Raw genomic sequence first — 144,179 nt, forward strand, 5'->3', positions numbered from 1 at the left:
TAAACACAGATAAACAATTTAAAAAGAAACGGAAACCTTAACCAGAAGTTAACCGCTATGCAGCCGTTCAACAAATTGTCACTCGGCTCTGGTTCTTAAAGGGTTAAATGCGAAAACAGTTCTTCAAGCGGTAAAGTCAGATATAGTTCTTCAAAATGGTAAATTCAAACGTCCAACAAATTTATACGTTCAATTGGGAGAGACTTCTCTGGAGAAGGATTTCTTCATAGACGCGACTGTCCTGTTCATTCTGTCCAAAGGATTCACGATGCAGGAAATAAACAGTTTAAATTAACTGACCTTAAATTCTAGAGAGCACCTTGCATGAACTCTTTACCCTTTTGGCAAGAGTTACCTTCGATGCAGGTCACTCCTCCTTCAACGAAGACTCAATAACGTCGATCCTTTGTTAAACTGCCGAACGATACTGACTCCTCTCAATCCTTCGGGTCCTGTACTTCGATAAAGACTTCACTCTCCCATACTACTGTTGAAATAAGGTACATCAACACATCTAGCAAAAATTTCCAGTCCAGCACTATTGTACCTTGCAACAGAACGTAACAACCGTTTTAATAATGAAACTGCGTCATGAAAACAAATATGCAACAGAAACGGAGACACAGTAATGTTCTAGCTGGAAAACTAAAAAACTAAAAACCAACTGCGTCATCTGAGGTCTTCCCTTATATACCCGTGGTGCACATGTCATTACGTGACCTCACATCGACGGGAAAATTATATCAGGTGACCTCCAAAAGACCATTACATCAGTCTCACAAAAAAGATTTATAGAGTTCACTGTAATAGTCTTGAAAAAATTTGTTAATATCTTCATAATTACAAGCTAAACTACCATCTCCTGCACGAATTTTTAAAATTTGTCTTTTAGCTCAAACTGCCTTAAGTTGAGATACTAATAGCTTTTTACTTTTATCTCCAAACACATAAAACTAACTTTTTAATTCAAGCAAATTTCTTTCAATAGGATAAGTTAATGATAAATTATATTGTGATTGAAGTTCAACCCTTTGTTTAAATAAATCAACATGAGGAGAAACTGCGTAAGTGTTATCCAGGTCTTTAATTTGTTTTGAAATTCTATCTAACCCTATTTTTGTCTGTTTCTTGAGCTTAGCCAAATAGGAGATTATTTGACCTCGCAAGTATACTTTAAGTGTATCCTATATAATCAATTTCGAGATATCTCCCGTATTATTAAAAAGAAATAAATCTTTTATCTGAATCTCTATAAATTTGACAAAGTCCGAACTTTGTAATAAATTTTCTGGAAAGCTCCAAGGCAAGTTTGCATTACTAACATCATTTAACTCAAAAGTTAAGCTTAAAGGTGCATGATCCAAAACAGCAGCAGCATCATATTCACATTTCTGGACTTTGGACAAAAATCAGAAATCAACTATAAAATAATTAATTCTCGAATATTTTTATGGACATGTGAATAAAAAGAATAAACTCTATCATTAGGAGGTAATTTTCTCTAGATTGTTTTCAGGATATAAATTAAACCTGAATAAAAGTGAATTATTTCCTTTAAATGATTCTGCTTCTATATATGATGACATTCCCTTTAAAGTTACGGATTCTTTTAAATATTTAGGTATTATCATCATTAAAATTTATGGAGACCTTTATAGAGCTAATTTAGTTCCCTTAGTGGATTTTATGAAGCAATTATTTTCTAGATGAAATCCACTTACACTTTCGTTAGCCGGTCGAATTCATGCAGTTAAACTGATGATTTTACCAAAAGTTTTATATGTATTTCAAAATATTCCTATTTTACTAACTAAGCAGTTTTTTGATCAGGTTGACTCTACTATTTCATCTTTTGTTTGGAATAATAAAAGACCAAGAATTGGAAAATGTCACTTACAAAAATTAAAAAAGGATGGAGGTCTTACTTTGCCTAATTTAAGAATGTATTATTGGGCGGTTAATATACGTTATGCGTGTTCTTGGTTATATTGGACCGATAAAAATGAACGACCACCATCTGGAATTGAAAATTGTGAAAGAATCTTATTTAACTTCATTATTAGGAATTCCTTTACATGTACAATTACCCAAAATTTCTATTCTAAATATAAATCCTATGATTAAGCAGTCATTATGAATCTGGTACCAGTCTTGTAAGTTTTTTAATCTTAAAAAACTTAACCTTTTTAGTTTAATTTATCGAAACTATTTATTTAAACCTTCGCTTAGTGATCCTACCTTTTCTTTTTGGAGGAATAAAGGAATTTTTTCCTTTATGGATTTGTTTCAAGAAGACCGATTGTTGTCCTTTGAGAAATTAGTAACCAAATATTTTCTCTGATAGTCACATTTTTTGCAATATCTTCAGGTCAGACATTTCTTACAAGAATATTTAAGTAATTTTCCATATATACAAGATTCTGACCTGTCTGACATTATTTTAAAAATGAATCCTTTAGTAAGCGGTTTCATTGGGAAAATTTATGATTTACTATTACAACAGGATAACTATCCTTTACTTAAGATTAAGCAAGATTGGGAAAGAGAGCTTAACAGGACCTTGATAACAGAAGATTGGTTGTGAATTTTGAAGTTGGTCAACTCTTCTTCGATTTGTGCCAGTCATTCTCTAATTCAATTTAAAATTGTACATCGTTATTACTTGACAAAGGAGAGATTGTCTAAAATATTTCCTAATGTTAATAGTCAGTGTGATAGATGTTAAACTGAGATAGCTACATTGACACATATGTTTTGGTCATGTTCTGTATTGAAACAGTTTTGGAAATATATTTTTTCCACAATTTCTAAAGCTTTAAAAATAAATTTACAACCGAATAAATTGACAGTTTTGTTTGTTATAATTCCTCAATATATTCACAGTATTTCTAAATCAGACCAACACGTAATTGCATTTGTCACATTATTGGCTAGAAGGGCTATTTTGTTAAAATAGAAAGATGCTTCTGCTCCCACTTTGATACAATGGTTCTCTCAGGTGCTGTTATGTCTTAGCTTAGAAAAATTAGAAGTCGAACTTTTGATCCTAGATTTGACTTCGAGAAAAGGTTGGGCTCTTTTGCCCGTTATTATCATTTGATTTGAGTTAATTAAGATGGTCCTCTTCTGATTATTGGATAAATGGATTTGGTTGGCGGATTAATGGCCTTTTTTTATGGAAGCTTGTATGACGTATAGCTCTGGGCTTGTGCTCCAAATGGGTTTTTCCCCCTTTTTTTTATTATTAGGGGTTTTTTTCATTTTAGTTAGTAGGATTTCTTTTTTCCTTCTTTCTTTTTTCCAAAAAAAGAACAAGAAAAAAAAGAAAAAAAAGACAATAGTGAGAAATCATGTTGTGACTATAATCCAGGATGCAATTAATTAAGAATTGTCTTGATGAGAAAATTAGAAATAGCTGATCATATTGATGAATTTGTTGAGCTTTTTGATGAAGGAAGCAAGAAGGCCGATGATGCTGACATGTTTGTGACTTTTCAAAAAAAAATTGCTAAATACAACTCTGAGTAGCTTCATCGAATCACATTAGATTAATGGGACAGAACCAGCGTGTATTTGAGAGACGGCTGAAGGACAAGAGGATGAGGACAATGGGGATTTACTGTCTCTTCCCACTAGGAGGCAGAATGGAGCTGTGTTCACTGAGCAGAGGATGTTGTCTATTTTGAATGATCCCGTGAAGAACTATTCTGCAGGAATCAAAATTATCTTGAGGTAGGAAGCAGAGGGTGATGTTGAAAGCATGATCCCAGAATGGTGGCCAGTGACTAGTGATGTGCTGCAGGGGCCGGTACTGGAATCCTTCTTATTTGTTGTTTATATAAATGATTTGGATGCAAATGCACAAGGCTTGATTCAGTAAGTTTGGGGATGACACAAAATTAGGAGGTGTGGTTGATGGTGAAGAAGGATATTATAGATCACAGGGGTCGTTGATCAACTTAGAAAGTGGCCTGAGGAGGGGCACATCAGTTTCTATGCAGATAAGTGTGAGGTGATGCATTTTGGTAGTGGGGTATTTATTCTCTAACATAGGAGAAGGAAGGAAGATCACAAAGAAATGTTTAAAATTATGAGAGACATAAATGATGTAGGTGGTGAGGAAGAAATGCAATGTACCACATGCAGAGACAGTGGAGTTTGATGGATTTGATTACACAAAAGAAAACTGGAATATGTCTATTAAGTTACTTGAACCGTAGTATTGAAGCTGCAAGAACCCCAGCCGCAAGGATCCCGCAGCCAAGCTGCAAGTACCCCAGCCTCGAGGAACCGGCAGCCAAGCTCCAAGAACCTCAGCCTCGAGGATCCCGCAGCTGAGCTCCAAGAACCCCAGCCTCGAGTATCCCGCAGCCAAGCTCCAAGAACCCCAGCCTCGAGGATCCCGCAGCCAAGCTCCAAGAACCCCAGCCTCGAGGATCCCGCAGCCGAGCTGCAACTACCCCAGCCTCGAGGATCCCACAGCCCAGCTCCAAGAACCCCAGCCTCGAGTATCCCACAGCCAAGCTCCAAGAACCCTAGCCTCGAGGATCCGGCACCCAAGTTCCAAGAACCCCAGCCTCAAGGATCCGGCAGCCAAGCTCCAAGAACCCCAGCCTCGAGGATCCCACAACCAAGCTCAAGACCCAAGACCCCAGCCTCAAGCCAAGCCAAGCTCAAGACCTGAGACCCCAGCCTCAAGCCAAGCCAAGCTCAAGACCCGAGACCCCAGCCTCAAGCCAAGCCAAGCTCAGGACCGGAGATCCCAGTCTCAAGGCAAGCCTCAAGACCCAAGACCCCAACCTCAAGTCATGTCATGTCCCTGACTGTTTCTGGGGTCTGAGCCCAAGGCAAGACCCAGGTTCTGGGTCCTTGTCCAGTCTCGGGCTCGGAGTGGAAGCCTTGTGTCCTAGTCCATGGTTTCTTGTCCTGGTCCTGCTTTCCCTAGCCCAAGTCTGCTTTGTTGTCCCTGTTCCTTGCCTGAATCCTGTCACGTCCTTACTCTAGTCAAGTCCTGTTCCTTGTACTTCAGGGTCTGTGTCTTGCATTTGGGTCTGTTCTCAGCACCCCATTGTGACACACAATCTTCCCATTCTGACTGTCACTGTGCTCACAACCTTCCCACTCTGACTGTCACTGGTGCTCACAACCTTCCCACTCTGACTGTCACTGGTGCTCACAACCTTCCCACTCTGACTCTCACTGGGTCTCACAACCTTCCCACTCTGACTGTCACAGGGTGTCACAATTTTCCCACTCTGACTGTCACTGGGTCTCACAACCTTCCCACTCTGACTGTCACTGGGTCTCACAACCTTCCCACTCTGACTGTCACAGGGTGTCACAATTTTCCCACTCTGACTGTCACTGTGTTTCACAAACTTCCCACTCTGACTGTCACTGGTGTTCACAACCTTCCCACTCTGACTGTCACTGATGCTCACAACCTTCCCGCTCTGACTGTCACTGATGCTCACAACCTTCCCACTCTGACTGTCACTGCTGTTCACAATCTTCCCACTCTGACTGTCACTGAGGCTTAAAATCTTCTCTCTCGATCTGATTTTGTTGCTCACAACTTTCCCTCTCTGATTGTTTCTGTTGCTCGCAACCTCCTGTTTCCATCTGTTACTGTTGTTCACATCTTTCCTCTCTGACTGTTTCTGATGCTAGCAGATCAGCCATTACTTTCAACCTGCACACACAAAATGCTGGAGAAACTCAGCAGGCCAGGCAGCATCTATGGAAAAGAGTAAACAGTTGACATTTTAGACCAAGACCTTTCCTCAGGACTGGGAAAAAAGATGAAGTCAGCGTAAGAAGGTGGAAAGAAGGGAGGATGAAGTACAAGGTAGTGGGTGATCGGTGAAAACAGTAATGGCGAAGTAAAGAGCTGGGAAGTTGATTGGTGAAAAAGATAAAGGGCTGGAGAAGTGGGAATCTGATAGGAGAGGGTAGAAGACCATGGAAGAAAGGGAAGTGGAAGGGGCACCAGAGGGATGTGATGGACAGGCAAGAAGAGGAGATAAGATGTGAGAGGGATACGGGAATGGGGAATGGTGAAGGGGGATGGGGTGGCAATTACCGGACATTAGAGAAATTGATGTGCATGCCATTTCAATCAGAGTCTCAGACTGGAAAGAGTCCTGACCATGTGGAAAACATCATCTGTGATCCTAGCATCCAAGTAGGACCAACAGAATGTCTGGTATAAATACTGCCCAGTGGCCCTGACATCACAAACATGAAGACCCTGGAAAGACTGGTCCTGGCTCACTTCTGACCTCTTGGCTGTCGTCGACCTGCTGAACAGAGCCTACTGCCCTGTAGGTAAGCAGGGCAGCACTGTGAGCATCATGTTCTTTGATTTCTCAAGTGCCTTCAACACCACAGAGCTCTCATTGCTGGGGAAAAGCTCCATTCAATGCAGATTGGCACTTCCTTTTTACAGTATCCTTGATAATGGACTACCTGATTGGCAGACCACCATTTGTGTGGTTTCAGAGCTGTGTGTCAGACATGGCTATAAGCAGCACTGGGGTCCCAGTATTAGCTCCTTTCCTGTTTACCCTGTATACCTTGAACTTTTGATACAACACTTAGTCATGTCAGAAATGCACCTGCAGCTGCAACATCAGTAAGACAAAGGAGATTGTGATGGACTTTAGCCTGCACTGCACTGCTCCCTGTTGCTGTTGATGGTGAGGACATGAAAATGGTGGGGACCTACAAGTACCCCCTATTACTGGTTGCTAATCCAAAAATGACCTATTTTCTTCATTTTTGTTCTAAATTAAAAAATAAATTGGATGACTTCTGAATAATTATGTATATTTTGTTCAGCTGTATAAAATGACAAATAATAAATGACAGACATATCTTTAACAACTAATTGGTCTTTATTGATGTCACATGGTTGTTTTCAAGTCACGGTCTGAAGTGATCTCCACCACATCCTGTAACAAACTGCCCAACGTCCAAAGGTGTGAGAGTGAACTAAACATCGAATGGTTTGGGTTCATCACATGGCTTGCAGAGAGACCAGCTAAAATGTCAAAACTTGTGACATTTTATTAAACATGTCATTTTGCAAAAGTTGAAAATAGCTGTAAAGAAACAGTGATTCTTCTCACACAGAGCATTTCGAAACAGAGTCTTTAAATGGCAGTGTGTCTGCTGTGGCGTTGCTCACTGTGGGTCAGGGGCTGGTTTGTAAGGGCAGGAGCAATGCACCATCTCACACACACTGTGTTACTGAGCTGAGCAATGGAAACTATGACAACTGAGAGTGACAGCTTAGTGCTGCAAGGTGCAAATACTCTACGTCTAAGTTTCCTTAGCTCAAGTAGAGGACTACAAGTTTCCGGCAGAACATTTGAGTGACAAGAGGCTGTTAATTTCTTATAATATTTAAAACGAAAATCAGGATGGTGATCCTTCTGAAAAGCAGAAATTGTGGGGGCAGGAAAGATGTGCTTTGTGGTGGGATCCCGTTGGAGGTGGTGGAAGTTTCAGAGAATTATGTGCTGGATGTGGAGGCTGGTGGGATGGTAGGTGAGGACAAGAGGAACCCTATCCCTGGTGAGGTGGCAGGAGGATGGAGGAAGAGCAGGCGTGCGTGAAATGGAAGAGATGCGATTGAGGGCAGTGTTGATGGTGAAGGAAGCAAACACTTTTCTTTGAAAAATGATGATATCTCTTTTGTTCCAGAAGGAAAATCCTCATCCTGAGAGCAAATGTGATGGATTCAGCAGAAATGAGAGTAGGGGATGGTGTTTTTACATGTAGTAGGGTGGGACAAGGTGTAGTTCAGCTAGCTGTGAGAGTCCATGGGTTTGTAGTAGACATTGGTGGATAATCTGTTTCTGCAGATAGAGACAGTGAGGTCCAGAAGGGGATGGGTGGTGTCGGAAATGGACCAGGTGAATCTGAGTGGAAGTTGGAGGCAAAGTGGATGAAGTTGATGAGTTCAGCATGGGTGGAGGAAGCAGCACCAATTCAGTCATCGATGTAGCGTTGGAAAGTGCAGGATGGTCACCAGTGTACGCCTGAAATATAGACTGTTCCACGTAGCTGACAAACAGGCAGGCATAGCTAGGATCCATGCAAGTTCCCATGGCTTTCCCCTTTTGTGTGAAGGAAGTGGGAGGAGCCAAAGGAGAAATTATTTAGAGTGAGGAAAAGTTCTGTTTGGCGGAGGAAAGCGGTGGTGGAGGGGAGTTGGTTAGGTCTGGTGTCCAGGAAAATTATCAGAGAACCCTGAGGCTTTCCTGATGGGGATTGAGGTGTATAGGGACTGGACATCGAGAGATGGGGTCCAGGGAACTTGAAATTCCTGAAAAGATGAAGAGCATCTGAGGTGTCACAGATATAGGTAGGAAGGGACTGAACTGGGGGGATAAAATTGAGTTGAGGTATGCTGATGGGTCCAGTGGGGCAGGAACAAGCTGAAACAATGAGTCCACCTTGAAAAGTGGGTTTGTGGATCTTGGGTAAGAGGTAGAAATGGGAGGTGCAGGGTGTGGGGACTATGAGGATCTCTCCCTCCCTCTCTCTCTCTCTTATTTTATCTCTCTTATACTATTTATTTTATTATTTTGCTTCATTTCTTTGGAATAATGTGAATCTCATTGGTGTGAAGGAAAAGGAGTGAGAAAAGATTGTGAGCACTGGGACCTGTCACACGGAATATTGTGGGCTCTGGGAGTTTTCAAACCTTTGCAGTGTAATGCATCTTTGAGGTCTACATGTGGCATGTCAGCCGATGTTTGATACATTGGTGCACCAGCCACTTCTGCCAGTTGAACATTCCAATTTTGAATGAAGTGTGATTGTTTGGTAGATCTGCCCCTGTTATTTAACATTATGTCCTGCAATAGGAAAGAGGCTACAGGCTCTGAAGAAATAATGAGGATTGGTCTCCAGAAGAGAAAGCCAGCGTAGGGCAGGGACTGTCCACTGGAGTCAAAACAGAGTCACAGAAAGAGAGGGGATTATCCAAATGGAAGAGCAAGAACTGCCTGGAATTTTTACAGAACAGAAACTGAGACACTTGCTGTTCAACTTCAGATAATACAGAATGAAAACCTTGGGTGAGTTTTGGTGAGTTATGAGGGGAGGAGAAGATGGTGGCGCGACGTAGCGCGCGCGGCCACTCCGAATGATATCGTATTTGTGAACTAGGATGCCATGCACAATCTGATTTGATGGAGACAGACATGAGAAGCACGGAGGAACAGCTGGAGTAACTTCTGAAATGCCTTCTTCGCTGCCACTGCTACTGTGTGATCGAGAATCTCTGGAGGGGAAGGCCCCAAATCCTCGGCTTTGCCTTTTGCCTGTTGCCGGGGCCGGGGTCGCAGTGCTTGGCGGAGATTGTGCTTGGTGCTCGGTGTCGGAGGGCTGGTCAGAGGGTCAAAGTTTTCGGACGGACTCGGAGTCAGACTGTGATCGGGTGCTTCCAGGATGCTGCATCGGCAAGTTTGCGGTACTGGAAGCTCATGGCAGGGAGAGTTTTCTTCCTTCTACCATCTGCGTGAGATGATGGGACTTTCGAGAGACTTAGAGATTTTTTTTACAGTGCCCATGGTCTGTTCTTCTATCAAATTACGGTATTGCTTGCACTGTTGTAACTATATATTATAATTTATGTGTTTTCTGTCAGTTTTTTTAGTCTTGGTTTGTCTTGTGTTTCTGTGATATCATTCTGGAGGAACAAATTGTATTATTTCTCAATGCATGCATTACTAAATGACAATAAAAGAGGACTGCATGTCCTCATAATCTAATCTAATCTAATCTGATCTAATCTAATGCATCTATTTCCTTATCACTCTATTAGCTCTCTGTATGATCAGCTGCAAAGAACTCTCTTCCTGACTTGGCTTTTTAGAACCATAGAACCATAGAAACTACAGCACAGAAACAGGCCCTTTGGCCCTTCTTGGCTGTGCCGAACCATTTTCTGCCTAGTCCCACTGACCTGCACATGGACCATATCCCTCCATACACCTCCCATCCATGTACCTGTCCAATTTATTCTTAAATGTTAAAAAAGAACCCACATTTACCACCTCGTCTGGCAGCTTATTCCATACTCCCACCACTCTCTGTGTGAAGAAGCCCCCACAAATGTTCCCTTTAAACTTTTCCCCCCTCACCCTTAACCCATGTCCTCTGGTTTTTTTCTCCCCTTGCCTCAGTGGAAAAAGCCTGCTTGCATTCACTCTATCTATACCCATCATAATTTTATATACCTTTATCAAACCTCCCCTCATTCTTCTACGCTCCAGGGAATGAAGTCCTAACCTATTCAACCTTTCTCTGTAACTGAGTTTCTCAAGTCCCGGCAACATCCTTGTAAACCTTCTCTGCACTCTTTCAACCTTATTTATATCCTTCCTGTAATTTGGTGACCAAAACTGAACACGATACTCCAGATTCGGCCTCACCAATGCCTTATACAACTTCATCATAACATTCCAGCTCTTATACTCAATACTTTGATTAATAAATGCCAATGTACCAAGAGCTCTCTTTACGACCCTATCTACCTGTGACGACACTTTTAGGGAATTTTGTATCTGTATTCCCAGATCCCTCTGTTCCACTGCACTCCTCAGTGCCTTACCATTAGCCCTGTATGTTCTACGTTGGTTTGTCCTTCCAACGTGCAATACCTCACACTTGTCAGTATTAAACTCCATCTGCCATTTTTTCAGCCCATTTTTCCAGCTGGTCCAAGTCCCTCTGCAGGCTCTGAAAACCTTCCTCACTGTCTACTACACCTCCAATCTTTGTATCATCAGCAAACTTGCTGATCCAATTTACCACATTATCATCCAGATCATTGATATAGATGACAAATAACAATGGACCCAGCACTGATCCCTGTGGCACACCACTAGTCACAGGCCTCCACTCAGAGAAGCAATTCTCTACCACCACTCTCTGGCTTCTTCCATCGAGCCAATGTCTAATCCAATTTACCACCTCTCCATGTATACCTAGCGACTGAATTTTCCTAACTAACCTCCCATGTGGGACCCTGTCAAAGGCCTTACTGAAGTCCATGTAGACAATATCCACTGCCTTCCCTTCATCCACTTTCCTGGTAACCTCCTCGAAAAACTCCAACAGATTGGTCAAAAATGACCTACCACGCACAAAGCCATGTTGACTCTCCCTAATAAGCCCCTGTCTATCCAAATGCTTGCAGATTCTGTCTCTTAGTACTCCCTCCAATAACTTACCTACTACTGACGTTAAACTCATCGGCCTATAATTTCCCGGATTACTTTTCGATCCTTTTTTAAACAACGGAACAACATGAGCCACTCTCCAATCCTCCGACACTTCACCCGTAGACAGCGACATTTTAAATATTTCTGCCAGGGCCCCCGCAATTTCAACACTAGTCTCCTTCAAGGTCCGAGGGAACACTCTGTCAGGTCCCGGGGATTTATCCACTTTAATTTTCCTCAAGACAGCAAGCACCTCCTCCTTTTCATTCTGTACAGTTTCCATGATCTCACTACTTGATTCCCTCAATTCCATAGATTTCATGCCAGCTTCCTTAGTAAATACAGACGCAAAAAACCTATTTAAGATCTCCCCCATTTCCTTTGGTTCCGCACAAAGCCGACCACTCTGATCCTCAAGAGGACCAATTTTATCCCTTACAATCCTTTTGCTCTTAATATACTTGTAAAAGCTCTTTGGATTATCCTTCACTTTGACTGCCAAGGCAACCTCATGTCTTCTTTTTGCCCTCCTGTTTTCTTTCTTAAGTATTTTCTTGCACTTCTTATACTCTTCAAGCATCTGATTTACCCCCTGTTTCCTATACATTTCATATAACTCCCTCTTCTTCTTTATCAGAGTTGCAATATCCCTTGAGAACCAGGGTTCCTTATTCCTATTCAATTTGCCTTTAATCCTGACAGGAACATACAAAATCTGCACTCTCAAAATTTCCCCTTTGAAGGCTTCCCACCTACCAATCACATCTTTGCCAGAGAACAACCTGTTCCAATCCACGCTTTTTAGATCCTTTCTCATTTCTTCAAATTTGGCCTTCTTCCAGTTCAGAACCTCAACCCTAGGACCAGATCTATCCTTGTCCATGATCAAATTGAAACTAATGGTGTTATGATCACTGGAACCAAAGTGCTCCCCTACACAGACTTCTGTCACTTGCCCTAATTCGTTTCCTAACAGGAGATCCAATATTGCATCCCCTCTAGTTGGTCCCTCTATATACTGATTTAGAAAACTTTCCTGAACACATTTTACAAACTCTAAACCATCTAGACCCCTAACAGTATGGGAGTCCCAATCAATGTATGGAAAATTAAAATCCCCTACCACCACAACTTTATGTTTCCTGCAGTTGCCTGCTATCTCTCTGCAGATTTGCTCTTCCAAGTCTCATTGACTATTAGGTAGTCTGTAATACAATCCCACTAATGTGGCCATACCTTTCCTGTTTCTCAGCTCCACCCATAAGGACTCAGTAGACAAGCCCTCTAATCTGTCCTGCCTGAGCGCTGCTGTAATATTTTCCCTAACAAACAATGCTATTCCCCCACCTTTCATTCCTCTGCCTCGATCACACCTGAAACATCGGAACCCTGGAATATTAAGCTGCCAGTCCTGCCCCTCCTGAGGCCAAGTTTCACTAATTGCTACAACATCATAATTCCACGTGTCAATCTACGCCCTCAACTCATCCGCCTTCCCTGCAATACTCCTAGCATTGAAATATATACACCTCAGAAGATTTTTACCACCACTCACAACCTTTCTATCAGCGGATTTGCTTAAACTTTCAATATCATTTATTTTCACCCCAGCTACACTGTCAACTCTGGCACTCTGGTTCCCATCCCACTGCAAATCTAGTTTAAAGCCTCCCCAATAGCACTAACAAACCTCCCTGAAAGGATATTGGTCCCCCTGTGGTTCAAGTGTAACCCGTCTCTCTTGTACAGGTCCCACCTGCCCCAGAAGAGGTCCCAATGATCCTGAAACCTGAAACCTGCCCCCTACACCAGTTCCTCAGCCACTTGTTCCTCCTCCAGAGCATCCTATTCCTACCCTCACTGGCACCTAGCACAGGTAGCAATCCTGAGATTACCACCCTCGAGGTCCTGCTTTTCAACTTCCTACCAAGCTCTCTATACTCACTGTCCAGGACCTCTTCACTCTTCCTTGCTATGTCATTGGTACCGATGTGCACCACGACATCTGGCTGGTCACCCTCCCACTTCAGAATGTCATGCAATCGATCAGAGACATCCTTGACCCTGGCACCTGGGAGGCAACAAACCATCCTGGATTCTCTGTCATGACCACAGAACCTTCTATCTGCACCTCTAACTATCGAGTCCCCTATCACTACCGCTCTCCTCCTTTTTCCCCCTCCCTTCTGCACTGCAGAGCCAGACCCAGTGCCAGAGATCCGGCTACTGCAGCTAGTCCCAAGTAAGTCATCCCTCCCAACCGTATCCAATGCTGTATACTTGTTGTTGAGGGGAATGGCCACAGGGGAACCCTGCTCTGCCTGCCCTTTCCTCTTCCCTCGCCTGACAGTGACCCAATTTCCTGTCCTCTGCTCCTTTGGCGTAACTACCTCCCTGTAGCTACGATCTATAATCTCCTCATTCTCCCGAATGATCCGCAGGTCATCCAGCTCCTGCTTCAGTTCCCTAACGCCGTTTGTCAGGAGCTGCAGCTGGATGCACTTCTTGCAGGTGTCGTTGTCAGGGACACCGGAGGGCTCCCTAACTTCCCACATTCTTCAAGAGGAGCATTCCAACATCCTGCCTGGCATTCTCTCTACGCTAGACAATCTGAACAAAAAACTTACCGGAACCTACCCTGGCCTCTGCCTGTTCTCGCTGAAGCCTGTTGAGCCAAAGCCGCCCCACTCTGACTCAGTCCACTCTGACGATGGCTGCTACAATGATGGCCGCTGTATATGGTGGTCTGCTTTTTAAACCTTGGCGCGCTACGTCACGAGCCTGCGCAGTGCAGACCCTTCTCCCCGAGCAGTTTTTTTTTAAAAAAATGACTTTTTCGACCCGAATTCTTCCGCTCACTTCTTCAGCTACTTGCTTCAACTGAATTAAGTTATCCTTGAAGTGAGAAGAGAACAAAAACTGGGCGGTGGATGCTGCTTTCCTGCAACAATGCTTCATGTAGATGTGCTGGAGAAGGCTTTACCTACAATAGACTGGGGTGTATGCATTACTTTTTGTAGGATTTTCCATTCAATAGCACTGGTGTTTCCATACCAGGCTGTAATGTAGCCAGTCAATATACTGTCCACCACACAGCTATAGAAGTTTGTCAAAGTTTTTAATGTCATGCCGAATCTTTGCAAACTCCTCATAATGTAGGGGTGCTGTCGTGGTTGATTCATAATTGCACATTCGTGCTGGGCCCAGGACAGATTCTCTGAAATAATAACACTGAGGAATATAAAGTTGCTGACCCGCTTCCGCTCTGACCCCCCCCCCCAATGAGAACTGGCTCATGGACCACTGCTTTTCTCCTCCTGAAGTTAATAATCAGCTCCTTGGTCTTGTTGACATTGACTAAGAGGTCGTTATTATGACACTGCTCAGCCAGATTTTCAATCTCCCTCCTATATACTGATTCATCATCACCTTCAATACTCCTACAACAGTGGTGTTGTTAGAAAACTTCAATATGGCACACAGTCAAAAGTGTGAAACAAGTACTGCAGGGGGCTAAACACACAGCTTTGTGGTGCATCTGTGCTGATGGAGATCAAGGAGGAGATGTTGTTGCCAATCTGAACTGACTGGTGTCAACAAGTGAGGAAATCGAGGAACCAACTGCAAAAGCAGTTATTGAAGGCAATGACGAGGAGCTTGTTGATTAGATTTGCAGGGACGATGGTATTGAATGTTGACCTGTAGTCAATAAACAGTTTCATTGCTGTCTAGATGTTAAGTGAAGAGCCAGTGGGATGGTATCTGCTTCAGTAGGCAAACTAGAGTGTATCTAAGTCACTTCTCAGGCAGGAGTTGATATGTTTCATCACCAGTCTCTGAAAACATTTCATCACTGTGGATGTCAGTGCTACAGGATGATAGTTATTAAGACAGATCACCATATTCTTCTTGGGCACCAATATAGTTGAAGCCTGCTTGAAGCAGGCGGATACCTCAGACTGCTGAAGTGAAAAGTTAAAAATCTCAGTGAACACTCCAGCCAGTTGATCAGAACAGGTCTTTTAGGACTTGGTCAAGTACCCTGTCTGGGCAAAATACTTTTCGTGGGTTCACCCTCCAGATGGCTGTTCGCACGTCTGCCTCAGAGACTGAAATCATACGGTCGTTGTGGGCTATTGGAGTTTGTGATGGTTCCTCCATCTTTTCACAGGCAAAGTGAGCATGGATGGCACTGAGCTCATCTAGAAGCGAAGCCCTGCCATCACCTATGTTGTTTGATTCAACTTTATAAGAGGTGCCCAGACCAAATTGTCAAACACCCTTCATTGACTATAAGACCATAAGACCATAAGATATAGGAGCAGAAGTAGGCCATTTGACCCATCGAGTCTGCTCCACCATTCAATCTTGGGCTGATCCAATTCTTCCAGTCATCCCCACTCCCTTACCTTCTCCCCATACCCTTTGATGCCCTGGCTAATCAGAAACCTATCTATCTCTGCCTTAAATGACTTGCCCTCCACAGGAGGACAAGAGGGCACAACAAGTTACACAGATTCACCACCGTCGGACGAAAATAATTTCTCCGCATCTCGGTTCTAAATGGACGTCCTTCAATCCTGAAATTGTGCCCTCTTGTCCTAGAATCCCCTACCATGGGAAATAACTTTGCCATATTAAATCTGTTCAGACCTTTTAACATCCGAAATGTTTCAACGAGATCCCCCCTCATTCTCCTGAACTCCAGGGAATACAGTCCAAGAACTGCCAGGCGTTCCTCATACGGTAACCATTTCATTCCTGAAATCAATCTTGTGAATTTTCTCTGAACCACGTCCAATGTCAGTCTATCCTTTCTAAAATAAGAAGCACAAAACTGCACACAATACTCCAAGTGTGGTATCACGAGTACCTTCTAGAGGCTCAACATCACATCCCTGCTCTTATATTCTATCCCTCTAGAAATGAATGCATACGTCACATTAGCCTTCTTGACCACCAACTCAACCTGGGGGTTAACCTTTAGGGTATCCTGCACAAGAACTCCCAAGTCCCTTTCCACCTCTGCATTTTGAATTCTCTCGCCATCTAAATAATAGTCTGCCTGTTTATTTCTTCCACCAAAGTGCATGACCATACACTTTCCAACATTGTATTTCATTTGCCACTTCTTTGCCTATTCCCCTAAACTTTCTAAACCTCTCTACAGGCTCTGTGTCCTCAACACTACCTACCCCTCCACCTGTCTTTGTATCATTGACAAATTTAGCCACAAATACATTAATCCTATAATCCAAATCATTGACATTCATCGTAAAAAGCAGTGGTCCCAACATCGACCCCTGTGAAACTCCACTGGTAACCGGCAGCCAGCCGGAATAGGATCCCTTTATTCCCACTCTCTGTTTTCTGCCAATCAGACAATGCTCCACCCATGCTAGCAACTTCCCTGTAATTCCATGGGCTCTTATCTTGCTAAGCAGCCTCATGTGCAACACCTTGTTAAAGGCCTTCTGAAAATCCAGGTACACTATGTCTACTGCATCTCCTTTGTCTTCCTTGCTTGTAATCTCCTCAAAGAATTGCAGTAGGTTTGTCAGGCAGTATTTTCCTTTCAGGAAACCATGCTGACTTTGGCCTATCCTGTCATGTGCCCCCAGGTACTACATAATCTCCGCCCCAACAATCGATTCCGACAACTTACCAACCACTGATGTCAGGCTAACAGGCTTACAGTTTCCTTTCTGCTGCTCTCACCCTTCTTAAATAGCAGAGTAACATTTGCAATTTTCCAATCATCCAGTACAATGCCAGAATCTATCGATTTTTGAAAGATCATCGTTAATATCTCTGCAAACTCTCCAGCGACTTCCTTCAGAACCCAAGGGTGCATTCCATCAGGTCCAGGAGATTTATCCACCCTCAGACCATTAAACTTCCTGAGCACCTCTCAGTTGTAATTTTCACTGCACAATCTTCGCTTCCCTGACACTCTTGAATGTTCGGTATAGTGCAGATGTCTTCCACTGTGAAGACTGATGCAAAATACGCATTCAGTTCCTCTGCCATCTCTGTAACTCTCATTACAATATCTCCAGCATCATTTTCCATTGGTCCTATATGTACCCTCGACTCTCTTTTACCCTTTATATATTTAAAAAAACTTTCAGTATCTTCTTTGATATGAATCACCAGCTTCCTTTCATAATTCATCCTTTCCTTCTTAATGAACTTCTTAGTTTCCTTCTGCAAGTTTTTAAAAGCTCCCCAATCTTCTATCTTCCCACCAGCTCTGGCTTCCTTGTATGCCCTCTTTTTTGCTTTTACTTTGGCTCTGACTTCACTTGTCAGCCACGGTGGTGTCCTTCTTCCCTACGAAAATTTCTTATTTGGAATATATCTGTCTTGCACTTGCCTCATTTTTTGCAGAAACTCGACTTCAGTTTCGTCCGGAATTCTCACTTCACTCTTGACTTGGCTTTGCAGGGATTGTATTTGGATCTTTTGTAACTTTCTGAGGAACAGTCTGAATCATTTTGTGGGGACACACTCATCTACAACTGTTTTTATGAAGCCCTTAAGAACTATAGTATATTCATTCAGATCCACAGATGAGTCCTTAAACATAACTCAGTCTACTGACTCGAACCAATCCCATAGCCACCCCTCTGCCACCCGCAACGATGTCTTTGCTGTTCTAAACTCTGGAGCTTTTCTCCTTCACAAAACAGAAGGAAAATACAGAAGAAAGATGTGTGTGAGGAAACGGTAATTAACGGTGAATACTTAGCACAGTCAGAGATCTACAACTGCCAGGAAATTATATTTGAATCAGCATAAAATGAGGAACAAACTTCACTACCCATTTCCTCATTTTGTTAACTGGAAACGTCTTTTGAAATGGGGTGTTAACTGTTCACATTGTTCACACTGTTAACATCAGTGGATCAGATGGACACAGGCTCGGCTGTGTAGGTCACTAAGAGTGAGTGACTTTGGCAACTATGGAAATTGAGTGCGAGCAGGTCAGCAGGGCCTGGAATATCACTCTATTGTGGGGACAAGACAATGGGTATATTTGAAATGGAGGTGGCTAGGTTCTTGATGAGTAAGGGTGTCAAAAGTCACGATGAGAATGCAGGAGAACAGAGTTAAGAGAGATAATAAATCAGCCGTGATGGAATGTGGAATAGACATGCTGGATTGAATGGTCTAAATCTGCAGCTTTGTATTATTGCTGAATGGATAGACAGCAATATTTCACAGCTGTAGTTTTTCAGTTGAGGAAGTGGTCAGAATAGATTTGAAACTTTGACAAATCAACACCCTGAACCGAAGTTTGCAGAGCCAACATTTTTTATTCCATTTTTAATAGCATTTTTATACAATCAAGAGTATTTCTTGATTTAATTTAAAGTAAGATATGTGCAGTTCTATTAATACTGTTTAAAAAGAATATTGGACTCAGACAATGAATAAATATTCTTAAAATTTGATTTGGTTTATTTGGGGGTAACTAGACCTTTAGTAAATGAAAATTATTTTTCAAATCAACATTACCTTGAATTGGCATTGGGGCAAAGAAGATCACAAGTTATTCTCAAAAGCTGTGAAGGTCTTGGGGCAATCTGTGAGGTTCTATATGGGAAACACTAAAGGACACTGGCAAAAATTGTATCATTATGAAGATGGTGGCTGGAACTTCTGCCTTAGTTAAAACTGGAAACACACAGTCAATATTAGATTAACTTGCAAAATCTTTTATTACCTTAAATATCAAATCAATCTCACGTCTTATTTTTTCAACCTATAGTTCACCATGTGGTGTTGTGTCTGCATACAGTTTAAAGCTATCAGACCACCACAATTCATTAACAAACATAGAACCCAACAAAATTGACCGTGTTCCTTTCATTACGGCATATTCTGTCACTTACCATTACCTTGTACATTTGATGCTCTCCCAAAACCTTTAAAATAATGATGGTCCAAGTCTAAATTCTTTCAATACATTTTTGAGTTCAGTAACCTCCTGTTTGTGGATTGTCCAAATTAGCTATTCCAAGCTGATTTTTCATTGGCTCAAACACACTTAACACGAGTCATTCCTGAACCCTGAGCTGAAGAGGAAGAGGAAGCTCGCCTGCCCTGTGGTTTCTCTTGAGATGCTGTCACTCACGATGCGGAGTCTGGGGAATTCAGCCTGTTGTGTGTCACCGTATTCGTAACTGGCATGTCAGTCTGTGCACTCCTTCACGAATATCTTCCTACAAGGTAGGTGACCTCACTGTAATCTCACTTCAAGGAAAGGAGATCTTTAAATGAGGTCAAACAATTGAACTCAGTGTTAATTATCTTATACTGCTTGAAACTTCACTCTTTCAATCAGTTCTACTGTTGCGTTCTGTCTCACTGTCAATTAGACAAGGGCTTTAAGACATTACTTATTTGTTCTTTTACTTAGTTTTCTCTCAATTGCAATAAAGGAGGGTACTCATAGATCAATTACCAGAATCCCATATTATACTCATTTTAAGCTTCCCTTCTTGTTGCCTGGTCAATACTACACTTTCAAAGACAAAATGGATTTAATTTTTCCTGTTCCCTCATGGACACTCTGGGACTGTTTGAGATTTTCATTCTCCCTCACCATTCTGCTGCCTGTTCAGTTCATGGCCTGAGCAGTGAGTTCAAACTTACCTGGAACCATTTTGCTGGAAAGAATGTAGATGAACATATCAGAAAAAACTGAACGGGCAGCTCCTTAAGGTGGGATTGAATTTACAGATGGGCAGCAGTAATTCTAGAATTTCCTCAGTCAGAAGCCATATGACTGTGTGAAAATGGTAGTGGGCAACAAGGAAAGCCACCAAAGCTTGCAGTGGCATAGAAATCAGCTGGGAAAATGGGCTGAAAGATGGCAGATGAGATTTAATGAGATAGAACGGCTTCCGCAGATTCAACTGCCAGCAGGATTCTCACTGGCAGTTGGGGCCGTTGATTGAGTGGGTGGGGACTCTGGTGTGGAGGAGCCTAGTAATTTGGAAAGGGTTAGTTTGTAGCCTATGGCTGCAAAAGGTAGGGGGCGGGGTGGTTTGAGATTGAAAGAGGAGGGCGGGAGACTGTGGAATACTCCAGAAGTAAGGGTAGCCAAAAAAGGGGTGCATCAAGTGAAAGACCTGAAGTAATGGGGGACAACAAATTGAGGAAAATGAGTGAATTGGAGGAATTTATAGTTCTGTATAAAATTAAATGTCAGAAGGAAGGGGAAGGAGGATTTAGAGCCCTTAATCCTTTGAAAGTGGCAGCAGCGTTAGAGAACCAAATAGGTAAAAGATTCCAGACCAAGATTTTGTCTAATGGATTGCTGAAAATTTGTTGCAAAGATATTGACCAATATAACAGTGCTAAAACGTTCCAAAAATTGGTTGTGAAAGTGGAGTGTATTACTCTGAAAGAAAGCAAGGGAGTTAAGGGGGTAGTGTATGGTATTTGGTCTGGCATGAATGAAAATGAAATTTTGGACAATATTAAAGGTGGTCGAGTGATTGAAGCCAAACGATTAAAATCGAGAGAAGGTGGTAACTGGGATTCTCCTGTTCTTCTAGTTTTTTCAGGCGATGTTCTTCCAACTAGAGTCTATCTTGGGTGCATGTCTTATCAAGTTAGAGAATACATTAGACCTCCCTCATGCTGTTATAATTGCCAGAGATTTGGACATGTTGCTAGTTCATGTTGAGGTAAAGGAAGATGTATGAAATGTGGAGAGGATCATGATATTAAAGTATGTAAGGCAGCGGTGCCTAAATGCAGTAACTGTGGAGGGGACCATATAGCGGTGTTCAGAGGATGTGAGTATTTTAGTAAGGCAAAGCAGATTCAGGATGTTAGAATCCAACAAAAGATATCATATGCTGAGGCAGCAAAGAAAGTTGATAGAGAGCAAAGGATAAATAAAGAAAAGATTGGAATGATGGGGAGTCAGTTCATTCCTAGTTATCCAACTATGGTTCCTTCAGGCATATTGTTGATGACGAAAGAGTCTTTTTTGGCGTTTGTTGTTGATGTACTGGTCAGGGCTAAAACTACAGTCAAGAGGTCGGATATGATAAAAGTAGTTGTTGGAGCTGCAGAAAGATTCCTTGATATAAAACAAATTTTGCCGGAAAAATTACCTAAGTATATGACAGACAAACAATCACTGAATACTTCCCAGTTGTCGGGATCAGAGAGTACGGAGGAGCTTTATGTGGATGAAGAGGCCAATAATTAGTATTTGGATGTTTTTAATATTACAATGGAATGCAAGAATTTTATCTGCAAATGGTTAAGAATTAAAAAGATTTGTTGGAACTTTTAAAGACAAGCCTGATTTAATCTGTATAGAGGAGACATGGTTGAAGCTTCATTTCGATTTTGTGATCCCTGGATATGATAGTTTGAGAGCTGACAGAATGGGTAAATCTGGTGGAGGGTGTGCAACTTTCATAAAAACAGGTCTCCAGTTTAGAAGACTTGATTTTAAATCTCACCTTGAAATTATGGCTGTGGAGGTTTGGCGCTCTCGTGGTCAAATAACTTTCATTAACTTTTATAAACTAGGTAATATGATGTTATCAGATTTGGATGAAATTATGAATAAGGTAAAATCCCCAGTAATCTGGGTTGGAGATTTCAATGCCTATAATCCTATATGGGGTAGTGAAAATAAAGATGGTAATGGAGCGGTAGTAGAGGAGTTTCTAGATAAATACAACATGGTACTGCTAAATGACGGAAGGCCTACAAGATTTAATATTGTAAAGAGTACTTGTAGTCAATTAGACTTATCTATCACTTCCTCAAACTTAGCTTGGGTTGGGGAATGGGATGTTATGGACAGATACACACTAGGAAGTGATCACTATCCTATATTATGTAGATTTGGTAGAAATTTGATAGTAGAAGTTGAGGAGAGGTCTGATAGGTATAACTTTTCCTTGGCTTATTGGGATGAGTACCAGGAGAAAGCTGTGGATATCACAGAATAAATTAATAGCGAGTGCTCCATAGATGATTGGAAAGAATCTTTCTGTTCTATAATTCATAAAGTTGCTCAGTTGACTATTCCGCGAAAGAATGTTCCTAAGGGTCAACCACTAATTCTGTGGTGGAATAAGAATTTTGATATAGCAGCAAGAAACAGAAATAGAGTTTACAGGAAATTAAGAAAGTACCCAGTGTTAGATAACGTTATGGAGTATAAAAAGGAAAGAGCAGTAGCAAGGGGAGTAATTAAAAATGCAGAGAGAGATAGTTGGAGAAGGTTTCGTGGAACCCTGAGCTCTGAGACACCTAGAAAGCAGCTATGGACGATCATTCACAGAATGTCAGGGATATATAGGAGACCATCTATCCCAGCTTTGCTGGAAGGAGATATTGAAGCTGTAACCAATAAGGAAAAGGCTGATATGTTTGTAGAGGTGTTCCAAGTGTTACACAGTTCTGGAGAGTTAGGTGATTTGAGAAAGGAAATTATGTTAAAGGAAAGTTGGAAATTCGACAGGAGTTTGGATGATAATAGGTCCACAAATTTGTTTTTCTCCCTTCAGGAATTGCAGGAAGCTGTCCATTCAGGTTCAAACACTTCTCCTGGTAGGGATGGACTGTGTTATGAATTGCTTAAGCATTTAGATGACTCTGTATTAATATAAATTATAGCATTGTTTAATTCAGTGTGGAAAGAAGGGAAATTACCAGTAGAACGGAAGCATGAGGTGGTAGTTCCAGTTTTAAAGCCAGGAAAGGACTTGTCTAGTCCTAGTTCATATCGGCCTATAGCTTTAACGTCAGGGCTTTGTAAAATTATGGAATGAATGGTCACCAACAGACTTGTTTAATTTTTTGGAAAATAAGGGACATTTTGCTGCCTGTCAAAAATGGTTTTAGAACTGGAAGATCAACAATGGAATCTGTTGCCCTTTTACGTTTGTAGATCATGATATTAAAAAAGCATTTAAAATAGAGAAGTAATGGTATGTATATTTCTAGATATTGAAAGAGCATATGACTCACTATGGAGGGATGGCTTATTAATTAAACTCTATGATGCGGGAATTAGAGGTAGAATGTTTAATTGGATCAAAGATTTCCTTAAGGAAAGGACAATTCAAGTAAGGATAGGCAGAACAAGCTCCAAGTCAGTTAAAATAGGTAATGGTACCCCTCAAGGAAGTGTCATTAGTCCAATTCTTTTCAATGTCATGATAAATGATTTCTTTGATCAGTTAGGGACCGAATTTGGCAAATAACGATGGTGCAATCTGGAAAAGAGGAAGAAATATCAAGAATATATTAAGGCAGGTACAAAAGGCTTTAAGATCAGTTGAAAACTGGGCTAATAAATGGGGTTTCAGGATTTCAGCTTCTAAGTCCAAATATATGATTTTTGGCTTTAGAAGAAAGATGCCTGATTATGAATCATATCTATATGATTCTCCACTAGAAAAAGTCAAGGTATTCAAGTTTTTAGGTGTCTGGTTTGATGAAAGACTTACTTGGAGGGTTCATATAGATAAAACAATTGGAAAGTGTGAGAAAGTTTTAAATGTTATGAGAAGTATTGCTGGATGCGACTGGGGAGCAGGGCGGGAAACTATGTAGTTAATACATCTAGCTATGATTAGATCAGTTATAGATTATGGTTGTATTGCTTATGGTTCCGCTGCTACAGCAGTGCTTGGAAAACTAGACACTGTGCAGTCCATAGCACTTAGACTCTGTTGTGGAGCTTTTAGAAGAACATCAGTCCCGGCATTATGTGTGGAGATGGGAGAAGTGCCTCTACATTTAAGACGAATTCAGTTGGGCCTGCAGTGTTGGGCAAAACTAAATGGATTCAATCACAGCTGTCCTCCAAAGTGCCTTTTGCAGGGGAAGTCAGAGCGCCAAAGTAAAATTAAAAGATACCCATTTTTAGATTTGGTTAATAACTGGGCTGTGAAATTGAAACTGACTGAGGAATACATAATTGACCAAATTTGCTTGCCACCTGTCCCTTTTTGGCTCTTTCCAGAACCAGAAGTAAACCTATTCCTCCTTTTTCAGCTTCAAGGAAGCAGTGCAATTTTATCAGTGTTGATCACAAATGAGTATTTAAATAATAAATGGGGATCATCTTGGAGTTAAGATTGGTCAGCAGGTTTCAGATGGTGTTTCTGTCTTTCCAACAGAATTATTAGCAATCCTCTGGGCCTTATGGTGGATAGAAGACTCTCAGCCATGTAGGGTTATCATCTGCTTGGATTCTGCTACTGCTTTAGAGGCTATAAAAGAGAATAAATCGAAAGCTCGTCCTGACATAGTTATTGAGATTCTCTTAGTGTCGTTTAGAGTAGGGAAAATGGGCTGTGCGGTTAGATTTTCATGGGTACCTGGGCATGCTGGGGTGAAGGGAAATGAAATTGTGGATGGCATTGCAAAGTCTTCCTTACAGAGCTGGCAAGTTGAAATTAGAGTTACCCTAGGCAGAGCAGAATTGAGAAGTAGGATTAAAAATGGTATAGGGAAGAGTGGCAGGAGGACTGGAAAAATGAATTAAGGGGCAGGCATTATTTTTCTAGTCACCCACTAGTTAAAAAGATCTCAGACTGTTACCTTTTAAGTTGTAGAGATATGGTGAAATTAACAAGAATTGGGTTGGGGCATTGTGGGTTAAACTATTACTTAAAGATAACAGGAAAACATCCTACTGGATTATGTGACTGTGGTAGTCCAGAGACAGTCCAGCATGTTTTGCTGAGCTGTAATCGATACAAAATTGAAAGAAGCATGTTATTCAAGAGGCTATCTGGCTTGAATTTATTATGGTTTTCTATCAAATCTTTGTTTGGCCATCAAGAGAATCAACATCTGATTGAAGAGTTTATTATTCAGTTTATACGTGAGACTAGGTTATATTCGAGAATTTGAGTTCCTTGAAGTTCTATAATAATTATATATCCTGCGGAGGGCTGTAATATGCCTAGATGTATCTAAACAGCCGGAAAAAGAAGAAGAAGAAGAAGAAGAAGAAGAAGAAGAAGAAGAAGAAGAAGAAGAAGAAGAAGAAGAAGAAGAAGAAGAAGAAAAGATTTGATGCAGACAAGTGTGAGGTGTTGCACTTTGGGAGGACAAACCAGGGTAGGTCTTTCACCGTGAATGGTAGTGCATTGAGGAATGTGATCGAAAAGAGGGATCCGAGTATACAGATTTATAATTCCGTGGAAGTGTCTTCACAGATAGACAGGTTCTTAAAGAGAGCTTTTGGTACATTGGCTTTCATAGATCAGAATATTGGATAGAGGAATTGGAATGTTTTGTTGGAATTGTGTCTGTAATGGCTTCTTTGTAATAATTCACTGCTAAAGCTAATGTAATGGCTTCTCTGTAATGTTCACTGCTGAAGCAACAGTTTCTCTGTAGCAGCAATATTTGGTTTATGGCTGGAGATAACAGAGCTGTAGGATGCATATTAGCCAATTGGAGATTGTTGCTTTGTCTTGTGTATTTGGAAGGATGTTTTTTCGCGGTCTTTGTGTCGAGGAGAGATGAAGAGGGAAGACACGTGTGGAGAGAGCTGGTAGACCACCGGACGGAGAGGACTGGGATCTGAGGGTCCGAAGGTCGGCGATGTTCGGAGGAGACCGATGGTGGAGGAGTGACTAATGAGTGAGCTCCAACGTGAACTTTTGACTTGAATTGGGCTTTTTAAAATTTTCATTACTCACCCTATATTCAGGTTAAGATTCAATCATTTAATTGCATATGGTGTACTGTCTGACATTTTGCATTGTGGGTTTGTAACTGGGGGTACATTACACAGCATCCACACAAACGTGATTACCCACTTTGGTGGGGTTGAAGGCTGTTTCCCCTAGACGAGCACGAGCTGGGCGAGCCTCATGTCATACATGGGTGAGGCCAAATTTGGAGTAATGGATGCAGTTTCAGTCACCTACGTACAGGAGAGTTATCAATAAGATTGAAAAAATGCCGAGTAAGTTTACAATGATTTTGCTGGGACTTGAGGACCTGAGAGCTAAGGAAAGATTGAATAGGTTAGTACTTTGTTCCCTGGGGTGTAGGTGAATGAGGGGTGATTTGATGAGTTAAACAAATCATGAGGAGGATAGATAGGTAAATGCATGCAGACTCTTTCCTCTGTGGTTTGGTGAGACTGGAACTAGAGGTCATAAGTTATGAGTGAAAGTTGAATTATTTAAGGGAAACCTGACAGGGAGCTTCTTCACTCAGTGGATGGTGAGTGTGGAACAAGATGTCAGCAGATGTGATGGATGTGGATCTGATTGAATAATTTAAGAGAAGTTTGGATAAATACATGGATGGGAGGGCTATGGTCCAGGTGCAGGTTGATGGGACTTTGCAGAATAATAGTTTGTCATGAACTGGATGGAGTGCTGTTCTTGTTTCTGTGCTGTAGTGCTCTGTGAATCTCTGTGAATCTCTGATTTCAATTGCACCATTTAAGAGGAGTTAGCAAAGGTACGTGGATGAAGAGAGGCATGGAGGGCTATGGACTGAATGCAGATAGAAGGCAAAACACCAGGCTGGCTCAGACAAATGGGCCAAAGGGCCTGTTTCAGTGTTAGTGATGACCGTGAAACTCGTGTAAAAAAATACTAAGTTTCATTCTATTCCAGCCACGCCCAGCCTGGACTATACCCCATATGATTCATAAAATGTGATTGACACTGAATTGGTTTCACAGTCCCCTCAATTCACAAGTAATTCAGGGTTGGCACTAAATGTCAACCTCATCAGTGATGCACATAAACACTCAGTCTCAGTTGCTACTCACAAGAATGGAACTTACTGTGGTCCTCTGCTGTTGTAGCCATTCCACATCAAGGTTTGAAACGTGCATTCTGAAGTGTTCCTGCATACCACTGTTGCAACCCGTGCTTATTTGAAGAATAATTTGCCAAACTTGTAACTCACTTCAGGCTCTCTACAGTGAAACTCGGCGCTGGGGGGCGCTGACTCGTGCTGTCTGTGGGCTCGGGTGGGTTCCTGCTGCTCAGTCTAAAACTGCATTTCATCTCTTACAGGAAACCCACAAAATGAGGCTGAGGTTTCACTGCAGAACTTTGCCAGTTGGTTTGATGTTTAATTTCTTTGTTCTACTTCTTCATCCTGTTTCTACTCAAAGTAAGTGATTTTTCTTCACCAATCACAACCACATTGTTTTATTATTGTCCATGTAAACTTGCTGCCCATTTTCAAACTTACATTGCTCTCTGAGTCCCTGAATGTGCTGCTGTCTCACAATCCATCCCATTATTAACAGAGCTCCATCTCTGTGCTCCTTTCACCAGGACTCTTCCCTACTGCACCAACACAGTTCCTATCACAGTCAGAAATAACATCCAGTGAGCACGTTGCAGAGGGAAACTCTCCCTTTTTATCCTGCCCAGTCTGTCTGCAGACTTTGATAAGTTGTCCACAATATCTCCTCCAACAACTCCCCACCACAGTCCAGCCGAGTGGAACTGCTCTCACCTTGCTGATCCATTTGTAGCTTGAGACTCACCCGCAATTTCTTCACTTCATCTCCTGCACATTTTCCCCTGGCTCCCTCTGACAACCTATCCTGGGATCCTCCTAATTCTCATTTTTTAGCACTCTTTGATGACGCCAACCGAAAACTGATTCTTGCTTCCAATAGTCAACTGTCAACACCTCCTCGAGCTTGCCAACCCCTCTCTAAAACCCTCCACAATCTCCAAACTTGCAGATTGCGTGTGGAGTGCCCAATGCAGGAAGACCAAATATTACACACACACACACAAATCACTCAACACTATTTCCTGGCAGAATGATGATATCTCCTGGCAACTGTCTGAGGCTGAAAACACAATAGCAAACATAGTGCCTTATTTACCAGGAGATGGGCTTCCATCCACAAAGACAGTGGGAGATACAGGAAAAGAACATGAGGAGATTATGAAAAGTGTAATTGTAACGGGTTCTTGAGTTGGTATTACTAATCACCTCAATGTTGACCAGAACAATGTAGTGCTGACATTTAGATCACACCATATTAGTCATGTGCATCCGACAGTTTTTGACATAGTATATGAATATTGTAAAAGAGGCCAGACTGGACATTATATTTGGAAATGAGCCTTACCATGTGAGGTCTGTGTTGGAGGGGGGTGAGTTGGAAAGTTGGGGGAGCATTTTGGGAACAGCAATCACAACCCTACAAATATTCAAATTGCTATCTATATTGGGAAGACTGGAACTTGGGGCAAATTGCTAAATCAGTGAAATGGTAATTAGAAGAGTATTATGCAGGAGCTGGGGAAAGTTACTTGAGAGCAACAGTTATTGGGTAAGTCCACATCAGACATGTGAAAAATGATCAGGGTTCGTGAGAGAGAAAATAAGTTGAGATTAGCGGGGTTAATAAACATTAGATTATAAGAGATATTTCAAATTCAGTCAAAAAGCCAAAAATCTCCATGAAATGCCCTTGGTAGATGGGAATAAAGATGATTACAAGGAATTTTGCACAAACATTAAAAACAACAGAGTAACTAGAACGGAGGTAGCACCACTCAATGAAAAAGGAGGAAACATTTGTCTGAAGCATGTAGAAAGGTGCTTTATTTGTAGTATCAAAATGACATTTTGGTCTGTTAGAAAATGGAACCTCTATTGTGTTAGAGTGCTTTGTTAATGTTTGTGCTATAATATGCCAATACACCTTGAAAATATGACAAACTGCAGATAGACAAGCAGGTGCAAATCCTTTCAGCATCCAGTGACCCTGTGGTCTCTGTATGATGAGAGACCTGGGCAAGGATGGTCAGGGCGCATGTGCTAGAGTATCCAAGACACGATACGAGACTGAAATGAGAACAGGGTTCTAAACCAGACACTGGATGAGAATCCAACATAGATCTGACGATTGATCAGTTCAGGTGCTCTTTAAATATTAAAATCCTGGCACCAAATCATGACTGCCAATTAGTAGGGTGGTCCTGCATCTTTAAAAGGGCAGTGCCAGCTATCCATAATCCAGAAAGTCAGAGTGTTTAAACTGCGTACGCTAGCACGTGTGGGTGCTTATCGTAACAGGAACCCCTCCCCTACAGCCAACACTTGCCAGCGCTGGCTGCTCAGAGAGATGTTGATGGTAGTCATGGATAAGAGCTAAATCAGGCAATTTGTAGGCTTTTGAAAAACAATCTACCATGGTGATGGTCTTCCCTTTAGAAGATGAAAGACCCGTGACAAAATCCATGGAGATGTGTGCCCATAGTCTTTTCGGAATAGGTAGAAGATGAAGGAGGCCATGAAGTTGGATGAGGTGTTCCTTGTTCCGGCCACACACCTTGAAAGCCTGCAGGTATTGTTGGACCTCTTTACCCATTCCCAACCACCAGTAGTTTCTCTTAATAAACTCGAAGGTCCTGGTAACCCCTCGGTGAGTGGTCATTCTAGATGTGTGTCCCCAGTGAAGTACCTTAGTCCTGACAAAACTTGGGATGAACAGATGACCCAGAGTACCATTCTTGGAAATCACCCATTGCAGCTGGGCCTTGTGAACAAGCGTGTTGATTCCCCAACAAATGGGTGCTATCATCTTAACTTGGGACAAAATGGTGGTAGGTTGCTCCTCTCTTTCAGGTTCATTGAACTGATGAGATAAAGCATCCGGTTTTTAATTCTTTGACCCCCGGTCCATTGGTCAGAACAAAATTGAACTGGTTAAAGAAAAGAAAAATCCTGACCTGCCTGGAATTCAGACTTTTTGCCTCCTGAATACATTCCAGGTTTTTGTGGTCTGTACATATAATTAAATGGGTTTCTGCCCCTCTCAATCCAATGACATCATTCCTCCAATGCCAACTTGATCACGTGCAGCTCTCTCTTTCTAATGTCATAGTTCACCTCTGCCAGAGAAAAATGGACATGGGTTCAGTTTATTTTTTGAAGGTGTCCATTGAGAAAATATGCACCAACTCCAAGGACTAAGATATCTTCCTCCATGATGAAGAGAATGTCGGGGTTAGGTGAAACCAAAATAGGAGTTGACGTGAACTGCTGTTTGAGTTCTGCAAAAGCACTCTCCACTTCGGTAGTCCAATCAAAAGGGCCTGTGGATCTTTTCGTTAATACTGTCAGCAGAGCCTCCACTGAGCTGAAGGTCCTGATGAACTTCAAAGGTTCAAAAGTTCAATTATTATCAAAGTATACAACTATGAGATTCTTCATCTCCAGACAGCCGCAAAACCAAGAGGGCAAGATCATCCACCTCCAAATCCCTCCTCCCCACAAAAAATATGAACAAAAATGCAACAGACATATTGATCTCCAAACACCCCCCCCCACCCCGCACACAAAAAACATGAAAGATTGGGTGAAAAACATAATATATAAAAACTTATACGGCTGAAAAAAAATCTATAGTCCAAGTCCATATTCAAAATGCAGAAAATCTGGGTAACATTCTCCAGGCCCAACAGCAGTTCTTTCAGTCCCTGCAGCAGAGTGATCCCACCAGCAGTCGAAAGGCAGGTAGCCAGTTCTCACCTTCCGCATTCATCTCAATGCTTCAGTCACCATTGCCACTTTAATCAGCGAACAATGGAAGTTTTAATCTGCGAAATGGAGGCAATCATTGGCTTGCGCTCCATCCTACAGCCTTCTCATCACATTTATGCCGGAGCCATCTTGACCGGAAAACTTTCTGTAAAAGTTGGCAAATCCCAGGAATCATTGGATTTGCTTCATATTGGATGGTTGTGGCCAATCTCTGACTGCTTGAGCCTTACTAGGGTCCATCTTGAGACTGCCATTGGAGATGGTAAAACCAAAAAATGAAAAGGTGATTTTGTGAAATTTGGTTTCTCCAGCTTGACATAAAGTCCATGATCTAGAAGTCTCTTTAAAATATCTCTGACATTAGCGACAAGCTCCTCCATGTACTTTGAGAAAATTAGGGTGTCATCCAAGTTAACAAAGGCACAGTTATAGAGAACATCCCAAAGGACATAATTTATAAAGGCCTGGAAAACTGCTGGAGCATTTGCGAGGCCAAACACATGCCTCAGAGTGCTTTGTCAGTGTGTTGAATGTAGTGTCCACTCGTCGCCCTCTTTTCTGTGGACCAGATTGTATGCACTCCACAAGTCCAGCTTTGAGAATGCTCTTGCCCCTTGGAGAATCCCAAAGGCAGTGTTCATGAGTGGAAGCGGGTAACAATTCTTGGCCATTATGCAATACAGTTCTCTATAATCAATGCATGACCGCAGGCCACCCTTCCTTTTTCTCAATGAAGAAGAAGCCTGCACCCTCTGTTGAGGTGGAGGGTCGAATGAATCCCATGGCAAGAACTTCTTTTATATACTCCTACAAAGCACTTCCCTGCAAGCTTGAGGGTGCATGCAATCGACCTCATTGTGGACAAGTACCAGGCAGTGGATCTTTTGAACAGTTGTAGGGTTGGTGCAGTGAAAGAGTCGATGCCTTTGCCTTGCTGAAGACCTACATAGAACATAGAACATAGAATAGTACAGCACAGTACAGGCCCTTTGGCCCACAATGTTGTGCTTCCCCTCAAACCCTGCCTCCCATATAACCCCCCACCTTAAATTCCTCCATATACCTGTTTAGTAGTCTCTTAAACTTCACTAGTGTATCTGCCTCCACCACTGACTCAGGCAGTGCATTCCATGCACCGACCATTCTCTGAGTAAAAACCTTCCTCTAATATCCCCCTTGAACTTCCCACCCCTTACCTTAAAGCCATGTCCTCTTGTATTGAGCAGTGGTGCCCTGGGGGAGAGGTGCTGGCTTTCCGCTCTATCTATTCCTCTTAATATCTTGTACACCTCCATCATGTCTCCTCTCATCCTCCTTCTCTCCAAAGAGTAAAGACCTAGCTCCCTTAATCTCTGATCATAATCCATACTCTCTAACCCAGTCAGCATCCTGGCAAATCTCCTCTGTACCCTTTCCAATGCTTGCACTTCCCTCCTATAGTAAGACGACCAGAACTGGACACAGTACTCCAAGTGTGGCCAAACCAGAATTTTATAGAGCTGCATCATTACCTCGTGACTCTTAAACTCCATCCTTCCACTGATGAAAGCTAACACCCCATAAGCTTTCTTAACTACCCTATCTATCTGTGAGGTAACTTTCAAGGATCTGTGGACATGTACCTCAAGATCCCTCTGCTCCTCCACACTACCAAGTATCCTGCCATTTACTTTGTACTCTGCCTTGGAGTTGTCCTTCCAAAGTGTACCACCTCATGCTTCTCCGGGTTGAATTCCATCTGCCACTTCTCAGCCCACTTCTGCATCCTATCAATATCTCTGCTATCTTTAACAATCCTGTACACGATCTACAACACCACCAACCTTTGTGTTGTCTGAAAACTTGCCAACTCACCCTTCTTCCCCAACATCCAGGTCGTTAATAAAAATCATGAAAAGTAGAGGTCCTTATGGGACAGCACTAGTCACAACCCTCCAATCCGAATGTACTCCCTCCACCGCGACCCTCTGCTTACTGCAGGCAAGCCAATTCTGTATCCACCTGGCCAAACTTCCCTGGATCTCATGCCTTCTGACTTTCTGAATAAGCCTACCATGTGGAACCTTGTCAAATGCCTTACTAAAATCCATGTAGATCATATCCACTGCATTGCCCTCATCTATATGCCTGGTCACCTCCTCAAAAAACTCTATCAGGCTTGTTAGACACGATCCGCCCTTCACAAAGCTATGCCGGCTGTCCCTGATCAGACCATGATTCTCTAAATGCGCATAGCTCCTATCTCTAAGAATCTTTTCCAACAGCTTTCCCACCACAGACATAAGGCATACTGGTCTATAATTACCCGGACTATCCCTACTACCTTTTTTGAACAAGGGGACAACATTTGCCTCCCTCCAGTCCTCCAATACCATTCCCGTAGACAACGAGGACATAAAGATCCTAGCCCGAGGCTCAGCAATCTCTTCCCTTGCCTAGTGGAGCACCCTGGGGAATATTCGGTTAGGCCCCGGGAACTTATCCGTCCCAATATATTTTAACAACTCCAACACCTCCTCTCCCTTAATATCAACATGCACCAGAACGTCAACTTCACTCATATTGTCCTCTCCGTCATCAAGTTCCCTCTCATTGGTGAATACCGAAGAGAAGTATTCATTGAGAACCTTGCTCACTTCCACAGCCTCCAGGCACATCTTCCCACATTTATCTCTAATCGGTCCTACCTTCACTCTTGTCATCTTTTTCTTCTTCACATAATTGAAGAATGCCTTGGGGTTTTCCTTTACCCTACTCGCCAAGGCCTTCTCATGCCCCCTTCTTGCTCTTCTCAGCCCCTTCTTAAGCTCCTTTCTTTCTACCCTATATTCCTAAATAGACCCATCTGATCCTTGCTTCCTAAACCTCATGCTGCCTTCTTCTACCTGACTAGATTTTCCACCTCGCTTGTCATCCATGGTTCCTTCACCCTACCATTCTTTATCTTTCTCACCGGGACAAATTTATCCCTAACATCCTGCAAGAGATCCCTAAACATCGACCACATGTCCATAGTACATTTCCCTGCAAAAACATCATCTCATTTCACACCTGCAAGTTCTAGCCTTATACCTTCATAATTTGCCCTTCCCCAATTAAAAATTTTTCTGTCCTCTCTGATTCTCTCCTTTTCCATGATAATGCTGAAGGCCAGGGAGCGATGGTTACTGTCCCCCAGATGCTCACCCACTGAGTGATCTGCGACCTGACCCGGTTCGTAACTTAATATTAGATCTCGTATGGCATTCCCCCTAGTCGGCTTGTCAACATACTGTGACAGGAATCCGTCCTGCACACTTAACAAACCCTGACCCATCTAAGCCCTTGGAACTAATCAGGTGCCAATCAATATTATCGAAGTTAAAGTCACCAATGATAACAACCCTGTTATTTTTGCACTTTTCCAAAATCTGCCTCCCAATTTGCTCCTAGGTATCTCTGCTGCTACCAGGGGGCCTTTAGAATAATCCCACTAGAGCAACTGCTCCCTTCCTGTTCCTGACTTCCACCCATACTGACTCAAAGGAGGATCCTGCTACATTACCCGCCCTTTCTGTAGCTGTCACAGTATCCCTGACCCGTAATGCCACCCCTCCTCCCCTTCCCTGCCTCTCTGTCCCTTTTAAAGCACTGAAATCCAGGAATATTGAGAATCCATTCCTGCCCTGGTGCCAGCCAAGTCTCTGTAATGGCCACTACATCATAATTCTATGTATGTATCCAAGCTCTCAGTTTATCACCTTTGTTCCTGACTCTTCTTGCATTGAAGTACACACACTTTCTACCTTACTACCTTTACACCCTTTATTATGCTTCTCTTTCCTCAAAGCCTCTCTATATGTTAGATCTGGCTTTACTCCATGCACTTCTTTCACTGCTCTATCGCTCAGGGTCCCATCCCCCTCGCAAATTAGTTTAAACCCTCCTGAACCATGCTAGCAAACTACCTGCAAGGATATTGCTCCCCCTCAAGTTCAGGTGCAACCTACCCAATCTGTAAAGGTCCCATCTTCCCCAGAAGAGATCCCAATGATCCAAAAATCTAAAACCCTGCTCCCTGCACTAACTCCTCAGCCACGCATTCAACTGCCATCTCCTCCAATTCTTACTATCACTGTCACGCAGCACTGGCAGCAATCCTGAGAATGCCACCCTTCAGGTCCTGTTCTTCAGCTTTCTGCCTAGTTCCCAAAACTCACACTTCAGGACCTCATCCCTCTTCCTGTTTATATCATTGGTACCAACATGTATCATGACTTCTGGTTGCTTTCCCTCTCGTACCAGGATGTCGTGCACCCGGTCAGAGACAACCCGGACCCTGGCACCCAGGAGGCAACAAACCATGCGGGTGTCCTTCTCACGTCCACAAAATCTCCTGTCTGCTCCCCTGACTATAGAGTCTCCAATGACGACAGCTCTCCTCTTCTCCGTCCCACCCTTCTGCACCACAGGGTCAGACTCAGTGCCAGAGGCCCTGCTACCAGGGCTCACACCTGGTCGGTCATCCCCGCCAACAGTATCCAAGACGGTAAACTTATTATTCAGGGGAATGGCTATAGGGGTGCTCTGCACTACCTGTCTGCTCACCTTCGCTTTATCCCCTCTGACTGTCACCCAATGACCTGCTTCTGGCAGCCTAGGTGTGACTACCTCCCTGTAGCTCTCATCTCTGACTGCCTCATTCTCCCTTATGTGCCGAAGGTCATCCAGCTGCTGCTCCAGATTCCTTACACAGTCTTCCAGATCACCCAGCCACGTGCTCTTCAAGCAAATGTGACTCTGCGGGAGAGGGGAGTTCCCCCAAAACTGTCACATCTCACATGAAAGGCACATCACCGTCTCAGGAGGCATTGTAAAGCCTAACTGGGAGCAAGCTCGTCCTCCGCCTCTTCTCGTCGAAGCCTCTCGAGTCAAAGCCTCAAAGCTCCACTCTTCACTGGCCCACTCACTTACTGGCCGCTCCGCTTGAGCTACCCCTCTATTTATTTGTTTGAGCTTTTCAAACTGCTTGGTCACCTGACCTCGATTGCCCAATCAGCTGCTTTCTGCTGAGTCTGAGCTATTCAAATCTTGATTGTGCTTTCTGCTAAGCTATTCAAATCTTGATTGACTTGATTGCACAGTCCAACGGCCAAAACTGCCAGAATCTCTCGGTCAAAGCCTCAAAGCTCCACTCCTTCACTGGCCCACTCACTCACTGGCCGTTTTCCACAGCACAGCACCTCTTCCAAATCCTTGTAGATGGAAGGGATTTCAACTGGCTTGGGTGTTACAACTACTCCTGAACATTCCTCTTAGGATAACTCCTGAGGCTCCTTAGGTAGCAGGGGTGATTGGGTAAATTCTCTTCCATAGGTTTACAAGAATCTTTTGTTCTGACAGAGAACAAATCAGAATTCAAATTCTCATCCTTACCCTCAGAAAATGCGAATGAGGCACTGCGAATAGACTTTGTGCTCCTGGGACTAGGCTCCAAGGGACTACATTTAGGAGCCTTTCTCTTAGATGGACATGACAATGGGTTTCCTTAGGCTTGGCTACTAAGGCTTCAGACTGCTTAAGCACAGCCTTGGTGGGCCTCTTGGCTTGCTTCTGAAATAAAAACCCTCTCTCTGCAGTTCCAGTGCACCCCCGACTAGACATGGTCGGGACTCACATGGCACTGTTGACTGGAGCTGGCTTGTTTGCCCTTGGACACTGAATTGGGTCTTTCAAAGGCTCCAGGCTACCCGGAGCAAAAGTCTGCCTCCTTGTCGGCCGAGGCCTCAAGGGAGTCTGGGGGTCAGAATACCAAAGCAAACATATTCCCTCTTGCAATGAGTTGATAATGCAATGATTTTCCCATCCTTCCAGTTCATGGAAGGGTTATACCCAGAAGATCTCTGCTTTTAGCTTGACACCAGAATCAGTAGGATTGGGAGTAGTGGCTGCTACCATCACAGTCCTCTCGACACTGCACGATCTTAGCAGTTTTTCCAATTGCTGCAACCCCCTTTTGGTCTGGGTAGATCCTGCAGCAGGAATCAGTTTTACAAATGCCATTAAGGGTGTATTCAGGCGTTCAGCCTGCACGTGACCTGCTTTCCTACAGTAACAGCAGCAACCTCAACTCTGACACCCAGACCTCTCATCGGTGAGAGTCTTGTGCAGCCGATTTGCATAGGCTCGACAGGATCTTGTGCAGGAGACATGCTGGTCATTGAATGAGGGCAGAAAATGGAACAATGAAGCTAGGCTTGGGCGAGCCCTCTTCAACCTCTGGAGAAAGTGTTCAGCCAAGTGATTATCGAGGCTGATGAACTGATCAATTGGAGCCTGTAAGTCCTCTACCAGCTCTCCTAAGGCAAAAGCATCCATTAATTCGACTCAGAATCCGTGGCAGTACAGAGGGGGCCAAAGCTCCCCCGTTCCAGCCACAGTCCTCAGCCAAAGGCCGAAACTCAATAGCATGGATGGCTGCTGACCAACTACCTTGACGCATGTTCATCAAATGGTGCGAGGCTCTGTTTACTCTGGTGGGATGATGGTACACCCTCTTCATGGCATTCATGAAATCCTCCAAATCAAGAACAGATTTTTAACCTCCATTTCCAATGTAGAATGGCCTAAGCCAGGCCTCACTGACCATCACTGCCTAACATCGCTCCGAAGTTTTGTCAACACATCCAAGTGGACACATGGGGAGACAGCATAATCGACCACTGGTACTCTCCCTTCCGCAATGCTTATAAAGCCCTCCTCCACCCACCGTTTGGAAAATCAGATCACTTCTCCATCTTGCTGCTGCTGAGTACAGGCAGAAACTGAAACAAGAGGCACCCATAGTTAAAACCATCCACTGTTGGTCCAACCAATTGGTCCCTATGTTACAGAATTGCTTTGATGACATCAACTGGAATGTCTGTCGTGTTGAGGTTGACTCCGAGTTTTATCCGGATGAGGATGACTCACGAGCTTCATCTGGAAGTGTATTGAGGATGTTGTCCCCTAAAAATCGGTCGGGGTCTATCCAAACCAGAAACCCTGGATCAACAGTTTTGTGCGTGCTGCACTTACCACGCGAGACAGAGCTTACGCCGTCGGGAACCAACAGGAACTCAAGAAATGCAACTACGATCTACCCAAAGTCATCAAGGCAGCAAAATAACACTACAGGAACAAGATCCAGACACAGCTCTGCACCAACACACGCAGCTTATGGCAAGGTCTGCATGCCATAGCAGACTTCAAAGCTAAACGCAGTGGAGTTTCCAACATTGCTGCCTCTCTCGCAGATGAGCTAAATCTTTTTTACACTCAGTTCAATGTTGCCACCACTGAGTCCCTGGGGAGAGCCATCGAAGCGACCTGCAAGTACGCAGGATGAGTGGACAGTCACAAGGCTGTGGGACTGGACAACATCCCAGGGCGGGTACTCGGAGTGTGCGCAGCACAACTGCCAGGTGTGTTTACAGACATTTTTAATCTCTCCCTCTCCCAGTGTAGGCTGCCCTCCTGCTTCAAAACATCCACCATTGTTCCTGTACCTAAAAAGACCAAGGTAACGTGTCTGAACGACTGGAGTCCTGTAGTACTCTCCTCAAGAATAAGAAAATGCTCTGAGAGGTTGGTGAAGGACTATCACCCACATTAGACCCCCTACAATTCACCAACTGACACAACTGATCAACAGATAACACAAAAACCACAGCTCTACGCACCGTCCTTACACATCTGGAGAAAAAGGATGCTTACGTGAGAATGCTGTTCTTAGATGACAGTTCAGCATTCAACACTATAATTTCCTCCAGACGACAAGAAGCTCAGAGACCTCGGCCTTCACCCTGCCTTGTGCAGCTGGATCCTGGACTTCCTGTCAGATCGCTGGCAGGTGGTGAGAGTGGGCTCCCTCACCTCCACCCCTCTGACCCTCAACACAGGTGCCCCTCAGAGCTGTGTCCTAAGCCCCCTCCTTTATGCTCTGTATATTCATCACCGTGTCACCACCCACAACTCCAATCTGCTAATTATATTTGCTGATGATACTACATTGATTGGCCTTATCTAAAATAATAAAAAGGCAGCCTACAGAGAAGTCATCACCCTGACACAGTGATGTTAAGAAAACATTCTCTTCCTCAGTGTCACAAAAACAAAGGAGCTGCTTGTGGACTATGGGAGGAATTGGATTGATTAAGTGAACAGTTTGAAGTTCCTCAGCATACACATCACCAAGGATCTCATGTGGTCAGTATATACTGGCTGTGTGGTGAAAAAAGCACAACAGCTCCTCGTTCACATCAGACAGTTGAAGAGGTTCGGCATGAGTCCCAGATCCTAAGTACTTTCTACAGGGGCACAATTGAGAGCATCTTGACTGGCTGCATCACTACCTGGTATGGGAACTGTACTTCTCTCAATTGCAGGACTCTGCAGAGAGTGGAGCTGACAGCACACTGCATCTGTAGATGTGAACTTCCCACTATTCAGACGTTTAAGGAGACAGGTGCATAAAAGGGGCCCAAAGGATCATTGAGGACCTAGTCACCCCAACCACAAGCTGTTCCAGCTGCTGCCATCCAGGAAACAGTACCGCAGCATAAAAGCCAGGACCAACAGGCTCCGGAACAGCTCCTTCCATCAGGCCATCAGACTGATTAATTCATGCTGACACAACTGAATTTCTATGTTATATTGACTTCCCTGTTGTACATATTATTTATTATAAATTACTATAAATTGCACATTGTGCATTCAGACAGACACGTAACGTAAAGATTTTTACTCCTCATGTCAGTGAAGGATGTAAGAAAAAAAGCCATTTCAGTTCAATTCTGGATAAAGGAGAGAGTTGATTCTGTCTCGGGTCTTTCCTGACAAGGGCTAGTGGTGCAGTGTGGTGTGTACAGGACCCAACTGATCCCCACACATCTCAAGAAACCCTGTCACAGGGTAGAGCAGATGGAGATCCAGCACAACATCTTCCACCTCAGTCTGTCTTCCACTCACTCCTCTCCTGTCATACAGATGACTCTCCTAATGATTTATATTGCTCTTCTCATCAACACAGTAATATTGCTAACGTAAGCACCCCTAGTCTAAATGTTTGTTGTTTTTGTTTTGGAAAATAGAGAATTAACACAAGTAAAGGGAAAGATTTGGGAAAGGGATAAAAAAAATGAAAAAATTAAGTAAATAAGTACATAGGGATTGGATAATTATGTCTGCGGGCAGGAACACGCACGAACAAATTGGGATATAAACGCCTACAATGGTTGGTATATAGGCTTGTATGCAACATTTTGGACCAGTGGAAATGGTCCAGAAGGGTTGTATGGAAACTATTATTACCATTTTTCTTAACAACTAATTTCATTACTTAGCCTAATAGGTTAGATTTACCACAGTACATAATTATCTATTTAAATGTTTATTTTCCTTTTATATCATCTCAATGTGTACTTAAGAATGTATAAATAATTGTAGTTTTATACATATAAAAAAATGGAAAAGGTTATATTTGTGAAAAAAGTACTTGATAATTGTGAATTCCTTATTCAAATAAAAATAAAATTAAAAAAAAGAAATATCTCTGGATTCAGCTAGGTTATTCTAGACAGACAGATCTTCACAAGCTGCATCTGTCTCACTAAAGGTTCTGTAGAAGATCAAAAAGAATGGGAAAAAAATGAAGTTCAACATTAATGACCTACTTGGGGTAAAGGAAATATTTCTTAAGTATTCATTCAGTTGTTGTTGTTTCTCTCTATACAGAAAACAGAGATCAGGTTTATTTCTTGGAAAAAAATTATGATGACATTATACTCGAAAGACCAGACAATCCTCGAAATGGCCCTTTTGTCTTGGAATGGAAACCACACTCAGAGCAACACACCTACCAGATGGGGACTTTCACCAGAGACGTCTCAGGATGGTGGATTGGAAATTGGAACGACGACTGGAGATTGATTAACTTGCACCAGGAAATGAGATTGGATTATAGTACTGGTAATCTGATAATTAACAGACCCAACTTTAAATTTGCAGGATTATTCACTTTAACTCAAGCACAGAAAATCATGAAGCAATATGAAATATTTGGAATCAAAGGTAAGTGGGGAAGACAAGAATTTCTGATTATCTTCAAATAATTTCAGGTAAAATGATGAGAGGTTGTGAGAATCATGAGATTTCTTTCACCCAGTGAAGAGTGAATCTCCCATTTAAACAAATAGGGGGAAGAGTCTTGATATCTGCTTGTGAAATTTTTGTCAAGAGCAAATATCGTTTGATCATTTTACCAGATACAGCAAGGAAAAGAAGCAACAAAAACAAAATGCTGGAGAAACTCAACAGGTCAGCTAGCATCTATAATTTGAAATGAACTGTCTATGTTTCGTTCTAAGACCCTTCAAGAGAACAGGAAAGGAAAAGGGCAGAAGAATAAAAGACTGGGGTAGAGGGAGGAGTGACAGCTGGTAGAACATAGAACAGTACAGCACAGTACAGGCCCTTCGGCCCACAATGTTGTGCCGACCCTTAAACCCTGCCTCCCATATAACCCCCCACCTCAATTTCCTCCATTTTCCTGTCCAGTAGTCTCTTAAACTTCACTAGTGTGTCTGCCTCCACCACTGACTCAGGTAGTGCATTCCACGCACCAGCCACTCTCTGAGTGAAAAACCTTCCACTAATATCCCCCTTGAACTTCCCACCCCTTACCTTAAAGCCATGTCCTCTTGTATTGAGCAGTGGTGCCCAGGGGAAGAGGCGCTGGCTGTCCACTCTATCTATTCCTCTTAATATCTTGTATATCGCTATCATGTCTCCTCTCATCCTCCTCCTCTCCAGAGAGTAAAACCCTAGCTCCCTTAATCTCTGATCATAATGCATACTCTCTAAACCAGGCAGCATCCTGGTAAATCTCCTCTGTACCCTTCCAAATCCTTCCTATAGTGAGGGGACCAGAACTGGACACAGTAGTCCAAGTGTGGCCTAACCAGAGTTTTACAAAGCTGCATCATTACCCCATGACTCGTAAACTCTATTCCTCCTCTTAAGAAAGCTGACACTCCATAAGCTTTCTTAACTACCCTATCTACCTGTGAGGCAACTTTCAGGGATCTGTGTACGTGTACCCCCAGATCCCTCTGCTCCTCCACACTTCAAAGTATCCTGCCATTTACTTTGTACTCTGCCTTGGAGTTTGTCCTTCCAAAGTGTACCACCTCACACTTCTCCGGGTTGAAATCCACCTGCCACTTCTCATCCCACTTCTGCATCTTATCAATGTCTCTCTGCAATCTGCGACAATCCTCTACACTATCCACAACACCACCAACCTTTGTGTCATCTGCAAACTTGCCAACCCTCTCCTCCATCCCCACATCCAGGTCGTTAATAAAAATCACGAAAAGTAGAGGTCCCAGAACCGATTCTTGTGGGACACCACTAGTCACAACCCTCCAATTCGAATGTACTGCCTCCACCACGACACTCTGCTTTCTGCAGGCAAGCCAATTCTGAATCCACCTGGCCAAACTTCCCTGGATCCCATGCCTTCTGACTTTCTGAATAAGCCTACCATGTGGAACCTTGTCAAATGCCTTACTAAAATCCATGTAGATCATATCCACCGCACTACCCTCATCTATATGCCTGGTCACCTCCTCAAAGAACTCTATCAGGCTTGTTAGACACGATCTGCCCTTCACAAAGCCATGCTGACTGTCCCTGATCAGACCATGATTCTCTAAATGCCCATAGCTCCTATCTCTAAGAATCCTTTCCAACAGCTTTCCCACCACAGACGTAAGGCTCCCTGGTCTATAAGTGAATCCATGGGAGGAGAGTGGGTACGTGTGAAAGGGAGGGAATGACGTGAGAAGCTGGGCTGTGATAGGTGGAAGAGGCAAAGAGCTGAAGCAGAAGGAAGCTGATACGAGAGGACTGTGGAGCATGGAATAAGGGGGAGGAGATGGGAAACAAGGGAGGAAGGTGTGGGTAATGTGCAGCTCACAGAGGCTGGTGAGGGGAAAGAGACTGGGAAGAGCCTGTTGTCTGGGAATGGAAACCAGACTCATGGCTGGACATCTGGAAACTGAGGCCTTTCCAATGAACAGACAAGGCCTGGTGGAACAGGGTGTCTCACTGGAGAACGAGACACGTGTACCAGCAGATGGATCTGGATTCTGGAACCATTAATTTGAGAATTAGTAAATACACCTTTGAACTTGCAGTATTGTCCACTCTGAGTCAAACACAGCCAAGGAAACGAATTCAGAAATAATATGAAAACTTTGGGATTAAAGGTGAGTGGGCCAGACAAAGATCAATAACATGTTTCCATGCAAATAATTAGAGTACTTCTCCCACTAAAACAACTAAGAGAAAAAGTATTTGTTCATTGCCTCTGACATAAAAATGGTTTGTCAATTTTCTGCAAGAACAGGAAGCCATGGAATCTACCCCACAGTGAGTATTATGGTCTGTTCACTGACATGGTGTAATATGGACTGAATTGTGTTGTGAAACATGTCGATGACTACTAATAAATCTCAGCCCAGTGGGTCTGGGGTGAGACTGGACTTTGAAACTACTGATCAGTGTTATCCAGTGGACCATGTCAATGGCTCATTGGGTCAAGATCAATGAGGAAGCAAATTTTCTGTGGAATTTGGACTTTGTCAGAGAGTTCACTCCATAAGGGCAACTTCACAAAGGGATATATGTATTAATTCAGTTGCATCTTAAACTTGTTTGCATTCTTGAATCAAAATTGCCATGCGGAGACCAAAAATAGAGAACAGCTGGAATTTCCCTGTGTGAAATGTGAGCAAGTAAAGGACTTCCAGTCCTGTGTTTCCTAAGGTGAAATTCCCAGCTTGCTGGCATTTACAGGAGGTGAATCTGCTGGCACTCTCAATTGCTGCACTCTACACGTACAACCAGGGTTTTGTAGGAATACACTGATATTCCCCGGCATTGACAGTGGGAAAAACTGCTGGTGGTCCTGGTACGAGGTCACTCATTTCACTGGGGAATTTACAGGGTGAGGAGGAAAGGGTGGAAGAAAGGAAATTACTTGATTCTGTGAGTTTGTGTTTAGCTGAATTTGTTCATTTATAAGTATTTTCAAATGATATTATATGTTAAATACTTATTAAATGAAAATATCTATTTATTTAATTTTAATATAATTGGTGCCATTCCGAAACATTCCAACACTCTGGCAGCTTCAGCAGGGGACAAACCTGGGGGTGTGACTCTACCTCCTGTGGACAATTCTCCACAGTTGTGCAGGTGGGGCTAGTCTGTCCCATCTATATGACATAAAGCCGGTCAGTTAGACCTTGCCACCATTAATGGCATTGCCAATTGGCTCCAGGTTGCTCCCAGCCAATCTTTGTCCTCTGGAGAATCAGAGCTGTGAGCTATACAACCCAGCCCAATCCTGTCTGTTAGCCTAAAATTAGTGCTGCATGCTGGGTTGGTGAGGGGAAGCTTACTGTCTCATGGAGACACAAAAGACTGCAGATGCTGAAATCTGGAGAAATGCACAGTGCTGGAGGAACTCAACAGCTCAGGCAGCACCAATGCAGAGAAATGCACAGTCTGTGTCCATTTCTCTCCAGAGATGCTACCTGACCTGCTGAGTTCCTTTGGCTTATGATGTGCCACTGTCAGACAGACTAAGGAACAGTAGAGTTGGGTCCTGAAGTGCCATCCTGACCAAAGGACTGGCCTCAGACCTTTGATCTTGGAATGAAATTGCACCAGATTGAATTCACCACAGCAGAATGTCCATTAACCTACACACCCCTGGATTTCATTATTTCTTGCCATGTTCCAGGATGGACAAAGTCAGGGAATTCTTTTACAGAACCAGCCTCTCTCAGAGAGACCTTCTTCATGGAGGATCAATAATTGGAGACCTGCCCAGGTACATTAAATAGAGTCATAGAGTCTTGGAAAAGTACAGCAGAGAAACAGGCCCTTCGGACAAACTAGTCCATTCCAAAACCATTCAAACAGCCTACTTTCATTGACCCTACACCAGGACCATAGCCCTCTATCCCCTACCCTTTCATGTTCTTGTCCACACTTGCCTTAAACGTTGAAATCGCATGCACCACCTTGTACTGGCAGCTCATTTCACACACTGACGACTTTCCTGTCATGTTCCCCTTAAGAGGGCATTGATGGCAGTTACATACAGGCCTCCCAACAGTGGCTGGGATGTGGACCACAGATTACAACAGAAAATAGAAAAGGTGAGTGTAAAGGACAATGTTATGGTAGTCATGGGAGATTTTAACATGCTTGTCGATTGGGAAAATTAGGATGGTAATGGATCTCAAGAGAGTGAGCTTGTTGAATGCCTAAGAGATAGCTTTTCAGAGCTGTTTGTCATTGAGCCTACTAGGGGATCACCTATACTGGATTGAGTGTTATGTAATGAACCAGAGGCCATTAGGGAGCTTAAGGTAAACGAACCCGGAGGAACCAGTGATCACAATATGATTGTGTTCAACTTGAAATTTGATAGGGAGAAAGTAAAGTCTGGTATAGCAATACTTCAGTGGAGTAAGGGAAATTACAGTGGTATGAGAGAAGAGATGGCCAAAGTAAATTGGAAGGAGCTGCTGGCAGGGACGTCAGCCGAGCAGCAATGGCATGAATTTCTTGGAGAAATGAGAAAGCTGCAGGACATTGAATTTCAAAAATGAAGGAATACTCAAATTGTAAAATAGTACAACTGTGGCTGATAACGAAGATTTTGGACCAGCTTATTTCCAACTGTGATATGACTGCTGAACGGATCCTGACCCGGATCTGGGCCATACCCTCCAAATATCCGGACCTGCCTCTTGGTTTTTTTGCACTACCTTACTTCCCCTTTTCTATTTTCTATTTCTGATTTATAATTTAAACTTTTAATATTTACTATCGATTTGTACTCCAGGGAGCGCGAAGCGCAGAATCAAATATCACTCTAGTATCAATTGTTTGGCGACAATAAAGTATAAAGTAAGGGAAGTCAAAACTAATGTAAAATCAGAAGAGAGGGCATACAACAAAGCAAAAATGAATGGGAAGACAGAGGATTATGAAGCTTTTAAAACCCTGCCGAGAGCAACCAAAAGAATTATTAGGATGGAAAGGATGAACTATGAAAGCAAGCTAGCAAATAATATCAAAGAGAACAGTAAAAGTTTTTTCAAGTATGTAAAATATAAAAGAAAAATGAGGGTGGATAAGGGCCACTAGAAAATGAGGCCGGAAAAATAATAACAGGGGACAAAGAGATGGCTGATGAACGAAATGTGTATTTTGCATCGGTCTTCACTATGGAAGACATTGGCAGTACGCCTGATGTTGTAGTCTGTGAAGGAAGAGAAGTGGGTACAGTTACTATTACAAGAGAGAAAGTGCTCAAAAAGCTGAAAGATCTAAAGGTACGTAGGTCACCTGGACCAGAGGAAAGGCGCCCTAGGTTTCTGAAAGAGGTAACGTTAGAGTTTGTGGTGGCACTAGAAATGACCTTTCAAAAATCATTAGACTCTGGCATGATGCCAAGTACTTGTCAATTGCAAACGTCACTCCACTCTTTATGAAAGGAGGAAGCCAGCAGAAAGGAAATTATAGACCAATTAGATGTCCTCAGTGGTTGGGAAGATATTAGAGTCAATTGCTATGGATGAAGTTATGGAGTACTTGATGACACAAGACAAGATAGTACAAAGTCAGCATGGTTTCCTTCAGGAAGGTGCCACACATGAGGCTGCTTACCAAATTAAGAGACCGTGGTATTACAGGAAAGTTACTAACATGGTTACAGCATTAGCTGATTGACAGGAGGCAGCGAGTGAGAATTAAAGGATCCTTTTCTGGTTGGCTGCCAGTGACTAGTGGTATTCCACAGGGGCTGACGTTGGGACCACTTTCTTTCATGCAGTATATATACGATTTAGATGATGCAACAGATAGCTTTGCTGCCAAGTTTGCAGATGATACGAAGATTGTTGGAGGGGCAGGTAGTGTTAAGGAAACAGGTAGGATGCAAAAGGACTTAGATTAGGAGAATGGGCAAGAAATTGGTAAATGAAATACAATTTTGGATATGCACGGTCATGCACTTTGGTAGTAAAACAAATGTGTGGACTACTTTCTAAACGGGGAGAAAATCCAGGAATCTAAGATGCTGAGGGACTTGTGCAGAACACCCTGAAGGTTAACTTGCAGGTTGGTGGTGAGGAAGGCAAATGCCATATTAGCATTCATTTCAAGAGGTCTAGAATGTAAGAGCAAGGATGTGATGCTGAGGATTTATAAGGCACTAGTGAGGTCTCACCTTGAGTATTGTGAACAGTTTTGGGCCCCTCATCTTAGAAAAGATGTGCTGGCATTGGAGAGGATCCAGAGGAGGTTCACAGGAATGATTCCAGGACTGAAAGGGTTATCATACGAGGAACGTTTGATGGCTCTGGGTCTGTACTCACTGGAATTCAGAAAGATGGGGGGAGGGGATATCATTGAAACCTTTCGAATGTTGAAAGGCCTAGACAGAGTAGATGTGGAAAAGATTTTTCCCGTGGTGGGAGAGTCTAGGACAAGAGGGCACGGCATCAGGATAGAAGGGCGCCATTTCAAAACAGAGATGCAGAGAAATTTCTTCAGCCAAAGGGTGGTAAATTTGTGGAATTTGTTGCCTGATGCAGCTGTGGAGGCCAGGTCATTGGGAGTATATAAGGCAGAGATTGTTAGGTTCTTGATTGGACATGACATCAAAGATTACAGGGAGATGGCCGGGAACTGGGGTTGAGGAGGAGATAGAAAAAAAAGATCAGCCATGATTGAATGATGAAGCAGACTCGATGAAACAGGTGGCTTAATTCTGCTCCTATGTCTTATGGTCTTATGGTCTTAAACTTTTCACATTTCACCCTTGACCCATGCCCTCTGGTTTTAGTCCACCCCAACCTTAGTCGAAAAAAGCCTTCTTGCATATACCTTATCTATATCCCTCAAATCTCACAATTTTCTATATTCTAAGGAATAAAGTCCGGAAATGTTCCATCTTTCTTTATAATTCAAGTCTTCCAGACCTGGCAACATCCTTGTAAGTTTTCTCTCTGTTCTCTCTACTTTTTCTACAATATTTCCAACTTTCTGCAGATTGGTGACCAAAACTGCACACAGTACTCTGCAGGTAGCCTCACCAATGTCCTGTACAATTTCAACATACTGTAACTGCAATGATCTTTGATGTTAATCTTGTCCACAGTCTCCCAGGGCATGTGTCAGGCTGACTTACTGAAGTGTGCTGGCACATTGAGGACAGAGTCAAACTGGTGCCTTTTCCATGTAATACGGTAATCCTGGTGAGACAGTTGCTACATTTCCAGTGCACCTTCCGCTGGTGAGATTCAATCTCCTGCCTACTGGGGTGTCGAAAGTTACAAACCCCTTCAAACAGTGTGTCCCTGAGCTGAACTCTGTCACTCCAGTGGGTTCAGGGGAAAGGTCACTGGTTCTGCTCTGCCTCACTAACCCAGGCTGATCTGGGCTGAGTTTCAATGGTCCTGCTGTGCAATTCCACGACTGGGATGCACACATTAATGCAGAACTGCTGAGAACGGAAACGTCCTGAGGTCAAAGCAGAAAATGCTGGAAAACCCAGCCGATCAGGCAGCATTTGTGGAAAGGGGAACAGTTAATGATTTCAGTCAAACACACATCATCGGAGTAGTTTATATTTCAGATTTCCAGCATCTGCCGTTTTCCTTGATGGTCACATCCTGAATTCAGTTCGAGCCCGATCATTGGACTGTACACGTCATCACTCACTCTGAATCTCATTGGTCTGTTTCTCACAGTTGAGATGAGTCCACAGCAGCCTCTGTTGGGCAGTGACGTCACCCTCAGCTGTACCATCTCCAGACTCCCAGATACCGTCAGTCTCCACTGGAAACCAGTGGGCTCATCCCAGCAGAACAGGAGAAACACTGATCAGATCCGCCTGAATAACACTGTCTATCTGATGGTCCGACACGTTACAGTGAAGGATGGGAAGTTGTTTCAGTGTGAAGTGCGGGAAAACGGAAACATTGTTCTCACAAGCAAAGCAGATTTTACTGTAGACACACGTAAGTGTTGTTATCAACTGTTGGATATTAAAATTGCACTTGTATCATAGGTGGTTCATGTAATGTTGGGAGTGAACCCCTTGAAAGAGTATAGTCTGTGATCAACTGTCCTGTGTAATTTGCATCAATAGTTAGACAGAAGCTTCTAGAAAGCCTCTCTGTGGAGTAGCTGCCTGCTTGTCTCTGTGTAACAGTCACAGCACACAGGAGGGGGCTTTTCAGTCAGATTTGTACAGAAGACATGTGTAATTAGACACGTGTAAGTGCTGTTATCAAATATTGGATCTAAAATTACATTTGCATAATAGGTGGTTCATGTAATGTTGGGAGTGAAACCCTTGGACGATTCTAGTCTTTTGAAACCAAACTGTAATAAGTATTTTTTTCATATTTAATTTGCTTTTATGTGGAATTCACAAAATGTCACCATTTAAACCTTGAACAGCTGGATGAAACATAAAACATTTTTATATAAATGTGGATGAGAATTTTTCATCATTGTCTCTGAAAATAGGCTGTTATAACAGTTGACTATGTTCTCCACTGTCTCTCTGATACAGATTTATATCAGAAGCGTTACACCCTTTATCGTCCCAGCACAGAGTACAGTGAACTCCACCTGGTTTGCTATTATCCTTCTGCTTACACTCATGGTCAGTGGACCTGGAAGTCACGTCAACCACAGGACCAACAGAAACAAATAGCATCTGCAACAATCCATCAGCCCATCAATGTCAACAGCACCGACTTTGAGAATCGACTGATGACCTCGGTGAAAAAATTCAATGGCAAGAATTTCAGTGTGAGGATTGTCCCGGTTTTATTTGGAGATGCCGGAGTTTACACATGTTTTCTGGAAACAAATACATTTCTGACCATTGAGTTAATCACAGTGAAAGGTTGGAGACAGAATGTTGCAGTTGCTTTTATCAATTAAGTCATTGTTTGAAATGTAAATAACCTGCTTGTTTCCACAGTCACAGCTGAACCATCTGATACAGTGACTGAGGGAGACACCGTTACCCTGAGCTGCTCTGTGTCTGACGTCACTGCATCAACCAGACTGGTTTGGATCAACGGAGACGGCAAAACCATTGGAGACAAAACACCGACTGGGGAAGAGAAATCACTGGGTCTGATCGTACAGAAAGCTGAGAGAGGCAGAGGGAAATGGATGTGTGGTGTGTTTGATCAAGACAGGCTCCGGATTATCGTCCCATATTATCAGGAGCTCAGTGGTGAGTTTCTGCAGGTTTGCTCTTCATATTGAGAGACATGATCACATTTGGTGTCATTAATTGTTCTGTTTGCTATAGTGAAACTTCTTTATATTCTGTGTGGGAGTCTCGCTGATGGGGCTGGTCAGTCTGATGCTTTGGTGATCTAAATATTCTTCAGAAGTTAAGAAAGAGGCATAAGGCTTGTTGCTTATGATCATTTTATTAAATGGTCCAAGAACCAATGAAAATAGTGGAAAAGTGCGTTGAGAGACAAAGAGGAAAAGAGAAGAGCAGGAAAAGAGCAGAGGAAGAGAAGCTGATGAAAAACGAGTGAAAGAGTGAACAGAGGAGATCTGATCTTCTTAAACCAAGCAAATGATTCCATTGAGATGGGAATATAACCAATAATATAATGGTTCACAAATTAAATAGCCATATTGAAGGAAAATTATATCTGCCTCTGAAACTAAAGGTTGGAAACCATTCAAAGGTTCATTTATTATCAAAGTATACAATTGTGAAATTCCTCTTCTCCTTGAAACCAAGATGAAAATAATAACAACACAATTATCAACCACCAACTACCCTCTCCCCGCACAAAAACGGAACAGGAACATCGACCCCCGGATCGGGCAAAAAACACAGGAACTAAGAGATTTTCAGAAAAATGCTGTGTCAACTTTAAACACTGAACAATCTCATGTATGTCAGTAATTATGTAAGAATACAAACAAGCATAACAAAGTTAAACTACAAGAAAAATAACAACTCCACAGCCCAATCCGACAGGATTATAATATAAACCATGGGATAACCCTGTGTCCCCAGAATCAATATTGAAACGTCTCTTTTCCCTGCATCACTGATTCTCTTGGGAGACTCACGGAGTCAGAACAACATAGAAACGTAGAAAACCTGCAGCACAATACAGGTCCTTTGGCCCACAATGCTGAGCTGAACACGTACTTACTTCAGAAATTACCTTGGGGTTACCCATAGCCATCGTCCAACCTCCATGTAACTATCCAGGAGTCTCTTAAAAGACCCTTTTGTACCTGCCTCCCACCAACATTACCAGCAGCTCATACCACGCACTCACTACTCTCAGCGTAAAAAACTTACCCCTGACATCTCCTCTGTACCTACTTCCAAGCACCTTAAAACTACGCCCTCTCATGTTAGACATTGGGTAATGTCAGGTAAATGGAGACTTTCCATTGGTTTCCTGGACCAGGCCCACTGCTACAATCAGCACACACCTTCTATCATGTCCATGCTGACCAATACTGAGCACATTCTACACATTAATGACAAGGTCCCGAGAGTCACTGGGCATCAGTGTAGAGACTCCACCCCAGACACTGTAAGGCAGTTAAAAGCTCTTAAAATTAAATTTAAATGACAAATCTTTTGAAATCTCAAATTGTAAAACACAAACAACATGCTTAAAACACGTGACTGAAGTTCAACTGAGAAATTCCTTCTCCTTTCCCCATCTTAAACCAGACCTGAACTGGGTCAGATTAGAGAGTGATACTTCAGTGTAATATTGGGAATCCCAGCAATTAGTGTTGCAACTGTGAATTAGTCACATGGAGACTGGAGTGTCGATGTAAAACGGCTTTATTCAGCATGATAAGAGACATTTATGAGAAATTCTCAAAGGAATCCCACTGAACTCAAAGTACATTGATATTTTCTACTCCTTCAGCACAAAAATAATAGGATGTGATTAAATACAGTTTTAATGGTTGTGATTGCATTTTCTCCTTCAAAAAAGGGGGTGAAAAAGTTAAATCATCAGGAGTGTTTGATAGCTCTCCTGGAGTTCAGAAGAATGAGGAGGGATCTCATTGAAACCTACCGAATATTGATAGGCCCAGGTAGTTGGTCATGGAGAGGATGTCTGCAATGGTGGGGGAATCTAGGACCAGAGGGCACAGCCTCAGAAATGAAGGATATTCCTTAAGAACAGTGATGAGGAGGAATTTCTTTAGGCAGGGTAGCGTGAATTTGTGGAATTCATTACCATTTGCAGCTGTGGAGACCAAGTCATTGGGTATATTTAAAGCGGAGGTCAATGATGGACATAAAATATTGCAGGAGAAGTCATGAGAATCAGGTGTGTATGGAATGTATATCAGCCATGATCTTGAGCAGTCTCGATAAGCCAAATTCTGCTCCAATGCCTTATGCTCTTATTTGGTTGCATACAAGTCTTGTATAGAAATACAAGTGTACAATGGTTGAAAATCTCCACTGACAATGTATCTTTGAAAATTCTGAGATTTGTGGACAATGTGAAGGCTTTTAAGGAAGAAGTGCGAGGCAATCAAAACATTATTCTTTTATCACTGTGTTGAAGGATAGCTCTCTCTGTCGACAATAGGGTGTATAAAAGTGACAAGCCTTGTACTAGATGGACAATTGGTTCTTGTTTGTATTAACTAGTCCACATTACAGTGGATGAGATGCTGAGCATCTTTAAATGTATGAAGGTAGATAAGTCTTCTGGGCCTGATCTAGTGTATCCAAAGGCACTGATGGAAGCTAGAGAAGAAACTGCAGAGCCACAGTTAAGGTAAATCCATCAGTATTAATGAAAAGTGAAGTGCTGGGTGATTGGATGGTGGGTAATAGTGGCCTTTATTTCAGAAGGGCTGCAAAGTAAAACCTCAGAATTATAGACCAGTAATCTTAACATCTCCCATTTATAAGTTACTGAAGAAGATTCTGAGGGACAAGGTTTACATGTATTTGGAAAGACTGGAATTGATTTGGGACAGTCAACACAGTTCTACATTTGGGAGATCAAATCTGATTGAGATTTGAAGAGATAACCAAGAAAGATGGATGAGAGAGGGTGTTGATATGGTCTATACAAACTGCATGAGAGCCATGGACCCCGTGGTGCACCACTTGGTACTGACCTCCAGTCAGGAAATGCCAAGCAACCACTATCCTCAGCCACCAGACAATCATGTTTCCAACTCTCCAAAACATCTTGAATCCCTTCTGAAGCAACCTGTCATGGGGGGCATTGGAAAAGCCTCACCAAAATGCATGTGAACCTTACCTTTCATTGCTGCACTAATCAATTTTCTTAGTCATTTGATTTTTTAATTACCTTATTTAATTGATTGTTATGAAACATTATTCTTGTTAAAAACACTTTGTGATTCAGAAAGATTCATATTAATTTCAGGAGCTGTAATGAGACCTTCAGCTCTGCTGGGGGTGGACCAAAGTGTATTGGGTTCTGAATTTTCAGAGCACCTGAATTGGTTTATTTTTCTTCAATGAGAGTCGTCAATCATTTAGAGTTGCTTGTGTGTTTTTTTTTTACACTGCTTTGCATTGTGGTCTCCTGGTGCCTTCTGTTTAAGCTTATTAAGTTTATTTTGATAGGCTCAGAAATTCGGTGTCCCATGTACACTTGAAGCAAATGCCCAGTTAGCTGTGATTGCCGGGTCCTAGTTTGAGAATGTGACTTCTCGCAGTGCCGCTTGGCTGAGCCACAATGTATTGGAATTTTTATGAATGAACTCTCAACTGCGTCTCTACATGTTCTTTCTTTTCTCTGCACTTGGTTTCCGATATTGCCAGCACTCATCATGACAGGGGCTGAAAGGATGTGTGAGAAATCCCAAACAATTTTAATCAGAAACTGTGAATGGAATCAGAACTCACAACTTCCTGAAAATTAATTTTCCATATGTTCCACATGAGACAGATCACATTGAGAAGCTGTTGTCTGATTACATTTTCCTTCCCATTTGCAGGAAGCAGGAATTCTATTTACTTTCTCCATCAGGAAGGGAACTTTGTATTGAAGGGGCCAGACAATCCTAGAAGTGACTCCGTTGATTTGGAATGGAGATCACACACAGGGCAACAAACCACAAAGCGATTGGCCACTTTTCACAGAGAAGATCAGCGGTGGGCCGTACATTGGAGTGATGAGTTCAGTAAAATACCAGACATTTCGGAGAGGTTACATGTGGACTGGGGTACCCTTAATCTGAGAATCAGGGAGCCCACCTTTCAACTTGCAGGACTGTTCACCTGGAATCAGACACAGTCCGGTGGGAAAATCCTGAGACAATGTGAAATACTTGGGATCAAAGGTATGTTGATTAATGAATAGAATGGGTTCTAAAAGATAATCTTCCTGTGACTATTTCTTCAGATTTATCACATAATGTTGGGATTGTGTCTGTATATTTCCTGTAAATCCCTGCAAGAAAACAAATCTCAAGTTAGTATTGGTGACAGATGCATTCTTCGTTAATAAATTAACTTCAAACAGTGATCCTCTTACCCAGAGTGCAGCATAACATGAATTATGTATTAAAATTGGTGGGTAACAATATTTGAGTCATTGTCAGTTTTGTATACACATTGCTGCAGAGTTTGAGGTGATGGGATTGAACTTGTGGTGACAGCTGAGGAAAATGGCTCTGGTCTCCTGAATATCTAAACTACAGCTCATCTGTGACAAAATCTCTGATTTTGAAATTGGAATGGCAGCAGAGGTGCTCATGTTCAGCAAAATTACCCATATTGGCATTGAAGAAAATGTTGAGATTTTCACACATGAACAACTTTATGTGGAAGTTTGAATCTGCTGTCGGGATGAATGGGGCCGGTAGTGCTGAGGAAACGGAGAGTCTGCAGAGAGACTTGGATAGATTGGAAGAATGGGCAGAGAAGTGGCAACTGAAGTACAATGTTGGAAAGTGTATGGTTATGCACTTTGGCAGAAAAAATAAACGGGCAGCCTATTATTTAAATGGGGAAAGAATTCAAAGTTCTGAGATGCAACGGGACTTGGGAGTCCTCGTACAGGATACCCTTAAAGTTAACCTCCAGGTTGAGTCAGTAGTGAAGAAGGCGAATGCAATGTTGGCATTCATTTCTAGAGAAGCAGGGATGTGACGTTGAGGCTCTATAAGGCGCTGGTGAGACTTCACTTGGAGTACTGTGGGCAGTTTTGGTCTCCTTATTTAAGAAAGAATGTGCTGACGTTGGAGAGGGTACAGAGAAGATTCACTAGAATAATTCCAGGAATGAGAGGGTTAACATATGAGGAACGTTTGTCCGCTCTTGGACTGTATTCCTTGGAGTTTAGAAGAATGAGGGGAGACCTCATAGAAACATTTCGAATGTTAAAAGGCATGGACAGAGTGGATGTGGCAAAGTTGTTTGCCATGATGGGGGAGTCAAGTACGAGAGGGCATGACTTAAGGATTGAAGGATGCCCTTTCAGAACAGAAATGCAAAGAAATTTTTTTAGTCAAAGGGTGGTGTATCTGTGGAATTTGTTGCCACGGGCAGCAGTGGAGGTCAAGTCATTTGGTGTATTTAAGGCAGAGATTGATAGGTATCTGAGTAGCCAGGGCATCAAAGGTTATGGTGAGAAGGCAGGGGAGTGGGACTAAATTGGAGAAAATGGATCAGCTCATGATAAAATGGCGGAGCAGACTCGATGGGCCGAATGGCCGACTTCTGCTCCTTTGTCTTATGGTCTTATGGTCACTAATTCCCAGTTCTCCCACCTGGTGATCTGTTATAAGCCTTCTCCTATGGAATAATGGGAAATTACTGAACTGATGAAAATATGAAGAATTTACAAACTGCTCTAAGATTTAAGGCATAATTTTTTATTCATATGCTAAGATATATGTAGATCATCAGACTCCAAAACACTAAATTGATATTAAGTTACTGGAACAAAATTCCCTCAGATAAACTGAGCACAGTTGGTCAGTGTTTGGTTAACTATCTGTTTGTAGGGAAATGACAATTCTGCCTGGAGCAGTTCAGAGAGCCTGTGGGGAACTGAACCACACATCATGTGTCTGTTTCCACAGTTGAGACCGACTCACAGAGACCTGTAATGGGCAGTGACGACACCCTCAGCTGTACCATCTCCAGACTCCCAGATACCGTCAGTCTCCACTGGAAACCAAGAGGCTCATCCCAGAGGAACAACAACACTGATCAGATCCACCTGAATAACACCGTCTATCTGATGGTCCGACACGTTGGAACAGGAGATCCCAGTCTGTACACGTGGGAAGTGCAGGAAAATGGCTCCATTGTTCTCACTGGAGACACCAATGTTAGAGTGGATGACCGTAAGTCCAAAGTTAACTGACATTAGGTATGAAATAATTGTTGATTATAAACTGTTCCACATATTACATAAGAACATAAGAAATAGGAGCAGGAGTAGGCCATCTGATCCATTGAGCGTGTTCTGCCATTCACGGCTGATCAGAACATGGACTCATCTCCACCTACCTGTCTTTTCCTCATCACCCTTAATTCCCCTACTATGCAAAAATGTATCCAATCTTGTCTTAAATATATTTACTGAGGTAGCTTCCACTGCTTCAGTGGGCAGAAAATTCCACAGATTCACTATGCTTTGGGAAAAACAGTTCCTCCTCATCTCCATCCTAAATTTACTCCTGTGAATCTTGAGGCTATGTCCCCTTCTTCTAGTCCCACCTACCAGTGGAAACAACTTTCCTATCCCTTTCATAATTTTTTGTTTCCATAAGATATCATCTCATACTTCTGAATTCCAGCAAGTACAGTCCCAGGCAATTCAATCTCTCCTCATAGTCTAACCCTGTTATTTCTGGAATCAACCTGGTGAACCTCCTCTACACTGCCTCCACAGCCACTGTATCATTCCTCAAGTAAGGAGACCCGAACCATACGCAGTACTCCAGATGCGGCCTCACCAGTACCCAACACAGTTGTAGCATAACCTCTCTGCTCTTAAATTCAATCCCTCTAGCAATGAAGGCCAACATTCCATTTGCTTTCTTGATAGCCTGCTGCACTTGCAAAACCAACCTTTTGTGATTCATGCACAAGCACTCCCAAGTCCCTCTGCACAGCAGCATGCTGCAATCTTTTACCATTTAAATAATACTCTGCTCTTCCATTTTCTTTTCCAAAGTGGATGACCTTGCATTTCCCAATATTGTACTCCATTTTCCAGATCCTTTCCCACTCAATTAATCTATCTTTATATCTCTCTGCAGACTCTTCGTATCCTCTGCACAATTTGCTTTTCCACTCAATTTAGTGTCATTAGCAAACACTACACTACACTCGGTCTCCTCTTCCAGATCGTTAACCTATATCATGAACAGTTGCTGGCCCAGTACTGACCCCTGTGGCACACCGCTCACCACAGATTCCAGAGAAACACACATGTATTGCAACACTCTGCTTCCTATTGGTTAACCAATTCTCTATCCATGCTATTACATCACCCCCAACTCTATGCATCCTTATCTTATGGATAAGTCTTTTATATGGCACCTTATCAAACGCCTTCTGGAAATCTAAGTAAATAACCTCCATCTGTTCCCCTCTATCCGCTGTGCTTGTTATATCCTCAAAGAACTCCAGTAAGTTTGTCAAACAGGGCCTGCCTTTGCTGAATCCATGCTGCATCTGCTTGATGGATTCATTTCTTTCCAGATGCTTTGCTATTTCTTCTTTAATGATAGTTTCAGGTATTTTCCCAGCTATAGATGTTAATCTAACTGGCCCTGTAGTTACCTGCATTTTGCCTACATCCTTTATTGAACAGTGGTGTCTGCAGGGACCTGCCCAGAGTCCAGAGAATTTTGGTAAGTTATCACCAAGGCCTCAACTATAACCTCTGCCATTTTTTTCAGTACCCTGGGATACATCCCATCAGGACCAGGGGACTTGTCTATCTTTGGGTCCTCAAGTTTGCTCAGCACTACCTCCTTAGTGATTGTTATTGTATCAGGGTCCTCACCTCCCATCACATCGATATAATCTCTCTTTGGCATGGTAGACTTCTCCTCCACCATGAAAACTGACACAAAATAGTTATTCAAAGACTTGGCCATTTCCTCATTACCCAATATCAATTTCCTCTTCTTGTCCTCCAAGGGACCTACATTCATTTTGGCTACCCTTTTCCACTTTATATAATTATAAAAATGTTTAATATCTGTTTTTATATTTTCTGCTAGTTTATTTACATAATCTATCTTTCCTTTCTTTATTGCTCGCTTAGTGATTCTTTGTTGCTTTTTAAAGTTTTCCCAATTTTCCAGTTACCTACTATACTTGGCAACCTTGTGCACATGAGCTTTAAGTTTGATGCCTTTCTTTATTACTTTAGTTATCCATGGCTGGCTCTTCCCACCCTTATTTCACTTGCTTTTAACTGGAATATACGTTTGTTGAGCACTGTAAAAAATCTCTTTGATAGTCTTCCACTGTTCCTCAGCCATCTCACAACATAGCCTGGTTCCCAGAACTACCCTATCGAATTCTTCCCTCATCCCATTGTAGTATCCTTTGTTTAGGCATAATACTGTCATGGTCCGGTCCGTGAAATCCACATTCCGGTTCACGGTCCGGTCCATCGATCCTTATTCCAGGATTTCTGGTTTTCCCTTCCGTTGTTGTGTGCCTTGATTGTGGCACATGATTCTCATTTTGGCTGGCTACATAAACAGCTCCTGGGTTCAGCTTCAGTGGCTGGGAGGGGACTTGGCGGTCGGCTGATGAGTGCTGAGCAGGAATTGGTTCTGGTCCGAGGGACAACCAAACAAACTGCTGGGGTGTTGTGGGGGACATTCTGTGGGAATATTGACTGACGGCCTGTATAGGTCCAGGACAATAGTCGTACATGGTTCCTTGAAAACTCTGATAGGATGGCAGGGAGGGAGAATGATGATGACAGCAATAGCATGGAGAGTGGGAAGAGGTTGGGAGAGGGACTAAGAACAGGAAGGTGAAGGGTTGGAATAGAAAGAAAGGAGGTGGGTCTAGTGTAGGTGGATTGGAAAGTGAGGGAAGAGAAGTTGAAGAGAAGGGCCCGAGGACAAAATTGCTAAATGTAGTGGTAAGATTTGAGGGGGAAGGGGGAGTAAAGAAAATTGATCCACTTAATCTAACAAAAATCATCAGAGGGCAAGTAGGGGAAGTGAACCAGGTGAGAATTTTAGGAGATGGAAACTGCTGATAGGATGTAAAACCGAAGAGCAGATGGAGAAGGCAATGAAGGTGACTAATGTTGGGAAAGTTAAAGTGTCCAGGGTTGTAAGAGTTGGAGCACAAAAGGTCAATGGTTGCAAGGAGGGAATATCCGGGGTTCCCCTCAGTGTTAATATGAAGGAGCTAGTGGAGAACTTGAGGGTGAGGAATAGTTCAGTGAAGTGTGTGAAAAGAATGACAAGGGGAGTACTGAAAAGGGAGACTGAAACCGTTCTGGTAGAATTTGAGGATAAGGTGCCTCCAAAGGAGTTATAATTTGGATTTTTAAGATACAGTGTAAGAGAATATATATCAAAACCTATGAGGTGTTTCAACTGCCAGGAGTTTGGGCATGTGGCCAAAGTGTGCAAAGGAAAGAGAAGATGTGCAAGGTGTGGTGGGAAACATGAATACGGAAAATGTGGAGAGGGAGTGAGACTAAAGTGCTGTAATTGTGGAGGTAACCATAGTGTAGCGTACTGGGGATGTGAAGTGTTGAGAAAAGAGGTGTAGGTGCAGCAGATAAGGGTGAAGGAAAAAGTCTCATATGCTGAGGCAGTCAAGTTGGCAGGACAGAAGAAAATGAATGAGGGAGGATGTAGCAAAGAGCAAGCGGCAGCTAAAGAAAGGCAAGATAAGAAGAATGCATGGATAGAGAAGAAGAAATTGGTGACCTTTATAGTGGGAGTGGTAAACGCAACTTATGAGTTCAAATCTAAAACTGGAAGGATTCAGATTATTGTGAAAGCTGCGGAGCACCATTTGGATATGATAGGATTAAAATGGGAAGAAGTAAACAATGAACTCAGGGTAGAGTCAAGTCAGGAGACAGTATGTGTGGGTTGATATTACTAAAAATTTTACTTCTTCAATGGACTGCAAGAAGCCTGATTGCTAATGGACAAGATTTCAAGCAGTTTATAGCCAGTAGGAGAGAAAAGCCAGATATTGTGTGTATCTCGGAGACCTGGTTAAAACCTAATTTGGATTTTGTTTTGTATGGTTATGTGGCAGTAAGGCAAGACAGGAGAGAGGGGGGAGGAGGAGGATGTGCAACTTATGTAAAGCAAGGTATTCCTTATAGGATACTAGGTATAGGAAGTGAACAAGAGTATGTGGTAGTAAAAGTTTGGGCTGTAAGGAAAGAGTTGGTGATTGTGAATTATTATAATCCATACCATAGAACCATAGAACCATAGAAACTACAGCACAGAAACAGGCCCTTTGGCCCTTCTTGGCTGTGCCGAACCATTTTCTGCCTAGTCCCACTGACCTGCTCACGGACCATATCCCTCCATACACCTCCCATCCATGTATCTGTCCAATTTATTCTTAAATGCTAAAAAAGAACCCGCATTCACCACCTTGTCTGGCAGCTCATTCCATACTTCCACCACTCTCTGTGTGAAGAAGCCCCCCCTTATGTTCCCTTTAAACTTTTCCCCCCTCACCCTTAACCCATGTCCTCTGGTTTTTTTCTCCCCTTGCCTCAGTGGAAAAAGCCTGCTTGCATTCACTCTATCACCAGATTGATTCCTGGGATGGCAGGACTTTCATATGAAGAAAGACTGGATGAACTGGGCTTGTACTCGTTGGAATTTAGAGATTGAGGGGGGATCTGATTGAAACGTATAAGATCCTAAAGGGATTGGACAGGCTAGATGCAGGAAGATTGTTCCCGATGTTGGGGAAGTCCAGAACGAGGGGTCACAGTTTGAGGATAGAGGGGAAGCCTTTTAGGACCGAGATTAGGAAAAACTTCTTCACACAGAGAGTGGTGAATCTGTGGAATTCTCTGCCACAGCAAACTGTTGAGGCCAGTTCATTGGCTATGTTTAAGAGGGAGTTAGATATGGCCCTTATGGCTACAGGGGTCAGGGGGTATGGAGGGAAGGCTGGGGCGGGGTTCTGAGTTGGATGATCAGCCATGATCATAATAAGTGGCGGTGCAGGCTCGAAGGGCCGAATGGCCTACTCCTGCACCTATTTTCTATGTTTCTATGTTTCTATGTTTCTATAGCCATCATAATTTTATATACCTCTATCAAATCTACCCTCATTCTTCTACGCTCCAGGGAATAAAGTCCTAACCTATTCAACCTTTCTCTGTAACTGAGTTTCTCAAGTCCCGGCAACATCCTTGTAAACCTTCTCTGCACTCTTTCAACCTTATTTATATCCTTCCTGTAATTTGGTGACCAAAACTGAACACAATACTCCAGATTCGGCCTCACCAATGCCTTATACAACCTCATCATAACATTCCAGCTCTTATACTCAATACTTCGATTAATAAAGGCCAATGTACCAAAAGCTCTCTTTACAACCCTATCTACCTGTGACGACACTTTTAGAGAATTTTGTATCTGTATTCCCAGATCCCTCTGTTCCACTGCACTCCTCAGTGCCTTACCATTAACCCTGTATATTCTACGTTGGTTTGTCCTTCTAACGTGCAATACCTCACACTTGTCAGTATTAAACTCCATCTGCCATTTTTCAGCCCATTTTTCCAGCTGGTCGAAGTCCCTCTGCAGGCTCTGAAAACCTTCCTCACTGTCTACTACACCTCCAGTCCTTGTATCATCAGCAAACTTGCTGATCCAATTTACCACAATATCATCCAGATCATTGATATAGATGACAAATAACAATGGTCCCAGCACTGATCCCTGTGGCACACCACTAGTCACAGACCTCAACTCAGAGAAGCAATTCTCTACCACCACTCTCTGGCTTCTTCCATCGAGCCAATGTCTAATCCAATTTACCACCTCTCCATGTATACCTAGCGACTGAATTTTCCTAACTAACTTCCCATGCGGGACCTTGTCAAAGGCCTTACTGAAGTCCATGTAGACAATATCCACTGCCTTCCCTTCACCCACTTTCCTGGTAACCTCCTCAAAAAACTCCAACAGATTGGTCAAACATGACCTAACACGCACAAAGCCATGTTGACTCTCCCTAATAAGCCCCTGTCTATCCAAATGCTTGTAGATTCTGTCTCTTAGTACTCCCTCCAATAACTTACCTACTACTGACGTTAAACTCACCGGCCTATAATTTCCCGGATAACTTTTTGATCCTTTTTTAAACAACGGAACAACATGAGCCGCTCTTCAATCCTCCGGCACTTCATCCGTAGACAGCGACATTTTAAATATTTCTGCCAGGGCCCCCGCAATTTCAACACTAGTCTCCTTCAAGGTCCGAGGGAACACTCTGTCAGGTCCCGGGGATTTATCCACTTTAATTTTCCTCAAGACAGCGAGCACCTCCTCCTTTTCAATCTCCTTTTCAATCCTCAAGACAGCAAGCACCTCCTCCTTTTCAATCCATGCAAAAGACTATAGTTAAACAAGCTTGATGAGATAGAAGGGCAGAATAGTAGTAACATTGTTTGGTGTGGTGATTTTGATGGACATAATGTATTATGGGGGAGTGATGAAACAGACATCAATGGTCGGGTAATAGAGGAGTTGCTAGATGAGAAGTATTTAGTGTGCCTAAATGATGGCAGTAGTACTAGAATTGATGTTAATACAGGTAAAGAGTCTGTGCTTGATTACATTAGTATCAAACTCCATTGCATCAGTGTGTGATTGGTTAGTGTACGAAGAAGGAACTGTAGGGAGTGATCATTACCCAATCGGGTGCCAGATAAATATTTCTGCCTCATTGGTCACAGAGAATACAGGTGGGAAATGGATCCTTGAGAAAGCCAATTGGGAGAAATTTCTGGAAAAACGTGACAGATACCTAAGTCAGGTCAGGGATGGAATGGACATAGAAACACTTGACAGCATATTAAAACAAGGTATAATATCAGCTGCATTAGAATCCATTCCTAAAAGTAAAGGAAGAACAAAGAAGAGAGTAATACCATGGTAGGATGATAATTGTAAGGAAGCAGTGAGAAATAGAAATAAGGCATTTAAACTGGTCAAAAGAACTCATAACTTCCAACATATGATTCAGTACAAACAAGCTCAGGCAGTAGTAAGGAGGACAATAAGACATGCTAAAAGGATGCACTGGAGAAAGTATTGTGATTCAATCGGAAACACAACTCAGTAGGAGAGGTGTGGGGGATGATAAAAAGGATGGGAGGGGACAGGAGAGAGTGGAGGTACCCAGTTCTGGGTGATGGAAATGTGACTGCAGTAACAAATAAGGAAAAGGCAGAGTTGTTGGCAAACACTTTTGTTATGGGAGAAGGGGAAAAGAGGTAGAGAGAGAACGAAAGCTGAAAAGATGGAGGCTTTATGTAGGAAAACTAACCTTGACGGTGCGTAAGATGTCCCTTTCAGCCTGGGAGAATTAAGAAAGGCACTAGATAAATCAGGAAAGTCTGCACCAGGTAAAGATGAAATATGTTATAGTATGATAAAACACTTGAGTAAAGGAAGTCTGGAGAAACTACTGCTTCTGTATAACAAAGTCTGAGATGAAGGGAGAATACCAGGGAGCTGGAAAGAGGCAATAATTATTCCAATAAGGAAACCTGGAAAAGATGCCAGCAGGCCAGGAAACTACAGGCCAATTGCCTTGATGTCACATGTATGTAAACCTGCAATGTATGATAAATGAGAGGTTAGTGTACTTCTTGGAAAGTAGAGGTATGGTGGCTACAGATCAAAGCGGGTTCAATAAAGGAAGGAATACTATGGATTCAGTGTTGTGTCTAGAGGATGAAATAAGAAAAGATCAAGTAAATAAAGAGACAGTGGTTGCAGTTCTCTTATGTTGAGAAAGCTTATGATATGTTATGGAAAGAGGGGCTCCTAATCAAGCTACATGTAATGTGAATCGGGGTGGGGGGGGGATGTTCAATTGGGTTAAGGACTTTCTAAATGGGAGAACTATTCAGGTGAAGTTAGGATCAGAGCTATCAAGCGAGTATGTTGTAGAAAACGGGATGCCTCAGGGGAGTGTAGTGAGTCTAACTTTATTCTCCATTTTGATAAATGATATATTCGTAAATATTCCAACGGAAGTAGGGAGGTCATTGTTTGCAGATGACGGGGCTTTGTGGAAAAGAGGGAGAAATATTGAACATATAGTTATGAAAATGCAAGATGGAATTAATCAGGTTGAAGAATGGGGGACAAAGTAGGGTGTTAAATTTTCAGTGGAGAGGACAAAAGCCATGTTCTTTACAAAGAAAAAGGTCAGGGGACTTAATTTGAATCTGTATGGAAGTAACCGGGAGAGAGTTGAAAGTTTTCGGTTTTTGGGAGTGCACTTTGACTTGAGATTAACATGCAGAGAACATGTTAGATATGTAGTTACTAAAGGTAAAAATGTGATAAATGTCATGAGGTATGTTGCTGGATTAGAGTAGGTTCTGATTTTGCATCACTGAGGTATATTTATGTAGCATTAATAAGATCAAAATTAGACTATGGAAGTATTGTGTATGGGTCAGCAGCAAAATCTGTGCTAGCAGAACTGGATATCGTGCAAGCTCGGGCTCTGAGGGTGTGCTTGGGAGCGGTTAGAACTTCCCCAGTGTGTGCACTCCAAGTTGAAGCAAATGAAATGCCATTGAGGCTGTGGCGTAAGCAGCTGGAGGCCAGTTACTGGATTAATTTAAGGGGGCATGGTGATAGCCATCCTACAGAAAGGGTGTTGCAGACATGCTGGGAGAAGGAGAGGATGCAAAAAGAAAGTTTTGGCTGGACAGGAGAGCAAACAGCAAAAGATATGGGTGTATACAATAAAGAGTTTTGTCCAAGTGTAGTGTGGCCTGTCAGACCTTTCTGGGTATTAGAAAATCCCTCGGTAGATTTGGAATTGCTTAAGATTAAACACAGTAATAAGACGACGGATATACCTAGTGAACATCATATTTATAGGGAATGTAAATATAAAGGCATACAGATTTTTACGGATCCAGAATCAGGTGCAACAGGGTCTGCAATTGTTGTGCTAAGTTATCGAGTGGAAATTAGCAAGAGAACACCTGATTGCTTGAGTGTATATACAGTTGAAATGTTTGCCATATTGTTAGCACTAGAATGGAGTGAGCAGGTTGATTGTAATAATATTGTGATATGTAGTGATTCTGTATAGGCCCTTACATGCATTAAGGTAGGTACAACTAGAGGTCACCAGGATCTGCTTTATGAAATCCTGTTTGCAAATTCAAGACTGGCTAGACAAGGCAAAAATATCGCGATCATACAGGTTCCAGCACATTCGGGTATTATGGGAAATGAGACAGCAGTTAGGCTGGCAAAAGCAGCAGTCAAAAAAGGATCTATAAAGGTCAATATTAAACTATCAAAATCAGAGGGGTAGAGTGTAGTGTGGAGAAGGATAAATCAATAGTGGCAACAACATTGGGATAGAACAATAAAAGGAAGACATTTACATTCAATTCAGAACAGAGTAGATATGAGAAGAAGTAGGGGAGTAAAGCAAAAGGAGCAAGTAATTATAAGTAGACTGAGAACTGGGCATAGCAACCTTAATGGCACTCTGGCCATCATAAATAAGCATCCAACAGGTTTTTGCGATCTATGTCAGGAGACTGAAACAGTAGAGCATATCCTTATTTCATGCAGGAAATTTGCACAGGAAAGACAACAAATGTTACAACAATTACGGAAAATAGGACTGGTAGAGAATAGTGTTAAAGGTTTATTGGAATGTGGGGAGAGCGATTAGAGGAGGAAATGGTTGTTTAGTTTTTTAAGGGCAACGGGACTGGAAAGACGGCTTTGAAGTGAATGGACAATGAGGGACAATAAATCCTGAAGATGGCAGTAATGCAACAGTGTGGATGCCAACTGCCATAAAAACTCGAGGAAGAAGAAGAAGAAGCTTCAGTGGCTGGACTGCCCCCTTCCCTTCACCTTCCTCCTGAAGCCTCACCTGCTACCTTCGCCTGATGCCTCGCCTGCCGCCTTCGCCTGATGCCCTGCCTGCCACCTTTGCCTGATGCCCTGCCTGCCACCTTCGCCTGATGCCCTGCCTGCTACCTTCGCCTGAAGCCTTTGCCTGAAGCCTTGCCTGCTACCTTCCTTGTGTCTATGCCTCCACTAGGTAGGTCTGGTCGTTTGCCACTACCTTGTCTGTGTTCTGTGTATGAGTCCCGGCCCTACGTCCTGTTCCCAAGGAGGGGTCCCAGCTCTGTGTTCCATGTTCCTGTCTCTCAAGACCAGGGCTCTGTGTTCTGCGTTCCTGTCTCCCAAGACCAAGGTTCAGTGTCCTGTGTTCCTGCCTCCCAAGACCAAGGCTCTGTGTTCTGCGTTCCTGTCTCCCAAGACCAAGGTTCAGTGTTCTGTGTTCCTGCCTCCCAAGACCAAGGCTCTGTGTTCTGCTCTCCTGTCTCCCAAGACCAATGCTCTGTGTTCTGCTCTCCTGTCTCCCAAGACCAATGCTCTGTGCTCTGCGTTCCTGTCTCCCAAGACCATGTCAAGGCTTTAAGGTCTCATCCTGTTCTTGTGCCTCGCCCAGCCCAGGAGTTCCTCATCTAGTCTAAGTCACATCCAAGAACCTCGTCTAGTCCAAGCAAAGGCTATGTATTCTTGTCCTGTGCCGGAGTTCCACGTCCAGTCCTGTAGCCTAGCCATGTCCAGTCCTGTAGCCATGTCTTGTCCTCGCCTAGGTCTGGGGTCCGAGCCCGAGTCAAGACCCAGGTTCCAGCTGCCTGCTCAGTCTCTGGCTCGGAGTCCTTGTTCAGGTTCGAAGTTCCTTGTTCCTCGTCCAGGTCCCGCTTTCCTAGTCTAGTCCTAGTCCAGTCCCTGTATCCTAGCCTCGTCCAGGGCCTGTGTCTTGTCCAGCATCGTTTCTTCCCCTCTTCCCTTGCTTGTTTAACACACCTAGTCTTGTTCCTAGTACTTCAATGTCTGTGTCTTGCATTTGGGTCTGCCGTCAAAGCCAGCCAGCATATGACAAATACACTGGTTTTAGATCGAACTATTGCACCCTCCATTTGTATGAGGAACTTGATCATACTGTGATCACTCTTTTCAAGAGGATCCCTCACTACAAGATTGCTAATTTTACCTGTCTCATTGCACAGGACCACATCCAAGATAGCATGTTCCCTTGTAGGATCAGTAACATGGCTGCTCAAGGAAGCTTTCATGTATGAATTCTGTGAAGTTCTCCTCAACACTGCCTTGACTAACTTGATTCACTCAATCTATGTGCAAGTTAAACTCCCTCTGGATAACTGTTGTTCCATTCTTATATGCCTCAGATATTTCTCTGTTTATTGCCTGTGCCACTGTAATGTTATTATTTATTGGCCTATAGACAACTCCCACCAGTGATTTTTTTCCCCTTAACTATTCCTAATCTCTACCCAGATGGATTCAGCATTCTGCTCCTTAGATCTTATATCACCCTGATTTCATCTTTAATTAAGAGCACTTCCCCAACTCCCTTATCTTCCTGCCTATCCTTCCGTGTTACCTGATATCCTTGGGTATTTAATTCCCAAACCTCTCCACCCCACAACCACATTTCTGTAATTGCCACTGAATTATATGCCTTTGTACTGATTTGTGCCACAAGTTCACTGACCTTGTTATGAAGACTACAGCCATTCAGATAAAGTGCCCTTACACTCATTGTGCTTTTAAAATCTAGTAACCTTTGTCTCTTATGCACTTGACTTTTCTGCACTGCACCCTTACTTCTCTCTCTTTTTTAATTTCTGTTTTTACTTTAACTTTATCCACACTTTTTTCTTTTACTTTAGCCATGCTTCTCCAATTTGTTGAACCCCGCCCCACCCCCCCCGATATTTTGTTTAAAGCCCCAGTCACAATCCTAGTCATGCAATTCCCCAGGATCCAGGTCCCGTCACGATTCAGGTGGAGCCCGTCCCAGTGGAACAGCTCCCTCCTGCCCCAATATTGGTGCCAATTTCCCATAAGTTCTCCCACATCAATCCTTGAGCCATACATTTAACTCTCTAATCTTCTTAACCCTATACCAATTTTCATGTGGCTGAGGTAGTAATCCAGAGATTAGCACATTTTTTTCTGCTATTTAATTTGGTCCCTAACTGCTCAAATACCCTCAGCAAAACCTCTTTCCTTGTTCTACCTATTCTGTTGATACCCACATGGACCACAACAACTGGATCTTTCCCCTCCCACTGAAAATTCCTCTGCAGGTCATATAAGATGTCCTGAACCTGGGCACCAGGCAGCAACACAGTGAGCACTCGCTCCACTGTGGCCTTTCATTGCAGAGTGTGGTCATTGCCCTTACCCTGGGACACTGTGTAAGTATACACTTAGAGTCCACTTTATTAGCTACACCAGTTCACCTGCAAAATAATACAAAAGCATGCAGACATGGTCAAGAGGTTCATTTGTTGTTCAGACCAAACATTAGAATGGAGAAGAAATGTGATCTAAGTAACTTTGTCTGCAGAATTATTATTGGTGTCAGATAGGGTGCTTTGAGTATTTCAGAAACTGCTGCTCTCCTGAGATTTCCTCAGACAACTCTAGGGTTTGTAGAGAATGGTGCAAAAAAAAACAACCAAAAAAAATTCAATTAGTGGTAGTTCTATGGTTGAAAATGCCTTGTTAATGAGAGAGGTCAGAGGAGAATGACCAGACTGTTTCAAGCTGAGAGTAAGGCACAGTAACTCAGAGAGATGAGTGTTACAAGAGAAGTGTGCAGAAGAGCATCTCTGAACACAAAGCACATTGGAACTTGAAGTGGAAGGGCTACAGCAGCAGAAGACCATGAACATACACTCAGTGGCCTCTTTATTATTTACAGGAGTTACTGGATAAAGTGGCCACTATGTGTAAAGTGGAGACACTGAGATTGATGGAGCCACCCATCAATCATTTCAATTCCCCTGTAGGAGTCAAACTGAATAAAACCCATCCATGGATGTAGGCAAATAGTCTTCTAGTCTGTAATGAAACAAGGAACTGCAAACTAATTAAAAGTATAGATACAGGTATAACACAGTTCAGCTGTTAGCTGTGTTGAGACTCCCTCAGCTCATTTATTATCTCCAGTTCAACAGTGTCTCTTTGCTGGCTCTGTGTTTGGGAAAGATCGGAATCTGAGTTGGCACCTGGTGCATTCCAGCTCCACATCCACTTCCCTGTCTCAGCCATTCTAGGAGTGAGTATTTATCCCAGTAGAAACCTGAAACATCCATATCTCTGCATCTGTGATAACCTAGTTCTTTGTTACCCGTCCCTGTCTTGCAGATTTACACAATAAGAAGTACACTGTTTATCGGTCAGACATAGATCACAGTGAACTCAAGCTGATTTGTGAAACTTATTCTGAGCTTTATGAAACCAAATGGACTTGGAAGTCACATTTCCAGAACCGAGAGATGGAAATAGCTACTGCCTACAGATCTCAACCTATCAATGTCAGTCGGAGGAGCTACTTCGAGAACCGACTGAGAACTACAGGGGAAAGTCTGAATGACACGAATTTCAGAGTGAGGATTGTTCCTGTGAAGTTTGAAGATGCCGGAGTTTACACATGTTCTCTGAGTTCACATCAATACGTGACCATTGAATTAATCACAGTTAGAGGTAAGAGACAGAATGCTTTCAAAGATAAGTCACTGGGAGGAAGTTTGCCGTTTGTGTACATACTGCAACTTCAGCACGTTTCCACATTTACTTCCGAGTTTAAAATGTTCCTTTTTACTCAAAACATCCAATAAAACTTATTTGCATTTTGTTGAACACTAAAACTGCCTTAAACCAACATAATTGGCAACGACTTTGAAACATTCTGTTCACTTGTTTTGCTGTTAAACATCTTTTTCTTTATTTTGAGAGACGGTGTGATTAAATTTGTTTCCCATAGCTACAAATGAGACAGCAGCAAAAATCAATATTTCTTCATTACTTTTACAAAAATCCATTCACATCCTCTAAGGTCATGCCCAGAGTACAAAAAAATTTAAATGAGTAATGCAAAAAGAGAGGTAGCATTCATGGGTTCAATGTTCCCACCCCCAATACCAGATGCTGATGCAGCCCATATGACTTAGCATTTTCACAATTAAGATTCATAGAAGCATAGAAAACCTACAGCACAATACAGGCCCTTCGGCCCACAAGGTTGTGTTGAACATGTCCTTACCTTAGAACTACCTAGGCTTACCCATAGCCATCTATTTTTCTAAGCTCCATGTATCCATCCAGGAGTCTCTTAGAAGACCCTATCGTTTCCGCCTCCACCACTGCCGCCGGCAGCCCATTCCATGCACTCACCACTCTCTGCGTAAAAGAACTTACCCCTGACATCTTCTCTGTACCTACTTCCAAGCACCTTAAAACTATGCTCTCTCATGTTAGCCATCTCAGCCCTGGAAAAAGCCTCTGACTATCCACATGATCAATGCCTCTCATTCTCTTGTACACCTCTATCAGGTCACCTCTCATCCTCTGTTGCTCCAAAGAGAAAAGGTCGAGTTCACTCAACCTATTCTCATAAGCAATGCTCCCCAATCCAGGCAACATCTTTGTAAATCTCCTCTGCACCCTTTCTATGGTTTCCACATCCTTCCTGTAGTGAGGCGACCAGAATTGAGCACAGTACTCCAAGTGGGGTCTGACAGGGTCCAATATAGCAGTAACATTACCTCTCAGCTCTTGAACTCAATTCCATGATTGATGAAGGCCAGTGCACCATATGCCTTCTTAACCATAGAGTCAACCTGCGTAGCAGCTTTGAGTGTCCTATGGACTCGAACCCCAAGATCCCTCTGATCCTCCACACTGCCAAGAGTCTTGCCATTAATGCTATAATCTGCTATCATATTTAACCTAGCAAAATGAACCACCTCACACTTACCTGGGTTGAACTCCATCTGCCACTTCTCAGCCCAGTTTTGCATCCTATCAATGTCCCTCTGTAACTGCTGACAGCCCTCCACACTATCCACATCATTCATCTTAGTAGAGGGGGTGTGCAATGGCCAGGGCCATTGTGTTCAGAGGTTGTACATTGTGTTCAAAACTGTTGTAAAAGACTATGGAAGCTCAATTTATGCAGTAGCATTTTACACATAGTGCCAATGATCACTTGGATTAGCTTTTCAGTCAGCAGAGAAATGCAACACAGTTGATTCAAAACTTTGGCCGTTGTTTTTTGTTATTTGTTATTTGTTATTTCCACAGTCACAGTTGAACCACCCGATGCAGTGACTGAGGGAGACTCCATTACCCTGACCTGTTCTGTGGCTGGGGTCAGTGAATCAATGAGACTGGTTTGGATCAACAGGGATGGTGAAACTGTGGATGAGAAAATATTCATGGAACGGAAGAATGACTCTTTGCAGCTGATTATTCCAACAGTCGATAAAGTCCAAAGAAAATGGATGTGTGTTTTGTTTCATCAAAACAGACCCAAGATTTTTATTCCATATTATCTTCAGGTGAACAGTAAGTGACTTAGCTTTGAATCTCTGAGATCTCTTTCTTTCAAATTATAGATATTTCTGTTTTTTCTCAGGGCCTATCACATGCTTATAATGTTAGTTCCATGTTAGGTAGACCAGGTTCTAGATGGGATCACTGTTGGATGGTTGACTATTGAGCAAAGCTGTCCTGGTACAGGGAAAGCAATCATGAATTTCGTCACCAATGTCTGTCCTTTCTGAGAGGTGACCTCTGAGATATGACAAGTGATCCGTGTTTCCTAGGGTATCACTGTAAACCTTTATCATTAGTGGACAGTTTTATACAGTGAAGTAGGTAATGGAGGATCTTTGTTTTGTTGTTGGAGAGGACCATCCTTTCAAAAGATAATGCCAAGGCAACCTCAGCAAAATCCTCCTCAAAGATTAGCTTTATTTGTGACAAATACGTCCAAATATGGGTCACTGGTGAACTCAAATGCAGGAATCCCAGAGACTTCAGTAATTCAAACAAAACAATTGAATTGAATTGACTATTTCTTACATCCTTGACAAACATGAGGAATAAAATTCTTTACGTTACATCTTCATCTAAATGTGCAATGATAGTAATTTATAATAATTTATAATAAATAGAAGAGTCAATGTACACTCAAACCAGCATAAGTTCATCAGTCTGATAGCCTGGTGGAAGAAGCTGTCCCGGAGCCTGTTGGTCCTGGCTTTTATGCTGTGGTACCGCTTCCCGGATGGTAGCAGCTGGAGTAGATTGTGGTTGGGATGGCTTGGGTCCCCAATAATCCTACGGGACCTTTTTATACGGCTATCCTTGTATATATTCTGAATCATGGCAAGTTCACAACCACAGATGCGCTGGGCTGTCCACTCCACTCTCTGCAGAGTCCTGCGATTAAGAGAGGTATAGTTCTCATACCAGACAGTGATGCAGCCAGTCAGGATGCTCTCAGTTGTGCCCCTGTAGAAAGTTCTTAGGATATGGGTGCCCATTCCAAACTTCTTCAACTGTCTGAGGTGAAAGAGGCGCTGTTATGCCTTTTTCAGCACACACCGGTATGTACAGACCACGTGAGGTCCACGGTGATGTGGACGCCGAGGAACTTGAAGCTGTTTACACTCTCAACCCCACATCCACTGATATCAATAGGGGTTAGCCTGTCTCCATTCCCCCTGTAATCCACAACCAGCTCCTTTGTTTTTGCGAAATTGAGGGAGAGGTTGTTTCCTTGACACCACTGTGTCAGGGAGATTACTTCTTCCCTGTAGGCCACCTTGTTATTGTTTTGTTACAGAAGATTTATTAACCAGCAAAACTACCAAGAACAAGCAAACGATACCGCATCTTGAAGAACCGAAATATCTCAAAATACACAAAGGAACTTGGTCAGAGTTTCATCAGACCATGATCCTCAGCAACCTAGCAAAGAGGGAGTGGCATCTTGAATACCTACCTGCCCCAACAAATTACACACTGGGGCAGGTGGGAATTCAGGATCAGACAGTCCTGGTTTCCAGATGAAGCAATAACCCCCGAAAGTAACAACTACAATAAAAGACATTGAAAATCCCATGCTAATTACTCAACTACATGTGCTAAGATGTTCTTTAAAGACTGGAGACTTGATGTCAGTTACAGTGCAGAGAATAGAAAAATATATTTTCATCAGGACTGCAATGGTTTAGTGAATTTCAGCTGCATGGACATCAGTAGACGGTAGTTAAATGCACAGCAGAGTCTTAGTATTTGAAAATCAGAACTTCTAGATGCAGGAAGTCTAAAGGAAAGACCAAAATATTGGAACCACTAAGCATGTCTGAGAGTATCCGTGGAAATACCCCTCCTTCGAATGTGATGGAGGTTTATTCAAAGCCCCTTCCTTGGAATCAGATAGAGGTTTATCCAAAGACCTTTCCTTGGAACCTGACAGGGTCTTTTTTTCCCCAAAGACCCTTCCTTGGAATCTGACAGGGGTTTTTCCAAAGACCATTCCTTGAAATCTGATGGAGGATTTTCAACCTGAAACATTAATTTTCCCAGTTCTCTTTCCACAGAAGCTGCCTAACTTGCTGAGTGTATCTCACATTTACAGCTCCCGTTTAGAGGGGATAGAGGTTCTGGGGCAACAGCCACTACACCGTGGCAATTCCTATTCCAGTAGAAACCCAGACTATGATGGGCATTCTTCTGTTGAACAGTGGGAAGCCTCACCCATGAACTGAATCTTTATGAGTGGCACATATCCACACACCTCCTGCCAGAAAGAGATGCCTGTGTCACACTGGGGGCGTTGGGAAAAGACCCAAATGCAAGACACAGACACTGAAGTACAAGGAACAAGACTTCACTAGAGTAGGGACGTGACAGGATACAGACAAGGAGCAGGGACAGGAATACAGACTTGGGCTAGGACATGGACAAGACAGGGAACCCGGACAATGAACTATGTACTAGGAGCCTGGGCTTGGGCTCCGAGCCAGAGACTGGACACGGACCCAGAACCAGGGTCTTGCCTCAGGCTCGGGCCCCAGAACCAGGCAAGGACAGGATGTGGCTGGGGTACTGAGGCTTGAGCTTGGAGATAGGCTAGGGTCTTGAGGCTTGAGCTTGGAGACAGGCTGGGGTCTTGAGGCTCCAAGTAGCAGTTACGGCCAGCAATCTCGGCTGGCTACGGAAACAGCCGATCCCTACCTAGCTCGGAGTGGCTGATGGCCACTCAGCTGGCCCAGGAAACGGCCAAATCCATACTGCAAAGTCAGCTCCGACTACCGACAGCAAGGCTATGAAGCGATGGTTTTCCAACGCGGCGTAAAGATGGCAAGTGGCCGCTCTAGACTTCCACCAGCAGGTTGATCCCAGAGGATCTTGACAAGACAAACCAGCAGCCCACACTCAACCCCAAGTCTACTTATATTCCAAGCCACAAGATGGGAATCAGGTGCCTATGATTAAGTCAACCAAAACAAGGGACAGCTGGAAGACCCAGAGTCCTGTGTCCACGGACCGGACCGTGAACCGAAATGCGGAATTCACGGACTGGACCACGACAACCTGATTGATATCGGGACCTAAATCCCACTGTGATTCATTTCTTGCCTCTCACTGATGGTTACTGAGGACAGGTGTAGTTCTTCAACATTCAGGTCAGTTAGCCTTGAATAGAAATTAAACCCGGAACCCGTGATCTAAATTAGTCAATGTTATTTCTCAGTCATAGATGGCTTTTGAATAATGCCAACAAAATAACTTAGAAATTTGTGCTTATTGTTTTGACAGAGGTTTCTAGTTTTAAACACACCACTGTCGTAATTACTGGTGGACTGGCCCTTCTCCTCATCATTATCCTGGTGATGGTGTTGTGTCTAAGAAGGCGCAAGGTTACAGGTAAGGTACCTGAAGAAATGGGGAACATGATTCCAAAAACAAAGAATGGCAATTTTATCCTTTCTACACAGAGAAATAATATTAAACTGGAGTTTGGGTTGAACTGAATGACCTTCAAACATAAGGAAATAAGTCAGATATTAATGTATCATCAAGCCTGCATCTGAAGACTACAAATCTCTGCATTTTTTCACACTTGCAAAGATTTGTGCTCATGGGCAGCTGAAGTGCATTTTGCTGAATACATAGAACTATGACCAGCGACCAATCCAGACATCAGTAGTTTGAGACGAGGGGATTTCATTTAGGTCCACGCCCGTGTAAGAAATGGCAGCGGCAGAATGCGGCAGCATAATTGAACTCCAACCAGTGATCAATTGTCACTTGCAATTGGTTAGGAAGAGCAAATTAAAGGAAGGCAAGGGAATGTGCAGTGGCCATTTTCTGAGTGGACAGAGTCAGAGTGGTGATCTTGAGGCTTTTGATCTTAGAGGCTTCAACGAGGAGAGTCTTCAGTCACACAAAGCAAAGGAAAGAAAAGCTCTCGGCTAAGTTTTATTTTCCTTTCCTTTTTTGTATTTGCTTGGATAGGACAGTAGAGATGCCAGGCAAGATAGTTGAATACTCCTCTTGTGGGATGTGGGAAGATAGGGAGAATTCCAGTGTCCCTGACAACTACAAGAAGTTCAGCAAGGTGCAGATTCTAGCAATCCACATTGTGGAGTTGGAGCTGGAACTGGATGAACACCAGATCATTCAGGAGGCTGAAGGGGTGATAGATAGGACATATCGAAAGTTAGTTACACACAAGGTGCAGGACACAGGAAACTGGGTAGCAGTCAAGAAGAGAAAGGGGTTAAGGAGCCAGTGCAGAGTACCCCCATGGCCATACCCCTCAACAACAGTTGTATCTTCTTGGATACTGTTGGGGGAATTAAACGATCAGGGGAAAGTCACAGTGGTCTGGTATCTGGTGCTGAGTCTACTTCGGTGACTCCGAAGGAAAGGGGAGAGAAGAGGCATACTGTGATGATAAGGGATTTATTACTTAGGGGAACAGACAGGATGAGATTCTGTGGGTGAGAATGAGATTGCCTGATGATATGTTCCCTTCTGGGGCCAGGGCCCAGGACATCTCAGATTGAGTCCTCAGAATTCTTAAGTGGGAGGATGAACAGACAGAAATTGTGGTCCATGGAGGTACCAATAACATGGGTAAGAAGAGTGACGGTTTTGCTAATGCCCCACCTCCCCCTCGTACCCCATCCATTATTTATCTATATACACACATTCTTTCTCTCTCTCTCCTTTTTCTCCCTCTGTCCCTCTCACTATACCCCTTGCCCATCCTCTGGGTTCTTCCCCCCCGTCCCCCTTTTCTTTCTCCCTGGGCTTCCTGTCCCATGATCCTCTCATATCCCTTTTGCCAATCAACTGTCCAGCTCTTGGCTCCATCTGTCCCCCTCCTGTCTTCTCCTATCATTTTGGATCTCCCCCTCCCCCTCCCACTTTCAAATCTCTTACTAGCTCTTCTTTCAGTCCTGATGAAAGGTCTCGGCCCGAAACGTCGACTGTACCTCTTCCTAGAGATGCTGCCTGGCCTGCTGCATTCACCAGCAACTTTGATGTGTGTTGCTTGAATTTCCAGTATCTGCAGAATTCCTCGTGTTTACGTTTTTAAATATGACACTGAATCTGTTATTAGGGAATGAGACAGAGCAGGTGACAGAGATTGTGCAGGGGGCAACTGCATCCAGTGACCACAATGCCATTAGATTCAAAGTAAATATGCAATGAGAAAGGTCTGACCCACAGGTTGAGATTCTAATTTGTAGAAAGGCCAATTTTAATGGAATCAGAAATGATCTGCCAAGTGTGGATTAGGACAGGCTGTTTTCTGGGAAAGGTGTAAATGAAATGTTGAGAGTAAAAAGCTTGTGTGTGCCTGTCAGAATAAAAGGTAACGATAACAAGTGTAGGGAACCTCTGTTTTCAAGAGTTATCAAGGCACTGGTTAAGAGAGAAAAAAGAGGCACATAGCATATATAGGCAAATAGAAACAAAGGAGGTGCTTATGGAGTACACAAAATGCAAAATAACACTTCAGAAAGAAATCAGAAAGGCTAAAAGAAAACATGAATTTTCTTCAGCAGACAAGGTGAAGTAGAATCTTGAATGATTCCACAAGTATGTTAAGAACATATGGATTTCAAGGGACAAAACTCTACCTCTGGAAGATCAGAATGTTAATCCATGCATGGAGTCAAATCAGATGGAGGAGATCTTAATTGCATACTTTGCATCTGTATTTACTCAGGAGATAGATACAGAGTCTATAGAATTGAGGCAAAGTGGCATCAACTTCATGGACCCTGTAAAGATTACAAAGGAGGAGGAGAATTTTGCTGTGCTGAGGCGTATTAGGGTGGATAAATCCCCAGTACCTGACAAGGTGTTCACTCAGATCCTACAGGAGGCAAGTGCAGAAATTGCTAGGGCTCCAGCTGAGATATTTAAACCATTCTTAGTGACAGGAGAGTTACCAGATGATTGGAGAATAACCAGTGTTGTTGCACTATTGAAAAAGGGCTCCAAACAGAAACTAGGAAATTATCCACCAGGAGTCTGTCAGCATTTCTGTATATATCTATATAAAATATAATATATATATATAGGCATCCGTTAGTCTCACGAGACCATGGATTTGCGCCTTGGAAGGTTTCCAGGTCGCAGGCCTGGGCAAGATTGTATGGAAGACTGGCAGTTGCCCATGTTGCAAGTCTCCACTCTCCTCGCCACCGATGTTGTCCAAGGGAAGGGCAAGGGCCGATACAGCTTGGCATCGGTGTCGTCGCAGAGCAATGTGTGGTTAAGTGCCTTGCTCAAGGACACAATAGGTTGCCTCACCTGCGGCTCGAACTAGCGACCTTCAGATCACTAGACCAACGCCTTAACCACTTGGCCGCATGCCAGTAAAAGTATTTGGATAGAAATGGGTTGATTGAGGATAGTCAGCATGGCTTCGTACGTGATAGGTCATGCCTAACCGTTCTTATAGATGTGGCCCTCTCTGGGCTTGTATGCAGACTTTGCTCATTAGCCAGCTCTGCTAACAGCCATATGACTCAATGGTGAGAAGACCACATTTCATAAACAATATACGTCTATGGTTGGTATGACTTGGGGATCAACCTAACAGGAACGTCATGATGTTTCAACTAAAGAAACCTCGATTTGAGCAAACTCTGTGTAAATACTACCTATAAAGAATTATCAGTCGGCAAGAAGTAACAGATTGCACACAACATAAGATTATAAAGATAACATATTTACTAATTTCAGCTTTATCAAACAGTTATTAACAAAAGAAAAGCAGAAAAAAGAACACATCACAGTTAAAATAGGCTAAATTCTGCACGTGGTCTTGGAGCTCCTAATATCCAAAAGCTGGGAATAACCAATTCTTATGGTACTGAATTTTCATCAGCAATCACTGGTAAAGCTTCCCATCTTGGACTCCTTTGTTTCATGAATCATTCCTTACAATCACGTCTTCCGGTCAGATTGAATCCTACTGCAGTCTCTCCTGATCTCTCTTCCCTGCATCTCCCACCAAAAAGACCACAAAACCCACTAGCGCCCATCACAAACCTTTCTCTGCCCAGCTCTCTCTGAAACCTTCTCCCAATTCCATCATCCTAATTGTCTGACACAACATTTCAAAATTGAACCTCATAGCCCCTTATCTTTAGCCGAAACCCAAACATTCTACCAGCAGGGCTCACTGCTTTTACAAAAAGCTACTTTATGAAATACGACACAGCGTTACGTTCTTCCCCAACCAAAAGCAGTCATGTCCTCATGACTTTGAACCTGATCAAACCATTATTAAGTACACTCTATTCAAATAATTTTTTTGGTTTCAGGGTTCCCAACCCATTTATTATTTGCAGTTACATAACTCACTATGGGGATAGCCATCACCTTCTGTTTCCCTGGTGCATCATATGCCAGACTATCTGAAGGTTTCCTGACACTCTGAGACCTTCTTATCTCATCTTCAGCTTCTTAAGCCTCAGGCACTCTTTGTGATCTTTCCTATCTATTTGGGAATGTACACCCTGTCGTTTATTTGTGGCTTCCAGGAACTCAGGTCTTGCTGTTATGTGACTGAACTCACTCCACTCCTAATTACATCAGAGCCCAGCTTCCCTTCATTGTCTAGTATTAGGTCTGCCTGTCCACTGCTAGTCCTCCCACTACATCTCATTCAGGGTTGGGAGATTCAAGAATCACTTCATTAATTCTTGGGGAGTTTGTGTAATGTAACCTGTACCACAACCCTATTTCCTTGTCCTCTGAGTCTGTACAGCATTCAGCGGTTGGTTCCTTTTCAGGTCTTTCTGCTGATTGCCTTTTTGTTTTCCTCCTTCTGTGCAGAGTTCTCCTGCTAGGTGTAGGTTCCATGTCAGGCTCTAGGTCAACACATACCTCCTCCCCTCGGGGTAAAAAGTGAATTCAATAGAGAATTTTGACAGGGCCATTCTCATCTTCTAGCTTCAGCTGGAAAATGGGCACATTTAGCATCTGGCTCTCCACTATGTAAGACATAGACTCACAGCGATCAAGTAACTTATGCTCCAAATTTCTTATTAAAACTCTGTGTCCAGGCATCAGTTGAGAGAAGCTAAACTTTTGATCATATCTTCTCTTGTTTCCTTGATTTTACTTGGTAGCCGAAACTGTGGCTAGCTCATAAGCTTTTTCATGTCAAACACATACTAGAGATATCTCTTCTGAGGTAAATCTTCACTGCCGGCCCCATCACAGGAATCTACAGGCAATCTCGCTTTGCACCTGACCATCAAATAGTATGGTGAGTGTCTAGCAGTTTCATTCTGTGTACAATTGTAGCAGTGTACCACATGCACAATATGCTGACTTCACTTGTTCTTTTTGCTGATATCTAGGGTTCCAAGCACTTCTAACAATGTCCAGTTGAACCTTTCAGGCTGATGATCACCCAGAAGGTAATCGGGTGTGGTCCTCGACTTCTCAACTCCAAGCAAGCTCAGTAACTCATGTATGAGCTGATTCTCAAAATCTTTTTCCCTGTTAACTGTGTATACTTCTTGGGAGGCCATGCTGAGCAAAATACTTTTCCCATAACACGTTGTCAACTGTGGATGGTCCCTGATCCTTAGTGGGAAAGGCTTGAGCATATCTGGTGTAGTGATCAGTGATGACAAAGACATTCAGAGTGTTGATGGATTCAGGCTCTATGGAAGGAAAATCCATACACACTAAATCAAGAGCACCTGCACTCTAAGCAGTTAATGGAGCAACTCTCATATCCAGTGTCTTCCTCCAAATATATGGGATGGATGACTTACAGTACTCTTCAACATCAGCCTTCATTCGGAGCCAGTAGAACTGATCTTGGACCAATAAGTATGTCTTGACAAACTCCAAATAGCCTGCATCATCATGAAGTGACTTCAACACAATCCACCATTAATTCTTAGTCAAAACCATCTGGGAACACCGAGGCATGTCTAGAGGAGACATCACCCTGTATAAAACTTGGTTCCTCAACTCCAATTCTCTCGTCAGTAGGGATATAATAGGGTGTTTCATCTTTTAATCTAGGGCTATATCTCCTTTTGCAATTTATGACCAAATGGCACCTAAACAAGGGTCATCTCGCTGAGTTGCTGCCAATTTCACAGGATTCAAAGCAGGCAACTGCTTAGTATCTAAACCGGTCAAGTTGCATTAAGTTTTTGGAATGGCACAACATGAAACTCCCAAATAATTCACAGCTCTCTCATGCCATAGCTGTGCCTCTGATTTTCCCACTGTGGAAAATTGGCACATTGCTTTCTCACCGGGGCAGGAACGCTCTACTCTTCTCCATCCATTTTTAGCACTTCATGCGAACATCGGGGCAATGCGTCCATATCAATGTTCATTAGCAGACAACACTGCCAACCAACAATGCCCTGAGGCATCCAACTTTGCTGAAGTCAGGATATGTCAATGGATTATTGTCAGACTTCACCTCAAATTTGGCACCATACTGGTAGTCGCTTAACTTCTCAACCACAGCCCACTTTGATGTCAGAAAACTTCAATTTGTGCACTGGGTAGTTTTGTTCAAAGGGTGACAGACTCCAGCTGATGATAGCAAGAAGTCGTAATTCTTTGTCCTGATCGTGATATAGAATACCACCTGAGCCCTCACAGTTGGCATCAGCATGCAGTATATATGGCAACTGGCAGTTTGCAAAGACCAACGCAGCTGCTTTAGTCGCAACTCTTTCAGCAGCTGAAAGGCCTCTTCACATTTTGTATCCTATCTTTCCCCAAAAGGCTCTGATGGGCTAAGATAAGTTTTGCCTTCTTCTCATTTCATTTTCCTTCCTTGCTTTCCCAAGGGAGGTAACTACACAGAAGCTGATTCAAAGGGTGGCTTACTTTGGAGTAGTCCTTCACAAATCCCTTGTAGTACCCACAGAATCCAAAGAATTAGTGTAGAGCACTCACATTCTTGGGCCTTGGCCATTTGGGCACTGCCTCAATCTTGGACAGATTGTTAGCTACTCCATCATCTGAGACTGTGTCCGACATACATGACTGACGTCTTACAGAGCTGGCTCTTGTCCAGTGACAGTTTTAATCCATCAGCTTTCAAGCAGTCTAGCACCTTCAGTAGCCTTGTCTCATGCTCCTCCAGTTGTGACGAGAATACACATAAAATTAAGATGTTTGCTGGCCTGGGCTAGCATCAGTGACATCAGCAAGTGGTCTGCCACCTGCCCTCAGGGGAAGGAGAGATAAGGAACAATGGAGCAGCGTCTGGAGATGTGTAATGAAGGGACGTGGGAGAGAGAGCTGTCTGGAGCGGCTCCCCCCTTTGAACCCTGAACTGTATGAAGTGATGGACAGGCGATGCCCCAGCAGGGGGATAAAAAGGGACCTGTTTGCTAAGGCAGGACACACACGCCACCCGAGGTAACGAGACCCTGGAAGCGGTACGCTTCTCACGAGTTGGTGGGAAGTACCAGACAACGGCCAGAGTGGAAAGGTACGATCAGCGGGAACCCGGTGTGTGTCCGCCTTTGCCTGGGTGTCAGGTTCACTGCAGAGGATCGACCGCATCTGGAGGAGGGGTCACAGTCGGTGACCTCAGGTGACATCACCAAGGACCTGCCCAAAAGCTGCTTGTGAGCCATATCGTCGGTCTGTGAGTGAAGCCGTGTCTGAATGATCAGTTGTTCCTGTTCTCTCTCTCTCTTCCCCCACGTTGTCCATCGCCATGGCAACGATTACTGCGAACTGAACTACTAAACTGGACTGAACTTTGAGTCACTTTGAAATTTGGTCATTTACCCCTAGACAACGATAGAGCTTGATTGATGCTGTTATCTTAATTCTGTGCACATGTGTGTTTAGCATCGCTGAACTGTTGCATTTATTATCCTTTCGATTACTGTGTTGCTTGTTTCTTTAATAAAACTTTCTTAGTTCTAGTACTCCAGACTCCAACTGAGTGATCCATTTCTGCTGGTTTGGCAACCCAGTTACGGGGTACGTAACACAGTGTATACCCAAACACTATGAGATCATCTAATTACACCAGTACCTCAACAAATTCATGTCCCCGACAGTCTTCTCCATGACACATCGGAAAGTAGCCAGTGCTCCTGAAAGAATCCAAGAGGGCACATAAATGTTGTCTTCTCTTTGTCAGCTTCACTCCTGGGTATCTATTAATACCCACTCCTTAGGTCCAACACACTGAACTATTTCACTCCACTCAGTACAGGCCAAAGCATCCTTGATCCGTGGAATGGTATATTGGTTGGGAATTGTACTGGTCAGGTTCAGTGTCCAATAACCACACACACTCATACCTTCCTATTCTTATTCCTCATCACCACTATGGATGATGCATAGGGACTCCTTGATTCAGTAGCAATTCCAGCTTCCTTCAGTTTTAACAGATGTTGCTGAACATCTTCCACCTCTGTTGGTGCTAACTGTCAAGACGTTTCTCTGAAAAGGGTGTCCTCAGTCACTTGGATGGTATGGTGAGTACTCTTGGAGCCACCCACATCAAACTCATCAGTAGAAAAGACACCTTTGAACTTCAATATCTTCTCCGTTAGTCTCCTTTTCATCCCTCAGGGACCAGTGAGTCATCAAAGTTGAATCACTTTGCTGTTAACTTTCCTGATCCAGGAGGTTGTGTCTCTCCTGGTTTTCTCACTGGAAAACTAGACATTACGGTCACTGGGAAAAGATGTGCCATCGGCATCCCATGTCTGCGGATGACCTCTCTCCGAGGTGTTTCTGACAATCAGTGTCGTCCTGTTTATGTGTACAGCCGAAGGTTTCTGCAGTTCAGGTCTTACCATCACTCCGGCAGGCAAGCGTGTCTCTTCTTCATGATCCTCTGGAACATCCACCAGGAAGGCTTCAACATTAGGCATTCCAGGGAATTTAGGGTTTACCTTCACTCTCATTACTTCCCCAGGATGTACCATGATGGGTTGGGCTTGGTGTATCACACAGTTCCATGTTTATGCTCATCATCCTGCTTAGGAGCAACTTGCACCTTCTCAAAAGCTGCTCTGAATACCGGGTGGTTGGACAAGGTTTTCAAAAAATCCTCTCCATTTCTCTCCTTGCAGGCTCCCACAAACCTTCTCACAATGGGAGTATTTGTTCCCACATTAATAGAACCTTCATTCAAGTGATGCTGTGTCTGAGTTTGGGGAAAATTATAAGTCAAACCTTTGAACCTATGTTTGATTTTGAGAAAAGATGGGGTTCATTTGCTCGTTATTAACATTTGAGTTAATTGATAGATTTCCTCCACGATCTAATTGTAAATTTTTGGTACATTTTTTTTCTTGCTGGCAGTTTGATGTCTATATTTAGAAGCTTTTTGTATAATGCGTGGCTCTGGGGTTGAACATCTAATGGGGTTTTTTTCTCACTTTTTCTTGCTTAGTAGGGTTTTTTCCTCTTTTTTTAAATCACCAACATTTTTTCGATCTTTAAAATAATGTTTTTTTCTCTTGAGACATTGTAAGTGTTGCTTACTTCAATGTACTCTTGTTAATTTTGGATAATAGTAAAAGATTTGATAAGAAAGGAAAGAAAGAAAGAAAAGAATCCATCTCGATACACGGGCTTTGTCCCACTAACCCTTCAGGAATGGCGGATTGCACTTTAGTGTTTCCTTTGAGACATTGATTGAAACATATTCTCTCTGGGACACCTGGCTGTTCCCTTACCGGGTCTCTCCGAAGTTGTCCACCCTCACTGCAGTTTTAACAGAAAATGCTTGTCACTTTCCTTGTCAAGAGACTCGTGCTAGTAGCAGCCCTCTACTTAGTATGTACCAATGGTGGGTCTGGTTTCCTACTGGACTTATCACGCTTGGTGGCAGCTCTCAGTGACATCAACCGAGATACCTTGGCTTGTCTGTTTGTCATTTCATCCTGCAAAACCCCCACTTGTGTGGCCTCTGGGGTTGCTTCAGCAACAGAGGCTCCAACTGAGGATTTTCCCCTGCTGATGGTAGCCTCCTGTTCCTCCATCATGTTATCCTTCACTCTTACTTCTTTGATCAGCTCAACAAATGAGGGACGTGGATGTACCTTATGAGACATTTGAATGCTGAAGGCAATCTTGTTGTATGACAGCACACTGTTCACAACTTGCTCCCTCCTTACTTGTTTTATCTCAGCCAGTTGAATGTCCCCTTTATGGTTCAAGCAATGCAGTTGTCTCTCTAGCCTGAAAATGAAGAACTTTCTCCCCTTTCTCATGGAATGTGTGCCTGAACATCATCATAAGCTCCACCGGTTTGTCTGCTGTGCCAAAACTGTTTTGTAATGAATGCATATAGCTCACCGATGTGACAAATGGGTTTTCTGCCTTTAAGGACCTCACCACATCAGCAACCAGACCTTTTAGACTCTTTACCAGTGGCTGCCTTTTTATATCATCTGAACACTGCCACTCATCCAGTAACTAAGATCTCTGTTCTGCCCAGGTCTCATATTCCTCTTCCCCATCAAAGATGGTCTTGACTCTAGAGAACGTTCTCAGCCTTTGATAATTTTTTCTTTCCACCAGTACAGTTTGGCATTTATCTACCAGTGATGTAATAGCTGAAGCCAACTCAGAATTCCTATCAAATGCTGAAGGACTCATCAGACAACTTCTTTCCCTCATTTTGCAGAAATGAGAACAGCTTGTCTTTAAAGTCTTCACCCTCAGCTACATATAATTGGACTTTAATGGCATCACCCTCAATGACATGCCCCCATCTTCAAAAAATATGGACAGCCCATGGTCCCACCTCTCCAGCTGTCCCTACCCTCTCAGGCAGCACTAATTAAGTTAAGTCACTGCTAGTCTGGACTAACACGACATCCTTACCCATCAATTGATCAAACCATCTTTCAACTAGTGCAACATTTCCCAATTCTTTGCAGAACTCAGCTCTCTAATTAGCAATTCATCAGGGCTTTGAATATCCATCCCATTCAGAAAACAAACATTATTTCTGGGTAATTACTTTGAATCACACCAAACCTTAATTGCTACGGTGTCCAAAATAAAGTACCTTAATCACTTTCCCTGACACTAAGTTTAAACACAGGCTTAACAACACAAACTGCTTAATCAATTCTTAACAGCAATTACACAGCATTCAGCAAAACCTGGAAGGGCACCCCACAAATGTAGCCCCCTCACTGGGCTTGTATTCGAACTTGGTTCCTTAGCCAGTTCCGCTAACAACCACATGATTCAAAGGTGAGAACGTCACCTTTAATAAACAATACACATCTAGGGTCAATATACCAAATAGGGACGTTATGATGTTCTGATTAAAGAAACCTCGATTTCAGTAAATGCTGTGTAAATACTGCCCATACAGAATTACCAGTTCGCAAGAAATAACAGATCGTATTGTGCTTAAGATTATAAAGAAAGCATATTTACAAATATCAGCTTTATCAAACAGTTATTTAGATAAAGAAAAGAAATAAAAATAAGGGGCCCATTACAGTTAAAGAAGTGTAAGTGTCACCACATGGTGTTGGACCTTGTATCTTCCAAACCCTGGATATGACTGTTATTCACGGCACTGAATTCTCATCACCAATCACTGGTTGAGGTTCCTATCTTAGATACCTTCATCTCATGAAGCATACCTTGCAATTGTGTCTTCTCTTCAGATCTAATGCTACAGCCGTCTCTCTCGATTTTCTCTTGTCTGTACCTCCCACCAAAAAGGCCATACAACCCCCCCCATGCCATCACAAATCTCTCTTCAGAACTCCCTCCCAATTCCACTATCCTGATTGGCTGACACAACATTCCTAAATTGAACATCATTGCCCCTTATCTTTAGCCAAAGCCAGAAAATTCCACCAGCAGGGCTCACTGCTTTTACAGAAAGCTGATAGCAGTAGAAATCTTAACCAGGGCATTTCAATGAAATTTTTGAGGAAGTTACCAGAAAAGTGGATGAAGGCAAGGCAGTGGATGCTGTCTACATGGGCATTGGACAAGGTCCCGCATGGAAGCTGGTCCAGAAGATTCAGTCATTCAGCATTAAGGATGAGGTAGTAGATGAGATTAGACATTGACTTTGTGAGAGAAACAAGAGAGTGGTAGTAGAGGGTTGCATCTCTGACAGGAGGCCTGTGACTAGTGGTGTGCCATAGGGAGCAGTGCTGGGTCCTTTGTTGTTTGTCATTCACAGTATATCAATGATCTGGATGATAATGTGCTAAATTGGATCAGCAAATACGTGAATGACACCAAGATTGGGAGCATAGTGGGGCAGTGAGGAAGACTATCATGGCTTGCAGAACAATCTGTATCAGCTGGATAAATGGGCTGAAAAATAGCAGATGGAATTTAATGCAGACCAGTGCAAAGTTTTACACTCAGTAGGACCAACCAACATAGATCTTACACAGTGAAAGGTAGGGTACAGAGGAGTATGATATAACAAAGGGATCTGAGAATACAGTTACATAATTTGCTGAAAGTGGTGTCACAGGTAGATAGGGTCAGAAAGAAAGCTTTTGTGCACATTGTCCTTCATAAATCAATGTATTGAGTACAGAAGAAGGAATGTTATGTTGAGGTTGTTTAAGACGCATGTAAGGCCAAATTTGGAGTATTGTGTGCTGTTTTGGTAACCTACCTACAGGAAAAATGTAAACAAGGTTGAAAGACTACAGAGAAAATTTACAAGGATGTTGCCGGTTCTGGAGGACCTGAGTTATAAGGAAAGAATAAAGAGGTTAGGACTATATTCTTTAGGATGTAGGAGATTGAGAATAGATTTATTAGAGGTATACAAAATTATGAGGGATATAGATAGGCTAAATGCAAGCAGGCTTTTTCCACTTAAGGATGAAAGCTGAGAAGTTTAAGAGGAACAGAGGGAAATGTCTTCACTCAGAGGGTTATGAGAAGGAAGAATAAGCTGCCAGCACAAATGGTTCATGTGAGTTTGCTTTCAACATTGAAAAGAATTATGGATAAGTACATGAATAACAGGAATATGGAGGTCTATGGTCCAGGTGCAGGTCCAGGTCACTGGGAGTAGGCAGTATAAGTGGTTTTGGCATGGATTAGATGGGCCGAAGGGCCTGTTTCTGTGCTGTACTTCTCTATGACACTTTGAATTTAAAGAAAAAAGCTGAAAGCATTTTAAGAGTTCTTCTCTGTCTGTACAGGGTTGGAAAATCAAAGACAGAAATCACGAAGGACAGAGAGGAACACAGAAGATCATTCCAACCTTGATGCAAATACAAACGAAATCCAGCCAATACAAGGTAACATCTTGACAGACACATCAGAAGAATTTTAATTTTGTGTCCCATTTGCTCACGGCAGGTTTGTCTTCCCTTTGTAGCTTAAAAGAACTTTCAAATATGGAAAAATTGTGGCATTATAAAACCATGAGATATAGGAGCAGAATTAGGCCATTTGCCCATCGAGTCAGCTCCTCCATTTCATCATTGCTGATCTATTTCCCTCTTGGCCCAATCTCCTGCCTTCTCGCCATTTCCCTTCATGCCCTGACTAATAAAGTACCTATCAACTCTGCCTCAAATATACTCAATGATTTAGACTCCAAGACACCTGTGACAACCTCTGGCTGAAGAAATTCCTCACATCTCTGTTCTAAATGGTTGTCCCTCTATTCTGTGTCTGTGTCCTGCGGTCTTAGACCCCCCCCCCCCCCAACTCTACTCTTTTGAGGTCTTTCAGCATGCTATGTGTTTCAATAAGATCCCCCATAATTTTTCTGAGTTCCATTGAATACAGACGCAGAGCAATCAAATGCTCCTCATATGATGAGTCTTTCGATCCTGTACATAATTCTGTACAAACTGCCGACCGGTAGGCAGTGCATCTGTGAGCCTGGTCACTTATTAATACTGACACTCCAACCTCCTGACTGCTCCCTCGGTCCTACCCCACCACTGACCTGGCCTTTCTGTCAGTGCTGCCCATTCATTGGCTTCAGCTCCCCCTCCGACATGCCAAAGACTGGAGTACGTTAGCTGAAAAAATGCTGGATCAGAAAGCATTTACTATAGTTCTCGGCAGACAATAACCATGAATCAACCTACTGCTGTTAAGATATGTCACATTTACCCAATAAAAAACCTGCTGAAGTTCATTCATTCTGTGTTACTGGAATTCAAAACTGGGAATTGACCTGGACCTTCCATGATGTATTAATGTGTAGTCTGGTACAGCATGTTTCCACTAACTCTCTGAATTAATCCCCATATTATCATTGTAACATTAAATGCCTCCAGCAAACGTTATTAATACTCTGATCATACAGTATTACTCCTTATTCTGGTGGCTGTCATTATTAATAGGGCACTATTTTCTCAGGATACCCGAAGTTGCTTCTTGAAAATCAAGCAAATGAAATGAAATGCTTAAATGATAGGATGCAAAATGGAGATGAAAAGTGGCAGATGGAGTTCAACCCAGGTAAGTGTGAGGTGATTTATTTTGGTAGGTCAAGTATGATGGCAGAATATAGTATTAATAGTAAGACTCTTGGCAGTGTGGAGGATCAGAGGGATCTTGGGGTCCAAGTCCACAGGACACTCAAAGCAGCTACACAGGTTGACCTTGTGGTTGAGAAGGTATATGGTACATTGGTCTTCAATCAATCATGGGATTTAGTTTAAGAGCCGAGAGGTAATGTTGCAGTTATATAGGACCCCGGTCAGACCCCACTTGGAGTACTGTGCTCAGTTCTGGTCACCTCACTACAGGAAGGACATGGAAACCATAGAAAGGGTGCAGAGGAGATTTACAAGGATGTTAACACAAGGAATTCTGCAGATGCTGGAAATTCAAGCAACACACATCAAAGTTGCTGGTGAACGCAGCAGGCCAGGCAGCATCTCTAGGAAGAGGTACAGTCGATGTTTCAGGCCGAGACCCTGAAGGGGTGGGCCTGAAACATCAACTGTACCTCTTCCTAGAGATGCTGCCTGGCCTGCTGTGTTCACCAGCAACTTTGATGTATGTTGTTTACAAGGATGTTGCCTGGATTGGGGAGCATGCATTATGAGAATCGGTTGAGTGAACTCGGCCTTTTCTCCTTGGACCGACCGTGGTGGAGGTGGATACAATAGGGTCTTTCAAGAGACTCCTGGATGGATAAATGGAGCTTAGAAAAATAGCGGGCTATGGGTAAGCCTAGGTAGTTCTAAGGTAAGGACATCTTCGGCACAGCTTTGTTGGCCGAAGGGCCTGTATTGTGCTGTAGGTTTTCTATGTTTCTATGTTTCTATGTTTCCAGGAACTAATGAGATTCTGGAGCCTGAGACCAGCCATATTGCTGAATATATGTCTGTGAGGAGGAAGGCAAAACAAGAAGGTAAATAGATCAATCTCTCATTCAATGAATTTCTCTCCTTGTACTTTTGTGAAATTACTCACTCAACAGTTTGCAGGTTTGCAATTAAAATGTATATTTAGAGAAATTGAATCTCAAGCACAAAACTGACTGATCAATCCAATGCTCTGTCTAGTGTCGACTACCCTTCACTTCCTCCCAGTCTTCTTCATACAGCATAGGGCTCTCTCTGCATTCTACAACACTCCAATATAGATAAACCACAACACTTTACCATATGGACAATCCGCGTTCAAATCCTGCTGCTGCCTGTAAGGAGTTTATACGCTCCCCCCGTGACCGCGTGTGTTTCCTCTGGGTGCTCTCGTTTACTCCCACAGTCCAAAGACGTGCTGGTTGGTAGGTTAACTGGTCATTGTAAGTTGTCCCGTGGTTAGGCTCAGGTTAAATCAGGAGGCTGCTGGGCAGTGTGGCTTGAAGGGCCAGAAGGGCCAATTCCGCACTGTGTCTCAATCAATCAATAAGTAAACACACACAATGTGATCATACTTCTGGTAAATGGACAGCTTGGTTGGTGGCTGCAGAATGAGTCCACATCACCTGCCCTCTGAAAGTGACCGTCCATTTCATGAGATCTCATTGTCTATTGAATACCTCCACCACACTTCAGCAGTACTTCAGTGTGTCTGGAATCACTGAATATGATCAGTCAAAGTGTCAGTGTGGTGTGAGCATGCCATATTAGACAGTGTTGCTTTCTCCAGAAATTAGGTGGTATTTCTGAATATGCATGAACAACAGAGCAGTCTTTCTTGAAAAATCTGATATTTTAATAAAGCAGATCATTCTGATTTTTTAAAATATGAAAAATCTCTTTCCAAATTCCAGCTTTCTCCTTATATTATTTAATTCCTATTGTCCAAATCTAACTCTATGAATATATTTAATGATCTGGCATCAACCAGTGGAGAATTCACATCGCTCATTTTGTCTGGGAATTCCCCACTGCAGTCCTCAATGACTCCTGTTTTAAACTCTGATCCTGTCTTGAAGTCTCTGCTGCAGGAAACATCCTTCCTGGAGCACTTTGTTGGAATCTGTTGGTTTCCATGAGATCCCCTCTTATTCTTATCAGCTCCAGAGCATATAAGCTGAATGAACCCAAACTCTGCCCGTGCATCTCAATTCCAAGACATGATGTGACCATACAGATTCTCAGCATCTAATATACAGCATCACAGGTGAATTTATATCCTGGAGAATTATATATCCTGTGGAAATAAAATCAAGTCAGAGGTGAGAGAGGCGCTGAATGAAAACAGAGAAAAATAAATGAATTAATCACGTTTTGAATATATTCCATTTAATAAATATGGAGCAACACAATCTGTGTTAGACCATAAGACCACAAAATATAGAAACAGAACTGGGCCATTTGGCCTATCGAGTATGATCTGCCATTTCATCACAGCTAATCTATTTCCCTCTCAGCCACAGTATCTTGCCTTCTCTCCAGAACCCTTCATGCCCTCATTAATCAAGTTATGTGGTGCAGAAAGCATGGCAGCACTTGTAGGCTGCCACCAGCACAAGCTCGGACTGTGTTGGCTGTTGACACAAACAACACATCTCACTGTACGTTTCAATGTTTCTATGTTCATGTACAAATGAAACTAATCTTTATCTTTATCATCTTTGTTTCTATTTTGTCCCTGCAGACACAGATGAAAATATTCATTATGCATCCATCTGCTTCGAGAAAAATGCGCCAGGTGATAAAATTGTTTGATTTTTAAAAATTTTTTTTGTCAGGATGAGGATTGTTGGTGATGAGTCTGAAACGCTTTGGGGCCCTCATATGGCCGTCCTGGGGTAAAGCTCCTCGCTCACCCCTTAACACACTGTGGGACAGTCAGCTGAGGCTCAGTCCATAACCCAGCCTTCTCTGTGCAGGTCCAGTCTGTCTCCACAGATACAAGCACGAACATCTGGGCTGATATTGCAACACAACTTTGCAATGTTGCTGGTCGAGTGCCAACCCAAGACACAGTTGTGTCCTCGGAAGACAGATAAAGTTAGTCAGCACAATTCTGAATTAGTAAATGTGACTTATGTCTGATCTCCTGTCTGTATCATCAGCATCATTAAAAATCCTAGCTATGTTTGACTTGATTTGATTCGATGCAAACGATACATTTCACTGTGTCACTGTGTGAAATCAACCTAGTGCATGACGGCTACTTTTTGCGGCAAATCAAATCAACCAAAAGTGGAACTTCCCGGTGGCCAAATATTTTAATCCTGATTCCGATTCCTGTTCCAACATGTCGGTCCATGACCCTCTCTTATGTCAAGATGAGGGCACCTTCAGGGTGGAGGAGCAACTTTTTGTATTCTGTCTGGGCAGCCTCCAACCTGATGGCATAAATATCAATATCTCCCCCTCCCCTCTTCTTCTATTCCCCACTCTGGTCTCATACATCTTCTCACCGGACTATCCCCTCCCGCTTTTCCTTTCTGCTATAGCGGAAGTTAGAGAAGTCGATGTTCATCCCATCAGGTTGGAGGCTACCCAGACGGAAAAAGTGCTACACATGCCCTTACACTTCCTCCCTTACCACCATTCAGGGCCCCAAACAGTCCTTCCAGGTGAGGCGACACTTCACCTGTGAGTCGGCTGGGGTGATATACTGCGTCCGGTGCTCCTAATGTGGCCTTTTATATATTGGCGAGACCCGACGCAGACTGGGAGACCGCTTTGCTGAACACCTACACTCTGTCCACCAGAGAAAGCAGGATCTCCCAGTGGCCACATATTTTAATTCCACATCCCATTCCCATCTTGACATGTCTATTCACGGCCTCCTCTACTGTAAAGATGAAGCCACGCTCAGGTTGGAGGAACAACACCTTATATTCCGTCTGGGTAGCCTCCAACCTGATGGCATGAACATCGACTTCTCTAACTTCCGCTAAGGCCCCACCTCCCCCTCGTACCCCATCTGTTATTTATTTTTATACACATATTCTTTCTCTCACTCTCCTTTTTCTCCCTCTGTCCCTCTGAATATACCCCTTGCCCATCCTCTGGGTTCCCCGCCCCCCTTGTCTTTCTTCCCGGACCTCCTGTCCCATAATCTTCTCGTATCCCTTTTGCCAATCACCTGTCCAGCTCTTGGCTCCATCCCTCCCCCTCCTGTCTTCTCCTATCATTTTGGATCTCCCCCTCCCCCTCCCACTTTCAAATCTCTTACTAACTCTTCCTTCAGTTAGTCCTGACGAAGGGTCTCGGCCTGAAACGTCGACTGTTCCTCTTCCTAGAGATGCTGCCTGGCCTGCTGCGTTCACCAGCAACTTTGATGTGTGTTAAATGAGCGACTGAATTTTTTGCTTATGTTTTGTCAGGAGACAGTAATGCAGTCAGTTTAGGACATTTGTATTCTATTTGTCACTTCCTTTGTCAGTGTGATCCACTACTGTCATCTTTTAATGTGATGTTTGCAATTATCACAGGGGAGAGACATGCCACACCATCCTCCAATCAAGTGTCAGATACTGTAAGTACATTGGTCTGTTGTTGAAGTACCAAGACCAACAAATATTAATTTGCAGATCAAATTTGTGAAGTTGATAACAGATCTAAATAGATGAAATATCAACTGGCTTAAATATACACTCAATGTCCACTTTATTAGGTACATCCTGCACCTAATAAAGTGGCCACTGAGTGTCTGATCATGGCCTTCTGCTGCTGTAGCCCATCCATTTCAGGGTTCTGCACACCACGTTGGTGATGGCCTCCACTGGTCAAGGTCGACCACGGATGTTGCAACCCAGCTGTTTGGAGTTGATATGGAAGCTAGAGCAGTACAATACGGAGAACAAGCTGTTGCCCATACAGCAGGCTCTCCCTCTCCATGCAGCTGATGAATCCAAAGGAATAGCAAAGACTGAAGCTGTTTGGCACCAGTGGCTTTGGAAGAGTTGCCAGTCAAAAATGAATTCATTGTACGGACTTCGGGAATGCAGTTCCAGATTTCTCCTTGAGATTTACTCCTTCCCTATGAGTGGGTACAGCCACAAGGCAGCGGAGGTATGAAATCAGAGTTTTCCTTATCCTAGATTAGCCACCAACCACAGCTGACAAGCCCCATCTGCCCAAAGTGACTGGTTTTAAGATGCCAGTAACTTGTCTTTGCCCCTTCTCCTTTCAGTGCAAAATGGTTCTGTCAGGCTTAGCAGCTAAGCCACACGTGAAAGCCAGGTGCTGGATTGTTGTCAAAGACTTCAGTATTTGGGATGCATGTCATTCGAAGCATTTAGTAAGTAGTGGAAGCTTATACCCACTACCCTCCCACCACCTCCTTCACCAACTAGGACAACCTTAAAGCTCTGTAACATGTAGTTATTTGAGTTACTGTTGCCTTCCTGTCAGCCTGAACCAGTCTGGCCATTCTCCTCTGCTCTCTCTCTTTAACAAGTCACTTTTGACCACAGAACTACAGCTCAGTGATTTTTTTTTGTTTTTCACACCATCCTCTAACCTCTAGAGTAGTGGTCGCCAAACCTTCGATCGCGATCGACCGGTCGATCTTTGAGACTTTCCCAGTAGATCCTGAAAAAAATCAAAAATAAATACACAAATACTGTTGTAATGTGAGCATTATAAAATGAGTAATACTAATTCGAATAATAGTAATATAGGAATACTTTCGCTACTGAAAGCTGTTTGTAAAGAGAGATTGTTTCCAGGTTGCGGGGTTTTAGTTCCGTTCTTTCTGCCCAATGCGCATGTGCGTAGCCCCCCCCGCCACGCACCACGTTTTCAGCATAGCCTGTGCTGCATCAAAGTGACCAATTAGATTAGATAAGAGTACAGACTGTTGCAAACATCAATATATGGCGCTTGCTCGTGATAACCAGATAGCATGGCAGAGGCTCCACGAAAGAAAGCGAAAACGTACAAATTCCATCCAGAATGGGAAGAGGAATTTCTATGTACCTTGGCGAAAGACAAGTGTGTATGTATGTTGTGCCACCAAACACAAGCACTGACTAAAAGAGGGAATCTGGAGCAGCACCACAACACCAACCACCAGAAGCTTCAAGACACCTACCCCACAAAGCGTGCAATTTGTGCCAGGAAAGTTAAGGAGCTGAAATCTTGGTTGAAGGCCCAGCAATCGTTTTCACAAAACATGCTGCTCAAAATAAGGCTGCTATTGAAGCATCATTTCGTGTAAGTCACCTTTTGGCTAAACACAAGAAGCCTTTTACAGATGGCGATTTATTCAAGGAAGCAATGGTCATTACCGCAGAGACTGTTATTACTGACTTTAAAAACAAAAGCGACATCACAACCGCAATACATAATATACCGCTTGGCCCTGCAACAGTGACAAGGAGGGTAGAGTCACTGTCAGAGTTCGTGGATTGACTTGTCACTCGGTGAATATTTTTCACTGCAGTTCAATGAATCCCTGGATGTAATGCAAACAGCTCAGCTTGTTGTATTTGTCAGAATGGCTTTCCAGGATTTTACAACAAAGGAGGACTTCCTCATTCTTTTGCAATTAAAGGAGAGAATGAGAGGTGAGGATATTTACAATGAGTTTAAAAAATATGTCCGTGAAAATGACATTCTCATTCATAAACTTGTGGCAATTACAACTGATGGGTGTGCATGGTGGTTTTATAGCACTAAAAATCAGTGCCTACTTTGGGTCAAGTTATCTATGTGAAATTGCATTTTCACAGATGAAAATTATTAAATCTAAGTACAGGAGCTGTCTTACTGACAGACACCTCACAGACTGTCTCAGACTGGCTGTCTGTAGTTATGAGCTAAATTTCAGGGAACCAACAGAAAGTATTCAGCCCCGGTCATCACACTGAGTGCAACAGTCAATTTTTATTCATTTATTTTTCGTGTTGAAATAAAATTAAATAATGAAACTTAGAATTAAAGGTGTGAAGTATTGTAATATTCTTAAAGAAAGACAGCTATAGCCTGTTTGATATGCTAGTTACAGTATTTTTTTGTTTGAATTAATTTGAAAGTTTGACAAATGTATTTTGTGTAATTCAAATACAATTAGCCCAAATAAAAGGCCTCAGATTGGAAGTACAATCTGAGCTGTTTTTTCTCTAAACGATTTAGTAGATAGATCTTGCTTTTCACTAAGGTCAAAGTAGGGGATCTTGGGCTTAAAAAGGTTGGTGACCACTACTCTAGAGACTGTTGTGTCTGATAATCCCTGGAGATCAGAAGTTTCTGAGATACTCAAATCAACGGTCCAGCACCAGCATTCCACAGTCAAAGTCACTTAGATCACACTTCTTCCCCATTTTGATATTTGGTCTGAACAACAACAAATGAACCACTTGACCATGTCTGCATGCTTTCATACATTTGATGGGAATGAAGAGTTATGGGGAAAAGGCAGGTAGGTGGAGATGAGTCCATGGTCAAATCAGTTATGATCTTATTGATTGGCAGAGCAGGCTCAATGGGACAGATGGCCTACTCCTGCTCCTAATTCTTATGTTCTTATTGTGTTGCTGCAACATGATTGGCTAATTAGATATTTGCATTAATGTGCAGATATACTGTACCTAATAATGTGGTCACTGGGTATAACTGGTTTTTCTTTCTCCTTCAGAACCTGCCTTCTTCAAATGACAATGTCTCATCTGTTATCTATGCACAGATAACTAAAAAACAGAAATGAACAATCTTCCGAGAACAGAAAGGAAGGGCTTGGAGTCGATATGTGGAAAGTAGTATATTTTGAAATTATTTTTTATATTTTAGGTTTGTGATGTACATTCATGAATATATTTGCCCTGAGTTAACATAATTCAATCATCTCATTGTCACTTCTGACTTACAAATGAGAATCATTTCTTTAAAAACAATTTCAGTATTTTGTTTCAATTTCTATAGACACTATGTGCGAAAAAAAGAACAGCGTCATTATGCAAGATAGATTAAATGGTGTGGGCACGTTTGTTACCAGTACAACTAGTATGAATCGTGGGCAGGTTATATTGGTGTCAGAAGCGTGGCAACACTTGTGGGCAGCCCTCTGCACAATCCTTGGTCTGTGTTGTCATTTATGCAAATGTTTCACTTCATGTTTCAATGTTTTGATGTAAATGTAACGAGTAAAAGCTAGTCTTTAGTATTTCAGAGCTCGTCGTGATAAACAATAATGATTTCAATAAAGCACGACAAGGTTAGATGAAAGCGCTATGAAGGACACTAGCCTATTTACAACAGGTCTGGCCTTTGTGTGCACTTAGTTATCTAATCTATGCTGGTGAAAGGATAAAGCCTATTGAAAACTAAATGTGGAAGGTGGTGGCGAGCTCCATTCTTGATTCATTGAGGTCCTCCTAGTGAGTGTACTGTCCACTACTGGTGAGAAGGTAAATGATTCTGACCTAAAGATAATGGAAGAATGACAATATACACTCAGTCACCACTTTATTAGGTACCACTCCTGTGCTAAATAAAGTGGCCACTGAGTGTATGTTTGTGGTATTCTGCTGCTGTAACCCCTCCATTTCAAGGTTGTTGTGTTGTGTGTTCAGAGATGCTGTTCTGCACACCACTGTTGTATTGTGTGGTTATTTAAGTTATTGTCACTTCTTTGATAAGTGTAGCTTGAAGTTTGTCAACTTGAACTAACTTGACCATTCTCCTCTGACCTCTCTCATTAACAAGGTGTATTCATCCACAGAACTGGCAGCTACAGGATGTTTTTATTTTGCTTTTGTGCCATTCTTTGTAAACTTTAGAGACTGATCTGCATGAAATTCTCAGGAAATCAGCAGATTCTGAGATGCTCAAATCAACTGTTCCGGCACCAGCAATCATTCCGTGGTCAAAGTCACTTAGATCAAATTTCTTCCCAATTCTGCTGTTTGCTGTCAACAACAATTAAACCTCTTGACCATGTCTGCATGTTTTGATGCATTGAGTTGCTGCCACATGATTGGCAGATTAGATATTTGTGTTGATGAGCAGGTGTGTAGTATACCTATTAAAGTGGCCACTGAGTGTGTTTCCACATTAGGATTCGAAGTGACTTGGAGGGACTTGGAGAAGACACGATATGCCTGCAGCCCTTGGTGGTTGGTGCAGCATGTTTAAAATTCACTGACAAAGTGTGTTTATTGAGTAGTTACAGTACATTTTGTAGAGGCAGCTAATGGAGTCCTCTTGATGAATAGCCAGATTAATTGTGTGGGAAACAAATGGAATTTACAAGCAGAAGACAGGGAGGTGTGATTTCTATAGAAGGATAAACCAATGTGTATTCAAGAGAGCATGATCCCGACTAAACTGACAACTCAGAGTGTGCTTATATTTAGTTTAAAGTGTTACGAGAATACACATAAAATTAAGATGTTTGCTGGCCTGGGCTAGCATCAGTGGCATCAGCAGTTGGTCTGCCACCTGCCCTCAGGGGAAGGAGAGATAAGGAACAATGGAGCAGCATCTGGAGATGTGTAATGAAGGGATGTGGGAGAGAGAGCTGTCTGGAGCGGCTCCCCCCTTTGAACCCTGAACTGTTTGAAGTGATGGACAGGCGATACCCCAGCAGGGGGATAAAAAGGGACAGGTTCGCTAAGACAGACACACACGCCACCCGAGGTAACGAGACCCTGGAAGCGGTGCGCCTCTCACGAGTGGGTGAGAAGTGCCAGACAACGACCAGGGTGGAAAGGTACGATCAGCGGGAACCCGGTGTGTGTCCGCCCTTGCCTGGGTGCCGGGTTCACTGCAGAGGATCGACCGCATCTGGAGGAGGGGTCACAGTCGGTGACCTCAGGTGACATCACCAAGGACCCGCCCCAAATGCTGTTTGTGAGCCATCTTGCTGGTCTGTGAGTGAGGCAGTGTTCTGAATGATCAGTTGTTCCTATTCTATGTCTCTCTTCCCCCACCTTGTCCATCGCCATGGCAACGATTACTGCGAACTGAACTACTAACTGGACTGAACTTTGAGTCATTTTGAAATTGGTCATTTACCCCTAGACAACGATAGAGCTTGATTGATGCTGTTATCTTAATTCTGTGCACATGTGTGGTTATCATTGTTGAATTGTTGCATTTATTATCCTTTCAATTACTGTGTTGCTTGTTTCTTTAATAAAACTTTCTTAGTTCTAGTACTCCAGACTCCAACTGAGTGATCCATTTCTGCTGGTTTGGCAACCCAGTTACGGGGTACGTAACATAAGATTGACATGATAGTTTATCATTTCAAAGCACGGGGTAAAATTTGCAGGTAAAAAGTATTTTTATTTATGGAAGCTTACAGCAATAGATTCTCTCCATGCCTGCAAAGGTCCCTCACTCTCTACAAGGTTTGCATTATTGAGAAGGAATGCAGACCAAATCAACATGAGAGTTTTCTGCTGATCATGAGAGTGAAAAGGCCATTCTGTATGAAGATAGAGACTCATATGGATTTACAACAGCTTTGGCAAGGTTTGCATGCCATTGCTTCCTATAAGGCAAACCATAACAGCATAAACATTGCAGTGATTCTTCACTCCCCAGTGAGCACAACGCATTTTATACATGCATTGAAGTGGAAAACAAAACTACACATGTGCAACTCCCATGGCAGCTGGCAATCCTGTGATCTCAGTCTCACTAAATCCATAAATAGAATAATAATTGTAAAAGTATCAATGAAAAACCACACCAACTTTGGCATTCACCCGGTTTACAGAAGACAAAAACTGTTCAAAAAGAAAGAAATAATAGTAATAAAAAAATAAATAAACAATATATATCGAGAGCATGAGATGAAGAGTCCTTGAAAGTGAGTTGATTGGTTGTGGATGCTTTTCAATGATGGGGCAAGTGAAGTTAAGTAAAGTTATCCCCTTTGATTCAAGAGCCTAAGCCAGATTCTGTGTTGATTCTGAATTGGAAAAATTCTCACAAATAAATAGAGTAAATGATGGAAATCACTGGTAAGCAGTCTCAATGGAAGAAAGAGATGCAGAAATGTATCTCCACAGCCACTGACTAACATGTTGAATACTTCTAGCATTCTCATTTTATTCAGACTTTCATCATCTGCACTGCTTTAGTTCTGGATGCTTGTTTCACTCAGTATGAGCTGTTGGAAGACTGCAGAACAACCAGCAGGGCCTGATCCACACAGGTGCAAACAATAATAGACTAATATCAACATAAGATGTTTCTTGTCCAGAGAAAAGAACTAGTTTGCATCTCTATGGGCTTGTTTGCTCAGAATAGCCTGTTATCATCTGTACCTCTGGAGCAATGGATGGATGATAGATCAAACCTATTAATCCTCAGGAGGCTTCAAAGCCAATAATTTATTTGACAAGTGCTGAAACTTGTTGATTATTGTGGACGATGTGATTGCTCATTTGCTTACTGTAAAATTCCATGCCTAACATTTTGGTTTTGCTATGAAATGAAATCAGATCTAGGAATATGAAAATATCAATGTTTCTGCACTCGCGGGCTGACAAGTTTGCACTTCTGGATGTGGCAGTTCAGAAGATCCTGATAAATGTTCAGCAGATATTCTCTGTCTGCCGCAGGGTTTTAACCTGAAACATTGACAATTCCAAAGTGGATACAAGTCATGGATAATCATGATCATCTACCTAAGAAGAAAGAAGAACAGGAAATAATGTGAAATGACATTTCTGAGAACCTCTTGCACTTTCTTTCAATGCCAACAATAGAATACAGGACATCAGGTTCAATTATTTTCTGGCTCTGTATCAAATTTTTAAAAATCTGGGCACCATGAAGAAAATTTTACCTCAGGATTTCCTCAGACTCATTCCACTCTCTCTCAGCCCTTCCCCTTACCCTTTGGTTTACTTTTATGAGTGCTTCATCGTCCAAAAATAACCCCTTTCAGAATAAGAACCTGATCCAATGTCACTAGCATATGTCATGAAATGTGTTGCTTTGCAGTAACAGTACGTTGCAAAAGAGGACCTCTGTTGGTCAAGGTTGACCAAGGATGTTGCGTCCCAGCTGTCTGTGTGATACGCAAGCCAGGGAAGTACGATATGGAGAGCAAGCTGTTGTCCATGTTGTCTTTTCCCCCTCTCCACACATCTGATGAATCCAAAGGAATGGCAGAGCCAGATACTGTTTGGCACCAGTGGCATTGCAGGAGTTTCCAGTCAGCATTGAACTCAACGTAGGAATGCTTTAGGGAGTCCAGCTCCAGATTTTTCATTGGGCTTTACTTCCAAAACTTTCCCCATGAATGGTCCAGCTGAAAAGGCAGTGGAGGTTAGAGATCAGTTTTCCTCCTCCTGGATGAGCTGCCAACCATGGCTGACAAGCCCAATTTGTTCAAAATGTCTGATTTGAAGGTGTCAGTACCCTGCCTTTGCCCCTTGTCCTGTGAGAAGAAACTGTTCCACTGGGCTTAATAGTTAAGGCACATGTGAAGGTGAAGAACTGGATGGTTGTCAGGGGCGATTTCAGGTGCATGCCATTGGGAGCATTTAATAGGTAGTGGGATCTTATCCCAGCAATAACAACCTTCAGGTGTTGCAATGAAGTGAAGGAAAGCGGACCCCAGAACAGGACACAGACACGGTGGTAGCATTAACAGAAAACTATTAATAGTTTCCAGGAAGGCCGGAAAGTGAGGATTAGAAGCCAACACGGACATAAATGTTGGACAACAAACCGGAGGAACCTGGACTTGGACTCGGACGCAGAACCTGGACTTGGACTCGGACGCAGGCTTGGACTTGACTTGGACTCAGAGCCTGGACTTGGACTTGACTTGGATTCAACTTGGACTTGGAGCCTGGACTTGGACATGGACACAGAGCCTGAACTTGGACATGGAATTGGACCCAGAGTGTGGACTTGGACTCAGACTTAGATCTGGAGCCTGGACTTGGACTTGGACTTGGACACAAAGAGACAGAATACCCAACTTGGAGTAGCAGCAAACAGCTGGACCTGCTCAGCTGGAAACAAGACAACTAAACCAAACAACAGACAGTTCAAATCACGGAGTAGCTCGTGAACGGCAAACGGCCGGTAATCACTCAGCTTGACACGAAGAGACAGAACTCCCAACTTGGAGCAGCGGCAAATGGCTGGACCCATTCAGTTGGAAATGAGATGACAAAAACCAAACAATGACAGTCCATTTGTATCTTGGCTTGGAGTGGCGGCGAAACGGCCAGCAACCCAGCTAGACACAAAAATGACTGAATTCACGATGCAGCCACAGGCACTGAAGCAACTTAGTCCATGATTCTTGGCGGCTCCAGAACGAGCATAGCTACCCTGGCTACGGTGACGAACCAGCAGTGAGTAGATGTAAGCCGGAGTCTTTATGCTGCCGGTTCAAATGAGGATCAGGTGCCCTAATCAAGGAGCCCAGTGGAACATGGGGAAAAGGAAATTAACTGAAATGAGTAGTCAACGGACCGGACCGTGACATAAGGAACCTACATTGCAAGACAAAGTAATAAAAATTTTAACTTACAATAAATATATATATTAAATAAACTACATAATTTAAGCAAATAGAGAGGAAAATTACTGAGGAAGTGAGCAAGGGTTTATTGTCCATTCAGTAATTGATGGTGAATGGAAAGAAACTGTTCCTGAAATATTGAGTGTGTGTCTTCAGGATCCTGTATCTTTTCCTTGATGGTAGCAATGAGAAGAGAGCATGTCTGAAGTAATGGGCTCTCTACACCATTTTGCTTAACTCATAGAAAAATACTTCTGGCGAATTACTCAGTGAGATAGGGCCTCTCAGTGGGAAAAAATCAACTGCCGTTCGACCCCGTTCACATTTAATCTGTTTTCCCAACCCACCTGCCTCCCTGTGACTTCTATCACTGTTATTGATAACTGGCCCTACTGATCAGCAGGGTCATTTTCCTTGTTCACCTCAACATTCTTCAAAGGGAACATATTCCGTTTGTGAGAGGGAGAGATTAGTTTGATTTGTCACATGTCCAACAAACACTAAAAAATGCGGTGAAGTGCGTCATTTCGACACAGCATGCCCACAACTCACCAACCCCAACCCGTACATCTTCTGTATGTGTGAGGAAACTGGAGCATTCAGAGCATCTCAGCGCGAAATGTACAGACTCCTTTCAGACAGCAGCGGGAATTGAATCGAATCAGGATCTCTGGCGCTGTAAATCGAATACGTTAACCGCTATGCTACTGCGGGGAGTGCGACAGAGTTGTGCACCAGAGTGGATCTGAGATCACACCCGCCTGAACAGATTTCTGCCCGGACGAGTTAAGCCCTCTCTCCGATTTCCTGATTCCAGTTCACTGAATTTCCCTCTCCTGCTCCTCTCGGCTCATGCTCGTTCCAGCTGAGCACAAATGGGAGACTAACACAAAGTATGAGATCACACAATCTGCGGAAGTTTGACGGCTGGTTCTCCATAAAGAGAGGGATTTCCCTTCACCAATCACAGTCACTTTGTTTCAGTTAATCAGCACCTCTGTCCTATGTCGGTACATGGGTCAAAAATAAACTGATTCGAATCGCAGACAGGCGTTTGAGAAATAAACTCAACGAGCAGAACACCGAGAGCTAAATTCTTGCACATACCGAGCGCAGACTCACCGCGGATAAAGAGTTGGCTGAGCCGAGACTCATGTCAATGGGAGATACTTGTTCACCACTGCTCTTCCCCTTCAGGATGTGGTGCGGTACCGCACTGTTCAATGTGCAGAATATCAACACCCGCAGCTTTCTGCAGAGACGAACTCTGCAGGAAGCTCCGAGCAACAAACTGAGCAAAAACGGAAGCCGAAAACCCCTCGATGAAGGTAGCAAAGTCCACAGACTCACCAAACCAGAGAGAAACAAATTGTTTCAGCGGATGAAACAGCAACGTGGCTCCTCGGCATCCTTCATACAACCAAATCCGACAGTAAATTACCAGGGGCGAGGCCAGTCGAGGCCTCTGCCCCAGCCAAATCCCTGTCCCTCTTTCAGGGCAAGTTCGTGCCCAAGTACACTTAGAGAGGAAGCATGCGGTTACTGTGGACACAGTGTGGGATTTCTGGGAACTGGCTGTGTTGTAGATGTTAGTAGCCGTATTTTAACTCGAAGTTGCATTTTCTGAGTGAAAAACTTACGTGGTTTTGTAAAAAGAATGACCTCGATGGTAGAGGAATCAACTGAGAACAGATTAGCCGAGCATGGGATGTCACATCATTTCCCGCAGAGTGGAAAGACACGCAAGATGCCAACCAGACTATTGCTGTAGAGTCTGAATCTTGGGATCCTGAGACTGCTGGACTGTCCCGGTGAGACTCCAGACCCCTGTAATTCTAATCAATGTCATTAGACCTGATGTCCCTTGTGGGACGATTCCTGCCGAAATTTTTATTGGTCAGAATTTAACATCTTTCTACTAAGCTCACTGGCACAAAGAGAGGGGTTAGAGTTTGGGGCTTCTTGTCAAGATTTACAATCCTCAGGAGAAGGGTTGGGTGTGGGGTTTCTTGTCAAGATTTACAATCATCAGGAGAGGAGTTGGGTGTGGGGTTTCTTGTCAAGATTTACAATCCTCAGAGCACAACTGGTGATTATGGAATGAACATATTTTTTATCCCACGCCAGACTGATCTGCTCTCATTGAATTCCACTATCACCGAGGACACTTTCTTTTACAAAATTACATAACTTGTCCACAGACACAATACAACATAAAATTAAAATAGGGTTACGAATATCTACAAAACACTGAGTTCCCAATGGGAGGCACCATTCCCTGAAATCCCCCACTGTGCCCACAGTGACCACATGCTCCCTTTCTATGGGCACTTGGGCACGAACTTACCCTGGAAGAGGGACAGGCATCATCTTGGGCAGAAGCCTCGATGGTCTGCCACCTGGACAAGGTCACCCTCTCCCACAGTGATCTACTGTCAGCTTTGGTCGTATGAAGGATGCCATGGAGCTGTGTTGCTGTTTCATCTGCTGAAACAATTTGTCACTCTGGTTTGGTGAGTCTGTGGACTCTTCTACCTTCATCAAGTGGTTTTCAGCCTTCGGTTTTGCTTGGCTGTTGCTCGGAGCTTCTCGCAGGGGTTGTCCCTCCAGACAGTTTCCAGTGCTAATATTCTCCACATCAAAGCAAAAAGTGCGCACAGACAGAAATAGACAAACAACCAATATCCAAAAGAAGGCAAACTGTGTAAATTCAAAAAAACTCAATAGATACATAAATACATACATAAAGAATTAAATTAGAAACATTGAGAACATGAGTTGTAGGGTCCTGGAAAATGAGTCCACAGGTTCTGGAATCATTCAGTTTTGAGGTGAGTGAAGTTATCCGTGCTGGTTCAACAGCCTGATGTTTGAAAGGCAATAACTGTTCCTAAACCTGGTAGTGTGTGACCTAAGGTTCTTATAGCATTCCCGATGGCAGCAGCAAGAAGAGAGCATGACCTGGATGGGTGGGTCCTTGATGATGGATGTTGCCTTCTTGTGGCAGCGCTCCTTCTAGAAGTGCTCTGTGGTGGTGTAGGCTTTTCCTGTGATAGACTGGGCCATATCCACTACTTTTTGTAGGCTATTCCATTCGTGTGTGTTGGTGTTTCCATACCAGGTCATGAGGCAGCTGGTAAGAATACCCCCCACTGTGCATCTATCGAAATTTGTCAATGAAATTTAGAAGGTGAATAATTGATATTCATTAATACTGTGTGTGTGTGTGTGTTGGTGTAAAAGAGGAAGATGTAAGACAGAGAGAGAGAGAGACAGAGAGAGAGAGAGACAGAGAGAGAGAGAGGTTACTTTTCAGGTATCCCACAAACAATTACTCCATGCAAAACTGTTACTCTGCCAAGTCTCATCAACCTGCACCTGGACCATAGCCTTCCATACCCCTCCCATCCATGTACCCATCCACATTCCTCTTCAGTGTTGAAATTGACTCCGTATCCACTACTCAAGATGGCAGCTTGTTCCACACTCTCACCTCCCTCTGAGTGAAAATGTTCCCCAAATGTTCTCCTTAAATATTCCACCTTTCACTCTTCCCCCATGCCTATTAGTTCCAGTCTCACTCAACCTCAGTGGAAAAAGCCCGCTTGCATTTAGCCAAACTATACTCATTATAAATTTGTATACCTCAATCAATTCAACCCACAGTCTTCTATTTTCAAGGGGAAAATATTCTAATGCATTCAACCTTTCCAATACTCAGGCCCTTAAGTCCCTGAAACAGCTTTGTAAAATTTCTCTGCACCCTTGCAATCTTACTTTCATTATTCCTGTAGTGAAAAACACTAGACACAATACTCCAAATTAGTCCTCACCAACGTCTTATACAATTTCAACATTACATCCCAACTCTTGCACTCAATACGTTGATTTACCAGGGCCAACGTGCTAAAAGCTTTCTTGATGAGCCCACAGTGCTTATAAAAAGTATTCACACCCCTTGGAGCCTTTCATGTTCTATTGTTTTACAACGTTGAATCACAGTGGATTTAATTTGGCTTTTTTTGGAACTGATCAGCAGAAAAAGACTGTCTTGTGTCAAAGTGAAAACAGATCTCTACAAAGTGATCTACATTAATTACAATATAAAACACAAAATAATTGCATAAGTATTCACAAACATTAATATGACACATCAAATCATCACTGGTGCTGCTAATTAGACTGAGAAGTCAAAAAATTAGTTAAATGGAGATCTGATTCTGAAGAGCTGTGTGCAGTCAAGGTGCTTCAATCAATTGTAGTGAAATACACCTGTATCTGGAAGGTCCCACTGCTGGAGAGTCAGTATCCTGGCAAAAACTGAAGACAAAAGAACACTCCAAGCAACTCCACAAAAACTTATTGAAAAGCACAAGTCAGGTGATGGATACAAGAACATTTCCATGTCATTGAATATCCCTTGGAGTACAGTTAAGTCAATAATCAAGAAATGGAAAGAATATGGCACAGCTGTAAATCTGCCTAGAGAAGGAAATCCTCAAAAACTGAGTGGCTGTGTAAGAAGTGAACTAGTGAGGGAGGCTACCAAGAGACCTATGACAATTCTGGAGGAATTACAAGCTTCAGTGGCTGAGGTAGGAGAGACAGCACATACAACAACTCTTGCCCGGGTGCTTCACCAGTCACAGCATTATGGGAGAGTGGCAAAGAAAAAGCCATTGTTGAAAAAAAAACCTCATATGAAATCTCAGTCAGGGTTTGTCAGAAGACCTGTAGGAGACTCCAAAGTCAGCTGAAAGAAGGCTCCATGATTTGATGAAACCGAAATTGAGCTTTTTGTCCATTAGACTAAATGCTATGTTTGGCGTAAGCCAAACACCGGACATCATCTCATTTCATTTTTAAAATCTCTTTATTGATATATAATCTTCTACAGCTATAAAATACAAAAGTTCAACAAATTCGTGTATATATATAATTAATAAAGCCGAAGAAAAAACACTTGTATATGCTAGTGAAAAAAATACTATTTAAGAAAAAGAAGGAAAAAAGAAAATCCCAACTAACTAGAAAAAAACCCACTAACTACAAAAAAAAACCATTAGGAACCAACTCCCGAAGCAATATGTCTTACAATCATCTATATATATATAAAAGAAAAAAAAAACAACTGCCAAATCACATTTATATAACATAAAATTTGGAAGGAAACCATATAAATTAATTCAAATTAAATGATAATATTTGGCAAAAGAGCCCCACCTTCTCTCAAAATCGAATCAGGGATCAAAAGTTCTACTTCTAATTTTTTCCTAACTAAGACATAACATTACCTGGGAAAACCATTGAATTAGTGTAGGAGCAGAGGTATCTTTCCACTTCAATAAAATAGCCCTTCTTGCCAACAATGTAACGAATGCAATTACATGTTAGTTTGAAAATGAAATACCCTGAATAGGATGAGGAACTATTCCAAATAGAACAGTCAATGTAATAGGTTGTAAATTAATTTTCAAAGCTTTAGAAATTGTAGAAAATAAAGATTTCCAAAAAGATTTCAATGAGGAACATGACCAGAACATATGTGACAAAGTAGCTACTTCATTTTCACACCTATCACAATAATTGTCTATATTAGGAAATATTTTGCATAGCCTCTCCTTTGTTAAATTATAACGGTGAACAATTTCAGACATCATCAAAAACACACCATCCTTACCGTGAAGCATGGTGATGGCTGCCTCATGCTGTGGGGATGCTTCACTGCAGCAAGCCCTGGAACGTTTGTGAAGGTAGAGGGTAAAATGAATGTGGCAAAATAAAGGGAAATCATGGAGGAAAACTGGATGTAGTCTGCAAGGGAACTCTTGACTTTGGAGAATGTTTGTTTTCCAGCAAGACAATGACCACGTCTAAAGCCAGAGCTACACAGGAATGGCTTAAGTGCAATAAAGTTAAAGTCCTGGAGTGGCCAAGTCAGAGTCCGGACCCCAATCTGTTTGAGAATTTGTGGCTGGACTTGAAAACAGTTGTTCACTCAAAATCCCCATGCAATCTGACAGAGTTTGAGCTGTTTTGTAAAGAAGAATGGGGAAACATTGTAGTGTCTAGGTATGCAAAGCTGACAAAGACGTATCCACACAGACTCGAGGCTGTAATTGCTGATGAAGGTGCATCTACCAAATACTGACTTGGTGAGTAATTATGCAATCAATTATTTTGTCTTTAATAATTGTAATAAACTTAGACCAATTTGTCAACATTTGTTTTCAGTTTGACACAGAAGAATCTTTTCTGTTGATTAGTGTGAAAAAAGCCAAGTTGTCACGAACTATCACCCAGAGTCTTCAGCTATGAATCTGAAACACTCATTCAAATCTCCTCATAGTTGCTGAGAGATTCAAACAATTACATTTATTTGGAATTAAAAAAACAAACATCAGCAATTATGACTAAAACGATACTGGACTGAGGTTGAACAAAAAAAAAATCCTGTTGCCAATCATTTCTGGCAAAAGGCAGAATCTGTTCTCCCTACCTGATCAGATTCATGGTCCAACTCTCTGGTTGACTTTGAATTTCCCTGTGAACTAGTCCAACAAATTTTACCATTCAAGGACCGACAAGGAACAGTGATAGATTAGATTAGATTATGAGGACGTGCAGTCTTCTTTTATTGTCATTTAGTAATGCATGCATTAAGAAATGATACAATATTCCTCCGGTGTGATATCACAAAAACGCAGGACAGACCAAGACTGAAAAACTAACAAACCACATAATTATAACATATAGTTACAACAGTGCAACAATACCATAACTTGATGAAGAACAGTCCATGGCACGGTAAAAAAGTTCAAAGTTTCTCGGAAGTCCTACAACTCATGCAGACGGGAGAAGGAAGAAAACTTTCCTTGCCATGCCTGACCACAGTCCAACTCTGAGTCACCCGAAAACTTCGAGCTCTGATGAGCCCTCCGACACCGAGAATTGAGCACCATCTGTATCCGAACGTTTCAACCTCAGCCTCGGCCGCCAGCAGCAGGCAAAGCCGGGGATTTTGGGGCCTACCCTTCGGAGAGTCTCGATCACACAGTAGCAACAGCAGCGAATTGCTGGTTTACCCAGAAATGCCCATGTCTCTTTATTGAATGAAGGAACGGAAATAAATAAATATGAAGAGGATAGATCAATCAGTAAATAATATCATCACACCCAGAGTGCTGCTGGAACTCCGCAATCAGGCAGCATCAATGGAAAGGAATAAACATTCGGTATTTTGGGCTGAGATCCTTCACCAGGAGTGGAAAGGAAGGGGAAAGAATTCAGTATAAGAAGGTGAGGGGAGGGAAAGAAATAAGTAGGCAGATAGATGGATAGATAGATAAATGAATTAACTGCTCTCTATCCCAGATACTGACCAGCTGCCTGCTCCCTATCTTTCTTTCTCGAGTTTTGCTGTAGACTGAAAATCTGTTGTGTATTCTGTCGTTCATTCTAAATTTAATTTACCTTCTTTTTCTCTCCAGCTTGTTCAGCATATAGAATGGCATCTGTATAAGCCCAGTTGTATATTTCAATATTTAATCTCTCTATAAAGTATTAATTCATAGTACACTCAATTCTGTAAGGTATTACTTTGTGACATTAGAGTAACTAGATGATCATAGCGATGTCACAAGAAAAGCACTTTGAACACAATTTGTTTGTCCAGACACAAGTTCAAATCCCACTACTGCCTACTGAAAATTCAAATTCAGTTACTTAACTAAACAGACCCAAAGTGCTGGAGAACACAGCAGTCAGGCAGCATCTATAAAGGGGAATAAACAGTCCACATTTTCAAATGAGACCCTTAAACAATTCTTGCTTGTGGTTCACTAGTGAACTAACCTGGAATGGTTTCTTCTGTCAATGAAGACAAGTATCAGTAAATACCATTTCACTATGATGTCTGAGTAAGGAAATCAGTTACCAGAAGCAGGACTGGTTCAGTTAAATTAAGTTGTTGCAACCTCCTCCTCGAACGGAGACACAGCTAATGGAGTTACTGTAGTTCCAATGAGCCAAGTTCAATACTGACATCCTGTGAGTTTGTACGTTCTCCACCTTATTGTGTGTATTTCCTCCAAATTCTGTAGAGCTTGCCTACATTGAAATGGTGATGATAATTCAAAGGTTCATGATTGTCTAATAATTTAAAAAGCCCTTTATTTTGGGACTTCCTTTCCCCCTCATTTTATGAGTTTGTTAATATTTTAAATGCAATACAGTGCAAAATGTCTAAAGTCTGTTATGCGCAAATGCTTTTAAAAATAATGTAATGAAACTTTTCTAAATATCAAAAAAACTACAAAGTGTAGTAAACAGTAGAAAAACTAAATCAAACCGCAGTTTGATGTCAGCACATTTAAAACTGCATCAATTCTCTTGGGTACACTGTCGTGCAGTTTTATAAGAAAATCAGCTGATAAGTTGTTTCATGCACCCTGGAGAACTTTTCACAGATTTTCTACAGAATTTTGCCGTTTTGTTTGCTTCTGTCTGGATCCAGGTAATCGCAGACATTCTCGATGATGTTGAAATCAGGGATCTGTGGAGACCACACCATCTGAAACCATGTAAAAAATCTCAGGTGCCGAAGACTTTTGACAGTCCTGATTTACTAAAACGCTTTTCAGAATATTTTAAGAATTAATACTTTGAAACAATTCTTATATTTCTGAATTAATTTTTTGCTTGATCATGCAAACAGTAAATTGAATAAAACTATTGATTTGGACTGAAGTGGTTTGATATGTGTGGATAACCCCAGTCTCCAATAAAGGTGCAGAGTTCATTTCCATTTGAATTCCATTATTCCAGTGGTTCATGGAAATACAGTCAAGGTAATGCCTGTGTGTCCAATTGTAAAGTACAGCAAATGCTAGAAATCTGAAATAAAATAGAAAATATTCAAAATACTCAGCAGGTCAGGCAGTGGCCGTGGAGAAAGAAAGTGTTGGTGAACTGAATTGAAAAATTAGAGTCAAAACAAGTTTTAAGAATCAGAGAGAAGTGGGAGAAAAGTGAGAACAAGGAAAGGGTGGGAGAGAGTGGAGGGCAGGAGAGATTACATGAGAAGAAGGATCAAGGAAGATTAACTTTATTCATTAAATACATTTACATCTGTTGGGAACTTGCTGTTGTGTTTTGGACAGGGCCCAACATTAACAATTGTAAATAAAGAATGATATAAAAATATAGTTAGAAGTTAACATAGAAAGATAAGTCTAGAACACATGTAATTGATAATTGCAAAACAATTAATAGTTGATGTTTGAAGAATAATTGGGGTCATGAATATGATCTGAAATTGTTAAACTTATTAAGCCTAGAAAGTTGGAGAGTACAGACAAGGTATGATGGTGTTCCTCAGACTCATAGAAGGCTGAAAACTTTGTTTTCGGTTCCTTGTTTCACTTTCCTTTCCCTGTCTTGTGTCAATGCTCAGACCCTGTTTCAAAAGCTTTGCCACATACCAAGTAAAGGGGTATTGGCCCAAAACCTCTTTGTGTAAGTTTTGCCAAAAAAAGACACAAATTGAGTTGTTGCCACATGTGCTTGTTCAGTTGTCAAGATCACCATGCACTGAAAACACTGGGCTGCCAATTTCTAGACTATGTTCTGAGGCTGTGCAAGCTTGTACCTCATGTAGGATCAGGGTTTCAGTGCAGAAAGTATATAATGGACCAGGAAGGGTCTCAGACTACTGACATTTTCTCAATAAGTTTTAAAATATTCAGTTGAATTTGTGATTCACTTTTTTATTATTGTTAATTGTTAATAACATTCTTGTAACATCTTGTAGTTTTCAACAGGTCAGAGACACACAGATTCTTGTTTGTTGATTCACTTTAACAGCGGACTGAACTGAGCAGTTCAGCAATATTGAACTTGACTGGTTATCAAAGATTTTTATAAGGGTTTGGCAGGGATCAGGGAAAGGGGAGAGGAAGGGAGATATCTTTGGCAAATAGCCTGAAATGCACAGCAAAGGAAAATTATGAAATAGTGAGAAAGATCCATTGGTTATTGAGAAGTGAATGTTTTGTTGCTACTATTTGTTCTAAGTCACCACATGCTCACATTTCTCTATCACTCTAAGCTTGTACAACCCCACTTGAAATATCTTTGATTCTCCAATCCTGGTGTATTGTGCATCTCTGAATTTAAATTGTCTGACATTCAACTTTATATATTCAATAGCCAAGTCCTGAGACTCTAGTTTTCCATCCGTACATCCCTTCAAACCTTTACCCTCTTCCTTTTCCATAAAAGCATCTATTATTTCCCTGTTGCCTGGGCTGCTCCCGCAAACCAATACATTTCACAACAACTTAAGTCGGTTATATAAAAAACGATTCTGATTCTTATTTGATTCCGAAACTGCATGTCAGAATAATTTCTTGGTCATCTCATTCCTTCACATGGCTGTGATTATATTGCATGGGTTAATGTTCCTTTTGAGCAGCTTGGACCAGTTTAGCAAATGAACCTTGCTAAAGCTGATGGCACAATATCCACAAATAGGAAGAGTTTACATGTGAATAGCAGAGCAGACTCAATGGGCTGAATGGCCTAATTCTGCGCACAGGTCTTTGTAAATAATATAATTTTACCTCATTTACATGAAACAATTCCATGTGTTTTATATTATTTTATGGAATGTGCGCATAGCTGGAAATGCTGCATTTAATGTTCCTCCACATTACCTCCATAACCAAGTGACTATCTGGGACACTTCAGAGGGTAGTCAAGAACAAATATTGCTTTGGCTGGACTTCTCCTGTTACATACTCATGGGGCAAAAACAGCAACAGAAAGGTATGATTAAATAATGTTTTGACTGAGTAACTGTCATAGTCCGGTCCGTGAAGTCCACGTTCTGGTTCACGGTCCGGTCCATGGACTCCAGACTCCGGGTCTTCCGGCTGTCTCTTATTTCAGTTAGGCTTAATTATAGGCACTTGATGCTCGTCTTGGGGCTGGGAATATAAGTGGCCCTGGGTTCAAGTGTGGGTGCTGGAGCTGATGAGTGGGGCTGTGGGAGTTTTGTGGAAAGGAGATTGAGTGTGTGTTGGAAGCAGTGGGTCGAGACGGCTGACTGGAAAATGGTGGAGAGAGAGAATATCAAGGAAAGAGCCAAGCTGTTGAAGGAAGTTTTTGGTGAGAGTAGAAGTGAACTAGAGATGGAGGTCGGTGGGAAAGAGGAACGGAATGGAAAGAGGAAGAAAAGAAGGCAGAGGTACGGGATATCAAACTCTGAGGAGTCAGCGGATGATCAAAGCAGGACAGCAAAACAATGGAAAGAAGATGAGATTAAATCAATTATAAAACAAAGTAAAGATGGGGTGTCATTTGGTGATTGGAACCTGATTCGTTTGACGAAGGTGCTCTACAAAATTATAGGTGAGATTAAAGGAGCAAAGATTTTATGAAATGGATCGCTATTAGTGATTTGTCAGGATAGTTCTCAGCAAGGCAAAGTGATAAGATTATGTAAAATAGATGGCAAAGAAGTACAATGCTCAATACCCAACAATAGAAAGTGGACTAGAGGAGTTATCTCGGGGATACCAACAAAAGTTACTATGGATGAGATTAAACAGAACATAAAAGGAGCAAAAATTATTGAGACCAAGCATTTGAAAGTTACAAGAAATGGGAAAAAGTGTGATAGTTTATCGGTAATGATTAACTTTGATGAAAAGAGATTGCTGACCAATGTTTACTATGTGTTATGTGGTTAGAAATATATATAACACCACCTTTAAGATGCTATAAATGTCAGAAATTCGGGCACATTGTGGCGGTCTGCAGAGGAAAACAAAGATGTGGGAGATGCGCTGGAGAACATGAATATGGGAAATGTGAATTGTGAATTATTTCCTCGCATGATTTACATATTACTATTTAACTATTTATGGTTTTATTACTATTTATTATTTATGGTGCAACTGTAACAAAAACCAATTTCCCCTGGGATCAATAAAGTATGACTATGACTATGTGAAGCTGCAACTGTGGCGAGGAACACAGCGCAGCTTATCGAGGGTGCATTTATAGCAAGAATGCGGCTGAGATACAATATGTAAAAGGGACTCAAGGAATCAGCTATGCAGAGGCAGTGAAAGAATTTGATGAAAAAAAGGACGTCAAGCAAACAAATACAGGGAATAATAAACTGGTGAATTGTGAGAGCTGTAATATGAAAAATAAGGATACACTATTAATGAGGAGAAAGGATTTCATACTTTTTATGGTGGATACAATTAATTGTTCAGCACAAACAAGCAAAACAACTGAGAAAATTAAAATTATAGTCAAGTCTGCAGAAAAGTATCTTGGTATTAAAGGGATTAGGTGGGAAGAAGTTAAAGAAATGCTGAATGGAGGATCCAACAATTCACAGGCGGGGAGATGGAATCTTAATGGCAGTATATTTATCGCAAATGGTCAAGAATTTAAGAAATGTTTCAGAACTTGAGGAAAGTCCTCAGATTTTATGGTTGAAGCCCAGGGTAAATGTGCAGAAGTCCAACAACAAATAGAAGTACCCGACAAGAACAACTGTGAGTTGGAAAGAGATTGGAAAATGGAGGAAATTATTACAAGGATACAAAATGAAAAGGAATTTGTTGAAAGTGAATTACCTACATTCAGATTATAAAGTGAAAACAGGGAAGCGAATGAAGAAGAACTCCGAGGTCTCAGTAAACTACTGCAGGCTACGATCCAAGAAAAGGAAAAGCTGAAAAAGCAGATAGACTAGGAAAAACAGCAATTTTAAAAGTATAACGTGCGATAATTACTATTCTTTAACAAGGCGATTTTAATCTTACAAATGATGCAGATGAAATCAATGTAATTGAGGTAATGTAACTACATGAAAACATGTGACAAAATTAGGGAAGAATAGCAGTTTGCGGCATTATATAATGAGCGCATTAAACATTCACGAGGAATTGAGTGATGCTAATAGAGAACTGCAGGCTGAACTAGGTTGTCTAAAGTAGAGAACTCCAGGACATATTTGGTTGGAACACAAGAAGTCTAGCAGGTGGCGGTAATGCACTGAAAACTGGTGGCCAACTGCTATAAAACAAAAAAGGAGGAGGAGGAGGAGGAGGAGGTCAGTCTTCTTGTAATTTAACTATCAGGCAATACCTTGTAAAAGTTGTGCCGAAGTGTACCTTTTATCTAACTTTATTGTATCAGGACTGATTGTGCATGCAACTGCGTAACATGAATGTTTAGTCTTTGTTCGGAAGTTCAGCACGTGTGTACTAAAAAGTAGCAGACGTCCTAGATGAGACGTATTCACTTCCATTTTTTGTTGCTATGTATAAGATGCAGGGTGGGTGGGATTCTAATGTTGTTTGTATTGTGTTCCTTCAGGGTTGCCACTACCGTATTAGTTCTGGTATTTTTTATGCTGCATACACAATTCTGTCCATACACGAGGGTGTGGATTGGGAGTTTAACTGAGATTGTAACGGCAAAAACTGGTTGTAAATTGGTTTTGCTTCGCGACTCTCTTCTGTCACTTAAACATCTTGTAACACTCAGTTATATTGGCTTGTATATGTCTAGGGGAAATCCCACCCAGCACTGCCTCAACGCTTCCCACGGAGTCGGTTCTGCCTGAATCAATCCTAAACATCAATCATCAGCTAGCACACCCAGTACGTTTTACCAAGTACACTTTATAGATATAACTAATTCTATGACATTAATATAAATTCAATACAGAAAAGGAAGTAATGAAAAAAAAGGCGCCAAGACTTATCAAAGTCCAAGTTCTTCGTGCATAACCGTTGGAGCACAATCGATTCCTGACGACCACCCGAATCCTGTCGACTCACAGCTCGGGACCACCCGAAGTGATCGACCGGAGCCTCTCCGCATGTCCGCCGTCCTCCTCGTCTCTCCTCCGACTCCCCGTCAAAACCCCATCCACCGTCCTCCCCGTCTCTCCTCCGACTCCCTGCCAAAAACCCCGTCCACAGTCATATGAGACAGCATTGTATCCGAAAACAAAACGATACATGACCACCCACTGGCTAATGGCACCCTGCTATCTCTAATAACCCAAGCAACTGCCTAGCTAGAGGCTTTCTCAGTATTTAACATAACAAAGAAGCATTCCCAAGTATAAATTAACAAAGAAGCTATTTTAAATTTAACATACAAAAAAGAAAGGCCCCTTACATCTAAAACAGATAAAGGAATTAAAACCCGAAAAAGTACTTGTTGTCCTGCGTCAGGACTAACTGAAGGAAGAGTTAGTAAGTTAGCAAATCTCTTACTAACTCTTCCTTCAGTTAGTCCTGACGAAGGGTCTCGGCCTGGAATGTCGACTGTACCTCTTCTTAGAGATGCTGCCTGGCCTGCTGCATTCACCAGCAACTTTGAGGTGTGTTGTCCTGCGTGCGTACTTTTCCCCAGGCTACAAATTCTGGTACCAGGAGTGGGGTTAATTTCAAGCCAGTATAGAGGGTCTCTGATTGTTGTATGCAGTATATTATACAATACCTATTACGGTAGTGGTGAAGACAGGACTGAGTTCCCATCGGGCGGAAGGAGAGCCTCATGGAGAGCGCGCTGGAGGCTCGGGAACGGGCCGGGATGTCAGTGACTGACGTCAGGACACAGAGCGGTGACGTGGACCCGGGGAACTGCAGACTGTGAAGCCATTGCGTTTGCAGCAAAGGACAGCAGCAGCTCCTTTTGCAGGCTTGTTCTGTGAACTTTAAAGACTTGAGGTTTTACTATGTCACGCTCGGAGGACACACCAGTTGAACTTGATTTGAATGAACAAATTAGGCAATTGCGTAGTAGGTATGATGAAGCCATGGCAACCATAGATAAATTAAGCAAAAGGTCCTATGTATATGTCCCAAAGGAAAGATGCATTGTTCCATTTATGGGGGAATTGAGAAAGATGGGAGGTCTGTTGATGACTTTGTTGAAGAAGTACAACGTGCACTTCATAGTAGAAATCAGTCTGACCAGGATCAGTATGACTTTGTTATGTCCCTGCTCAGGGGTGCAGCCTTAGAGGAAGCACGTATGTGCAGTGATGCTGGGGAAGACCGTGCTGATGACTTGTTCACCTATCTCAAGGAAACTTTTAGAGACAAGCGTAGTGCACCCCAGCTGTGGCATAGCTCTACAGTCACAAACAGCGTGAGGGTGAAGATGTTTCACATGCCCTAGCCCAGCGGTCCCCAACCACTGAGTCCCCATGGTCATTGTAGTCTTTCTCGGGGTAAACAACGTATTTTTTGACTGCTACTCTTGTCCGTTGGCAACCCTACCCCGCCCCCCCGGCCACCCCGGGTCGACCGGTCTGCAAGAATATTGTCAATATTAAACCCCCTGAACTAGCCCAAGCTCTTAACTTGATACTGAAGCACTCCCCTGATGCCGTGACCAGTAAGAGGGTGGTGCTAAGAGATCAATTTATACAGGGGAACACGGACCCTTCCCTCTGAAGGGAGATCCACAGATTCATGCGGGACCACCCTGAGTCCTCAATGATGGAAGTGAGAGAGGAGGCTCGTCTGTGTTTCGTAGAAGAGCCCCTGGGAAATACGAAGTCTGGAAAGTCAAAGTGTAGCAGTAGCCAAGCGCAGTGCTCGATTCTTAAAACTCGGGAATCTGAGTCTGTCACACTAGATGACGTCCGTAAAGTGGTCGCAGAGCAGGGCAAAGCCCTCTGTGAATTGACGCAAGCAGTGAAAGATCTCACTGTGCAGAGGGATTTCACACGCGCTACTAGTGGCAGACGTAATTTACAGCCTAGGTTCACAGAAGATGGGCAATCAATATGTTTCAAGTATCAGGTGGGAAGGCATTTGGCCAAGAATTGCCCACAGAAGCGGGGTGCAAGGGAAGTGGAGCCTGCATCTTCCTGCCGTCAAGAGTTTGGGAGTCGGGCAATTCCGCAGAACCTCACAGATACAGATGATGTACAGCTACCCTGTGACCAGCTGCTGCAACGCGCTATAGGGACATGGACCAGTTGTGGAGCTTGAAGTATCAGGTATCGCTGTCCGTTGTCTGTTGGACACAGGTAGTCAGGTAAGCACCCTGACAGAGCAGTTCTTTCGAGAACACTTGAATGGAGAGGACGAGGGTATGTTGTCCACTGCTGGCTGGCTTAGGCTCGCAGCTGCAAACGGTCTTGATATTCCTTACCTTGCGTATCTAGAGCTACAGGTTCAAGCACCGGGCATGAAGATACCAAACTGTGGATTTCTAGTAGTCAGGGATCCTGTTAGCCCCGAACCACCTATCCCATGTATTGTAGGCATGAATATTATCAGCCAGTGTAAGCAACTTGTCTATGCACTGATTGACTTCGATGTCCAGTATCGTCTGGGTCAGAGCGATACCGTGGCTGATGCACTCTCTAGGCAGCCATTTGCAGGGGAGCCTGAGCCTGTCTCAGAGGATGCAGAGTTTGTTGGGGCTGTGGCGATCGGTAGTTTGATCAATTGCGGCACTGCCCTTGACCTGGCACTGGTTACCGCTGGTCTTAACAGCTCTAGGGTTAAGGAGATTCGAGCCTGGGAAGCTGGTACTAGTGATGTAAGTGGTCTGAGGCAAGGGAACACTCCAACCCTCCCAGGTTATTCTAATGGGGACATGTACTTTTCAGCAGCAAGACCCTGTGTTAGGTGTCCTAAGAAACTTGTGGGATCAGAAAAGGAAGCTGAGTGGCCAGGAGCGTAAAACTCTGCCTAAACCTGTTTCGTCTCTGTTAAGGCACTGTGTAGTAACTGGAAAATTCTGCATTAGCAGCTCTTCTTTGCTCGCTGCTAAGAGCTCCCTGTGATGCATTTGAGTTTGCAAAGGTGTTAAAAGCTCCCCTTGATGCATTTGACTTTGCTAAGTTGTTAACAATTTATTTCTGTCAAAGCAATGTTCTTACAAGAATTGTAACGCTATCTGCTTTATCTCAACCGCAGACTAGACATATTCTAAGAAGTGATCATCTCTCTTTACGTAGAGCTGTCTGATTTATCTGTATAAAAGTTCAACTTGCTTATGCGTCCGGTCAGAGCCCGCCGCTCCATTGTGAAGGTTGGCTCTCCGTGATCATCACGACAATAAAAGGACCTTGCTACGAAGTGAGCCCAAAGAGTCTCCGTCTCTTTTATTCGGAATAAAGTACTAACTCTGCTGCAACACACTGGGAGCGTAAAGGGTTACTGTATAGGGTAGTTGAGGATGAGAAGCTTGGGGAGTGTTACCAGCTTCTGATACCTAGCAGCTTGAGGAGCAACGTGTTAGAGTATGTACATGACTCTATGGGCCATCAAGGCATAGAATGTATTCTGCAGTTGCCGAGAAGCCGATGTTTTTGGGTGGGCATACACAAGGATGTGTCATGGTGGGTCATAAATTGTCCACGTTGTGTACTAACTAAGATGCCGCAGCCTAGGATCCCCCCCCCCCACCATGAAGAGTCTTGGCTGGCACCAGGGCAGGAATGGATTCTCAATATTCCTGGATTTCAGTGCTTTAAAAGGGATAGAGAGGGTGGAAAAAGGGGAGGAGGGGTGGCATTACTGGTCAGGGATACTATTACAGCTACAGAAAGTGTGGGTAATGTAGCAGGATCCTCTTTTGAGTCAGTATGGGTGGAAGTCAGGAACAGGAAGGGAGCAGTTACTCTATTGGGGGTATTCTATAGGCCCCCTGGTAGCAGCAGAGATACAGAGGAGCAGATTGGGAGGCAGATTTTGGAAAGGTGCAAAAATAACAGGGTTGTTATCATGGGTGACTTTAACTTCCCTAATATTGATTGGCACCTGATTAGTTCCAAGGGTTTAGATGGGGCAGGATTTGTTAAGTGTGTCCAGGATGGATTCCTGTCACAGTATGTGGACAGGCCGACCAGGGGGAATGCCATACTAGATCTAGTACTAGGTAATGAACTGGGTCAGGTCACAGATCTCTCAGTGGGTGAGCATCTGGGGGACAGTGACCACCGCTCCCTGGCCTTTAGCATTATCATGGAAAAGGATAGAATCAGAGAGGACAGGAAAATTTTAAATTGGGGAAAGGCAAATTATGAGGCTATAAGGCTAGAACTTGCGGGTATGAATTGGGATGATGTTTTTGCAGGGAAATGTACTATGGACATGTGGTCGATGTTTAGAGATCTCTTGCGGGATGTAAGGGATAAATTTGTCCCGGTGAGGGAGATAAAGAATGGTAGGGTGAAGGAACCATGGGTGACAAGTGAGGTGGAAAATCTAGTCAGGAGGAAGAAGGCAGCATACATGAGGTTTAGGAAGCAAGGATCAGCTGGGTCTATTGAGGATTATAGGGTAGCAAGAAAGGAGCTTAAGAAGGGGCTGAGAAGAGCAAGAAGGGGGCATGAGAAGGCCTTGGCGAGTAGGGTAAAGAAAAACCCCAAGGCATTCTTCAATTATGTGAAGAAAAAAAGGATGACAGGAGTGAAGGTAGGACCGATTAGAGATAAAGGTGGGAAGATGTGCCTGGAGGCTGTGGAAGTGAGCGAGGTCCTCAATGAATACTTTGGTATTCACTAATGAGAGGGAACTTGATGATGGTGAGGACAATATGAGTGAGTTTGATGTTCTGGAGCATGCTGATATTAAGGGATAGGAGGTGTTGGAGTTGTTAAAATACATTAGAACAGATAAGTCCCCGGGGCCTGATGGAATATTCCCCAGGCTGCTCCATGAGGCGAGAGAAGAGATTGCTGAGCCTCTGGCTATGATCTTTATGTCCTCATTGTCCATGGGAATGGTGCCGGAGGATTGGAGGGAGGCGAATATTGTTCCCTTGTTCAAAAAAGGTAGTAGGGATATTCTGGGTAATTATAGACCAGTGAGCCTTACGTCTTTGGTGGGAAAGCTGTTGGAAAAGATTCTTAGAGATAGGATCTATGGGCATTTAGAGAATCATGGTCTGATCAGGGACAGTCAGCATGGCTTTGTGAAGGGCAGATCGTGTCTAACAAGCCTGATAGAGTTCTTTGAGGAGGTGACCAGGCATATAGATGAGGGTAGTGTAGTGGATGTGATCTATATGGATTTTAGTAAGGCATTTGACAAGGTTCCACACGGTAGGCTTATTCAGAAAGTCAGAAGGCATGGGATCCAGGGAAGTTTGGCGAGGTGGACTCAGAATTGGCTTGCCTGCAGAAGGCAGAGGGTGGTGGTGGAGGGAGTACATTCAGATTGGTGGATTGTGTCCCACAAGGATCTGTTCTGGGACCTCTACTTTTCGTGATTTTTATTAACGACCTGGGTGTGGGGGTAGAAGGGTAGGTTGGCAAGTTTGCAGATGACACAAAGGTTGGTCGTGTTGTAGATAGTGTAAAGGACTATCAAAGATTGCAGAGAGACATTGATAGGATGCAGAAGTGGGCTGAGAAGTGGCAGATGGAGTTCAACCTGGAGAAGTGTGAGGTGGTACACTTTGGAAGGACAAACTCCAAGGCAGAGTACAAAGTAAATGGCAGGATACTTAGTAGTGTGGAGGAGCAGAGGGATCTGGAGGTACATGTCCACAGATCCCTGAAAGTTGCCTCACAGGTGGATAGGGTAGTTAAGAAAGCTTATGGGGTGTTAGCTTTCATAAGTCGAGGGATAGAGTTTAAGAGTCGCGATGTAATGATGCAGCTCTATAAAACTCTGGTTAGGCCACATTTGGAGTATTGTGTCCAGTTCTGGTTGCCTCACTATAGGAGGGATGTGGAAGCATTGGAAAGGGTACAGAGGAGATTAACCAGGATGCTGCCTGGTTTAGAAAGTATGCATTATGATCAGAGATTACGGGAGCTAGGGCTTTACTCTTTGGAGAGAAGGAGGATGAGAGGAGACATGATAGAGGTGTACAAGATAATAAGAGGAATAGATAGAGTGGATAGCCAGCGCCTCTTCCCCAGGGCACCACTGCTCAATACAAGAGGACATGGCTTTAAGGTAAGGGGTGGGAAGTTCAAGGGGGATATTAGAGGAAGGTTTTTTAATCAGAGGGTGGTTTGTGTGTGGAATGCACTGCCTGAGTCAGTGGTGGAGGCAGATACACTAGTGAAGTTTAAGAGACTACTAGACAGTTATATGGAGGAATCTAAGGTGGTGGCTTATATGGGAGGCAGGGTTTGAGGGTTGGCACAACATTGTGGGCCGAAGGGCCTGTACTGTGCTGTACTATTCTATGTTCTATGTTCTATGTTCTAAGAGCCATTTCTGGCTTCTGGGCTGCTTGAAGTTGTAGCGGTAGATATCACTGTGTTGGAGCCGGCAACTGACGGGCGCGAGAAGTCTTAGTGGTCACAGACATTTTCACTAAATTTATCCAAGCATTTCCGACTCAGGATCAATAGGTGAATACCACAGCAAATGTGCTCTTGAGGAAATGGTTCATGAAGTATGGTGTCCCTGAGAGATTGCATTCTGACCAGGGCCGTAACTTCGAAAGTGAGGTCATAGCGGAGCTTTGCAAACTATACGGGGTAAAGAAAAGCCGTACCACACCTTATCATCTACTGGAAACATGCAGTGTGAGCGTTTCAACAGGATGATGCATGATTTGTTGCGTGCCTTGCCTCCAGAAAAGCAGCGCAGATGGCCAGAACATCTACCCGAGTTGGTGTATGCATAGAATGCGACACCTCACGCAACCACCGGGTATTCACCTTACTATTTGTTGTTTGGGGTGGATCCCCACTTGCCCGTGGATGCTCTGTTGGGGCAAGAACAGACGGTGGACCAGCTAGTCTCAGTTCAGTTCTCTTTAGAGAAGCAGTTAAGGAGGTTAAAAGTACCCTTGTAGTGAGCGAGTAATCGAGGACGATTACTTGAATGCAGGGGAGAATGTAATTGGGTGACCGTCAGATCTTATTCAGTATCATTTAAAGTGTACTTAGGCATCCATTCGGGTAATGCTGGAGTAGTTGTCTGTGCCTTTAAGGGAGATGGTGATGTCATTACGCATGCGTGGGATAGTGGGGAGACCATTTTGTTTCTGCTGAAGACGTAGTAGGGCATTGGAATTGGGTTCCTCCCAGGGCGTGCTGGGCATGGTGAGGAAAGGTGAGCATTTATTGACAATATCCATGTGAATTCGTTTATGCTTGTTGGCGGATCGAGAATATCAGTAATTTGACATGTTTCACATGTGGATGCTTTAGATTTCCATGGGTGAAGGAATGGACACTGGGTAGCGTGGCTTATACAAAGTTCCTCACCATCCAAGTAGGTCAGTCTTGTAATTTAACTACCAGACAATACCTTGTAAAAGTTGTGCCAAAGTGTACCTTTTGTCTAACTTTATTGTATCTGGACTGATTGTGCATGTAACCACATAACGTGAATGTTTAGTCTCTGTTCTGAAGTTCAGCACGTGTGTACTAAAAAGTAGTAGACGTCCTAGATGAGACGTATTCGCTTCCATTTTTTGTTGTTATGTATAAGATGCAGGGTGGGTGAGATTCTAATGTTGTTTGTATTGTGTTCCTTCAGGATTGCCACTACCGTATTAGTACTGTATTAGTTCTGGTTTTTTTTATACTGCATATGCAATTCTGTTCATACACAAGGGTGTGGATCGAAAGTTAAACTGAGATTGTAACAGCAAGAACTGGTTGTAAATTTGTTCGTTTTGTTTTGCGACCCTCTTCTGGCACTTAAACATCTAAAACAGATAAAGGAATTAAAACCCCAAAAAGTATTAAAAAAGATGTGTAACTTGACCATTCAGCTCCTAATAACCATCCTGCAAAAGTCTTTCCAAAGATTATAAGATAAGAGAGATCAATGGAGTTGTCACATCACCATTGAGCACATTCACAAGGAGTGTCGTCACAGGGAAGCAGCACACTTAACTAACAACCCCCAACATCTACACTTCTCTTCTTGCTGCTGCCATCAGGAAGGAGTGTCAGGACACACACCCCCAGGTTCAGGAACAGTTATTATCACTCAATCATCAGGCTCTAGAACCAGAGAGGGTAACCTGACTCACCCCAAGACTGAACTGCCTCCACAACCTATGGACTCGGCATAGAGTAGTTTACAACTCATAATCTCAATATTATTTATTACTTTGAACTGTTGAACTTTGACATTCTGCCATGGGAGATTTCTGTGATCATTTTGGTAGCAGTGAGATGCCTGCTGCACTCGGTGACCCTGTGAACTCTCTCTCGGAGGCCAATAAGGAAGGTAAATCCTCGCAAGGTGGCAGGACCCAGTGGAGTACCAGGTAAAGCTCCAAAACTTGTGCCAACCAGCTGGTGGAAATATTCAAGGACACTTTCAACCTCTCACTGCTATGGCTGTAAGTTCCAATCTGCTTCAAAAAGGCAATAATTACAACAGTGCCTAGGAAGAGTAGTATGAGCTGCCCTAATGACTATTACCCAGTAGGACTCACATATATAGTGATGAAATGCTTTGAGAGTTTGGTGATGGCTAGAATTAACTCCTGCCTCAGCAAGGACCTGGATCCACTGCAATTTGCCTAATGCTGTAATAGATCAACGGCAGACTCATTCTCAATGGCTCTTCATATGGCCTTAGATCACCTGGACAATGCAAACACCTATGTCAGGATGCAGTTCATTGACTATAACTTAGTGTTTAACACCACCATTCCCACAAACATGATTGATAAGTTACAGAACATGGGCCACTGTACCTCCATCTGCAATTGGATCCTCAACTTCCTAATCAGAAGACCACAATCTGTGTGAATTAGTTATAATATCTCCTCCTCACAGCCAATCAACACTAGTGCACCTCAGGGATTTGTGCTTAGCCCACTGCTCTACTCTTTCAATACCCATGACTGTGTGACTAGGTATAGCTCAAATATCATCTATAAATTTGCTGATGATAAAACCATTGTTGTGATCTACTCTTTTCGCTATTTTTACTCCAGTCCTGCCAAAGGGTTTCAACCCAAAATGATGACTATACATTTTTCTATAGATGCTGCTTGGCCTGCAGAGTTCCTCTGGCATTTTGTGTGTGTTGCATTGTCGGTAGAATCTCAGATGGAAATGATAGACCCTACAGAAGTGAGATATATCAGCTAGTTGATGGTGTCGCAGCAATAGCCTTGCACTGAATGTGCAGAAATGGAGCCTACACCTCTCTTCCATGTAATTGGTTAGGAGCTTGTTATTTCGGGTATGTTTTTCCTGCCATGAGTCTAGAAGTAAATGACACATTTCAGAAGGAGATCATTTGCTTCAATTTTATTCTTATTTTATGGTGTTGCAAGAAGTATGATAGAGGACTCTGAGCTGCATACTGATTACATACTTTGATAATAAATATACTTTGAATCTTGAGATTAACAGTTTTGCTGCAGACTTACAAAGGGTAAGCAACTACACTGTTGAAGCCATATGAAAAGCAACAGAATTGTTCACCATGCAAAAGATGGTTCTTTAAAATTGTATGGCTTTAGATTTTCTCTGAGCAGTTAAGGGGTCCACAGAAGAGATCCCAATGATCCAAGAAACTGAAGCCCTGTCCCCTGCACACCTTCTCAGCCATGCATTTATCTGCCAGTTCAACCTATTTCTCCCCTCACTGGCGCATAGGACAGGCAGTAATCCAGAAATTGCTACACCAGAAGTCCTGCTTCTCAGCTTTCTACCTAGCTCTCTAAACTCTGTCTTGAGGACCTTTTTAATTTTCCTTAATATGTCAATGGTACCAATAAGTTCCAAGCCACCTGGCTGTACCCCCTCCCCCTCCAGTGTTTTATAAAGCTTCAACATTACATCCTTGCTTTTATATTCCAGTCCTCTTGAAATGAACGCTAATATTACATTTTAGCGTTTTCAGAAGTTTTCGGATGACTCTGCCATAGTTGGATGCATCAGCAAGGGAGATGAGGCTGAGTACAGGGCTACGGTAGGAAACTTTGTCACATGGTGTGTGCAGAATTATCTGCAGCTTAATGTGAAAAAGACTAAGGAGCTGGTGGTAGACCTGAGGAGAGCTAAGGTACCTGTCACCCCTGTTTCCATCCAGGGGGTCAGTGTGGACATGGTGGAGGATTAAAAATACCTGGGGATACGAATTGACAATAAACTGGACTGGTCAAAGAACACTGAGGCTGTCTACAGAGCCGTCTCTATTTCCTGAGGAGACTGAGGTCCTTTGACATCTGCCGGACGATGCTGAGGATGTTCTACGAGTCTGTGGTGGCCAGTGCAATCATGTTTGCTGTTGTGTGCTGGGGCAGCAGGCTGAGGGTAGCAGACACCAACAGAATCAACAAACTCATTCATAAGGCCAGTGATGTTGTGGGGATGGAACTGGACTCTCTCACGGTGGTGTCTGAAAAGAGGATGCTGTCTAAGTTGCATGCCATCTTGGTCAATGTCTCCCATCCACTACATAATGTACTGGGTGGGCACAGGAGTACATTCAGCCAGAGACTCATTCCACCGAGATGCAGCACAGAGCGTCATAGGAAGTCATTCCCGCCTGTGGCCATCAAACTTTACAACTCCTCCCTTGGAGGGTCAGACACCCTGTGCCGATAGGCTGGTCCTGGATTTATTTCATCATTTACTGGCATAATTTACATATTATTATTTAACTATTTATGGTTCTATTACTATTTATTAATTATGGTGCAACTGTAACGAAAACCAATTTCCCCCTGGGATCAATAAAGTATGACTATGACTATGACTATGACATTTGCCTTCCTCACTACAGACTCGACCTAGAAATTAACTTTTAGGGAACTCTGCACAAGGCTTTCCAGACCCTTAGTGCTATATATTTTTGAATTTTCTCCCCATTTAGAAAATAGTCAACTATTTCATTTCTTCTACCAAAATGCATGACCAGACACTTCCCAACACTGTATTCCATCCACAACATCCTTGACCATTCTCCTAATCTCTGGGAAAGGTCAGAGGAGAATAGCTAGACTGATTCAAGATGGCAGGAAAGCAACCATAACTCAAGTAATCAGATGGTAACAACAATTTTGTGCAAAATGGCAACTCTGAATGCACAATAGGTCAAACTCTTAAGTGTCTGGGCTAGAGCAGCAGAAAACAACAAACGTACACTCTGTGACAATTAGGTATCTTCTGTAGGTAGTAAAGTGGTCACAAAGTGAATTGATTAACTTTGTCTGCACATCATGTCCAGCATTTTCTTTCAGTTTCTGAACACCATTGTGTGTCGCTCAAAGACAAGGTGGCAAGTCAGTATCCTTTTGACCGTCAACAATTTTCTGTGACTAAGGTCTCCCACAAACGTGATGTGGTTAACCACGATGGTATCGTTAGGATGTGGTGTAAAGCACACGATAGATTCCTGTGAGTCTGTTGTTCTGGTGTAGTCTGTTGCAAACTACCCGACTGAGAACTTTTAATAAACAAATATTAGTCTTAAGTGAGATACATTTCCTTGAGAAGGAGGGTTTACGGTAATCTCAATACAATAGCTGGCTCTCGGCTACCCTTCTGCTTCTTTCTATAGTTCCTTGCTATGAGCTGATGCTTGTGTATACTCACAATATCACAGGGTCAATCCATCAAAGATCCAATAAGGTATGACCCCTGATAAGTCATAGAGGTACAGAGAATTGTAGCACCGAAACAAGCCCTTTGGCCCCTCTAGTCCATGATGAAACCATTTAAGCTGCCTAATCCCATGGACTGCACAAGGATCATAGCCCTCCATACCCCTACTATCCATCCATGTACCTATCCAAACTTCTCTTAAACGTTGAAATTGAGCTTGCATGCACCATTTGTGCTGGCAGCTCATTCCACACTCTCACAGCCCCGAGTGAAGAAGATTCCCCTCATGTTCCCCTTAACCTTCTCACATTTCACCCTTAACCCATGACCTCAGATTGTAGTTCCACCAAAACTCAGTGGAAAAAGCCTGTTTGCATGTACCCTATCTATACCCCTCTATCAAATTTTGTACACCTTCATCAAATCTCCTCTCATTCTTCCGCGTTCTAAAGAATATAGTCCGAACCTATTCAATCTTTCCTAAAACTCAGATCCTCTGGATACAGCAACATCCTTGTAAATTTTCTCTATACTCTTTGAAGCTTGTTTATGTCTTTCCTGTTGGTAGGTGATGAAAACTGAATATAATACTCCAAATTAGGCCTCACCGACATCTTAAACAACTTCAACATAACATCCCGTCTCCTGTACTCAATACATTGGCCTTCACACTGTAAATCAATGTGCCAAAAGGTTTCTTTATGACCCTATCTACCTATGATGCCACCTTCAATTAATTATGGACCTGTATTCCCAGATCACTTTGTTCTACCACACTCTCAGTACCCGACCAGTCAGTGTGTAAGACCTACCCTGGTTGGTTCTCCCGAAGTGCAAAACCTCTCACTTGTCTGATTAATTTCAATCTGCCATTTTTTTCAGCCCATTATTCCACCTGATGCAGATCCACTTGCAAGTCATGATAGCCTTCCTCACTGTCCACTACAACACCAATCTTGGTGTAATCTACAACTTTGCTAATCCAGTTAATCCCATTATCACCCAGATCATGAAAATAGATGACAAACAACAAAGAACTCAGCCCTGATCCCTGCGGCACACCACGAGTCATAGGCCTCCAGTCAGAGAGACAATTCTCTGCTACCACCCTCTGGCTTTTCCCACAAAGCCAATGTCTAATCTAATTTACTACCTCATCCTGAAAGCCAAGTAACTGAACTTAAGTAACCAGCCTCCCATGTGGGACCTTGTCAAATTCCTTACTACAGTCCAAGTAGACAACATTCATTGACTTGCCTTCATCCACTTCCCTGGTAACTTCCTGAAAAACTATTTAAGATTGGTTAGATGTGACCTACCACTCACAAATTCATGCTGACTGTCCTTAATCGGCCCATGTCTATCCAAGTACTTATATATCCGGTCCCTTCGAATACCTTCTAATAACTTTCCCACAACTAAGTCAGACTCAACAGCCTATAATTTCCTGGTTTACGTTTAGAGCCTTTTTAAACAGTGGAAGAACATTGGCTATCTTCTAATCCTCTGGTACCTCTTGTCCAAGAGCAGAGTGAGAGACATTGAAGCAGGTCGATAGTTCAGAGACTTTAATGTGAACAGTGTTAAAGGGAAAAGAAAACAATAAACGCTAGGCCAAACTGGGCAGTTAACTAAAACTCTCAAATGGAAAACAAAGCCTACACTGCAACTGAAAAGAACAACTAAGAATAATGTGAATACTGGTAGTCTTCAGATTCAGTTGACTCAACAGTCCAATTTCTCAGCCAAGACAATATGCAAACAGGCAGTGAACCGTGGCTGTGTCCGTTTCCCAACAAATACTATGAAGTAATGAATGGAGTTAAATACTATCACAATGAAATAATAATTAGCTGACACGTACATATTCATGAGCGCAATTGCTGTTTCTACTGCTCTGCTGAATCCCTGGTTGTGAAAGGGCTCCCCTCTCTAGGCGCCGCCCCTGAGGTGCCACAGACCTGTGTTTGCTGGAAGTTCCGGATGGGGGACTTGTCCAAGTTGTCCTTCAGTGATGCTGGTAGATAAGTTCAATGGTGTTCATTGCCAATATCAGAGCCAAAGACTTCCATGTAGAGACAGAAACAAGAGCTTTTACCGAGGTAGCTTGACCAAGTGACACCGTGAGACAGATAATTCTCAAAATGAGGACCCTTCGATTCGAACTAATTGGGCATCTGCTTCAACAGTTAAACTAGCCGAATCTCTGAGCCTATCAAAATAAACAAACAGAAAGCACCAGGAAACCACAGTAGAAAGAACGAGTCACTCAGAAAAACACAAGTACTCTTAAACCATTAATAACTGTTGTTAAGCAACAATTAACCAATTCAGGTGCTCTAAAAACCCTCAGAGCCCAATGCTCTCTGATGCCCTGCCCAGGCCTGAAGAAGTCACCGCAGGAACCCCCTCCCTATAGCTGGCACCTGATGGCCCAGGAAGACCTGAAAACCAAGATCCAGGAATGATTCGCGAGACCTGGGGAACGTGAGGGAGACATGGGGACTTGGGAGGCAGGGAGACTTGTGAATTCAGAGAGACTGAGAGCCCTGGGAACCCCAACAGACTGAGAGACCTGGAAAATAGTATAGCCATAGTCATAGTCATTATTGATCCCGGGGGAAATTGGTTTTCATTACAGTTGCACCATAAATAATTAAATAGTGATAAAACCATAAATAATTGAATAGTAATATGTAAATTATGCCAGGAAATAAGTCCAGGATCAGCCTATTGTCTCAGGGTGTCTGACCCTCCATGGGAGGAGTTGTAAAGTTTGATGGCCCAGGCAGGAATGACTTCCTATGACGCTCTGTGTTGCATCTCGGAGGAATGAGTCTCTGGCTGAATGTACTCCTGTGCCCAACCAGTACATTATGTAGTGGATGGGAGACATAGTATCAATTCCAAAGAAGAAGCATACAAATTAGCCAGAAAAAGTGACTGACCTGAGGACTGGGAGAAATTCAGAGTCCAGCAGAGGAGGACAAAGGGCTTAATTAGGAAGGGGAAAAAAGATTATGAGAGAAAACTGGCAGGGAACATAAAAACTGACTGTAAAAGCTTTTATAGGTATGTGAAAAGGAAAAGACTGGTTAAGACAAATGTAGGTCCCCGACAGACAGAAACAGGTGAATTGATTATGGGGAGCAAGGACATGGCAGACCAATTGAATAACTACTTTGGTTCTGTCTTCCAGAAATAGTAGGGGACAGAGGGTCCAGTGAGATGGAGGAACTGAGGGAAATGCATGTTAGTAGGGAAGTGGTGTTAGGTAAATTGAAGGGATTGAAGGCAGATAAATCCCCAGGGCCAGATGGTCTGCATCCCAGAGTGCTTAAAGAAGTAGCCCAAGAAATAGTGGATGCATTAGTGATAATTTTTCAAAACTTTTTAGATTCTGGACTAGTTTCTGAAGATTGGAGGGTGGCTAATGTAACCCCACTTTTTAAAAAAAGGAGGGAGTGAGAAACCGGAGAATTATAGACCTGTTAGCCTGACATCAGTGGTGGGGAAAATTCTAGAGTCAGTTATCAAAGGTGTGATAACAGCACATTTCAAAAGCGATGAAATCATCAGACAAAGTCAGCATGGATTTGTGAAAGGAAAATCATGTCTGATGAATCTCATAGAATTTTTTGAGGATGTAACTAGTAGAGTGGATAGGGGAGAACCAGTGGATGTGGTATATTTGGATTTTCAAAAGGCTTTTGACAAGGTCCCACACAGGAGATTAGTGTGCAAACTTAAAGCACATGGTATTGGGGGTAAGGTATTGATGTGGAAAGAGAATTGGTTGGCAGACAGGAAGCAAAGAGTGGGAATAAACGGGACCTTTTCAGAATGGCAGGCGGTGACTAGTGGGGTACCGCAAGGCTCAGTGCTGGGACCCCAGTTGTTTACAATATATATTAATGATTTAGATGAGGGAATTAAATTCAGCATCTCCCAGTTTGCGGATGACACGAAGCTGGGCGGCAGTGTCAGCTGTGAGGAGGATGCTAAGAGGATGCAGGGTGACTTGGATAGGTTAGGTGAGTGGGCAAATTCATGGCAGATGCAATTTAATGTGGATAAATGTGAGGTTATCCACTTTGGTGGCAAAAACAGGAAAACAGATTATTATCTGAATGGTGGCCGATTAGGAAAAGGGGAGGTGCAACGAGACCTGGGTGTCAATATACACCAGACATTGAAAGTGGGCATACAGGTACAGCAGGCGGTGAAAAAGGCGAATGGTATGCTGGCATTCATAGCAAGAGGATTCAAGTACAGGAGCAGGGAGGTACTACTGCAGTTGTACAAGGCCTTGGTGAGACCACACCTGGAGTATTGTGTGCAGTTTTGGTCCCCTAATCTGAGGAAAGACATCCTTGCCATAGAGGGAGTACAAAGAAGGTTCACCAGATTGATTCCTGGGATGGCAGGACTTTCATATGATGAAAGACTGGATCGACTTGGTTTATACTTGTTGGAATTTAGAAGATTGAGGGGGAATCTTATTGAAATGTATAAAATCCTAAAGGGATTGGACAGGCTAGATGCAGGAAGATTGTTCCCGATGTTGGGGAAGTCCAGAACGAGGGGTCACAGTTTGAGGATAAAGGGGAAGCCTTTTAGGACCGAGATTAGGAAAAACTTCTTCACACAGAGAGTGCTGAATCTGTGGAATTCTCTGCCACAGGAAACAGCTGAGGCCAGTTCATTGGCTATAATGAAGTGGGAGTTAGATATGGCCCTTGTGGCTAAAGGGATCAGAGGGTATGGCGGGAAAGCAGGTACAGGGTTCTGAGTTGGATGATCGGCCATGATCATACTGAATGGCAGTGCAGGCTCGAAGGGCCGAATGGCCTACTCCTGCACCTATTTTCTATGTTTCTATATTTAACTTGGACAGCATGCTCTTTTCAGACACCACCGTCAGAGAGTCCAGTTCCATCCCCACAACATCACTGACCTTACGAATGAGTTTGTTGATTCTGTTGGTGTCTGCTACCCTCAGCCTGCTGCCCCAGCACACAACAGCAAACATGATCGCACTGGCCACCACAGACTTGTAGAACATCCTCAGCATCGTCCGACAGATGTTAAAGGACCTCAGTCTGCTCAGGAAATAGAGACGGCTCTGACCCTTCTTGTAGACAGCCTCAGTGTTCTTTGACCAGTTCAGTTTATTGTCAATTCGTATCCCCAGGTATTTGTAATCCTCCCCCATGTCCACACTGACCCCCTGGATGGAAACAGGGGTCACTGGTGCCTTAGCTCTCCTCAGGTCTACCACCAGCTCCTTAGTCTTTTTTCATATTAAGCTGCAGATAATTCTGCTCACACCATGTGACAAAGTTTCCTACCATAGCCCTGTACTCAGCCTCATCTCCCTTGCTGATGCATCCAGCTATGGCAGAGTCATCAGAAAAGTTCTGAAGATGACAAGACTCTGTGGAAGTAACATCAAGAAACATCGGCGGGGCCGAGAGGGAGGCTTGGGAATCCTCGAGATGGGGAGGACATTGAAAACCCCTAAACACATTGAATAAGCCTTGGAAACAATTGGGAAAAGAAAACCTTGGGAACATAAAGAAAAGTCCTTGGGAAACCTTGAAACCATGAAACCCAAAACTTAAAGAAGAAACTTTTTTCAAATCTTTTTCACAGTGTTTTATCTTTCACAATTTTCTCAGAAGCATTTAGGATATACTCTCAATTTTACCGATCATGATAGCATGCACAGGTTTCTTTCATCAGTAAGATAGCTGGTTCTCTGCAGATCTGTTTAATTTGCAACATGAAAGTTCAATTTTCCCAATCTGTACCATGACTTTCATCAATGGGTTAAAAACACTCTTGATAGTGTTACGTTACTTGTGAATTTGCACACTCCAGCCAGGGATCAGCTTTTGGAGTAGGGCTCTTCCAGAATTTACAATATCGACTTGAATGATGATTTCTTGAATCAATTGATAAGCTTGCTTGAAGCACTCATTTGTTATGCAGACCTGAGTCACAGGACCACAAACCTGGGAACCTGGGTACTTGTGACTTGAAAAGCTTGGATTGGATACCAGAGAAACTCAATGTAGACTAGAGAAGCTCGGTAGGTAGACTCGGGACTCTCGGAATGTAGAGTCAGGACATGCACTGAGAGTAGAGGTCACCCTCTCCTCAAGCCACCAATGTCAAAACGTCACTGTTCAAACATTGCTGGGCCCATTACTTGGCAAGATCCTCTGTCACGATGGAGACAGAAACAAGAGTTTATACACAGGAATTCCAACGGAACATTGTTGCCTCGATGAATCACTCTGACTAGTGAATCTCATGGCCAAGGTCAGCTGCTCTCTGTCTCTGCTGGGTCCATCTGTGTGGTTGAGACTTGCTGTCACCCGGTGCGGATATGGCCCAAGTGCGGAGTGAGAGACACTGAAGCAGGTCGATAGTTTACAGACTTTAATGTGAACAGTGTTAAAGGGAAAAGAAAACGATGAAGACTAGGCCAAACAGGGCCATTAACTAAAACTCTCAAATGGAAAACGAAACCTACACTGCTGCTGAAAAGAACATTTAAACATAATACCAAAACCGCTAGTCTTCAGAGTCAGTTGACTGGAGTCCAATTTCTCAGGCAAGGCAGAATGCAAACAGGCAGCAAAGCGTTGCTGTGTCCGTGTCCCAACAAATACTACAACAGAATGAATGGAGTTAATACTATTACAATGAAATAATAATTAGCTGACTTGTGCATATTCACGAGCGCGATTGCCGTATCTACTGCGCTGCTGAATCCATGGTTGTGACACCTCTCCTGTCACTAAGGATGATGTAAATATCTCTGCTCGTGCCCCTGCAATTTCTCCACTTGCCAAAGGGTCTGAGGAAATACCTTGTCAGGCCCTGGGGATTTATCCACCCTGATTTGCTCATGGTAGCAAACCCCTCTTCCTCTAATCTGTACAGGCGCCTTGAAGTTGCCGCTTTTCTACCTCACTTCTATAGACTCTGTATCTGTCTCCTGAGTAAATACAGATGTAAAGAATTCATTTAAGATCTCCCCCAACTATTTTGGCTCCACACATGGATTACCCTTCTGCTCTTCCAGAGGACCAGTTTTGTCCCTTGCAGTTCTTTTGCCCTTAATATATCTGTGGAATCCCTTTGGATTCACCTTCCCCTTGTCCGCTAGAGCAACTTCATGCCTTTCAGCTTTCCTGGTTTCTTTCTTCAGTGTTCTCTTGCATTTATTATACTCCATAAGTAGCTCATTTCTTGCAGCTTGCCTATACCTGCCATGCGTCCCATTTTTCACTTAACTAGGCCACAATATTTCTTGAAAATCATTTGTTATCCTTACCTTTTCTTATGACTGGCATCTACAAACTTTGTAGACTCAAAATGTCATTCTTGAAGAACTCCCATTTGCCACAAACTACTAGTCCCAATCCACACTTGCCAAATCACTTCTGATACCACCGGTATTGACCTTTTTCCGATTTAGAATCACAACCCACAAACCGGACCTGATTTTTTTGCATATTTACCTTAAAGCTGATATCATTGTATTACTGGATGCAAAGTGTTCCCTGACACAAAATTCTGTCTCATTCCCTCATAGCAGATACGGTATTGCATGTTCTCTCATTGGGACTTCTACGTACTGATGGAAGAAACTTTCCTGAACACATTTGACAAATTCTATCCCATCTTGTCCTTTTTCAGTATGTGTTTCCCAGTGAATGGAAAGTTAAGACCACCTGCTATAACAACATTATGTTTCTTGCAATAGCCTGTAATCCCTTTAGAAATTTGTTCTTCTAAATCCCTCGGCCTGTTGGATGGTCTGTAATTTAGCCCCATTAAGGAGGTCATACCTTTCGTATTTCTCAGATTCACTCATATCGCCTCATGAGTCAAGTTCTCCACTTTGTCCTGACAGAGCACTGCCCTGACATTTTTCCCTCATTAGTAACCCACCCTCCTAATTTAATCCCTCCCACTCTGTCACCTCTAAGACAAAAGAATCCAAGAAATTGAACAACCATTTCTGCCCCTCCTGCAACCAAGTTTCACTAATGGCTACAATATCTTGATTGACTGTCTCGATGTACATGTGACAAATAAAGCTGATCTTTGCCTTTTATACTTCCAGTGATCTCTTCTTCACACTTTGACCTTCTGGTATTTCAGATTCCATTCCACTCTTCTAAACTGCAACTCCTTCAAATATACCATCCACACAAGTGATTTTGTAGATGCTGGAAATCCAGAGCAATGCACAGAAAACTGCAGGAACACAACAGTTCAGGCAGCCTTCATGGAGAAGAGTAAAGTGTTAATTTTTCAGGCTGAGACCCTTCATCAGGATCTGTTGAAGCGACTTGGCCCAAAATGTGACTCATTATTCCTCTGCATCGATACTGCTTGACCTGTTGAGTTTCTTAAGTATTTTGTGTGTTTTCCTCGAAATAAATCATTACACGTTCTAACAAATGAAACAATCACAGCTTAGGGCACCCTAACACTCTTATCGTGATCCTGCCCTTCAGTCATTTTGCTCTCCATTGTTCCTCTGTTATTTAAAGCAGGTTTCATTTCAATCTGTTGTACATGGTCCCAATCTTCCTGTTCTCTTTGGACATGTGGACTTTAAACATTACATCTCCGTTCAGACCATCAGCTCCCTTAGTCCAATGGCAATAGTGAGAAATCATGTTGTGACTATAATCTAGGATACAATTAACTAGGAATTGTCTTGATGAGAAAATGAGAAGTAACTGCTCATATTAATGAATTTGCTGAGTTTTTTGATGAAGGAAGCAAGAAGTCTGACAATGCTGATATGTTTGTGACTTTTCAAAAAAAATTGCTAAATACAGCTCTGTGTAGCTTCATCGAATCACATTAGATTAATGGGACAGAACCAGCATGTATTTGAGAGACGGCTGAAGGACAAGAGGATGAGGACAATGGGGATTTACTGTCTCTTCCCACTAGGAGGCAGAATGGAGCTGTGTTCACTGAGCAGAGGATGTTTTCTATTTTGATGATCCTGTGAAGAACTATTCTGCAGGATTCAAAATTATCTTGAGGTAGGAAGCAGAGGGTGATGTTGAAAGGATGATCCCAGGGTGGTGGCCAGTGACCGGTGATGTACTGCAGGGGTCGGTATTAGAATCCTTCTCATTTGTTGTTTATATAAAGGATATGGATGCAAATGCACAAGGCTTGATTCAGTAAATTTGGGGATGGCACAAAATTAGGAGGTGTGCTTGATGGTGAAGAAGGATATTATAGTTCACAGGGGTCCTTGATCAACTTAGGAAGTGGCCTGAGGAGGGGCAAATGGGTTCCTATACATTTAAGTGTGAGGTGATGCATTTTGGTAGTGGGGTATTTATTCTCTAACATAGGAGAATGAAGAGAGATCATAAAGAAGTGTTTAAAATTAAGAGAGACATAGATAATGTAGGTGGTGAGGAAGAAATGCAATGCATCACATGCAGAGACAGTGGAGTTTGATGGATTTGATTACACAAAAGAAAACTGGAATATGTGTATTAAGTTAATTGAACGGTATTTTGAGCCAAACACGAGGAGGGAGGGATGTCCAGCTCTTGGCTCCATCCCTCCCCCTCCTGTCTTCTCCTATCATTCTGGATCTACCCCTCCCCCTTCCACTTTTATATCTCTTACTAGCTCTTGCTTCAGTTAGTCCTGACGAAGGGTCTCAGCCTGAAACATCGATGGTACCCCTTCCTAGAGATGCTGCCTGGCCTGCTGCGTTCACCAGCAACTTTGATGTGTGTTGCCAGTATTTTGAGCCAATAAGAAGTGAGTACCAGTTCTGCTGAGTAATTGGTTTAAAGGTATAGAGATTGCTTCCAAGCTTAACTGCTCCAACCAAATCATCAGAAATTAGCTTTGCTGCTATTGGGAAAGTAATACTGGAACGTTTAGACCCAAAACCATTGTTGATTGCAGAATGCTTCAGGTTTCATTATGGGAATCAACAGAAAAGGGAGTCTATTTCAGTGTACGTAGCAGAATTAAGGAAATTGAGCCTTGTGTTCACAAACTTCCCTCTCCATTTGTTTCCAGTGCTCACAACCTTCCCACTCTGACTCTCACTGGTGCTCACAATCTTCCCATTCTGACTGTCACTGCTGCTCACAACCTTCCCAATCTGACTGTCACTGGTGCTCACAACCTTCCCACTCTGACTGTCACTGGTGCTCACAACCTTCCCACTCTGTCACTGGTGCTCACAACCTTCCCGCTCTGACTGTCACTGGAGCTCACAACCTTCCCACTCTGACTGTCACTGGTGCTCACAGCTTTCCCATTCTGACTGTCACTGCTGCTCACAACCTTCCCACTCTGACTGTCACTGCTGCTCACAACCTTCCCACTCTGACTGTCACTGAGGCTTACAATCTTCCCTCTCTATCTGATTTTCTTGCTCTCAACTTTCCCTCTCTGATTGTTTCTGTTGCTGACAACCTCCTGTTTCCATCTGTTACTGTTGTTCACATCTTTCCTCTCTGACTGTTTCTGATGCTAGTAGATCAGCCATTACTTTCAGCCTGCACACACAAAATGCTGGAGAAACTCAGCAGGCCAGGCAGTATCTATGGAAAAGAGTAAACAGTTGACATTTTAGACCAAGACCCTTCATCAGGACTGGGAAAAAAGATGAAGTCAGAGTAAGAGGGTGGAGAGAAGGGAGGATGAAGTACAAGGTAGTGGGTGATAGGTGAAAACAGTAATGGCGAATTAAAGAGCTGGGAAGTTAATTAGTGAAAAAGATAAAGGGCTGGAGAAGTGGGAATCTGATAGGAGAGGGTAGAAGACCATGGAAGAAAGGGAAGTGGAAGGGGCACCAGAGGAATGTGATGGACAGGCAAGAAGAGGAGATAAGATGTGAGAGGGATACGGGAATGGGGAATGGTGAAGGGGGATGGGGTGACAATTACTGGACATTAGAGAAATTGATGTTCATGCCATTTCAATCAGAGTCTCAGACTGGAAAGAGTCCTGACTATGTGGAAAACATCATCTGTGATCCCAGCATCCAAGTAGGGCCAACAGAATGTCTTGAATAAATACTGCCCCGTGGCCCTGACCTCACAATCATGAAGACCCTGGAGAGACTGGTCCTGGCTCACTTCCAACCCCTTGTCAGATCAGCTCTTGACCCCCCCTGCAGTTTGCCTCCTAGGAGCACATTGGAGTCAATGATGCTGTCGTCAACCTGCTGAACAGAGCCGACTGCCATGTGGGTAAGCAGGGCAGCACTGTGAGCATAATGTTTTTTTGATTTCTCAAGTGCCTTCAATATCATACAGCTCTCATTGCTGGGGAAAAGCTTCATTCAAAGCAGATTGGCACTTCCATTTTACAATGTCCTGGATAATGGACTATCCGATTGGCAGACCTCCATTTGTGTGGTTTCAGAGCTGTGTGTCAGACATGGCTATAAGCAGCACTGGGGCCTGTATTAGCTCCCTTCCTGTTTACCCTGTACACCTTGAACTTTCGATACAACACTTATCTTGTCAGAAATTCTCTGATGATTCAGCAATGGTTGGGTGTGTAAAGGGAGGACGGGAGGATGAATACAGGGTCCTGGTGGAGGACTTTGTCGAATGGTACAAGCTGAATCATCTGCAGCTGCAACATCAGTAAGACAAAGGAGATTGTGATGGACTTTAGCCTGCACTGCACTGCTCCCTGTTGCTGTTGATGGTGGGGACCTACAAGTACCCACTATTACTGGTTGCTAATCCAAAAATGACCCATTTTCTTCTTTTTTGTTTTAAATTAATAAATAAATTGGATGACTTCTGAATAATGATGTATATTTTGTTCAGCTGTATAAAATGACAAATAATAAATGACAGACATATCTTTAACAACTAATTGGTCTTTATTGATGTCACATGGTTGTTTTCAAGTCACGGTCTGAAGTGATCTCCACCACATCCTGTAACAAACTGCCCAACGTCCAAAGGTGTGAGAGTGAACTAAACATCGAATGGTTTGGGTTCATCACTGGCTTGCAGAGAGACCAGCTAAAATGTCAAAACTTGTGACATTTTATTAAAAATATCATTTTGCAAAAGTTAAAAATAACTGTATAGAAACAGTGATTCTTCTCACATAGAGCATTTCGAAACAGAGTCTTTAACCGGCAGTGTGTCTGCTGTGGCGTTGCTCACTGTGGGTCAGGGGCTGGTTTGTAAGGGCAGGAGCAATGCACCATCTCACACACACTGTGTTACTGAGCTGAGCAATGGAAACCATGACAACTGAGAGTGACAGCTTAGTGCTGCAAGGTGCAAATACTCTACGTCTAAGTTTCCTTAGCTCAAGTAGAGGACTGCAAGTTTCAGGCAGAACATATGAGTGACAAGAGGTTGTTAATTCCTTATAATATTTAAAATAAAAATCAGGATGGCTGTCAAGCTCTCACTGAAGTTTTAAAACATGGATTTTAAAACAAAGGCCAGGATGTCTGGCAGGGCCTCACTAATATTTTAGAACATAAAATGGAACAACAGAGGACAGAAATGCTTCTGAACCCACAGAACATGTGTAAATTCTGACATCTTCAAACAGAACAGGGACAATCTCACACTGAAATTCTTGCCATTAAAGTGTTTCTCTGAGGTCTGCAGTCAATTCCCAAAGAGGATTCTGTTGACATTTTTGGCTGAGAGTTTATTTCAGATGTTGTTTCCTTCTCCTGGTCCTGAAAATGACATGATCACCAGGTCCACACAGCATTGATCGTAAGCCGTATCAGTAGAAGGGAAATTCAAGAGGAGATAACTGTGATATGCACTGGTGCGATAAAACCTATAACAAATTTATATACAGTAAGTCTGCATCAGAGAGACAGGGAATTCCTTTTAATTTTACATTTGCTGAGAAATAAGAGAAGAGCTGGAAACATTTTCAGACAGAAAATTTACAGTGATGTTTCCAGAACTTGAAAGGTTGAAAAGGAAGGACTTTATTTCCTGAACTGTCAGAGAATGAGGGGAGATCTGGTTGAGGTATACATATTAGTAATGGCTGTGTGGAGATACATCTCCACCAGAGGAGGGGTAAGGCACTCTTTCCTTCCACTGGCATTCAGATCACATGTGGCAAGGTATGGCACCTGCTTAGACCTGATCAGGGTCAACAAGTACGATTAACTTCTGTGTGGAAACCGGCCAAAACAGAAAGACAAAGAAACTGAACATCAAACCAGCTGACAAATTGCTGCCATGAAACCTCAGCCTCATCTTATGGATTCTCTGTAGGGAGTGACAAGCATCTTTATACTTCGCACCACAATGATCTTATTGATGGCAGAGCAGGTTCAACGAACCACTCTTGCTCCTGTTTCTTATGCTCTTAATACTTTGCTGAACTGGATGCTGTTCAGAATCAATTCTCATTGTCCCCGCACTAACCTAGGTGGATGTGGAGGGGTTTTCTCTCTGGACCACTGTATCTCAAAATCCAGCAATAAGGCTAGAGTTGTTTTTGTGGCATCGCTATTTTTGACTGACAGTGCTTTAATTTATTTGGACCCTCAGCAGTTTACAGTCCGTTCCACATTTCAGGTCAGGATTCCTGTTGTAGATCCCAAAACCAAAAGAGGCATTCCACACAGCACAGGAAAAACGTGAATGTAATATTTGGCATTTGACCACAGAAATACAGACAACATGATTTGTAGCAGCAGATTCATCCCTTTAGCTTGATCACAGCTGGTCTCCTATCTTAGAAGTTTATATTTGCTCTTTTTCCATTTGACTTTTTATAGCATTTTCCACCAGGTTCAAGGACAGATATTACCCCTCAAGCACCAGGCCCTTAAAGCACTCAACTTCACTTACCCCATCATTGAAATATTTCCACAACCAATAGACTAACATTCAGGGAATCTTCACCTCATGGTCTTGATTTTATCTATCTATCTATCTATTTGTTTCATGATTTCTTTCTTTTTGTATTTGTATAGTTTGCTGGCTTCTGCTCTCTGGTTGAACACCCAAATAGGACTGTCTTTCATTCATTCAATTGTGGTTATTATTCTAGAAGTTTATAGAGTATACCCACAGGAAAATGAATCTCAGTGTTGTACGTGTATGGTGACATATATATACTACGATAATAAATTTACTTTGAGCTTTTGAACTTGGATGTTAGTAATCCATCTACCTCATTCTCGTATATTTTCAGGCACTTGGTTGAATGAGCCATTTTTGGTTTCAAACTCTGCAGATTAGTTTAATGTTATATAAAACTGGGTGCACCTGATTTAGAAGTTGAGCATCTGATTTAGATGTTGAGCAAGGCAAAATATTATCTGCGATCAAGGGGACACCCAGCATTTCTTCCAGTGATCCTCTGGTATCTGAGATAGTAACTTGTCAGGGCGGATTGGGACTGGTTGAAGATTGTTTGAAAAGCAGCACATATTTTGGGCAACACTTCAACACAGCACTGATGTACTAACTGGAACTGTGGTCAGTTCTCTAGAAAGACAGAGAGAGAGACTGTGACCAGTATTTCCTGTCACAAATCTGAGCATTCCGTCAGTGAGCTAAGCTGACACCTTATTTTTTGTGACCCTGTGCAAAAGCTGCATGAAATTAGTCATTTTTATTATTGGAATTCCCAATAAAACAAATAAACGCTTTATTTTTTAGTTTAGATCTACGGAATAAATGTCAAAAATAATGTAGTCACCATGGATTTATTCAACAGAATACTGATCCTGACTGAGATCACATGGTTATCTTCACATCACAGTCTGAGGTGACTAAACCACATCCTGGCACAAACTGTCAAAGTCCAAACAGAGAGAAACAGATCGGTACCTAAAGCCTTATGTTAATCATATGTCCCATGTCCCAGCAGCTGGAGTGGACATTTAATTCTATAAGGTTAAATTGCCGTGTTTTCTGAGTTCTGTAGTTTAGAGAAACATAGAAACATAGAGAACCGACAGCACAATACAGGCCCTTTGGCCCACAAAGCTGTGCCGAACATGTCCTTACCTGAGAACTACCTGAGCTTACCCATAGCCATCTATTTTTCTAAGCTCCATGCAGCCATCCAGGAGTCTCCTTCTGCCTCCACTGCCGCCGCCGGCAACCCATTCCACGCCCTCACCACTCTCTGCATAAAAAACTTGCCCCTGACATCTCCTCTGTACCTATGCCCTCTCATGATAGCCATTTCAGCCCTGGGAAAAAGCCTCTGACTACCCACACGATCAATGCCTCTCATTATCTTCTACACCTCTATCAGGTCACCTCTCATCCTCTGTCGCTTCAAGGAGAAAAGGCCGAGTTTACTCAGTCTATTCTCATAAGGTATGCTCCCCAATCCAGGCAACATCCTTGTAAATCTCCTCTGCACCCTTTCTATGATGTCCACGTCCTTCCTGTAGTGAGGCGACCAGAAATGAGCACAGTACTCCAAGTGGGGTCTGACCAGGGTCCTATATAGCTGCAATATTCCCTATCGGCTCTTAAACTCAATTCCACAATTGATGAAGGCCAATGCTCCTTCTTAACCACAGAGGCAACCTGCGTAGAGCTTTGAGTGTCCTATGGACTCCGACCCCAAGGTACCTCTGATCCTCCACACTGCCAAGACTCTTGCCATTAATGCTATATTCTGCCATCATATTTGACCTACCAAAATTAACCACCTCACACTTCATTGGGTTGAACTCCATCTGCCACTTCTCAGCCCAGTTTTGCATCCTATCAATATCCCGCTGTAGCCTCTGACAGCCCTCCACACTATCCACACACCCCCAACCTTTGTGTCATTAGGAAATTTACTAACCCATCCCTCCACTTTCTCATCTAGTTCATTTATGAAAATCACAAAGAGAAAGGGTCCCAGAACAGATTCCTGAGGCACACCACTGGTCACCGGCCTCCATGCAGAATATGACCAGTCTACAACCACTCCTTGCCTTCTGAGGACAAGCCAGTTCTGAATCCACAAAGCAATGTTCCCTTGGTTCCCATGCCTCCTTACTTTCTCAATAAGCCTGGCATGGGGTACCTTATCAAATGCTTGCTGAAATCCATATACACTATATCTACAGTTCTACCTTCATCAATGTGTTTAGTCACATCCTCAAAAAATTTCATGAGGCTCGTAAGGCACGACCTGCC

The 144,179-nt window shown here is 42.8% G+C and overlaps 1 protein-coding gene across 1 annotated transcript; it reads left to right on the plus strand.

Annotated features, from left to right (window-relative positions):
• Nucleotides 1-19,407: 19,407 nt before the first annotated feature.
• On the plus strand, nucleotides 19,408-99,126 carry LOC134348853 (uncharacterized). Its single transcript, XM_063052636.1, has 17 exons — nucleotides 19,408-19,475; nucleotides 27,290-27,389; nucleotides 40,548-40,883; nucleotides 48,653-48,922; nucleotides 49,483-49,821; nucleotides 49,900-50,160; nucleotides 53,925-54,269; nucleotides 56,016-56,282; nucleotides 69,393-69,731; nucleotides 71,331-71,594; nucleotides 74,862-74,969; nucleotides 87,749-87,847; nucleotides 88,926-89,027; nucleotides 89,851-89,928; nucleotides 91,626-91,679; nucleotides 93,421-93,464; nucleotides 96,570-99,126. The coding sequence occupies exons 2-17, from the start codon at nucleotides 27,302-27,304 to the stop codon at nucleotides 96,636-96,638; spliced, it is 3,063 nt and encodes a 1,020-aa protein (XP_062908706.1). The 5' UTR covers nucleotides 19,408-19,475; nucleotides 27,290-27,301; the 3' UTR covers nucleotides 96,639-99,126.
• The last annotated feature ends 45,053 nt before the right edge of the window (nucleotides 99,127-144,179 follow it).

The sequence above is a fragment of the Mobula hypostoma genome, chromosome 7, assembly GCF_963921235.1.
Source record: "Mobula hypostoma chromosome 7, sMobHyp1.1, whole genome shotgun sequence".
In the NCBI taxonomy this organism is placed as follows: Eukaryota; Metazoa; Chordata; class Chondrichthyes; order Myliobatiformes; family Myliobatidae; genus Mobula; species Mobula hypostoma.

Coding starts and splice junctions, on each gene's coding strand:
- LOC134348853 (XM_063052636.1), top strand. CDS start 27,302: ATGAGGCTGAGGTTTCACTGCAGAACTTTGCCAGTTGGTTTGATGTTT. Junction 74,970..87,748: donor AAGAAGGCGCAAGGTTACAG/GTAAGGTACCTG, acceptor CTGTCTGTACAG/GGTTGGAAAATCAAAGACAG. Junction 91,680..93,420: donor CTTCGAGAAAAATGCGCCAG/GTGATAAAATTG, acceptor CAATTATCACAG/GGGAGAGACATGCCACACCA.